Source organism: Sminthopsis crassicaudata, chromosome 2 (genome assembly GCF_048593235.1).
Source record: "Sminthopsis crassicaudata isolate SCR6 chromosome 2, ASM4859323v1, whole genome shotgun sequence".
Lineage (NCBI taxonomy): Eukaryota > Metazoa > Chordata > Mammalia > Dasyuromorphia > Dasyuridae > Sminthopsis > Sminthopsis crassicaudata.
The window spans coordinates 623,866,822-624,011,000 of NC_133618.1; the positions used below are offsets into that span (position 1 = coordinate 623,866,822).

General features: G+C 34.7%; 4 protein-coding genes across 4 annotated transcripts; 2 read left to right on the forward strand and 2 right to left on the reverse strand.

Annotated features, from left to right (window-relative positions):
* Window positions 1-6,740: 6,740 nt before the first annotated feature.
* Window positions 6,741-61,746, reverse strand: LOC141558696 (scavenger receptor cysteine-rich domain-containing protein SCART1-like). The gene is made up of 14 exons (XM_074296283.1): window positions 61,606-61,746; window positions 46,698-47,018; window positions 45,613-45,909; window positions 43,800-44,114; window positions 39,248-39,553; window positions 19,124-19,432; window positions 18,733-19,047; window positions 15,686-16,003; window positions 14,801-14,869; window positions 14,380-14,694; window positions 14,108-14,143; window positions 13,515-13,643; window positions 10,699-10,914; window positions 6,741-7,325 (listed from the first exon to the last, which is right to left on the reverse strand). Exons 1-14 carry the CDS (start codon window positions 61,670-61,672, stop codon window positions 7,195-7,197), a joined length of 3,144 nt encoding a protein of 1,047 aa, XP_074152384.1. The 5' UTR covers window positions 61,673-61,746; the 3' UTR covers window positions 6,741-7,194.
* Window positions 61,747-76,565: 14,819 nt separating this feature from the next.
* On the forward strand, window positions 76,566-77,967 carry LOC141553008 (olfactory receptor 6B1-like). The gene is made up of 2 exons (XM_074284876.1): window positions 76,566-76,655; window positions 76,990-77,967. The coding sequence occupies exons 1-2, from the start codon at window positions 76,566-76,568 to the stop codon at window positions 77,965-77,967; spliced, it is 1,068 nt and encodes a 355-aa protein (XP_074140977.1).
* A 41,903-nt stretch (window positions 77,968-119,870) lies between these two features.
* Window positions 119,871-120,851, forward strand: LOC141553009 (olfactory receptor 6B9-like). The gene has a single exon (XM_074284877.1). The coding sequence runs from the start codon at window positions 119,871-119,873 to the stop codon at window positions 120,849-120,851; it is 981 nt and encodes a 326-aa protein (XP_074140978.1).
* An 11,253-nt stretch (window positions 120,852-132,104) lies between these two features.
* Window positions 132,105-133,031, reverse strand: LOC141553799 (olfactory receptor 287-like). The gene has a single exon (XM_074285265.1). The coding sequence runs from the start codon at window positions 133,029-133,031 to the stop codon at window positions 132,105-132,107; it is 927 nt and encodes a 308-aa protein (XP_074141366.1).
* Between the last annotated feature and the right edge of the window lie 11,148 nt (window positions 133,032-144,179).

Below are 144,179 nucleotides of genomic sequence, written 5' to 3' on the forward strand. Positions count from 1 at the left end.
CTCTGTCCTTTTCTCTTTTTCTTCCATCATCCCCAATATCAGGGTCTTTCCCCAGTGAGTCCCCTTTTCTCATTATGTGGCCAAAGTAGTTATCCTTTGGCTTCACTATTTAACCTTGAAGGGAATTAATTCAAAGAAAGCCTGATAAATTTCTTTAAGAATTGACCTCCTTGCTATCCAAAGAATTCTCAAAAGTCTTCTCCAGCACCATAGTTCAAAAATATAAATTCCAAGGCAAACAGCTTTCCTTATAGCTGAGGTATCTTAAAGAAATCTATCTAGTTAATAGTCTAAGATAGAGGAATTTTGTTGGGTGATCTAGCTAAATCTGAGGAAAACCACACATTATTGCAGTAAAAGTAGAAAAAAATATATTTGATAATTTTAATAATCTATTATCAGAATATAAAATAACAGAAAAATAAGAAAGAAATTGCATAGCTGAATACAGAATTAAACAAATGAAATCTAATAACAATATGGCAACAACACAAGGGGAGAAATAAATCGTACATTTTTTCAAGCATATAATGATGTATGTAAATGAACATACATTTGGTTAACTAGAGGATAAAGGAAAATATAGGGGGAAAGTTTCTGTATATTACATTTATAAATAAATTAAATTAATCATTAGTAAAAAATAATGCTATGAATAAAAGTTGTATGTCACTGTAGAAATTAAAAAGCCAATTATATTTATTTAACCTGGGTGAAAAAGAAAATAATATGTAAAAACTTTTTAATCATATAACAATCATGTGAAATAAATGATAATAACAATTCAGATAGCAAAATGTATGGAATGCAGAGAAAAAACAGAACTCAGAAGCAAAGTTGTTGTAATAATAGGCTATATCAGTACAACAATAAAATTAAAAATCCCAAGCATAAAAACAAAATGTCATTTTAAGTACAGAAGTAGATGGATATATTTCATACAAAAGTACAGCAATTAAAACACGTGGTAACAAAGTTCAGAAATCAAGTCAGAACCTGTGTTCAGAAATATTATCAATAATAAACTCTTGGGAGGCAATTAGAAAGTATAGGGAATAGAGTGCTGAATTTGGAATCAAGAAGACATGAGGTCTTATAGTGCCTTAAGACACTTCTTATACATTGCACACAGTAACAACAAGATTAAGTGATGATCAACTCTGATGAACATGGCTCTTTTCAACAATGAGGTGATTCAGGCAAATTCCAATAAACTTTTGATAGAGCCATCTGCATGCAGAGGAAGGACTGTGAGGACTGAGTAGGGATCACAACATAGTATTTTTACCTTTTTGTTGTTTGCTTGCTTTTTTTGTCTCTCATTTTTTTCTTTTTGATCTTTTTGTTTTCTTCTTGTACAACATGATAAATTTGAGATTTGAGATATGTATAAAAAAGTATACATGTTTAACATATATTAGATTACTTGCCATCTGGGAAAGGGATGGGGAGAAGGAAAGGAGAAAAATTTGGAACATAAGGTTTTTCAAGGGTAAATGTTGAAAATTATCTTTGCAAATATTTTGAAAATAAAAAGCTATTATTTTTTAAAAGACACTTCTTATATGATTCTCACCAAATCTCTTAACCTCTGTCTCAGTTTCATCATAAGTAAAATAGGGATTGAAAATGGGACCTATTCCTCAGGGTAGTTGTAAGCATGAAATGAGATAATATTTTAAATACTTTGTAAAAGTTTAAGTGTTATATAAATATTAGCCATTAGTAGCAGCAGCAATAATACTGTGTTGTATGAAAAACTAGAGATATTTATCAAAAACTTATCACCATTCGTGTTTTTATTAATTCACTTACCAGATTATTAAATGATTATAGCATGTTATGGGCACAATAAAGAAAGCAAAGATGAATAATATGCACCCCTATTTATAAATTCCTTACATTCAGGTTAAGAAGAAGATGTATACATAAAGGGTTATAATGAAACAAAATGACTGGATTTTAAGAGATAGCAAATAAAGTGCTTTTGGAGTTCAATAAAAAAGATTGCTTTATGGGAAGGAGAATCAGAGAAGACTTTATGGATGAGTAATGTTTGAGTAAAAAGGATGTATAATTAGACAAATATCTTAGAGCTGTGTTCTAGACATATGGAAATTCATAAGCAAAAACACAAATATGAAGATAAGATATAAGTAATAATTTCCTTTAGTTTTTGTATAGATATGTGAAGGATCATGGGATCTCAACAAATCCAGTGAAAGAAGATCTGGAAAGAAATATATAATTCAATTCAACAAACATGAACTAATTGTTACTTCATATTGAAAAAAAAATGTAAGATCTGGAATAGATATAAAGATAATAACTTTACCCGCATATATTTTATGGTCTAGTGGACAAATACAAATAAATACACAAATAACTATGTTAGGAAATAATTTATTAAATAGGCATTGGAGAGATAGAAAGTAGTATAAGAATAAGATACTTACTAATAGGGACCATCCAGAGAGCAAGGAGAAAAAGCCTGGCTCCCAGAATTAAGAAAACCACTTTCATGGCCTGCTTGACCACTTCTTACTGCACCTTCAGAATCAAGTTGGCTTTTCTTGAAGTAATTAGTATAAATAACATTCTATGAGACAAATATATAGATACTGATAATAATGACAGCATCAATTTTGGGGCCAATGAAAACCTTAATTCCCTTTTCAGAAATTATCAGAAGCTTCATCTGCCGTTGGTGCAGCCAAACAACCAATGGGGTTGATAACTCCAAAGAGCACCATAAATGAGCAAGGAGGCCCTTTTATTGTGGGTTTCCTCCAGACACTGATACCCATTGCCTAAAATCTAAAGAAGTACATTCTCTCTAAGTATGTTTCTCCATAAACATACATTTCTATAAATATTATCAGCAATGTATAATAGCAAAAATTCCCCCAAAAAATAAAAGTTTACAATTCCACAGAGCAGGTACCATGGTGTAATTTCTAAGTGCTACTAGTCATGACAGAAATAAACAACTCACCAATTCCTCTTTCTTGATTCTTTTTTAAAATATTTCACAAGGTTTCTTCCTTACTTTCCCTACCCCCTGCAAATAAAGTCATAGAATCATAGATTTATTAGTGAGAAGGACCTAGTAAATTATATTCTGGCTCTGATATTTACTGCCTGTCTGTCTATTCATGATCTCATAGATCACTATGCATTTCTTCATTTTTAATGAATAGGTTTCATTCCATTATCTTCTCACATTATGCCCCGTGATCTCTTACAATACAAATGGTCACCGATTCTAATGCTTCAACAAAATAGGAATCCCATCTGCAATACCATAAATAAAATGTTATCTTGATTTGGGGATCATTTTTCCTATTGACCATCTCATGCATTTTTCTTATTCATATCTCAACAGAATATATTAAATACAACTAATAACAAGTTGTACTTTGTTTTCAAAATATATGCAGGGGAAAAAAGCAGTTTAGCACCCAAATTTTTAAACTTCAGAACACTGAATAATGGGAAGCATCTAAAAGAACAGTATAATAATTCATAAGTGAAAATCATAAACAGCTCAATAGAAGCAAAAAAGTCAATAAAAAATCAAAAGAAACAAAAAAAAATCTCCTTAAAATGGATTTGGACTAAGTCCAAATGGATTAAGTGAACACCATATCATTGTAGTCTTCAAATAGATGTTGAACACCTCTCAGAAAATTTTAAAGTGGATTCATTATTTCATTATGCACTGGCTAGATAATCTCTCAATTCTCAATTCCTTTCTATCTCTGAGATTATGTAATTAGTGTTTTCATATTTCCATCTGGATAGTGGTACCATATAAATATTGAATCAGGTACTACATGACTGTAGTGACTAGGAAGGTGGAAGGTGATGGATTTCTTAAGCTGGGGATTTTTGAGATGTAGCAGGCTAAATAAACTAATTGGATATCTGCACTATGTTTAGATTAAAATAACGAATATGGATCTACCAAAATGCCTAAGAAGGAGTGAGTCAGCACAAGTCAAAAACAGCAAATGTGCCATGCTGATCAGGAGATCAGCCCACAAGTGACCATTGTACATGATACTTCCAGAATAAGATAAAGGCATTACTACCTTTAAAAAAAGATAGATAAAAGACCAACAAGACAATAGCCCCTTGAGATTTTCATCAATTCACCCATAATTATCAGTGTCTGACTAATATATTGTTGGTGGATCTATAGATTAATCCAAATATTCTGGAAAGCAATATGGAGTTATTCTATTTTTAAAGTGACTATAACGTCCATATTTTTGACATAGAAGTACCACTGCTAAGCTCATATCCTAAGGAACATGAGACAAAAAGAAAGGCTTCATCAATGCCAAAATATTCATAGCAATGATTTTTGTGGTATAAAAGAGCTGGAAACAGTATAGATGAACATTATCTGGAAGATTAGCTAAACAAATTATAAGACAGTAGTTGAATGTAATATAATGTAGTTCAGTCATTTCAACCAGGTCTGTCTATTCATGACCTCATAGATCACTAGCCATGGGGTTTTCTTGGCAAAGATACTGAATTGGTTTGTCATTTCTTTCTTTCTCCAGTGACAAATAGTGGCTAAGTGACTTGTCCAAGATCACATAGCTAGAAAGTTTTCTGAGATTGTATTTAAACTTAGGTCCTTCTGACTCTAAGCTCAGCACTTTATCCACTGTACTACTCAGCTCTCCAAATGCAATATTATTGAATGATAGAAAATGATTAATATGAAGAATTCAGAGAACATGTGAAAAGTGTCATGGAGAAAACATGTATGAACTAGTAAAAAAGTAAATAAGTCACAGCTCTTCTCAGTGATGCAATGATCTAAGACACGTACAAAGGACTCATGAAGGAAAATACTATTCACATCCAAAGAACTGATGGACTCTGACTGCAGATTGAAGCATATTTTCCTCACTTACTTTTTGGGGTGGTTTTTCCTTTTGATCTTTTTTCTTCTAAACAACTGTGACTGATATAGAAATATATTTCATATGATAGCACATGAATAATCTATAGCAAATTGCTTACCATCTTCATAATGGGAAGAGAAAAGGGAGAAAAATTTGGAACTCAAAATCTTATAAAAATGCATGCTAAAAATTGTCTTGAAGTGTAATTGAGAAAAATAAAAAGCTATTTTTAAAAAGTAAATAAATCAAATCAGTCATATATCATGACTATAATGGAAGAAAGAAATATTTTAAATGCCATAAGTGACCAAAGACTGGCCTCAAAGAAGGGCTGAGAAAATAAAATTCCTTCTCCTTCTTTACAAAGTTGAGAGTATATGGTTACAACAAAACTGCCTAAACTGTTAGGAATAAGTCTATTGAGTAGTTTTTTTTTCTTCTCTTTAAATTTAATTTTTGCTATAATTGATGGCTTCTTGGTAAGGAAGCACAGATATATTCAGAAATAAAAGAAATAATATCAGATACTGAGGAAAATAAATCTTAAAGTATCTTTGCTCAGAATATGTGAGTACTCCAATTAACAGGAAATATCTGAGCTTTCAAAATATGTAGTATGTAACTGCATATTAAATGATCAAGAGCATGACAGAAAAAATAATATGTACCTTCCACTTTATTAAGTTCTTTCACAGTATCTCACTTGATCTTTGCAAGAGCACATAGATAAGCAGAATGAATCAAGTATATTATATTTTATTTTTAAAATATTATCTAATCTTTTGTTTTAATGTTACCTAATCTGTAAAAACCAGCTTTTACAGTAATTTCTTCTCTAATATCCTTTCAAAAAACTGTAAGTAATAAAAGAGAAAAAAGTAGTCAGCAATACTATTCCAACCAAATACAAAATTATATATAGTATCCCATCTAATTCCTCTCACCTTTGCAAAGAGGTGCATATAGCATCCTGGGAAAAGGCTACTCATTTCTATTGGAAAATCTAACTTTTTATGGTATCATGGGGGAAAGTGAGTAGGCTTTTTTGTCAGCTTCTCAGTACTTTTGAGTTTTTTGTTTCTCTTTTTAAACTCTCTGAAAGGCATATACATTAAAAGCTAACCTGCAAAATTTCTTGTTAATTAATTATTTGGCTCTCTAAGATAGCAATTTTTTGTTTATTCCATTAATATTTAAACTATTCTGCCTGATTTTGAGAGGTAATGCTTTTTCTTTCAGCTAATGGGTCATTCAATTATGATGTAATTCAGCCCAGGAAGACACCAAGATGAGAAGTAGTTAACCGTATAATTTCAGAAATACATCCCTAATATGTTTAGGAGAATTGCACATGTTTACCCTATATGGGATTTCTTGCTGTCCTGTGAAAGGGAACAAGGAGAGAGGGGAGAGGGAGCCAAATTTGAAACACAAGGTTTTGCAAATGGGAATGTTGAAAACTATCTTTGTATATATTTGGAAAAATAAAATAATATTAAGTGAGCAAAAGAAAAGAAATACCTTCCATTAACCTCCTAAAATATCTTAAAAATTGGCATGTGAATGAGATTTTGTTTCCATATGAGTTTTAGGTGTTCTCATCTGTCCCATTATATTTTTCATTGAAACCAAGCTTTCTTATTTTCATGTTTACATCCCATTAAAGATAAGAGCAATTCATCACTTCAATTGCTATTTATTAAGAAGCAGCTACATGCAGATACTGTGCAAGAGTATGGGAATGCAAAGGCAAAAATGAAATATTCTTTGTCTTAAAGAATCTTTACATTCTATTAGCTACTCAGGGATTATTTATCATATTTTTTAAAATATTATTCATCTCAGTCATCATCCAGAAACATGGGATGGTGAATGGAACACAAGACTTCCAAGTCAGGAACCACATCCCAGATAATGACTAGTGGTATAACTTTTAATATATTATTTAATTCCTCTAGGTTTCAACTTTTTTCATCAATAAAATGAAAGAATTGAACATGCTGGGTATGGGACACTATTTTACAAGTTAAAATGTCTGCAAGATTACTCAAGACAATTTCCAACCTTTCTAATCCCCATTACAGCAATAGTCACTTAGATAATTCAAGCATCATTTGATAACAAAACCAAGGACAAGTCATGAAAGAAAAGAAAAATTAGAGGTACTAAGGACATTTTAGTGAAATTAGAAGCATAAACAATGTCAATGTTCCCCAAAGTACCAGATTCAAGGGAGGATGAGAATATATTTCTAGTCTCATAAGATATTTTATTTAAAATTCTTTTGGTTCAACACCATTCCTAAGATATCCAATTCAGCATCATCATATCCAGGAGGTAAAGATGAGTCACTTTCTTCCACAAGAAGCTCACTGATGTCCATAAGATGAGGCGCCAACCCTGAAATTTTAGGAGGAAAATGATTACTCTATGATATTTTTTGAGAATAATTAAGAAGATGAAATTGCCTCTAGGCAGTCAATAATTTCCCTTAGTTCCAATTAAACACTGGTACCACAATAGTGAAAACTAAAACTATTTTAGAATTAAAACAGGATCTGCTTTGAAAAAAAACTTTTCAGAAGCTACCATACAAGAAATTCACCTGAATGTTAATATCCTTTTTTTTTTTTTTTTTTTTTTTTTTGATCATCTCCAAGTTCTGGACCAAATATCTTAAAAATATTTCTAAGCTAAAAAAAGTTTGATCACAATGGTGTGTTGCAAATATATGCATATATGTCTATGTATATGCAGTAAAGTCTTGCATGTATATTGTACATATTTCCTTTTTTCTGCCACTCAATCCCTTTGCTCCGTGTTGTTTATTATTTACCTCTTCAGTAGTGGAGCCAGGAGAAACACTGCTTGATAAGGCTGCTCCACCATTTGGGAACATACCAAGCATGCTTCTTGAATACCAGTACAACTTCATAATAATGGGGTTGTTGACCTTTCTAAACTTCTTTCTGCTGATGCTCAAATTCTTATTTCTCATCAATCTGGTCCTTATCCAATGAGTTGTTTATTTCATTACATTTGTGAAGTATTGTTGTTTGCCTTCATCATTAGTTTTGCCCTGAAATTTCTCATTCTATATTGTAGCCTTCAGATAGAAAGCACAAGAATCATGTGAATTCTGGGAAGACACAACAGCCTTGATGGTACCATGGACAACTATTCCAAGAGGATTTACACTATTGTTGAGCTCCTTGTTATGGAAGAAATTTTGTAGAAGTGTCTAGGTATTGGGGATGAGTGGAACCAGTGATGCAATGTCATGAAATCTATGATTTATCAAGTTTGGCATCTTTTAAGACTTTTCCCACTGTTCCAATGTACCATGGAAAAGGTCATTCAGGTCTTCAAAGTAGGCATGGGTGATAAAAGGAAAATTGTATCCCTTCCTAATAGGTCTAAGTATCAGTATAGGCCTGGGTACTAGAAAATAGGACATGAATTTATATTTTCAATTGCTTTTTTGTTCTCATTGATATCCTTCTTGTCTTTTTGCTTAAACTCTGAAATGAAATGATTGTCCATGAACTGTGCATACCCTTTAATCCAGCCATGTCTTTACTGGGTTTATATCCCAAACAGATCTTAAAGGAGAGAAAAGGACTCACATGTGCGAAAATGTTTGTGGCATCCCTCTTTGTAGTGACAAACCATTGGAAACTGAGTGGATGCCCATCAGTTGGAAAATGGCTGAATAAGTTATGGTATATAAACATTATGGAATATTGTTGTTCTATAAGAAACAATAAGCACGATTATTTCAGAGAGATTTACATGAACTGAAGCTAAGTAAAGTGAGCAGATCCAGGAGATCATGGTACATGGCAACAAGACTATATGATGATCAATTCTGATGGATGTGGCTCTCTTCAACAATGAGATGATTCAGACCAGTTCCAGTGGTCTTGTGAGCCATCTGCACCCACTATGGGGACTGAGTGTGATTTACAACATGATATTTTCACTCTTTTTGGTGGGGTTTGCTTGCATTTTATTTTCATTTTCATTTTTTCTGGTTTGATTTGATTTTTCTTGTGCAGCAAGATAATTGTATACATATGTATACCTATATTGGATTTAACATATACTACTATTATATTAAACAAATATTGGACTATGTAGGGGAGGGGGCAGGGGAAGGGAGGAATTGGAACATAAAGTTTTGCAAGGATTAATATTGAAGAATTATCCATGCATATATTTTGAAAAATAAAAAAATGAATATTTTTTTTTAATGATTGACCATTTAGTTGTCAGAGTCCTCCCCACCTAAGTGGGTATCTCCAACTGTGGTCTTGACTTCAAAGTTGCCATCATCAATGAAAAGAACAATTACATCTGAAGTACTATCTCCAAGGTCAAAGATCAGCACTCTCAATAGCAACATTTTTGTCCAAGTCACAAGCTACAGTAGCAGCAACTGGTTCAATGATAACTTGTAACACATTACGAGCAGCAATAGTTCCAGCATACTTGCTAGCCGAATGTCACAATACCAATGGGCTAGTATTGTGCCGATAGCATTTGTAGGAATCTTCCTAAGAGAAGATTCAGTAATTTTTTCCATCTTTGCAAAGACCATAGAAGATAATTCTTCTGGATAGAAATTTTTGGTCTCTACTTTGTCCTACACTTCGAACTTGGGCCTAACTGCATCATTCACCACCATGAGAAACCATTGTTCCATGTCTGACCACAAAACTGCATCCTCAAGTCTGCGACCATTCAGACACATGGCATCAAAGACTACATTAGTGAGGTTCATTGAAATGTGTTTCTTTGTAGCATGCACAATTAAATATTCTGTTTGGTGAAGGAGACAAAGTTTGGAATGGTCCTATTTCCTTGGTTATTATCAATAACTTCCACTATCCTAGGTGGAAAAACTTCCACACAGGATCAATGTCGCTTGCAGGTTCTTTCAACATTGTTGCTAGAATATTGTATACACTGCTGATTGGTGTGAAATGAGTAGGGTTATTGCTGCAAAATCCCATGCTACCTTGTTTTAAAGAGATATATATATGTATTATATATGTGTCATCTGGCACCAGATTGTTTCCTTTCCTACAGAAAACCTAATGACAAAACCTACAAATTTAAAAAGTAAAATGAATGAAAGACAATCTTATATGAGTCCAAAAAATCAATTATAAAATGTTGGATTGGAAATTAGAAAGGGGACTTTTATATAATAAAGAGAAGAGAATGTAAATGTGAACATGTATATTGTCAGAAAGAAACCTTCCAAATTCATCCTTTAACAAAAGGTTGGTAGTGATAGGGCATTCTTAAAATAGCAGGCAGAGGAAGTTTTACCTGTTAAAAAAAAATAAATCCATGGCTTCACCACTGCCTATGTATCTAAGCAGATGTCAAAACTTCCATATATACATATATATATATATATATATATATATACACATATACACAAATATATACAAATATATACAAATATACACATATACACATATATGTGTGTATATATGTGTATTGTGTATGTATATGTATTATATGTGTATATGTATACTGCAAATATATGTATATACACATATGTGTATATGTATATGTTGTGTATGCATGTTTATTATATATGTATGTGTATATTGTAATGTGTATATATGTGTATGTGTGTGTATATATATATATATATATATATGTGAGTATATATATATATATATATATATATATATATATATATATATATATACATACAAAAAAAAGGAAATAGAAATAATGGTTGAAATATGAAGACCTGAGGAAGTGACAACTTTTTCCTCCTCCTCCTCCTCCTCTTCTTCTCCCCCCTCTCCATCATCTTCTTTCTTGGTCAAATGTTTCTCACTTTCTTCAATATCATCATACTCTTCTGACAGACTGATATCTTTCTCTTTCACCTCTTCATATTTCTCCCCCATTGCAAGGTCTTCATAGATGCCCTCAGTAAGAAGATCCTGATTTGTCTTGGAAACTGGAAAGAGAAGATATGAAGGAAATAGGGAGAATTCACATAAGTATCTAAAATAGGTTGATCATATATATTGACTTTTAAAGATAATTGCCATAACTACTCTGTTCTAAGTTCATTGACTTTGTCCAAACAAAAAGTTATTTCTCATGTCAATATAGATTCTTTTTCTTCAGATTAACCCTGTTTCTGTTGTTCAGTACAGGAATGAATCAAAAATGTCTCATGATATACTATGGGCCCTACTCTACAAGAGGAGAGTTGATAGAATCATTTTGATATAAAACTCATAATGAAGCTTTACATTAATGTCATTTGCTATTTATGATAACAGAGGATCCTAGCTATGAAATTAAGTCACCTCGTGTAACTGAATACTTAATATTAATGGTGTTCACAACACAGAAACAGAGTGCTAGTGACTTGACTTATCTATTGCCAAGAGGAAGACAATAGACAGGAAGTAAATAAGGCCATCAGCACTTAGCCAAGTCATACTCACTTGGGTAACTCACTTTGGGTAACTGCCCAAAACAGAAAGACAATGAGTAAAGAGATTAGAGAAATAAGCATTTGTATAGAAACTTTAAAGTAATTTCTCTGTAGCCATTGTCCAGCTAGTAGACAAAGTGCCAGACCTGATGTCAGGAAGACCCCTTTTCCTGAGTTCAACTTTGGCCTCAGACATTTACTAGATGTGTGACCATGAGCAAATACTTAACCCTGTTTACCTCAGTTTCCTCAGCTGTAAAATGAACTGGAAAAGGAACTGGTCAACCATTTTGGTTAATTTTTCAAGAAAAGCTTAATTGGGAGGATGAAGAGTCAAACATAATTGAAGTAACTGAACAACAGAAAAATAAAACCATTATTAGACTCTCTTTTGATTTTCCTCAGATTCTTATTGCAATATATTAATTGTTGCATGAGAAGATATATAGCTGAATAAGATCTTGCAATCCAAGGTATTCTCCACTGGTATTTTATTAAGATTCTTCCCTGATTGACCTGCTATATAAGTTTTTGTGTCTCCCTTTGAGATCTATCAATCTAGGATTGCCTTGTCTTTGCTGCCTCAGAGAGTGGAGACTTCGGTATGCTCATTTATGTCTGCATTTGGACAGTAAGGAAAAAACAGGGGACTACCACGAGCTTTTTATATGATAAATTTAGCAGACACTGGTAAGAATTTCTCTCAAAATTGGCCATAAAAATTGTTGGCTTTGTCTAGCTCTAAAGCTCCCCCTATTAGCACTCCAGAGGAACTACCCCTAAGGAAAGAACAGTACCCCAACAGAAGGTTCTATTCATTGAGAAGATTCAGAACCCAAGAAATATGTGTTTCATGATATCTACAGATTGTGGTAGATGTGCTATCCCCTCCTCAAATTGTGTAGTGTTACATCAGTGCAGAGTATGACATATGCAGAGTAAAGGCATAAGTTCTTCAGAGATATCACTTTTGCTGTTCAAAATACATTCAATCAGTGTCTCAGTCTGTAAGCTGCTGACTTCTGGGAGTTATTTCAAGAGAAATGGACATCCAGAAGCACACCAAGCATTGTATTTTTCATCTGTACTTAACTCCAGTAATATATACATCAAAACTGAATGCAATAAATAGGTAAATGCTTTCAACAGCTGAATATTTTTACATATATGCATTCTTTTTTCAAATATATGTACATACTATTGAGATTAAGACATAAATTACTTTCTTAATCCATAATGTATTATGTATACTTAACCCATAATATATAATTATAGACTTCTCTCAAATGTATACACGTATAGGTATTAAAGGGATTAGCAAGATACAAATTAAGTTAAGCAATTGCTTAGTTCATGTCAGTCTCATCATCAAGGATTTTCGCAACCACTGAATGGCAGTACAATTATTATCATGTTGAAATATACTATATTTTCTTTTTATATTTGAAACAGTTAGCATGTATTAGGCACAAAATAAGTATTTGTAGAATTAAATTGAACATCATACCACACTAAAAATGGCTTTGAATTGCCAAAACCTATGGCACATAGAGGATAAAAAGGATCTTTTCAAGCTGAGAGGTCATGCTCAACCAGCCCAATAGACACAGTGAGAAACTAAAGTCAAAATGACTACTCATTCAAAAACAGTCATGAAAGAAGGCAGTATAAAAGTATACCATGTCCAGGACACTTATCAAGACACCCACTGATATCCACCTATACCTAAATAATAAATAATCCTTCTGGCCTTACTTTAAGCAAATATGGTCAAAGCAAAGAAGGCTTAATAGAGGAACAAAAAAATTAGTATATCACCCAAATACCTGTCATTGTGAAAGAAACAGAAGCCATACATTCACAGACTTCTAATGCAATCATAACTATTCACACAAGAAATAGTCATGGGCTAGTGAGGGATAGTGAGGTCATTTTAAATGTTTCACATCCTTGATTAAAGACTTCAAGCAGTAATCCTGATATAGCAGAAGATTATTCTCACACAATATAAAGAAAATCAGTATCTCAAACATTCCAGATGATTTTCCATTAGAAGCTTTTTTTAACTAATTGATATTCTTTAATACTATCTATGCCCTCTAACCACTTACCCTGGCAGAATACTTTCTTATTCCACATCTGCGCCCCAAGAAATATTAAAACAAAGCAGAGAAGTGTTCCAAGGACAAAACAGATGATCTTTAGTGTATTATCTCCTTCTTGGGCTGGTGACAGGGAACCTTAAAAGGACCAGATTCCAAAAAATCCATGAGGTGAATTTGTTTTTCCTTCTCACCCCAATAGGCCTATAAATCCTGAACTGTTTTCCCACTTTCTATGAGGAAGTTAATGTTAGAAGGCTTGTTTCCTGTAGATGCTCTAAGATGTTCTTGTCTTGTTGGGTCACCAATTCAAAATAGTTCTCTTAGCAATACTAGATCAAATTATATTACGTTCACATTTTAAAGTCATTTATGGTTTTTAAAATGTCCCTCTTGCCCCCCCATACACACATCACCACCACCAATAGCAACAACCCTCAGAAGATGTGCAAGTATTCCTTATCTTCATTGTAGAGATGAGGTACAGGTTTTGGAGTGTTGGAGTAAGAAGTGGAATCCAGGACTTCTGGTTCATGCTCCAACATCTGCTTTAGGGACAGAACAAACAGGGGATTTGGAGCTATAAAGGAGAGGAGGCTCACCTCTTCCAGGCAGTAGTACTGTCTTCTCTTTCTGACCTGCAGAGAGAGAGAAAAATTAAGTTAAAGAAAAAATATGTGCAATCATATGGAGAGCTATTGTAGTCTCTTAAATCGTGTAAACTTTGTCATTAATGATACAAGTCAACCAATTTTTACTTGCACATTTTTCTTTTAGAGTTCATTCCACAGAACCTGATTAGTGATGTCCATAGTCACTATGGGATAGTCTTTCTCTACCCTGCCCATACTCTGCTCAGGGTCCCACCACTCACCAGAGCAATTCACAGCTGCATCTTCCTTGTGACCACAATCACTGTGTCCCCAGGGCTCTGCGGGACAGTCCCACAGAGACAGTTCAGTGCCCTTGCACTGCACCTCATCCAACCAAACAGTCCCTTTCCCTGGTCCAAAAGCAGCTTCTCCTGGAGCAGATATAGCCGGGCCACAGCCCAGCTGCCGACACACAACTTCAGCATCTTCCAAATCCCAGGAATCATCACATACTGTTCCCCAAGAGCCGGCATGCCAGACCTCTACTCGGCCAGAGCAGCTGTTCTCTCCATCTGTGACACGCAGCCTGTTTGTCCCTGAAATTGCAGCCACTAGGATTTACTGAGAGAGATAAACAGATAGGTAGACAGACCTGTCCTTTCCTTACTTACTGACACATGATAAAAGTGATGGAATAAATACCTGTGCAGTCTTGGCTGGCTGAACAATTGAACCTCTCCCCTGCACTCTCTGAAGTCTTCTTTGTCCATCCTATAGGCATAAAGAATTGGGAAATATTAGACGAAATGATATTACAGTATTGAAAGAATGAGCTATTCCTGTTATGGTGGAGAACAAAATTTCTTAACTAAAATATCAAAAGTAGATTAGTATCATAGCAAACATGGAACAAAAAAAAAAGGGTAATGCAATCTTGGGCTGTATTCTGAGAACCACAGACACAGAAATATATCACCTTCAACAAAATAAGAGATAAATATCCTTACTGTATGTGCCATGGTCAAACCACATTTGAAGTATTGTGTTCTAGTCTCTATATTTTTAAGAAGGGCAGTAAGAAGCTGGAGCCTGTGAGAGGGGATCAGTATACTGAGAAGACTGAAAAACATTCTATGTGGAGATCAAAGAGATAAGGAAGAAATGATAGATGATGTCAAACATTAAAAGGCTATGTTATGGCAGAGAAAACAACTTTATATTGTTTAACTTCAGAAGGTAACAGTAGGAGAATGGGTAAAAGTTTCTGAGAAGCAGGATTTGCCTCAACTGCATAAGAAAACTTTTTAACAGTTAGGATTACCCAGCACTTAAATGGGCCACAGTGGCGGATTGTGAATTTTCTAGCCCTAGAGGCCTTAAGACTGGGTGACCACTTGTCAGGAATTTGGGGAAAGGGATTCCTGTTTAGGAATGGAATGTCAGTTCTCAGGTCCCCTTCAATTATGATTCTATGATCTATGTATGGCAGGTCACTTTCAGCAACTTTACAGATCTACAAAAGAAATTAGAAACTGAATGGCAACCTAAGGTGCCAGCATTAGAATATAAGGATTAAGATATCAGAACCTTCACACGTTATCCAAGCTTCATCTCCTCGGGAACATGAGTGTGGATGCCAGGATGCTGACGGGCACTGCCACAAAGAGTTAGTATACAAGCTACGGCATTCAATTTTATCCAGCCAATTCACTTCTGAGCCTCTGTAGGGCACTGGTTTATTCTCCAGCCAGCCCTCTTTTCCACACTTCAACTGCTTGCATATAATTCCCAGAGAGAGTTCCTTCAGGGAATTGCTACACACTCTTCCCCATGTTCCATTGTAGAAAACTTCTAGCCACCCAGCACAGTTACGAGTCTCACTGATCAGCCTCAGAGCTTTAAAGTCTAGAAGAAAAAGATAAATCAGTCTTGTACTGGTTTGTGTCATTATAAATTCATAGAGTCACATAATTAGAAAGAGCTTTCTTAATTAAGAAATCCATCATCTTTAAAAAAAATATGTGATAATGCTAAGACCAGAATCCAAGTCTCCTGATCCCCAAGTAAGCAGATACTTAATCCCACTGAAGCTGCTCAGTGGATAGAGCAGCAGGATTGGAATCAGGAAGATTCCCTTCATGAGTTCAAAACTTGCCTCAGACACTTCCTAGCTGTGTGATCCAAAGCAAATTATGAAACCTTATTTGCCTCAGTTTCCTTTTCTACAAAATGAGTAGAGAAGCATATGATAAACTGCTCCAGTATCTTTGCCAAGAAAACTCCAAATAGGGTGATAATCAGACAGCACTGAAATGACTGAACAATGCATACCTTATTAAGGGTCAAGCTCAATGAAGAAAGAAAGAAAGAAAGAAAGAAAGAAAGAAAGAAAGAAAGAAAGAAAGAAAGAAAGAAAGAAAGAAAGAAAGAAAGAAAGAAGAAAGAAAGAAAGAAAGAAAGAAAGAAAGAAAGAAAGAAAGAAAGAAAGAAAGAAAGAAAGAAAGAAAGAAAGAAAGAAAGAAAGAAAGAAAGAAAGAAGAAAGGAAAAGAAAGGAAGAAAGAAAGGAAAAGAAAGAAAGAAAGAAAGAAAGAAAGAAAGAAAGAAAGAAAGAAAGAAAGAAAGAAAGAAAGAAAGAAAGAAAGAAAGAAAGAAAGAAAGAAAGAAAGAAAGAAAGAAAGAAAGAAAGAAAGAAAGAAAGAAAGAAAGAAAGAAAGAAAGAAAGAAAGAAAGAAAGAAAGAAAGAAAGAAAGAAAGAAAGAAAGGAAGGAAGAAAGGAAGGAAGGAAGAAAGGAAGAAAGGAAAAGAAAGGAAGAAAGAAAGGAAAAGAAAGAAAGAAAGGAAAAGAAAGGAAAAGAAAGAAAGAAAGGAAGAAAGGAAGGAAGGAAGGAAGGAAGGAAGGAAGGAAGGAAGGAAGGAAGGAAGGAAGGAAGGAAGGAAGGAAGGAAGGAAGGAAGGAAGGAAGGAAGGAAGGAAGGAAGGAAGGAAGGAAGGAAGGAAGGAAGGAAGGAAGGAAGGAAGGAAGGAAGGAAAGATCCAGTGACATCTTGCATAGTCTCTAAAAGTTATCTCTGGCATTCCTTTCCATATTTGCAACTCAATAAAAATTAATCTAGAAAATATAGTGGATGTTTCCTGGGTGTTCTAGAGAACTCTCTAATTCTTACTTCTTTGAAATATTTCAATTTCCCCAGTTCTTCGTGATTTGAAAAATGGAAGAAATGATGGAGGAGGTTGCAGAATTTTGGATCTGGAATTATAGGAACAGAAATGAAATCCCAGCCCCTGCCACTGGCTTTGTAACCTCAGAGAGGTCATAACTTCTCTATGTTTCAGCTGTCTCATCTGCAAAATGGCAAGTTTAGACTAGACCTATACAAGTTCCATCTGATTCCAAATCTATAATGCTAAAAATTGCTAGGACAAAAATTTAAAGATAAATCCCTCCTCTCCCACCATTCCCATCATCCCCTCCTTTCCTCAAGTACCTCTGCATGAATGAAATATGGTGTCTGTGTTTCAACTTGTCCACTCAGGACTTTATGCTTCTATAGGCTTATGTAGGCATTTGTAACTCTCAAAAAAGTATATTGAGTTTTGATGCAATGAAATGTCCTACTAAGATTTTTCTCATCTATGTGGTCTTTGGAAAGTCCCTTAAACACATTGAACTTCAGTATTCATATACTGAATTCATATACATATACTGAATACATAAACTGGTACTTGGACTAGATCAGGTGATCTCAACTCTTTTTGTGTCACATGCCCATTTGGGAGTGTCTGGTCTAGAAGTCCCTAGACTTCTCAGAGTACTATTTTAAAATATATAATATTTCCTAGGATGCCAATTACACTAGAATAGTTAAGAAAGTATTTTTAAACAATTTGCCAGATCTCAAGTGAGAAAATTTTAAATTGAATAAACTCTGATCTCTTCCAGCTGATAATGTGCCACAAACCAGCTTTAATTTACTTAAGAGCTGATTGGTAAATGTTCAGTGTGAGCACTCACACTTAGAAATCAGCAACTACAAATAAGAGTTTTATTTATTGTTTATTGTCTAGATTTTTTTAAAGTGATGGGAAAATATCAATAACAAAAACTAAAGTGTATCATGCATGTATTTTCAAATTTTGGGTTTTTTGAGAGCCAGTGATTAAATATTTATTGACACACCTCTGATTCCAGATTCTAATCCTTTAATCCAATGGCTTCCATTTATGATTCAGGCTGTGGTTTGGAAATGAAAGGGTGACTAGCAGAGTTTTCAAGTGAACATCACTTTTTTGTAATTTTCTTTGAATATCTTTGAAGCTCAGTGTCCCCAGGAATAGGAAGAAATATATTTCATTTATCTAAAAACTCTTTCCAGACAGATTTCTTAGGAAGATAAGTAGTATGTCCAATATAAATGTTCTATCCTAAGTAAATCTTATTGATGATGGAATACTCAATCTGAAGTAAGGTATTTCTAGTCATGTTTAAATCCCACGCTTGAGCCCCACTCCAGGGAACTACCCTCTACTTGTGATACTGAAAGCAGGGAGACCTTTTGAGTCCCTTAAAGGAGTATCTAAGAAAGAATGGGACAGTTGAAGATTAAGTGAGCATAATCAGAGCCAAAGTCCTGACCTGAACAGAGAACACTGGCATCCTCCTTGTGTCTGCAGTCATGCTGGCCCCAGCCTCGGGACGGGCACTGCCAGAGTTCAGACTCATTACCAGAGCAGCTCAGCTCATCCAGCCAGATGGGACCAGACCCTACTCCATAGTGAGCAGATCCCATGGCACTGAGAGCCACACCACAGTCCAGCTGCCTGCAGACCACATTGGCATCAGATAGGTCCCAGGAATCATCACACACTGTGCCCCAGGTGCCATTGTGGTATATCTCCACTCTCCCAGCACAGCGGCCAGTGCCATTCACCAGCCGGATTCTTCTGCTCCCTAAGGGACAAGGTCTATCATTAAGGATGAAAATGAGAGACCAGGGAGGATGCTAGAGGTCTGGGCAGCTTCTCACCTGAGCAGATGACACCAACATCCTGAGTGATCCCCACTGGAGGCAGGACAGATGTGGAGATGTTACACTGGTTCAGCTGGGTCTCATTGCCTATACACTTCATGCTGCTTGAAACTACAGGTCTCATCCCTGGGCCTGATGTAAGAGAGGTATAGACTCTCTCTGCCTTTCCACATTGGAGATGCCCACACAACACCTGAGCACCATTAACATCCCAATCATCACTCTGGACTGGGCCCCAAGCTCCATGCAGAAAAATCTCCAATTTCCCATCACAACGGCTCTGTCCATCCCTCAAACGGAGAGAATCTAAGTCCAGGGAGAGGGGCAAAAGAAATGAAGCAAATGTTTAAAAGAGTTTCAATTTGTTGTTTGGGTTTTAGTAGGATGGAGAAACTTTTCCAGGAAATAAACAAATTAGCCTGTTTTGACTGAAGATACTTAGTTATTAGCATATTGCTTAGGATCATGAGAATTTTGGAAATGATGAGAACAAAACAAAGTGGAAAGAATAAGTAAGAGATAAAGATCACATTAAAGGATAAGCTCCTTTGGATAATTTTTCCTTTTTGGGCAACATATACTCAGATGTAATCCAGGGAGTCTTGACTTCAATGTTAATGAATTTGATTAGACAAAGACTATGATAAGCAAATGTAGCCCAATGTAATGGAAAGAGCTCTGGGCTAAGGGAATGGAGATGGAGGCAAGAAGTGACATTCAGTCAAGATGCTGCTTCAACAAGAGGCAGAACACATCACTCCCACAACCTACTCCAGTGAAATCCTGAAACTGGCATCAGGCCAAATAATAAAGAAATTCTGTGAAAAACTGTAAGGGCCCTTTAAATGGGCGGACACAGTGCATCGGGATTGAGGCCCAGAAGTAATTTCTGTGGATATTAGGACTGCCCTTGGGCGGGATCCTGGCCATATTGAGATAGCTTCGTAATGGGTGACTCTCTCGCTGATTGGCTGTGTGTGTGACCTCACAGGCCCTATATAAGCCCACTGCAGGCAGCAACCGCCCTCTTTAACCTCCTGCTGTTCACCCTGGCTCCTAGCCTGGGTGGCCAAGCCAAGATGGGTAGCCGAAAGAGGTAAGGATTTTGGTAGTGAACACGTGGGTCTTCTGACCAGGTGTTCACTTGGGAACCAACAAGTCAGGGCATCAGCTAGGGCATTATGTGAGTAGGTATAATAAAGGCTTTTAAGATTACACGTGGCTGTTCTTGAGTGCGCTACCGGTTACTAAGCTATAGATTCAAGAGATTGTGGCCAGAGACCTTAGAAGGCCTCAGAGGAGGCGAGCCGGGTAGAGCTCACACTGCAAAGGACAGTGGTCAAAGGTACTCTGGTGGGTCTAGGACAGACTAGTAATTGTAACTGCCAGGAGAGCACGTTACAAAAAACTACTGTGATTTTTCCCACTCTAGAACTGCATTAAAAAATCAATTGAGTGTCCACAGGAAATTGGAAAGAGGACTGCCAAAAAGTCTTTTGCTACACAGGATAGCCTACCAACCCAACCAGAGACTGGCCAGGTGCCTATGCCACCTCCAAGGTTCTGTGTCCAGAGGCAAAAAGAATAGAGGGCTCCCCCAGAAAAAGTCATACATTGAGGAATGTGGAAGTCTCAGGAAAAAGCATTAAGCAAAAACCAGCAGAATACTGCAGGCCTCAGAATCTGAACACCTAAGGCTAAGGGATTGGGAGATCTCTAATACTGTCTTTAGATGTCATATACAGTGTTCTGAATTTCAAAAAAAGCAGAAGGATTAAATCCTGGTAGATGGAGTTCAATAAGAACCCAGATAAAGATTATCAGAGCTAATCAGTCATCTGAAAGGACACCAAGGGACAGAGATCAGACTCTGGCACAAAGCCCCAATTCAGAGATCAGACTCTGGCACAAAGCCCCAATTCAGGAAACAAAGCTGGAGAAACAAATAAGTTAAAGAAAATACAAACTAGTAACAAATCTAGAGATTTTCAAAAACAACAAAACAACTATAAGCAGAAACTCAAAATAAATAACATTTTCCACAAAGACTATATGATAATCAGAAGAATTAAGAAATACAAATAAATAAATAAATAAATAAATAAATAAATAGATAAATAGATAAATAAATAAATAAGTGAATAAATAAATAAATGGAGAGAGAATAAATAGCATAGTAAAAAAAGGAGGTAAATCATACTCAAATATGGACTGCTAGAAAACTAAAATAGATCAAACGGAAATCAATGATGTCATGAGATAGCCAGAAATATTAGAACAAAAACAAAATACTGGAAAAGAGAAGTTATAAAATATGTGATGTCACAGCTAATATGGAAAAGGTTGCCAAGAAGAGGTTCATTTAAGAATCCCTAGACTTCCTCAAATTCATAATTTCTTTTTAAGATTGAACTATATTTCAAGAAATCTTTTATAAACACTGCCTAGTTTGTTAGAACTGGTAGACAAAATAAAGATGCAAACAATGCATTAATCTTCCTCTGAAAGAAACTCCCAAAGGAAAGATCACAGGAATGAGTTAGTCAAAATCCTGAACTTCTACCAAACACATACACACACACACATACACAAACACAGTAAGTATATAGAAAGAAGTACCAAGGAACTATAGTCAAGATTATATAAAACTAGACATGTATAAATGAAAGGAAGACTTGAAATACAATATTACAAAAGAGAGAGACTTACAATTAAGAATAACATCCTCGGGGCAGCTAGGTGGCGCAGTGGATAGAGCACCTGCCCTGAATTCAGGAGGACACGAGTTCAAATCTGATCTCAGACACTTAACACTTCCTAGCTGTGTGACCCTGGGCAAGTCACTTAACACCAGCCTCAGAAAAAAATAATAATAATAGCATCCTCTAAAGTAAGTATAATCCTCTGGGAAGGAAATGGTAGATCTTTCATGGAAAAGAGGGTGTTAAAATAGTTTTGATGCAAAGACCAGAGCTGAGTAATAACTTTGAAATATAAGCGTAAGAGCTGAAGAAAAAATATCTAGAAAAACAAATATATTTGAGTAATTTAAAACGAGCTATATAATGATACAATGCTAACATTATAATAAAGAGAAAAGAAACAAATAACCAGAATCTTAGGGAATATTTTATATTAATTCAGATAACTTGGAACTAGATAAACAAACTATGGGATACAAATGTAGCAAATACTTGTACAAAAATAGCAAAATAAAAAGTACAAAAGAAAAGATTTTACAGAACCCTAGTTAATTTGAATTAGATTCCTAGGAGTTGCAATACATTTTTCTTATCAATGTTTTGCATGAATTTATAGATGGCGTAGTTATTAAATATACATATAACACAAAACTGGGAGGAGGAGTTAACAAAATGTAAGAGACACTTAGGATACTGAAAGATCAGAACACTGGACCAAATACAATGAGATGTAATTTAATATGGTTACAGTATTTTTTTTTCTAATTTTGTTGTGAAATTAATAATCTCCATAAACTCAAGTACTTTAACATACAAACAATTAAGATAGTATGTACTGAAATAGAACTCTGTTGCATAGTTTAAAGATTTTAAGTGTACCCTAAATTTAATGATATAACAAATTTGTCCTGTTTGTGTCTTCTTCTGACCTTTTTTTTTTTTAATTACTTCTGCTAGCTGTGGCCAAGATGACAGTGTGGAGGCACACAGCTGGTTGAGCTCTGTGTTTTCTCTCAGGACTTACTTCATGACAAGCCTCAGAGTTAATGCTTGACCAGAAAAGAAACCCACAAATAATCACCAACAGAAGACATCCTTGAAATTCGCCAGAGAAGGTCTGTGTTTTCTAGGTGTAGGGTCGAACAGACTGGGTGCAGACTGAGGGCAGGCAGCCAGAGTGAGACAGACAGCTCACACAGCTCAGACCGGAGGGGGGAGGGGTTCGATCTCTGCTGTCTCTGCAAAAAGACTTTTACCCCAGTGCAGATACTCCGTCTTGGCAGCAAGCCAGGAGCAGCAGAGAGGGTGTAAACACCGGAGGTGAAGATTAAAACCCCGGGAAAGCTAGCATCTCTCAGGACCCAGCCACCCCCAATTCCCACCTGGAGTGACTCCGAGTTCTCAGAGCCTCAGAGCTCAGACTCAGCACAGCCATCAATGTTCTGTTAGTGGCTCTCTGCTGCCCTACCCCCAGTCTGTAGAGGAAGCCCATTAACACCATCCAGCCCCATCCCCCCCAAAACAGACCAATTGTTTCTCTTGTCAATTTGTTTTCTTCTATTCTGCTCTTGACAAAATGAACAAAAAATTCAAAAGGGCTCTAACAATTGACAGCTTCTGTATGGAGAGAGAACAGACTTCAAATACTGAGGAGACTAAAAACAGACTGTCCCCAGAGGAATCCCCTAAGGGGGATATGATCTGCTCCTCAATACAAAAGAATCTCATAGAGGAAATCAAAAAGGCTCTCACAAGAGAACGAGAAGAGAAATGGGAAAAGGAAAGGGAAGCTTGGAAAGAGAGCCTGGAGAAGTTATCCAGAGTGAATGAAGAGATCAAATCATTGAGAAATAAAATTAGTGAAATAGAAAAGGCAAACAACTCCAAGGAAAACAGGATTAGTGAGCTGGAACAGGTAAACAAATCCAAGGATAAAGAAATCAGCTCTCTAAAAAATAAACTGGATAAAATGGAAAAAAATCTATAGAAGATAAAAACATAATTGGACAATTACAAAAGATATAAAAAAGATGGAGTGAAGAAAATATATCGTTGAAAATTAGACTCAAACAAGTAGAAATGAATGACTCAAGGAGAAACCAAGAGATAGTCAAGCAAAACCAGAGAAATGAAACAATTGAAAAGAATGTAAAGTACCTTATTAGAAAGACAACAGACATGGAAAACAGAACCAGGAGAGACAATTTGAGAATAATCAGACTCCCTGAAAAATGTGAGGAAAAAAAGAGCTTGGACACTATTTTCGAGGAAATAATCAAAGAGAATTGCCCAGACGTTTTGGAAACAGAGGGTAAAATTTTCACTGAAAAAATTCATTGATCACCTACTGAAAGGGACCCTAAAATCAAAACGCCAAGAAATACAGTGGCCAAGTTCAAGAACCATCAGACAAAGGAAAAAATATTGGAAGCTGCTACAAAAAAAAAACAATTCAGATATGGAAGAGCCACAATAAGGATAACCCAGGATCTAGCAGCGTCCACATTAAAAGAACGAAGGGCCTGGAACATGATATTCCAAAAGGCTAAGGAACTTGGTATGCAGCCAAGAATAACTTACCCAGCAAAAATGAGCATCATTTTCCAGGGAAGAAGATGGATATTTAACGAAAAAAATGAATTCCAAATATTTTTGATGAAAAAACCAGACCTACATAAAATGTTTGATCTTCAAATGCAGAACTTAAGAGATTTCTAAAAAGGTAAAAAGAAATCTTGAGAACTATACTTCTGCCATAAAAATATGTAAAGAACACATGTATAATTTGTCTTAGAAACTAGAGGTGGAAAGGAAATTATATCATAAAAAAAGTGCAAAGTGGTGGTACTGCATCTCATGAAGAGGCAAAGGTAACCTATTATATCTGAGAGAAAGAAAGGAGGGAGATGAACATAACGTGTATCAATAGACATATTCAATTTATGGTGAAACTTCTTCCACTTCATTGAAAAGTGGGGGGGGGGGGCGGAGCCAAGATGGCGGAGAAGAAACACATGACTCTGTGAACGTCCTTACTCCCTCACAACCAATTAGATAAATCAGCCTCAGAAATAGCGCTGGACTGATAGATACCACAAGGACTGGAAGCACGACTTACCAGCTGAAGAGAATCTGGAGTTTCAACAGAAAAGGTCAGTTCCCAGGGGAGGAAGAAGAGAGGCCAGCACAGACGGCTGGGTGCTAGCATACTGCGCTGATTGCACTGGGAAGGGCTCTGGGATCAGAGAAGCCACTGAGATAAAGGAATCTGGCACAGGCTGTTAGCTCTTCTCTGCTTATAATATAGCAGTTCAGAAGGGAAATCTAAACACTTTAAAAATTCAGATAGATTAGATTTTCCCCAGATCCTGGGGGCGACTCAGCAGATCTCAGTACCAGGGGGTGTGGCCTCAGCTCCCACCTAAGACTAGTTAAGAGATTGACAAGTGGGCGGATACGGCCCAAGGCAACACACACTGCCTAGCTTAGCTGGAGGGAGTGGAACTCATCTCCAGGAAGTCCCAGAGAAGCGGAACCTTTGAACTAGGGACCGTGGTTTCTGGCAGACACTTCCAGTTTGAGCACAGGGGCTTTTCACGGCACCTGCTGCAGACATCCACACCCCACCCGGACACATAGGCTGGGCTTTGTGCTGTCTTTACTGTTCAGTCTCAAATCTCAGGGAAGCCACTAAAACACAGCGCCCTCGGGCACAGCAGTGCTAATCACCTCTGAGGCACTTCCAGGGAGGGGGTGGGGAACTCTCTCCCAGAGCTCTATCTTAGCTCAGGCCCAAGAGCCGCTGCATCCATCCAGTCTGGGAGGAAGCTGGTAAAGAAGTAAATAAATAATTTCCTACCCCAGGGACAGACCCCAAAAGATTTTTTAAATATGAACAAAAAAGCCAGAAAAACTATAGATTCCTTCTACACAGAGAAAGAGCGGGTACCCAACCCCGAGGAAGTTAACAGCAAAGAGTCAGCAGATAACAACCTAAAGGGGAAAGATTCCTGCCCCCCAGCACATAACTCTCTCCTAGAAGAGAATATTAAAAAGTTAAGAGAGTTTGAAGAAAAATGGGGAAAGGAAAGGGAAGCTATGATAGAGAATAACAACGTCCTGAAATTGGAGTTGGAAAAAATAAAGAATTCACAGGAGATGCAGAGAAACAAAATTTATGAATTAGAAAAGGTTTAAAAATCACAGGAAAGTAGGATTTCTGAATTGGAAAAGATAAAAACGTCTCAAGAAAATAGAATTTCTGAATTGGAAAAAGAAAATAATTCTCAAAAAAAATTAGGGAAATGGAAAAAAAAATCAATAGAGCAAAATAATTCATTTAAAAATGAAATTGGGCATTTACAAAAAGAACTAAAAACTGTGAAAGAAGAAAATAACTCCTTAAAAGTCAGGATGGAACAAATAGAAATGAATGACTCACAGAGAACCCAAGAATCAGTCAAACAAAACAAAAAAAAAAATGAGAAGCTGGAGAACAATGTCAAATACTTACTGGGAAAATCTATAGACCTGGAAAATAGATCTAGGAGAGATAATCTGCGGATCATTGGACTTCCAGAAAACTATGACCAAAAAAAGAGCCTAGATTCTATTTCACAGGAAATTATCAAAGAGAACTGTCCAGAGATAATAGAAACAGAAGGGAAAGTAGATGTGGAAAGAATTCATCGAACTCCTTCTGAAATAGACCCTAAAAAAAGAACACCACGGAATATTGTGGCTAAGCTGCAGAATTACCACACAAAGGAGAAAATCCTGCAAGCAGCTAGAAAAAAACAATTTAAATACCAAGGTGCCACAATAAGGGTCACTCAAGATCTGGCTGCCTCCACATTAAAAGATAGAAGGGCCTGGAACCTGATAGTCCGTAAGGCAAAAGATTAAGGACTGCAACCAAGAATGAACTACCCAGCTAAGTTTAGCATCTTTTTCCATGGAAGAAGATGGTCATTCAATGAAATAGAGGAATTCTATATGTTTCTAAGAAAAAAACCAGACTTAAACAAAAAATTTGATCTACATCCACAAGACTGAAGAGAAACAGAAAAAAGTACACAGAACCCTTGAGAACTGTAACTCTGTTGTGAGTATATAAAAAGTACTCAAGGATAATTTGATTTTACTGATATAAAAGAAAAAAAGGGGGGTGTAGTAAAGGGAAGGAGGTCGTTTCAGAAAAAGGGGAAGGAATGATAAAAAGAGGGAAACTATATCCCAGGAAGAGGCATAGAAAATACACCATATCTGAGGGAATTTAGTGAGGGGGAGAATCATTGTGTGAATCTTACTCTCATCAGGAAAGGCTCAAAGAGTAAATAATTAACATATTTGTTTTTCAGAGAATTTTCTCTCACCTCATTAAAAGGGGGAGAGAAAAAGGGAAAAGGAAAAGGAGAATAAGTGAAGGGACTTGGAGGGAGGGGGGAGGGATCCTAAAAAGAAAGGGAGGGTTGCACATCACAAGGGGGGTCTGTAAATTAAATATCGGGGAGGGAGATCAGGGGGGTCAAGGGAAAAAGCATAATCTGGGGATAATATGATGGCAGGAAATACAGAATTAGTAATTTTAACTGTAAATGTGAATGGGATGAACGATCCCATCAAACGGAGACAGATAGCAGATTGGATCAAAAATCAGAACCCTACAATATGTTGTCTGCAGGAAACACACTTAAAGCAGGGAGATACATACAGAGTAAAGGTAAAAGGTTGGAGCAGAATCTATTATGCTTCAGGTAAAGCCAAAAAAGCAGGGGTAGCTATCCTTATCTCAGATCAAGCAAAAGTAGAAGTTGATCTAATTAAAAGAGATAAGGAAGGAAACTATATCCTGCTGAAAGATAGCATAAATAATGAAGCCATATCGATACTAAACATATATGCACCAAGTGGTATAGCATCTAACTTTCTAAAGGAAAAGTTAAGAGAGTTGCAAGAAGAAATAGACAGTAAAACTATAATAGTGGGAGATCTCAACCTTGCACTCTCAGATTTAGACAAATCAAACCACAAAACAAACAAGAAAGAAATTAAAAAAGTAAATAGAACATTAGAAAAACTAGGTATGATAGACCTTTGGAGAAAACTGAATGGCAATAGAAAGGAATATACTTTCTTCTCAGCAGTTCATAGATCCTATACAAAAATTGACCATATATTAGGACATAAAGATCTCAAAATTAAATGTAGGAAGGCAGAAATAATAAATGCCTTCTTCTCAGACCACAATGCAATAAAAGCTACATTCAGTAAAAAGTTAGGGATAAATAGACCAAAAAGTAATTGAAAACTGAATAATCTCATCTTAAAGAATGACTGGGTGAAAGAGCAAATTATAGAAACAATTAATAATTTCACCCAAGATAATGACAATGATGAGACATCTGTGGGATGCAGCTAAAGAAGTAATAAGGGGAAATTTTATATCTTTAGAAGCTTATTTGAAGAAAATAGAGAAAGAGAAGATTAACGAATTGCAATTTAAAAGGCTAGAAAAAGACCAAATTAAAAACCCCCAACCAAATACTAAACTTGAAATACAAAAATTAAAAGGAGAAATCAATAATATTGAAAGTAAAAAAAACTATTGAATTAATAAATAAAACCAAGAGTTGGTTGAAAAAGCCAATAAAATAGATAAACCTTTGGTAAATCTGATCAGAAAAAAGAAAGAGGAAAATCAAATTGTTAGTCTTACAAATGAAAAAGGGGATCTTTCCACCAATGAAGAGGAAATAGAGAAATAATAAGGAGTTACTTTGCCCAACTTTATGCCAATAAATTTGATAACTTAAGTGAAATGGATAATTTCCTCCAAAAATATAGGCTCCCTAGATTAACAGAGGAGGAAATAAATTGCTTAAATAATCCCATTTCAGAAAAAGAAATAGAACAAGCTATTAATCAACTCCCCAGGAAAAAATCCCCAGGACCAGATGGATTCACATGTGAATTCTACCAAACATTTAAAGAACAATTAGCCCCAATGTTATATAAATTATTTGAAAAATTAGGGGATGAAGGAGTCCTATCAAACTCCTTTTATGACACAGACATGGTACTGATACCTAAACCAGGTAGAGCGAAAACTGAGAAAGAAAATTATAGACCAATTTCCTTAATGAATATTGATGCTAAAATCTTAAATAAGATATTAGCAAAAAGACTTCAGAAAATCATCTCCAGGATAATACACTATGATCAAGTAGGATTTATTCCAGGAATGCAGGGCTGGTTTAATATTAGGAAAACTATTAATATAATTGACCATATTAATAATCAAATTAATAAGAACCATATGATCATCTCAATAGATGCAGAAAAAGCATTTGACAAAATCCAACATCCATTCCTACTAAAAACTCTTGAGAGTATAGGAATAAATGGACTATTCCTTAGAATAATCAGGAGCATATATTTAAGACCGTCAGTAAGCATAATATGCAATAGAAATAAACTACAACCTTTCCCAGTAAGATCAGGAGTGAAACAAGGTTGCCCACTATCACCATTACTATTCAATATAGTACTAGAAATGCTAGCCTCGGCAATAAGAGCCGAGAAAGAGATTCAAGGAATTAGAGTAGGAAATGAGGAAATCAAACTATCACTTTTTGCAGATGACATGATGGTATACTTAGAGAACCCCAAAGACTCTGCTAAAAAGCTACTAGAAATAATTCAAAATTTCAGCAAAGTGGCAGGATACAAAATAAATCCACATAAATCCTCAGCATTTGTATATATCACTAACAAAATGCAACAGCAAGAGATACAAAGAGAAATTCCATTCCAAACAAATGTTGAGAGTATAAAGTATTTGGGAATCCATCTACCAAAGAAAAGTCAGGAATTATATGAGAAAAATTACAAAACACTTGCCACAAAAATAAAGTCAGATTTAAATAATTGGAAAGACATTCAGTGCTCTTGCATAGGCCGAGCGAATATAATAATGATGACAATACTACCCAAACTAATCTATTTATTTAGGGCTATACAATCAGACTCCCAAGAAACTATTTCAATGACCTAGAAGAAATAACAACAAAATTCATACGGAAGAATAAAAGGTCGAGAATTGCAAGGGAACTAATGAAAAAAAACTCAGAGGAAGGTGGTCTAAGTGTACCTGATCTAAAGCTATATTATATAGCAGCAGTCACCAAAACCATTTGATATTGGCTAAGAAATAGACCGGTAGATCAATGGAACAGATTAGATACAAAGGACAAAAAAGGGTACATCTATAGCAATCTAATCTTTGACAAACCCAAAGATACCAACATTAGGGATAAAAATTCATTATTTGGAAAAAACTGTTGGGAAAACTGGAAATTAATATGGCAGAAATTAAATATGGATCAACACTTAATACCATATACCAAGATAAGATCAAAATGGGTCCATGATTTAGGCATAAAGAATGAAATCATAAACAGATTAGAGGAACAGAGGATAGTCTACCTCTCAGACCTGTGGAGGAGGAAGGAATTTATGACCAGAGGAGAACTAGAGATCATTATTGATCACAAAATAGAAGATTTTGATTACATCAAACTAAAAAGTTTCTGTACAAATAATACTAATGCAAACAAGATTAGAAGGGAAGTAACAAATTGGGAAAATATTTTTAAAAGCAAAGGTTCTGACAAAGGTCTCATTTCCAAAATATATAGAGAACTGACCCTAATTTATAAGAAACCGAACCATTCTCCAATTGATAAATGGTCAAAGGATATGAACAGACAATTCTCAGAGGAAGAAATTGAAACTATATCCACTCACATGAAAGAGTGTTCCAAATCACTACTGATTAGAGAAATGCAAATTAAGACAACTCTGAGATACCACTACACACCTGTCAGATTGGCTAAAATGACAGGAACAAATAATGATGAATGTTGGAGAGGATGTGGGAAAACTGGGACACTAATACATTGCTGGTGGAGTTGTGAAAGAATCCAGCCATTCTGGAGAGCAATTTGGAACTATGCCCAAAAAGTTATCAAACTGTGCATACCCTTTGACCCAGCAGTGCTACTACTGGGCTTATATCCCAAAGAAATACTAAAGAGCGGAAAGAGACATATATGTGCCAAAATGTTTGTGGCAGCTCTTTTTGTTGTAGCTAGAAACTGGAAGATGAATGGATGTCCATCAGTTGGAGAATGGTTGGGTAAATTATGGTATATGAAGGTTATGGAATATTATTGTTCTGTAAGAAATGACCAGCAGGAGGAATACAGAGAGGCTTGGAGAGACTTACATCAACTGATGCTGAGTGAAATGAGCAGAACCAGAAGATCACTATACACTTCAACAACAAAACTGTATGAGGATATATTCTGATGGGAGTGGAAATCTTCAACATAAAGAAGAGCCAACTCACTTCCAGTTGATCAATGATGGACAGAGGTAGCTACACCCAGAGAAGAAACACTGGGAAATGAATGTAAATTGTTAGCACTAATATCTGTCTGCCCAGGTTACATGTACCTTCGGAATCTAATGCTTATTGTGCAACAAGAAAATGGTATTTACACACATGTATTGTATCTAGGTTATATTGTAACACAAGTAAAATGTATGGTATTGCCTGTCATCAGGGGGAGGGAATAGAGGGAGAGGGGGGATAATTTGGAAAAATGAATATAAGGGATAATATTATAAAAAAATATATAATAAAAATTATTAAAATAAATGAATATATAAAAAAATAAATTAAAAAAAAAAGAAAAGTGAGAGGGAATGAGTAAGCTAAGGGGAAGGGAATATAGTAATTGTGAGGAAAAGGGGTAAAATAAGGGGAGGAACTTTAAGGTGGGGGAGGGATACTAAAAAGGGAGGGCTGTGAAAAGCAAGTGGTGTTCACAAGTTTAGTACTGAATAGGGGAGTAAGAGGGAAGGAAAGGGGAAAAGCATAAGCAGGGGTTAATAGGATGGCAAGCAATATAGAATTAGTCATTCTAACCATAAATGTGAATGGGGTAAACTCCCTCATAAAGAGGAAGCAGTTAGCAGACTGGATTAAAAGTCAGAATCCTACTATATGTTGTTTACAGGAAACACACCTGAAACAGGGTGATTCATTCAAACTAAAAGTAAAAGGGTGGAGCAGAATCTACTATGCTTCAGGCAAAGCCAAAAAAGCAGGGGTAGCGATCCTCATCTCAGATCAAGCAAAAACAAAAATTGATCTAATTAAAAGAGATAAGGAAGGGCATTATATCCTGCTAAAGGGTAGCATCAGTAATGAAGCAATATTTAACATATATGCACCAAATGGTGCAGCATCTAAATTCTTAAAAGAGAAATTAAGAGAGATGCAAGAAGAAAAAGACAGCAAAACGATAATAGTGGGAGATCTCAACCTTGCACTCTCAGAATTAGATAAATCAAACCACAAAATAAATAAGAAAGAAGTCAAAGAGGTAAATAGAATACTAGAACAGTTGGATATGATAGATCTTTGGCGAAAGCTAAATGGAGAAAGAAAGGAGTATACTTTCTTCTCAGCAGTTCATGGAACCTATACAAAAATTGATCATATACTAGGACATAAAAACCTCAAAATCAAATGCAGTAAGGCAGAAATAGTAAATGCATCCTTTTCAGACCACAATGCAATCAAAATTACATTTAATAAAAAGCCAGGGGAAAATAGACCAAAAAATAATTGGAAACTAAATAATCTTCTACTAAAGAATGACTGGGTAAAACAGCAAATCATAGACATAATTAATAACTTCACCCAAGAAAATGACAATAATGAGACATCATACCAAAATGTGTGGGATACAGCCAAAGCAGTAATAAGGGGAAATTTTATATCTCTACAGGCCTACTTGCATAAAATAGAGAAAGAGAGGGCCAATGAATTGGGCTTACAACTAAAATTGCTAGAAAAGAAACAAATTAAAACCCCCCAGACAAACACAAAACTTGAAATTCAAAAAATAAAAAGTGAGATTAATAAAGTTGAAAGTAAAAAAACTATTGAATTAATAAATAAAACTAAGAGTTGGTTCTATGAAAAAAACAACAAAATAGACAAACGCTTAGTAAACCTGATTTAAAAAAGGAAAGAGTAAAAGCAAATTGTTAGTCTTGAAAATGAAAAGGGAGAACTCACCACTAATGAAGAGGAAATTAGAACAATAGTTAGAAGCTACTTTGCTCAACTTTATGGCAATAAATTTGATAACTTAAATGAAATGGAAGAATACCTTAAAAAATATAGCTTGCCCAGATTAACAGAGGAAGAAGTAAGTAGTCTAAATAGTCCCATTTCAGAAAAAGAAATAGACAAAGCTATTAACCAACTCCCTAAGAAAAAATCCCCAGGACCAGATGGATTTACTTGTGAATTCTACCAAACATTTAAAGAACAACTAACTCCAATGTTATATAAACTATTTGAAAAAATAGGGATTGTAGGAGTCCTACCAAATTCCTTTTATGACACAGACATGGTACTGATACCTAAACCAGGTAGATCAAAAACTGAGAAAGAAAACTATAGACCAATTTCCTTAATGAACATTGATGCCAAAATCTTAAATAAGATATTAGCAAAAAGACTTCAGAAAATCATCCCCAGGATAATATACTATGACCAAGTGGGATTTATACCAGGAATGCAGGGCTGGTTTAATATTAGGAAAATTATTAGTATAATTGACCATATTAATAATCAAATTAATAAAAACCATATGATCATCTCAATAGATGCAGAAAAAACATTTAACAAAATCCAACATCCATTCCTACTAAAAACGCTTGAGAGTATAGGAATAAATGGACTATTCCTTAAAATAATAACAAGCATATATTTAAAACCTTCAGTAAACATCATATGTAATGGCGATAAACTAGAACCTTTCCCTGTAAGATCAGGAGTGAAGCAAGGTTGCCCATCACCATTACTATTCAATATAGTATTAGAAATGCTAGCCTCGGCAATAAGAGCTGAGAAAGAGATTCAAGGAATTAGAGTAGGAAATGAGAAAATCAGATTATCACTCTTTGCAGATGACATGATGGTATACTTAGAGAACCCCAAAGACTCTGCTTAAAAGCTATTAGAAATAATTCAGAATTTTAGCAAAGTTGAAGGATACAAAATAAATCCACATAAATCCTCAGCATTTTTATACATTACCAACACAATCCAACAGCAAGAGATACAAAGAGAAATTTCATTCAAGATAACGGTCGATAGTATAAAATATTTTGGAATATATCTACCAAAAGAGAGTCAGGAAGTATATGAGCAAAATTACAAAACACTTGCCACAAAAATAAAGTCAGATTTAAATAATTGGAAAGACATTCAGTGCTCTTGGATAGGCTGAGTGAATATAATTAAGATGACAATATTCCCTAAACTAATCTATTTATTTAGTGCTATACCAACCAGACTCCCAAGAAACTATTTTAATGACCTAGAAAAAATAACAACAGAATTCACATGGAACAACAAAAGGTCAATAATTTCAAGGGAAGTAATGAAAAAAAAATTAAATGAAGGTGGTTTAGCTGTACCTGATCTAGAACTGTATTATAAAGCAACAGTCACCAAAACCATTTGGTATTGGCTAAGAAATAGACTACTTGATCAGTGGCATAGGTTAGGTTCACAGGGCAAGATAGTGAATAAAAATAGCAATCTAGTGTTTGACAAACCCAAAGATCCCAAATTTTGGGATAAGAATTCATTATTTGACAAAAACTGCTGGGAAAACTGGAAATTAGTATGGCAGAAACTAGGCATGGACCCACATTTACCACCACATACTAAGATAAGATCAAAATGGGTCCAAGATTTAGGCATAAAGAATGAAATCATAAATAAATTGGAGGAACATGGGATGGTTTACCTCTCAGACTTGTGGAGGAGGAAGGAGTTTGTGTCCAAGGGAGAACTAGAGACCATTATTGATCACAAAATTGAACATTTTGATTACACCAAATTAAAAAGTTTCTGTACAAACAATACTAATGCAAACAAGATTAGAAGGGAAGTAACAAATTGGGAAAACATTTTTACAGTTAAAGGTTCTGATAAAGGCCTCATATCCAAAATATACAGAGAATTGACTTTAATTAATAAGAAATCAAGCCATTCTCCAATTGATAAATGATCAAAGGATATGAATAGACAATTTTCAGATGATGAAATTAAAACTATTTCCACTCATATGAAAGAGTGTCCCAAATCACTATTGATAAGAGAAATGCAAATTAAGACAACTCTGAAATATCATTGCACACCTGTCAGATTGGCTAAGATGACAGGAACAAATAACGATGAATGTTGGAGGGGCTGTGGGAAAACTGGGACACTGATACATTGTTGGTGGAGTTGTGAAAGAATCGAACCATTCTGCAGAGCAATCTGGATTTATGCCCACAAAGTTATCAAAATGTGCATACCCTTTTACCCAGCATTGCTACTACTGGGCTTATATCCCAAGGAAATACTAAAGAAGGGAAAGGGACCTGTATGTGCCAAAATGTTTGTGGCAGCCCTTTTCATAGTGGCTAGAAACTGGAAAATGAATGGATGTCCATCAATTGGAGAATGGTTGGGTAAATTATGGTATATGAATGTTATGGAATATTATTATTCTGTAAGAAATGACCAACAGGAGGAATACAGAGAGGGTTGGAGAGACTTATATCAACTGATGCTGAGTGAAATGAGTAGAACTAGGGGATCATTATACACTTCAACAATGATACTGTGAGGATATATTCTGATGGAAGTGGATATCTTCAACATAGAGAAGAGCTAATCCAATTCCATTTGATCAATGATGGACAGAATCAGCTACATCCAGAAAAGGAACACTGGGAAATGAGTGTAAACTGTGAGCATTGTTTTGTTGTTGTTGTTGTTTTGTTTTGTTTTGTTTTGTTTCTCTTCCCAGATTATTTTTACCTTTTGAATACAATCTTTCCTTTGCAACAGCAACAACAAAATTCGGTTCTGCACATATATTTTGTACCTAGGATATACTATAAGATATTTAATATGTATGGGAATGCCTGCCATCTAGGAGAGGGGGTGGAGGGAAGGAGGGGAAAATTTTGGAACAGAAGAGAGTACAAGGGATAATGTTGTAAAAAAAAAATCACCTATGCATATGTACTGTCAAAGAAAATGTTATAATTACAAAAATTAATTTTAAAAATGGAACTATAAAAAAAAGTTATGGCAAGACAGCAAAATAAATAAATAAATAAACAAACAAATTAATTGATTAATTAATTAATTTATTAAATTACTTCTGCTATATGCAAAGAATTACACCTGGATTCAACAAATTGTCCCCACAAATACAAGAACAAGAAGGAATTGTTGCACAGAAGTTGACAAAAACTGCTGGGAAAACTGTAAAAATGTTTGGCAGAAGCTAGATATAGAACAATATTTCACACTGTATACTAGAAGTCCTGGTCCACAGGCTGTATTCAGCCTTCAAAATCATTTACTAAGAGAACCATAGGTGATGATGAGCTGAAAGAGAGATAGAACAATCTCCCTCTGATAGAGTCCTATAAGTTGATGGGTTGGTTTTTTTTTTTTTTTTTTTTTTTTGGCCCACAAATGATGTCATAAATATCCAAATGGCCTTTGGCAGAAAAAAAAATTTTCCCACTCAAGCTATATAGCAAAATAAGGTAAAAAATGGATACATGATTTACACATAAAGGGTGATACTGTAAACAAATTAAGAGACATGGAATAGTTTTGTTTTGTTTTTTTTTTCTGTCAGATATATGGTTAAGGGAAGAATTTAACACCAAAGAAAACATAGTGTTACAAAATGTAAAATAGATCATTTTGATTAGTAAAATTAAAAAGCTTTTGCACAAATAAAAGAATGCAAACAAAATTATAAAGAGAGCAGAAAACTGGGGGTAGGGGAAGTTTGTAGCAAGTATCTCTGATAAATGCCTCATTTTTCAAATATATAGAGAGAGTCAAATTTATAAAAATCCAAGTCATTCCACAATTGATAAATGGTCAAAGGATATGAACAAAAAATTTTCAGACAAAGAAATCAAAATTCTCTATAATAATTTGGAGGGAAAAATCTCTAAACCATTATTATTCAGAGAAATGCAATTCTAAGGTATTGAGGACCTGCCTAAGTGAAGGGGCAGGTCAATTCTCTGAGAGCCTCCACAGCTGTGGATCATAACATCTGATGGAGTTACAAAGTAGCCTTTACTGACAAAGTTGTTGCTTGTGGACTAGGAATGAAATAAATTGGAGGCAGAGGGAAGAGGAGGGAGGTCAAACAATACAACTGCCTTTCAGTAGGGAAGTCAGAGACCAGCAACTGCCTCTCAATCTCCTCATATCATCATCATCCTCTCATATGAAGAGATCCATTCTACAGGTCTGAATTAGATATCCAGCAGCCACTGGCAGGTGACTCCCATATCACAACACTAAGGTACTATCTCATACCTATCAAAGTGGCTATAAGTCAAAAAAAAAGTTGGATATTGGAGGGGATATGAGAAAACTGGCACATTTATGCACTGTTGGTGTAATTGTGAACTGACCCAACCATTCTGGAGAGCAATTTGGAACTATATTTAAAGGTCTATAAAACTGTGCATTCACTTTGATTCAGCATAACTCTACTAAGTCTGTATCCCAAAGATATCATAAAAAAGGAAAAGGACCCACCAACACAAAAATATTTATAGCAATTATTTTTGTATTAGCAAAGAATTGGAAATTGAGGGCATGTCTACTAGTTGAGGAAGACGGAAGTTGTGATATGATTGTGATGGAACATAATTGTTTTATAAGAAATGGCAAGCAGGACTGCTTGCCATCTAGGGGAGGGGGTGAAGGGAGGGAAGGGAAAAGTCAGGACAGATGTGAGTGCAAGGGATAATGTAAAAAATTACCCAACCATATATTCTGTCAATAAAAAGTTATAATAAAAAAAGAAAAAAAAAAGAATGGCAAGCAGAATGATTTCAGAAAAACCTAGAAAGACTTACATGAACTGATATAAAGAGAATGTTTTATATAGTAACAGCAATATTGTTCAGTGAAGAATTGTAAATGACTTAGCTATTCCTGGCCATACAATGATCCATCGTACAAAATTACTAATATGGAAATGTTTTACATAATTGCACAGGTATAACCAATATTTAATTGCTTGCCATTTCAAGGAGGATGGGAGAAAGAGAAAGGATAGAATTTGGAACTCAAAATTTAAATAAAAATATTAAAAATTAGAGAGGAAAAACATGAGAATTTAAGTGAAAAACTCAAAATGTCTCAACAATGTAATGGGAGAAACATTTTTTAAAGGCTATAACCTTGGGCTGCATTCAAAGAGACCTAGCCTCCAGAAATAAAGCTATTATAATCCCACTATACTTGGCCATTATCACTTTTGTCTGGAGTGTTCAGTTCTGGGTGACACCTTTCAGAAAGCACCTTGATAAGTTCATGAGCCTAATGAGAAGAACAAGCAGGATGGCAAAGATACTAGAATTCATACTATACGAGATTCAATTGAAAAAATTAAAGAAAGATTGTTAGTCTGCAGAAAAGAAGGATAAAGAGAGACATGATAGTTATTATCAATATTCTAAAAGGCTGTCTTATGGGAAAAGAATTTGGATTCTTCTTCTTTTTGGTTAACAAACATTTATTAAGGATTCCCTATGTGCCAGACACAATGCTAAGGGCTGAGAATATAAAGAAAAGAGGAAAAGAATTTCTACCAGCACAAAGGTCACATTCTAATAGGGAAAATTTCATGCAAACATGTATATATATATATATATATATATATATATATATATATATATATATATATATATATATATATATATATACATATGTCTATATTACCTCTTAGTAACATTGTATATTTTCTGTTCTTTTTACAAGTTGTTTCCCCCCCCCCTTAGATATCTGATGGCAAAGATAGGAGCAATGGTGAGGGCATTATGGGTACAAATATAAAAGAGAAAGAAAAACTTCCTAACTATTAGAATTATCCCCAAAGAGATAGGCTGCCTTGTGAGGTAGTGTGCTCTTCTCGCCATCCCCAAATGGCAAATAAAGGTTTATTGTAACTAAGCTATAATGTTTCTTTCCTAAATTTTGGATGAGATGACCTTTCCAACTCTTAATCTCTTTGATAGGGAAATATTTGCCCATGGTCACAAAATAATAAAGTAAAAAAATTCAACCTTGACTTCTAATTCAATACACTTTGGACCATACAATACTGTCTCTTCAGTTTCCTCTAGAAGCTTATTTGTTGATCTCATTCCCTATGAAGCCTTGTCAATTTCCCCTTTCAGGAATGCCATTTATCTGTTTCTGTCTTGCTTTGGTTCTTACCTGAGCAGATGGCCCCAGCCACATTCCCTGGGGTGCACTTGGATGCTCCCAATGTGCTTACAGGACAGTTCCACAAATGAGGTTCTGTCCCTGTGCAGTGAAATTTATCAGGCAGGATCAAACCAACTCCTTCTCCAAAGTAGCCTCCTCCTGGAGCTGCTATGGCATGGCCACAATTGAGCTGATGGCAGAGGACAGTTGCATCTTGCAAATCCCAGTGGGTGGCACAGAGTGGGGCCCACCCCTTCTGTATCTGGAGTTCCACTCTCCCTGAACACCTATTGCTGCCATTCACTAGCCTGTAGTCTGGGGAAACAAAAGTTATTTTTTTCATGAAGGGATACTGGTAAAATTATAGCAAAGGATTCCATTCCCAATATGATGAAATATCAATATCTATAAAGCACAGAAAACTAGATCTACACTAAACAAAAATGATATAGACATATTTCCTGTCCTCTGGGCTTATAATCCAAATATATAGGAAAAATATCCTACAAATTGATTCAATGCCATTAGATAAATTGCACCTATTAATCCAGTATTCCAGTCAGGACACTACAAGATTATAGGGATAATTATAGGAATCATAAGAGAATGATTTCTAGATTGGGGAAAATGGAACCAAATATGTTTTAAATTTAAATTTCTTAATTGTTTTATTTCCGAAATACGGATGTACCTTGATCTATGCAACAGGCATGATACTGTGAAGATAAGCATAAATTGGATTTTTGAAAACTAAAGTATATTTTAAATACATTATAGGAATAATTCTACTCAGAGGAATTTTATGATAAATAGTTCACAAAGCAAAGAATGTTCAATAAAGCAAATAAATCCTAATTTATTTGTATTGTAAACCTAAATTTCTATATATCAAGATTTAAACAGTGCATCTGTATAGGTTTGGATGTTTTATGTAAAACAGCTTGAGAAGTCAATATAGGAAATGAGATGGGAGAAAACGCTGTAGACTCAGAGATAGGAAAATCTGTGTAGAGGAATAGAATATAATTCCTAAACTAGGATCTCTAAAACATACAGTAGTTGGAGCACTGTGGATTCTACTCATTCTTCTTTTCTAGTATAGGAAGTTGGGAAAAGGAAAGAGAAGGGAAAGAAGAAAGAGGAGGAAAATGAGGAGGAAAATGAGAAGGAAGAGGAAAAGGAAGAAGAACAAAAACAAGAACAAGAAAGTAGTAGGAAGAGGAGGAGAAAAAGAAAATGCAAGAGAAATAGAGGTGGCCGCAGAAATGTGAGGATAAAGGAAATAATCCCATCTTTCCAGAGCTGTAGTAAGTGAACATATAAGATATTCAAAGCCTTGATATTAGCAATCAGGAATGAGAAATTTACTCATCCTATCCTGAAATATCAATGTCTATAAACCACAGTGAATTTCCTGATGAATGTTAGTAGTAAAGTTGTCAAAACAAAAGAATTGGACCTGTGTGGTTCCAAGAAGTCTGAAAGTGGACCAGATTAATAAAGAATTTTAAAATATGTTTAGCCCTAGGTATTTTAAATTATATAGTAACACAGGTGGCAAAGTGGATAAAACAATAGAACTAAGGTTAGGAAGCTTTGAATTCAAATCCCAGCTTCAGATACTTACAGCAAGTTATTTAATATTGTCTATTTCAGTTTACTCATTTGTAAAATAGAGGTAATGGTGGTGAGAACAAAATGAGATATAATTATTTCTCCCCCATTGAAATAGTTAGAAGTAGCACTTCCAGAATCTGGAAAATCTGCATTAAATTTTTTGACCCTCTCTTCATAGCAGAGAAGAAATCTATTTTTTTTGTTTTGTTTTATGGGGTATTTACAGTACATTATTGCAAATTTTGTTAAGTATTTAGCCATAGACTATATATATATGTCAATGTTAAAAATGCCCTTTGAAAAAGAAATTTTAAAATACAAAATGAATAATAAAATTAAAGGTACACTGGAGGAAGATGAGGAGATGAATGCACAGAAGAATTACACCCCTAGCAGTAGAAGGTAAGAGTGGTATAAGTACATGTACCTTCAGATTGGTGGTAATTCTTATGCTGAGCTAAAATATATCAAAATCTCAATGTGGAAAGGGATAACTGTATTTGTAAATAGTTTTACAAAATGAAGCTCTATGTAATGTTACCTAAAAGAAGACAGAAAAGGCAAAAGAAAAAATACCAACATATGACTTTTTAAATATATGGATATTATATATATATGGATATATATACACACATCATATTTGTTTGTAAATTTTAAAAACAAGAGATTCTGATTTGCTTCTATTCTTTAATCCATGGATCAATTGCAGAAAGAAACAGGAAACTTTCACAAACCTCTTTATAAATGTTATCATTTATTATTTATTTAAATATTATTTATATAATTATTTATTAACTAGCATTTTTTATTATTCCTAATGCTATTGCCTAGAGCTATCAGTAAGAAAGAAATTGGTATTCTTAATAATCTTGGAAATGGCTATACAAACACTGTTCAAATTGGTAGTCACAAGAAAATGATGAAATTACACTTAAATCTATGCATCTCCCTCCTTAGAATATGAAGCTTGGAAAGCTAGGGAAAGTCTTTACCTATTTTTGCATCCCAAGGACCTAGTAAAATATCAAGATGAGAAACAACTTAATAAATACTTTTTTATTGATTTGACTGATCGATTTGATTGTTTTGATTATTTAAACTTACTTGCAAAGCCATTTAATCACCCAACAATTATATCCAATCAATATTTCTGAATTTTCTAAAATGTGAAAAGTATACTTAATTAGTTTCTGTTCAGTGGACATCCATTTCACAGAAGGCATTGCAAATATGCTAGGGGAGTTTGGACCTAAGACTCCATCAGAAAGAACAGCTCAGCTTCCTTCCGAAGATACATATATCTTCACCTTATATAGAGAGAGCCATCATCTCCTGGGACTCTGAAAAATTAAGGTAGAGATTCTTAAATTTTTTCCACTCAGAAATTTTTCTCTGGAGAAATTTTTCATGAACCTGTATTCAATTGCAAGACCCCCATAAAGGGTAATAATCCAGAGTTTAAGAATCTGGGGATTAAGTGATTAATTCATGATCATTTTACATTGAAACCAACTCTTCTGACTCCAAGGCAACTTCTTTCTTGCTTCTCTTATTAGATTTTGTAATCTACTGTATGTGAGTGTGAGAAATGAATCTTTTTCTCTTGTATTTAATAACTAAGTATTGAATCATGATTAAAGTGTTTCCCCTTTTCTATTTGCTCATCCAGAAACCAACCTGTGTGGGAAGTCTCACTTAAAGATTTACCCAGAGATTTTGCAATTGTCAATGCTGAAAAATTACCTATGCATAAAAGTTTTTTTGTAAAAAAAAAAAAAACTAAAACAAAAACAAAAAAAAACAAAAATTAAAAAAGAAAAAAAAATATTTACCCAGGGCAAAATCTAATGAGATGTCAATTAAATTCTAAGTTTGGGCTAATACCTATTCACTGTTTGCTCAGAAAAGTCTGGGGAAGTATTGATTAAAGGATTGTCAAGTAGGTGACATGGAAATTAATATCTTTTTAATCAAGATTTGGGGGTCTCAAGTCAAGTACCCTAAGACCTTCATTTTAATATAGCCCACTATCCATTATCTGCTACCCTTCAGGAAATACTCTTTGAAAGGCATATAAACTGTGAGCCCATCTCCATGAGGAGCCTTTGGTCCAAGAGAGACAGCCAAATGGCCATCATTTTATTAATAAACATTAATGAAAGTCTTCAGTACTTTTTCCCCTCAATATCTGTTCATACTTTCTTTTCAAGGCAGATGAATGAATACATTTTTCATTTGTATTAATAATACAGTTATTTAGTTCTTCAAAAGATGAAGACCATGACAAAAAGAAATAGATATTTTGGATCTGATTCTAATCCACAAAAACAAATTAGCTATGTTCAGTGAATTCAAGTTGCCAAGATCAGATGAACTTTATGGTGCTTAATTAATTGTTGGGAAGTTTCATAAAATGATTAAATTACCCCAAAACCATGTCTCCCAAACTTTTTTAATCACCATAGTTCAAACAGGAGACAGCATCAATCCTCAATACTTAAAGCAAAGCCCTACACAGAAGTCATGTTGCATAATGAATAATAATATTTCTATAGTGTTTATATGATTAGTTTTTATAGCTAGCATTTATCTAGCATTGAAGGTTTGCAGGGTATTTTCTGTTATCTCATTTGATCTTCACAATAACTCCAGGAAATAAGTGTTTATGATCATTTTCACTTTACAAATAAGAGAACTGAGGTTCTGACAAGTAATTGACTTGCCTAAAACTTCATAGGTAGGAAATATGAAGCAGGATTTGAATTGGGATCTTTGAGACTCCAAGTACCATACACCCAGTGCCAATTAAACGGCATACTAAAGAAGTTGTTCAAGGTGACAAAGGGCACAGAAAAACTAGTAACAATACACATACAAAGAGCGGTGGAAGAACACACGGTGTAAATAGACATAAAGCGGCTTCTCTGGCGCAAAGTCGTCTCACCTGAGCACCTGATCCCAGCATTCTGACTGTGTACACAAAGCGCCTTTCGTGGAGACCCCCGGGGGCAATGAAACAGCAGAGACTCGTTCCCTACACACTGGAAAACTTCTCTCCACACTGGGCCCGAGCCCTCTCCAAAGTGCGCTCCTCCGGGGATTGAAGAGGCTGCTCCACACTTTAATTCCCGGCAGACCACGTGGGCTGTCTGAAGGTCGAGATCCGAGTCGCAGACCATACCCCATGTCAGGCCTCGTTTCACCTCCAGGCGCCCAGCGCAGGGATGTTCACCTCCAACGAGACGGACCTCTGTGTGCTCTGGATAGAGAAGCAGCCCATTAATAAGGAAAGCAACCTGCCTCGCAGTTATTTCCAAGTGCTTTTCCTTCCCCAGCCATGCTTTGTCTAGCGATGGTGTAATCAATAATTGAGTGTTGATTCTGGAGTCAGGAAGAGGATTACAAATCTACTTCCATACATCATTTTGATGTGTGATCGTGGGAAAGTCATTTAACCTTATTTGCCTTAGTTTCCTCAAATGTAAGATGAAGATAGGTGGCAGAGTTGTTGGGAGGAGTAAATGAGATATTTGTTTAAAAGGGTGGAAAAATTCTTAGCACAGCCTGGAACATAGGAACTACTATAGAAATCCTTGTTTCCCTCCCTCTTTCCGTTCAATTTAGCAAACATCTACTAAGTACCTGATATGTGGGAATAAAGAGATTTTTTTTCCTAAGACTGACTCGGCACTACATACTCTAAAAAGACAATAACTTAACATATAAAAGAAAATAGTTTGAGATGGAGAAAAATGAGATGTAAAATGCCCCAGGGAAACGAGAGGAAGACAGAATTTTTACTGTTCCTTCTTCCAGATGTAGCAATTAACAAACTGGAACAATTTAGACAAAGGTGACAGAAATTTCTATTGTTTGAAATTATGGACACTACTTGGGAAAAAATATTGATCTCAACCCCATGGGAGCCATGGAGAAGAGGGAAGGGGGACAGATTTATTTAGTACTTGGTCCCAGGAAGCAGAATAAGAAACAGTGAGTGGAAATGCAGAAAATGGACCTCAGCTGGATGGAAAGAGAAATATCTCAACAATTGACTGGAGCAAGATCAAGTTTAACTGATCTTGGCAACTTGAACTCACTGAACATAGCTAATTTATTTTTGTTGATTAGAATCAGATCCATAAAATTAATTTCCTTTTGTCATTGTCTCCATCTTTTCAAGAACTAAACTATCATTAAGGCAAATGAAGAAATGTGTTATTTCATCTGCCTTGAGAAGAAAGGTTGAACATATTGAGAAGAAAAAATTAAGTCTTTCATTGATGTGTGGGGATCATGCTTCCAGTGTGCCAAATTGCAATCTGAAGTCTGCCTCTATTTTCACTTTCTGTCCAAGTGGTCTGCAGTGCACATTGTGACTTCCCTATATTCTCTCCACTGATTCTCACCCAAATATTTCATCATGTTTCCCTTGATTAGGTTCATATATTTTCTAACAAAACAGTGACCTTTGTTTTGCCAGTGAACTAGATAACTCTGGAAGAGAAAATGAGACTCCCTTATTTAAATTTAATTCACACACAAGTCAAGCTATCTTCCTTATTGTTATTGTCCTCTTTGCAAATAAAAAAAAAAAACATTTCCTAAATGAATATATGGTCTTAATATAAAAGGCTATTCTATTATTCCTTTCCTTTTGATCTTTTATTCTTAAATGACATACTCTACTAGAACCATATTCCACAATGGTGGGAGAAGAAGAAAAAAAATCACTGAGAATAACAGGTTGAATTTACCTGCACAAATGACTTCATCATCCCGTTGGAGAGAGCAGCCACTCCGGAACTTATTGTTCAACCTACAATTTCGAATTGTTGGTTCTGTCCCTTTACAAGTCATGTATTTCTGACTATCTCCCAAGCCTTTTCTGGGAGCTTGGACAGCTGGGCCACATTTTAGCTCCTGGCAAAACACAGTTGCCTCTTCCATATGGAGGCCACACAATCTGTCTATGCCCTTCTCATTTCTTATCTCAGGAAGCCCAGCACAGGGACTGTTCCCCTTCAGCAGTCTGATCTCCCGAAAGGTTCCATCTGTAAAAGTACCAGTCCAGATAAAAGAGAGTAGACAACACAGAGCAACAATTTGGTTCAAAACCATGATCTTATATAAATACTTTGGGTTCTGCATTTACCTGCTTTGGTCAACCAAATAGGAACCCAATTTTCACAGAACCTCTTATGCTAACAGCTAACACCTTTAGCATCTATCAAATAATTACAATTGGAATGTTATATACAAACTCTGAAGAGAACCTAATTGAGTGGTTCAGTAATATGGCACTTTTAGGCAATGAGTGGTGCTGGTTCATCCCAAACTTCACTGTGAAAATTGACTACTGTGGTTTTTGTTTTTGTGCTTTTGTGGCAGGGGGGAAATGAAGGGCTTCATGGTAAAATTTAATTAAAAGGGTGTCAAAGGTCAACACCTGACTCATTTATTTGTTCATTACTTTCTTCATTTATTTATCCATTCAAAAAATATTTGGCACAAGTACCTCATTCCTTTCACATGACCTCTACTTGTTCAATCTTATGGTTTCTGAACCTACTGTTTTCATTCCCATTCTTACTCCTACTTTGATCTGGGGATCAAGGGAAGGGATGATTGAGTCTGATTGATGAACAAGTGGATCTTAGAGCTTTCAGTTTCATTTTCTTTAAGATAATGCTTATTGGATTTTCCCACGTGCCACAACCAAGTGGCAAAAATGTCTCAGTGATAGATAAAACAGTTAGAAAGATAGATAACTCCAAAACAATTAATTTAATTTTTCACTCAAGGAGGTTTTCATCTTACAAAAATGAATAACATGACTTACTTGAACAAAGAACTACTACAACCCATTCGTAGGAGCAATTTTTCTGACTCCATTCCCCAAGATCACATTCCCAGAAAGTTGACTCATTGCCTTTACAGGACACTCCATGGAGCCATGGCTGAAGACTCTCTCCAGGCAAGGGAACATATTTGGGAGCACCAATTGCACTTCCACAGCCCAGCTGCCGACAGATCACAGAAGCTTCTGCCAATGTCCAGACTTCATTACACACAAAACCCCAGGACCCTCGGTGTTTAACCATCACTATTCCATCACAGGGATTTGGTCTGAATGCCAGTTTCAGTTCCATCACAGCTTCTCCTTTTTGAAATAAATATACATTAATTAGGATAGACTATCCATACCATGAAAAATTTGATATAAAATCATTTTTTCTATAATTTCCCCTTTGATGTTACAAATTATAACATTTCTTTTAAAATAGAACTATGTTCTTAAGCGAGCATCACTCTTCACATGGTAAAGGGGGATAGGGGAAGGATGAAAAAACAAAGAGAATTGAACCTATTATCAAAAGACCAGGATTCTGTCACTAATCAACTGTCTAACCTGAAAGTCACAGCTTCTCCAAACCTGTTACCAAATCTATAAAAATGAATTCCTAGCTGGCACAAAGTTGGGGTTAGAGGTGGTAGGAATCAGTAACTTTCTCTTTTCTCCTTCTTTAAGCCAAATAGAAAAAAAATGAAAACCAAAAATAATTACAAAGAAGAAAAATAATCAAAATTAAGGTCACTTCTATGAAAAAATAAAAATACTATGGGGTGAGACAGCTGAAGCATAACTTACAATGCAGAAAGAATGTAAGTTATCCAAACACACTTTTACATGTATGAAAGAGTCATTTAAATAATTTAACCAATGTTTGATGATGTCCAAAGATACTGAGAAAATAAAAGTGCATTTAGATTTTTTAAGGTCAGGTGAGGAAATGAAGCTAGAATTTAAAGATACAAGAAAGACCCAGAAAACAGAGTAAGGAAAAAATGACCAATATGGAGAAATACTGGTTTTGGTCAAAAATTATTTCATGGTATACTGTGTGCAAGGCCATTGGCTTCCACCCTCATAAAATAATTGGGATACATTTTATTTCTTTTATTTTGTGCAAATTCTCTCAAATCTTTAGAGTTTCTACATTATAAAACTGATCAATTGGTTGTCATTCTGGTAAGTTTTTTGAATAATAATGTTAGTGACAGGGTGAAATTTTACAAATTACTTTCATGATTTTTGGCAGAGTTACTGAGCAAGTAATCTTTGAAAAATCATGAAGAACAAAATGCATCACAATATATGAGATGGGAAAATGTTACTTTGTATTTCAAAAAAGGGAATAAGATAAAAAATTTAGATGCTAGACCAATGAACTGGCAATTCAATGCAATTCCTGGCAAAGTTCTAGTCTATATTACTAAAAGGATATTTCACAATTATTTAGAAAGGATGTGATAGTCATCAAAAGTCTAGATGGTAATATAAAGAACAGGCAGTTTTGAAATGAAGTGATTCAAGTTACCAACATATGAAAAATGTTCTAAATGACCAATAATTGGAAAAATTTTAAATAAAGCAACTACAAGGTTCTATCTTAGACCCAAAGATAAATAAGAGAATGACAAATACTGAAGGAGTTATAGGAAAACAGGCACATTACCGATTATGAATTGATTCAGCCATTACAGAAAGCAATTTCAAATATCTTCAGAAAGTTTTAAATTTTGGAAGGAATTGGGAAGACCTCTGTGAAGTGAGGCAGAACAAAATGAGCAGTCTTAGGAAAACAATTTATATGATAACATTAGAGAAACAAAAAATGTTTAAAGACCATAGCAGCAGTGCAATGATAAATCAGTGATCCAAAAGAATGATAATGAAAATGCTACTCACTTCTAGACTCAGAGATGAGGAGTTTAAATACAGAAAGAGATAGTTAATGTGAGAATTTGTTTTGCAGAACCATAAACTTTGTACTAAAATTTTGTTTATTTAGTAATAGAATAGAGAATGTAGCAGGAGAAAAAGATTAACTTAAAAGTACCCATGTGCGTGTGAAATATGCATGTTATATAACATACAACTATGAATTTATGTGTTGAGATTTTTTTTACTCATTTAATACAAATCTGGAGAAGACTATGAGCCTCTTCTCAAGATAATGTTTATAAAGTTACAAATAATTTAAAAAACAAGTTCACAGATGCCAAGTGGAGAATACGTATAGCAAACAAAATGCCAATTAAACTGCTCTTCCCACAATATTTCTTCCATGAATGTCAAATTTATGCAATATTTTAATTAAAGCTTTTTATTTTCAAAACATATGTATGGGTAGTTTTCAACATTCATTCTTGCAAAACCTTTTGTACCAATTTTTTTTCTGACATCCCCTACATGGCAAGTAATCCAACATATGTCAAATGTGTGTAATTCTTCTATACATATTTCCACAATTACCATGTTGTACAAGAAAAATCAGATTAAAGAGGAAAAAATACCAAAAAATGCAAGCAAACAACAAAAAAGTGAAAATATTATATTGTGATCCACAGTAAGTCCTCACAGTCCTCTGTATGGGTGCAGAAAGCTTTCTTCATCACAAGAACATTGGAACAGGCCAGAATCATCTCACTGATGAAAAAAGCCGCATCTATCAGAACTAATCATAGTATAAACTTGTTGCTGTGTACAATGTTCTCTTGGATCTACTCACTTCACTCAGCATCAGTTCATGTAGGTCTCTCCAGGCCTCTCTGAAATCAACCTGCTGATCATTTCTTACAGAACAATAATATTCCATGACATTCATATACCATAACTTATTCAGCCATTCTCCAACTAATGGGCATCCACTCAGTTTCCAGTTACTTGCTACTACAAAAAAAAAGCTGCTTTTTGCACATGTGGGTCCTTTTCTTTTTTTATGATCTCCTTGGATTACAGACCCTGTAGAGGCACTGCTGGATCAAAGGGGTATGCACTATTTGATAGTCCTTTGGGCACAGTTCCATATTGCTCTCCTGAATGGTTGGATAAGTTACAACTCCACCAACAATATATTAGTGTCCCCTTTTCCCATATGCTCTCCAACTTTCTTCATTACTTATCTGTCATTTTAGCCCATTGGAGAGGTATGTTGGTGGTATCTCAGAATTGTCGTAATTTGCATTTCTCTGATCAGTAGTGATTTAGAGCATTTTTTCTTATTACTGGAAATGGTTTTAATTTTTTCATCTGAAAATTGTCTATTCATATCATTTATCAATTGAAGAGTGGCTTCTATTCTTATAAATTTGAGTCAATTCTCTATATAGTTTAGAAATGAGGCCTTTATCAGAACACTTGGATGTAAAAGTATTTTCCCAGTTTTCTGCTTCAATTATAAACTTGTCTGCATTAATTTTCTTTATACAAAAATGTTTTCACTTAATATAATCAAAATTATCTATTTTCATACAATATTTTTAAAAGATATAAAAACAGAAGTAATTTACTTTCATAATATTTTGATTAGTAATTGCAAATGAGGCATAATGCATAGCAATATATGGTCACTATAATTGCAAAACCTCACCACTATCAAAGAGTAAATCTAACTCAGAGTACTAATGAAAATGTGTACCATGTGTATGGTGAGGGCAAGGTCTGTCTGCCTTAGCTCCATCCAGACTTTAGCAAAATCCAGACCCCAGGTCCAGGCCAGACTAGGAAAAAGATTGAAGAAGACCAAGTTGGATTCCTACAGATGAGGATAGAACAAAATGATGAAAATCATCAAACCTCAGGCTTCAGGATATTGTGGTCATCCTTTTTAAAAAGAGCCAAAAACCACATGAGACATCCCCTAATATTCTGTCAAATTTAGCATACTATCTCCTAGAGCTGAAAATACCCATTGGATAGCAAGAGAAAGAGATAAGCTAGAAATGTCACCCAATCACAAAAACTTTATACTTTAACCCCATTGTCCCCTCCTCCTCCTTCTACTATGATGTCATCTTCTGCCTTCTTGACCCCTTCTGCTATTTCTGTGACTTGGTTTGTTCATCCTTTGACCTCATCTTCTCTGCCTGTAACTCAGTCTCTTCCTGTCCTCCTCTTATATTTTCTTCCTGGCCTTTCAGCTCCCAGATTCATTCATTTACTTATTTAGATGTCTTTGGACTAGATGAAAAAGGAGATTCTTTACCTCAGTTGCTACCTAGCCTTAATCACTGAATAAGTATATCCTAAGTCAAAATAAGACCTTAGCTTAAAAAGGCCAAGGTCTCCCATTGCATTCAGGGTCTCCGATTGTCCTGATCTATATCTTGCCACTGGACCCAGATAGATCTGAAGGGAAAAGTTAGTCAGGTGACATTGCACAGCCCTCACTCACTTAAATCCAATTCTCTTGCACATCAAGGCATCACCTCCTTGATGTCATGGTTCTCATTGAGAACAAAGGACAAACAACAACAAGCTTTGCTCCTTCCACCTCATGAAAACACAGAATCTCAGGGTTAGCATACTTCAGATGTCACATCTTCTAAAATATATGAAAAAGAATTCTCTTGACAACATGCCCACTAAGTCATCATCCAGTCTATGATATGTTATTCTTTTCTGGGGTAAAATAAAAAATAGAAATATTTCTAGCACTTAAACCTCTTTCCAATATGGCTCCATTTTTTCTGACTCTTTGCACATTATTCCTTCTCATGAATTAGAGCGAATTCATTCACATAACTGAATCATAAAATAGAAAGATCTTCCTACAAATGTTTGCCACTATCACAGAAGACTTACATGAAGCCTAAGTCAAAGAAGAATTCCCTATAGATAACAGGGTCTTCCCAAAACTCATGGTCAAACTAGACTATTTGCAGTTCTAGGAACATTCTACCTCCCATCACCATGTCTTTGAATATACCATTAAAGTTCTTTTTCCTTATCTCTTCTGCTTGGAATGTCTGATTCCTATAGAGAGCCAGCTCAACTGAACCCTAAATTTGAGATAGATGAGATCAGAACACATTGATAATGTTGAATGTGTAATGAGAAAACATGACGTAAGGTAATGCAGTCTCTAGATTTCCAAGATGGAAGTCAAACCTAGCCTCAAACACTTTCTAGCTGTGTGACCCTGGGTAAGTCACTTAACCCTGAGCTGGAAAAGGAAATGGCAAACTGTTCCCCTGTGTCAGGTCACAACTGAAATGACTGCACTATAAACAGTGAGGAAACATTTTCCACAAAAACAAATCAACTCCTTCCATCAAACATATAACCTTAAAGAGGTGTTGGGGCAATGAAAATTTAAGTGATTTGTCCAAGGTTAAATAGTCAATAAATATCAAAGTTAAGATTTGAACCTACAGCTATCCGAGGTCAGATCTTTATCCACCATGCCAAACTGTCTCTATGTATATGTAGATATACAAACACATACATGCACACGCGCACACACACACACACACACACACACAATTATACATATACATATATATTTGCATAAATGATCTTTTATTCAGGAGAATTTTAATTACCTAGGGGCAGGGACTCCAAGACTTCCTGGAACACATTCAGAATGGTCCAAGGTACAGGAACACTGACCAACCTTGGAGCACCTTGTTTTCTCCCTTTACACCTCTCCTGACTCCTGGTCATCAAAAAAACCTATCTGGGTTGGCCAGAAAGTAGAGACTTAATCCCTGTTGGGGAACATTCTCACTTATTAATTTCTATATGGTCATGTAAGTGGTCACAGAATTTGGATGATATTGGAGTCAAGAACTCTATTCCTTCCAATTAGATGGAGAAATATTAGGCATTACTATGTGTCTTGCCACTGCCTCATAAATCAAACCCTTCCATCTGATTTGCATTTGCACTCTGCAATGCACTATCATAATCATCTGACCTAGATACCTATGGATCTTTCCATCTGACCTATAACAACCAAGTACAGTATCTTTTATGTGTTTTCTCCTCTAATCATGTAAAATCCTTGAATGTAAGAATCATGATTAAAGTGAGCATATGTTGCCCTGCTTCCTTACTTGCTATAAATAATCAGGCTACCAAAGAAAATTGCTTCTGTTTTTATATTTTTCAATTAATAATGCATAAATTTGACATGTTCATGGAAGAAATCTTGTTGGAAGAAAGAACTTTAGTTAGTACTTAACCTGCATGTGTTCCTAATCTGGAATCTGTGAATTTGTGTGTAGGAACTATTCTCATTTTTTGTATTTAAATTCCCAGAGTTTAGTGTAGCGACCTTTCCTGGTGCACCCCCCAATCTTTCCTCTAATTACTGAATATAATTAAGCAATTGAATAACAGTATCCTGAAAGTTAAATAAATATACAAGGTACCTTAAATATATGTAGAAATGATCTTCTTTGAGGACCCCTTGATTATTAATTAAAAGTGAATCATAAAATAGAAAGATCTGTACTTGCTATGGACATTTACCACTGTCACAGAAAAGATCTAATACATAGTCTAAGTCAAAGAGGAATTCCATATAGATGACAGGATCTTCCAGAAACTCCTATTCTAGAATCAAGTTGAGCACCAAGCTCACATAAAATCCTTAATCACTCAAAAATTTAATTCCATAATTCACACAAGAAAAACAAAGCAACCAATCAAACTGCCAAGAAATTATTTTATAGATCTAGAAAAAATATTAACAAAGTTCATCTTTAAGAATAAAAGGTCAATAATTTCAAGGTAATTAATGTAAAATGCAAGTGAAGGTGACCTACATGTGTCAGACCTAAAACTATATTATAAAGCAGTGGTCATCAAAATCATTTAGTACTGGCCAAGAAATAGAGTAGTTGGTCAGTGGATAAAATAGTCACAGGATAAAATAGTCAATGACTATAGTAATCTAGTATTTGACAAACCTAAAGACCCCAGCTTTTGGGATAAGAACTCACTATTTCACAAAAACTGCTGGGAAAATTGGAAACTAGTATGGTATAAACTAGGCACTGACAATATCTAATACCATATACCAAGGTAAGGTCAAAATGAGTTCATGATGTACACATAAAGAGTGATATTATAAGCAAATTAGAAGAACATAGAATAGTTTACCTCTCAGATATGAGGAGGAGGAAGGAATTTGTGACCAAAGAAGAATTTGGGATCATTATTGATCACAAAATAGATAACTTTGATTATATCAAGTTAAAAAGTATTTGTACAAACAAAACTAATGCAGACAAGATTAGAAGGGAAGCAATAAACTGGGAAAACATTTTTACACTCAAGGGTTCTGAGAAAGGCCTCATTTCTAAATAGTATAGAGAATTGCTCAAATTTATAAAAACTCAAGCCATTCTCCAATTGACAAATGGTCAAAGGATACAAAAAGACAATTTTCAGATGATGAAATTGAAACTATATCCACTCATATGAAAAGATGCTCCAAATCACTATTGATCATAGAAATGCAAATTAAGACAACTCTGAGATACCACTACACACCTCTCAGATTGGCTAAGATGACAGGAAAAAACAATGACGAATGTTGGAGGGGATGTGGGAAAAACTGGGACACTAATATATTATTAGTGGAATTGGGAACAAATCCATCCATTCTGGGGAGCAATTTGGAACTATGCCAAAAAGTTATCAAACTCTGCATACCCTTTGATCCAGCAGTGTTTCTACTGGGATTATATTTCAAAGAGATCTTAAAGGAGGAAAAGGGACCCACATGTGTAAAAACGTTAATGGCAACCCTTTTTTGTAGTGGCCAGAAACTGGAAACTAAGTGGATGCCCATCAATTGGAGAATGACTGAGTAAGTTACAGTATATGAATGTTATGGAATATTATTGTTCTGTAAGAAACAATCAGCTATCTTCAACAAAGAGAAGATCTAATTCAGTTCCAATTGATGGACAGACTCAGCTACACCCAGAGAAGGAACATTGGGAAATAAGTGTAAACTGTTTGCACTTTTGTTTTTCTTCCCAGGTTATTTTTGACTTCTGAATCCAATTCTTCCTGTGCAACAAAAAATTCGGTTCTACACACATATATTGTATCTAGGATATACTATAACACATTTTACATGTATAAGACTGCCTGCCATTTAGGGGAGGGGTTGGCGGGAAGGAGGGGAAAATTCGGAATAGAAGTGAGTGCAAGGGATAATGTTGTAAAAAAAATTACCTAGGCAGATGTACTGTCAAAAAAAAGTTATAATTATAAAATTAATTTTAAAAATAAAATAAAAATAAAAGAAGGCATTCCAGTAAAAAGAAAAAAAGAAAAAAAACAATCATCAAGATAAATTCAGAAAAGCTTAGAGAGACTTATATTAACTGATGCTAAGTGAAATGAGCAGAATTAGGAGATCATTATACATGTCAACAAGAAGATTATACAATGATCAATTCTGATGGACATAGCTCTCTTCAACAATGAGATGACTCAGACCAGTTCCAATGATCTTGTGATGAAGAGAGCCATCCACACCCAGAGAGAGGACTGTGGAAAATGATTGTGGTTCACAACATAGTATTTTCATTCTTTTTGTTGTTGTTTGCTTAAATTTTATGTTCTTTTTCTTTTTCCTATTTGATCTAACTTTTCTTGTGCAGCAAGATAATTGTAGAAATATGCATGCAAATATTGGATTTAATATATATTTCTACCATGTTTAACATATATTGAATTACTTGCCATCTAAGGGAAGGGGTGGGAAAAGAGGGAAGGGAAATTGGAACAGAAGATTTTGCAAGAATCAATGTTGAAAAATTATCCATGCATATATTTTGAAAATAAAAAAGTTTTAATTAAAAAAAGAAAAAAACAGATGAAGAAATGTCGAGACTATAATCTGTAGTTGGACAAACAACTTCTAGTGTTCACTATGTATTGGTATGTATATCTGAGATACACACTCAGGGTAAATAATCACCTGTGTTCTTCATTCCAGAAAAGGAAATCAAGTAATAAAGTCTTTGGAAAATTACACATTTATTTAATAAGCCCAAGTTTCTAACTAAACAATGTACCTTGGAAGATATAATAAGAGAAATAATCTTGTTTTAGGACCTCCTGATTATTAATAACATATTAGCTATATCATTGATTTGGCCCATCATTTTGACACCAACTTTTTGGATAATGTTAGATGGCACATGATGAAATAATATTGCCTCCAGATAATTAGTGTTGCTTTTTATTCCAAAAGTAATGAATAGTATAGAATTATCATAGGATCATATATTTTGAACTAGAATGTCTCTTAAATGATTATCTTAATCAGCCTCCTTATTTTATAATTTGAGATTAACAAATTCTAATATGCACATGTTTGTAAAGATTGTAAGTGGAAAAGCAAAGATGTTATACAAGATTACTGCAAAATATTGCAAAAAATATGCAAAAAGTAGTATTAAAGATATCATTAAAAAACATGCCATAAAAAGAAAAATGAGACAAAGTGAGGGAAAAGAGAATAGCTTATGTATTCTTTTATCATCCTTGTGATATCAAGAGATTTCAAGATAGACATTTAGGACATTGGATTGGAAATACCATCTCTGGCATAGTTGAGACTGGCATAGATTGACAAGATGTTGTGATCTGCATCATAACTGCAAAAGTAAAGTCCATAATGCCCACAGATGGGGGGAAATACCCATAGTAATGATATTATAGATCCATTGGTTTATTAAAATATGTGGCATAAATTTATAGTGATATTAACCACTGAAAATCTCAAATACCTACAAAACTAAATGTATCAAAAACAATATTAATAGGAAATTAACACTGCTGCAGGAATAAGATAAATTCAGCAAAAGATCTATAAGGGTAATTACAAAGCTTAAAAGAGTATTTTATTATCTAATAGGTGTGTTATTAATAATTAAACATAAAATTATTAATAATTAAATGTTAAAAAGTAAATATGCATTCTTCAAAAATACATGAAATGCACATAGAAATGATCATATCATTGGTCATGAAGAAAAGAGGTAAATATCAAAAAATGTTTTTTTGTTCTACTTTTATAAATTATAATCAATAAAATTAGTAATAAATAATGATATCATAAGTAAAAGAATCACATTGAAAACTAAAAGAACAATTAATTAAATAATTCCTGGGTGAAAAAATTATAAATATAGTATATTTAATGAAATGAAAATAGATGTGCTGCATTTCCAAATCTGTGGTATGAAACCACAACAATATTTAACGGTAACTTGAGAGCAGAAAATCCTATATGATTTTTAAAAATAGTAACTTGATTTTTTCATTTTAAAAATTAAGAAAGGAATAAAGAAATAAGATATAAAGAGAAAAATATGTGGAAATAATAATCATAATAGCAAACATTTATATAAAGATTTAATATTTAATTTAAGTTTAAGATTTAATATTATTTCACCACAACTCTGTGTACTAAGGCTATTGAATGAGGCAGATAGAATCCTAAATGACTTGTTTAGAGTCATGCAGCTAATAAGTTTCTAATGCCTAATTATTCATTCTATCCATTGTGCCACCTGTTTCTATCTCAAATAATATCTGAGACTACTATGACTTAAGAAAATAATTGAAGTAATGAATAAAAGTAATATCTAGTAATCAATTCTAGTCAAAATTAAATAAATCCCATATTACCAAGTTTGGGGATGAAAAGTTATGATCACAAGAGCAAAAGTCATTTTTAAGTATAAAAAGTTTCTATTTTAAAATTAATAAATTTTAGAGTCTGAAAGAAATGATTGATCTTTTGCAGTTTATACTTAAAAGTTACAAAACTAAAAAGTAGAAAAATAGACTAGTCACAGAAGAAGAAATACCAGACCATTTAAGATCAATCCTATGAAAATGTACCAGAATCAGAAATATCAATGAAGGGATTCTATTCATTTTAATCAAAAAGCACTTATTAAGTCCTTATTTGGGGCAGCTAAGTGGTTCAATGGATAGAGTGCTCTGCCTGGAGTCAAGAGGACCTGAGTTCAAATTTTGCCTCAAAGATTTAGAAGCTATATGACCCTGAGCAAGTCATTTAACTGTTTGCCTCTTTTCCCTCATCTATAAAATGATCCGAAGAAGGAAATGTCAAACAACTCCAGTATCTTTGCCAGTTAAATTCCAAAATGGGTCATAAAGAGTTGAACATGATTGAAAATGACTGAATAACAAGCCCTTATTCTCTGCCAATTTACTAAGGAATGGAATAAAAAATGACCTGCCAAAGGTCATATAACTGAGAAGTGATATACCTTGTTTTTGAACTCAAGTACTCTTAGGCAAACTGTAGCATACTTTCTGTGTTACGCTGGAAGAGCCTATAATATTTATCCAAAAGAGACAAGGAATGATGTTTGACAACCCAGTTCTTTTAGATGTAAATATGATTTTAATTTTTACACCATACAAAAATATCAAATAAAATGCTTATAAATAATATAAAATTGTACTCAAATTCTCTCAAAATGGCAATTATGACAAAGAATAATGTAAGAGGCAGTCAAACAAAAAATATTAAGTACATATAACACCCTAAGTACTGTATAAGCACTAGAGTAGAGTTTATTTAAAATCAGAAAGAGGAACAATATAACAAAACAACAAGCAAAAGAAATACAGTCCACATGAAAACATATTAGATGCAACAAAATTCTTGATAAAATATAGTATGCATTTATGTTGTTAAAAATAGGAAACGAAAAAATTCTCCTTAATTTGGTAAGAATTATACATTAAAATCATGAACTAATATAACTTGAAAGTGAGAAATATTAGAAAAAATTATTAAAATTAAGTTTAAAGTAAGGCTATCTAGTTTTTCCACTCATATTGGAAATGGTCAAAGTAATACCAGCATAACAATGAGAAGAAATTAAAGCATTTTAAAAAAATGAACAATGAAGATAAAATATACACACTAAAATAACATGGTCCTATATATAAGCAATTTGATATGATTGAAAAATCCTCTGATTTCCACCAAAAAAAATTATGAAAAACATCTGGAGTATTACTGTTTGCAAAAACAACAACATTTATCAAATATTTTGGCATTAGCTAATCAAAATATATGCAAAATTTCTACCAAAATAATCCCCAAATAATCATGGCAAAAACAAAAAAGAACTTAACAAATGGAAGTAATAAGTCAAGCAACTATAGAGGTGAAATGTTAACACTCACCAAGTTAATTGATAAATTTAATAGAATAACAATTAAAATACCAATGAACTATTTCATGCAATTGGGCCAAATCATCACTAAATTCAAAAGAAAAATTGGGGAGGAAAAGAATATCAAGAAGAATTTTGAAGAATTACTCTCTTGATCAGATTTTCAAATATGATCATAAAACAGCACATTTTTATTGGTTTTTTTTATTTTTTTAGGTTTTATTCATCTAAGGGGGAAAAAAACAACCCATAGACTTCAGGGTTGAGTCATCTCAATTTTTATTCAACAAATAATTTGTATGTGTTCTGTCTATTATTTAAACTTCTTATAATGTTTAACATGCCATCTGCCAATTAGAGCCTTTACTAAATTTAAATATACATACATTAGGTTGCATTTTTAATTATTTGAATAATTTATTCACTTTCTCCTGATGTGGAAATTGAGAAAACATTTTTAATTAAAGCTTTTTATTTTCAATATATATATATATATATATGGAAATTTTCACCCTTACAAAACCTTATGTTCTAATTTTTCCCTCCCTTTCTCCATCCCTCCCCTAGATGGCAAGTGATCCAATATATGTTAAACATGTGCAATTTTTCTATACATATTTCCACAAATATCATACTGCACAAGAAAAATCAGATAAAAAAGGGAAAAAATGGGAAAGAAAACAAAATGCAATCAAACAACAACAAAAAGAGTGAAAATACTATGTTGTGGCCCACATTCAGTTCCCACTGTTCTCTCTCTGGGTGCAAATGGTTTTCTTCATCACAAGACCATTGGAACTAAACAGCACATTAAAAAAATTTATACAGGGCAAAAATGGAGAACTATACAATGAAATAGAAAACATACCAATAGGCCTTAAGGTTTAAGAGACTAGAATTTAATAAATTTATGACTACAAAACAATGGGAAATGGAATTAGAGGAAAATTGAGTAGCTCTATGATAACATGTGGGTTTATATCTGTATTTCACACTGTAAGTTGCAATAATTCAAACTGAACCAGTGATCTAAAAATAAAACAATAACACATAAGGAAGAAAAAAGAATGATATATTTGGTTTAAATATGGAGAAAATGTTTATCATTGAACAAAGGAAGAATTTATCGATTACAAAATAGTTAAATTTGCTTTTAGAAAGACCTGGAATTTTCCATGACAAAAAACAACTATTTAAAATCAGGAGAAAACACAGATTGGGGAAAATATTTTATGATCTGGATCAGGCATCTGAAAAAATATTTAAAGGTCTAACATCATTCTCTAATTCCCTTTCTCAATAGAGAAAAAATGGTCAATGGGGTATAAATATATGTGTGTGTGTGTATATATATATATATATACATATATATATATATATGTATATATATATACATATATATGTGTATATATATATGTGTGTGTGTGTGTATATATATATTTAAATGAAGTACAAATTGTTAATATATATATTTTAAAGATGTTTAATTTCTCTGATAATCAGGAAAAATTAAGGCAATTGAACAATGCCATCATATATAACTTCTCAATGAGTTAAGGATCTTGTTGGAGTAGGTCTTCCTTTTATTGAAAAAGGACATAGCTTTTCAATATTGAGGCAATCTTCATAAGTTACTGTTATAGAAAAAAAATTAAAAATATGTCTGTAAGCAAATTGGTAATGACCCTCTCAGAATTTAGCCATCCTGAGCATCAGATAATCCTCAAATGCCAATATTTCCTGTTGTCCTACTTCCTATAGTTTGATAAGATTTGCCAAAGGCAAATCCACTAGCATCACCATCAAGAATTTAGGGTCACCTCCAAGCCACCAGTGAGATAATAGAATAAGACGTTACATGTCACAAATTTAACCAAAAGAGAATTGTTTATTTAAAAAGATAAAATTCAATGTAGGTGGGATCATGGAAGTATAAATAGTTTATAATTTTGTTGGTGGGACTATAGGCTAATAATAATCCTTTAGAGCACAATCTGGTAATGTACAATTAGAATCAGAAAGCTTGCAGTCAAAACACCTGAGTTCAAATCCTACTTCTAGCACTACTGTAAGACCTTGGACAAATCATTTAATTCCTCTGAGCCTTGGTTTCTTTATCTGTAAAATGCAGCTATATTAGATGATGTCTAAGGTTACATTTCAGCTCAGAGATTATTTTTAATGATGAAAAAGAAGAAATAGCTTCTATGTCCAAGAGTAGGCAAGAAGTTAAATAAGTTGTGGTATATTAAGAGAAAAAAAATGTTTTGTTCTCACTATAAAAGTGACGAGAAGAATACAAGGAAATATGGAAAAATACATACGAAACAATGCAAAACAAGATGAGCAGAACCTTTTATGTGAAGAGATTTCAAGATCAAAGATCCGGAAGCATGAAAATGAAGGGTGTGTTTAGAGATTGCTTTAAATAAACCCTAAATATCTGCAACACATCCTTTAGATCTCAATAAGAAAATTGGAAAAATAACTGGAACCAATGAGTTTCATTCAATTCAATAAACATGAATTATGTATTTGCCGCCAGATAACATTAGGTGAGGATGTGGGAAATCTGACAATAATATACAATAAATAATACACATTCCCTACTCTCATTGAGTCTCCTATAAATAGCTATAAAACATAAAAATCCACAATAATGGGATTTGAGAGATATAAACAATATGATCCATGAAGAAGACACTTACCAACAGGAATCATCCAAAGAGCAAGGAGGAGAGACCTAAGTCCCAACATATAAAGAACCAATTTCATGGCCTACCTTGCCTCTGCCTACTTTTACAAACTCCAACAGACTTCACCTAGGGTAATGAGTGAATATTATATTCTGAGAAATAAATACATAGATACAAAAATAACAGCTTCAGTTTGGAGGCCATTGGAAACCCCAGTTCTCTTTTCAGAAATTATCAGATGTTTCATCTGTCATTAGTTCAGTCAAACAACCAATGGGGTTATCAGCCCCAAATAGTACCATATATGAGTGAAGAGGCCCTGTTATTGTGGGTTTCCTCTAGATACTGATAACCCTCTGACTGGGGGCTAAAAAGCTACACATAGATTCTATTTTTATAAATTCACTCCACAGATCCTTCTGAACAAGTATATCTATCAAAGAAACATTATCTGTGACATGTTTTATAAAATGATGGCAAAAATCACATGGGAAAATAAAGGCAATCACTTGAAGCAGATCTCTATCCAGGATAGTATTTTTTTCCATTTCATTAATCCATCCATTAATCATGACATAATAAAATTAATTATCTAATCCCTCACTCCTGATTCTACTAAGATCCTATCCTTTGTTCCTTCCCTTATTTACAGATTCAAAAAAATTGTTCAGTTAAAACTACTAATTATATATTGACTCTAATATTTACTACCTAAGCCCTACTGAAAGAGTCAGTCTTATCAGGAAAGGTTTTAAATGTGTGGTCATTCATCTTTACTTTCTTTCAGAAACTGTTACATGTATATATCTATGCAAATATATATATATATATGAAATCAATATCATTTCTTTTTCATATCTAACCAGAAAATTGCAATCTACTCAATATCAGACAATGTTGCTACAAGTTATAGCTACTTATAAACATATTCAAAAGGAAGCATTAATTGCCCAAAAATCTTAGTTAGAAAGCATATTATTAGTAGAAAAAAATACCAAATTTGGAACTAAAGAAACTATTTAAACTCCGGCTCTAACAATGAATACCCAAGTAACATTCATTAATATCTTACCTTACCCATTTTGTCCATTTATTTATAACTTTTATTTATACTTTATTATTTATAACATTTATTTACAAATTTGCAAGAAAATGTGCATTTTAGAGAAATCCAATCTTGACACATTCACTCAATATCTGTTGTGTGTAGTATCATCCTAGGTGCTATGAAAGGTTTTAGAAAAAGTTACTGCTTTTATTATTTTCATTATAAGTGATATTACTGTGTATGATGTTATATATTATACATAACACAATTATAAAAAATAAATACTTAAAAATTAAAGTAAAACAACATATTGGATGAGAAGAGAAAAAAGTAGGCCCAGAAGTACTAGCAGTATAAAGAACAACTAGTTTATATATATATATATATAATTATTTTATATTATATACATAGTTATATATGTAATTATTATTATATTATATACATATATAATAATTACTGAGCAAGCTACCCAAAAGCAGCTATAATATTTATCTTGCCTTTGATTATCACAAGCTTTTGATTTAATTCCTCTATTGTGATTTATTCGTATAATACAAACACATAAATATATCCAAGTAGAAGGAGAATAATATTGCACTAAAACAAAAATTTCAAAAATAATTCATATAAAGTATGTTTTTTTTCAGGGAGATGGTTTAAGCCTATTATGATTCTGCCTAACCTTAAATCCATTATGATCTCAGCTAAATAAAAGTAAGCATGACTTCTAAAGTAAAAAGAAAATTAAATTAATATGTCTTATTAATCACTTAATATGTCCTCAAAGCTTTATGAATTCAATCTAGGGGAAAACAACATTAAAAGTTTTTCCTCATGTTGAATTTGTTTCCAATGAGTCTTAAATGTCATTTGAACTTGGCTATAAAACCTCTAACCATACCAAGGAAAAGATGAAGGGTTAATGTTTTGAACTTGAATGCAAAGTCACATTGAACCCATGGATGAAGACAATATTTATAAATAATTTTATTTCTTGCAAGTAAGACATATCAAATCTAAAGACAATAAGGAAAAAGGCTGAATATGAGACTTCAGCATCCTGAAATCAAAGGTGAATAGGAAAATATATTTAAAATAATTAATACTCAAAAAATAATCAACTTCATATTTTCTATCCAAATATGCTATAATGGATTTAGAAATTATCCTAAAGAAAATCTACAATGTATTAAGAAAAACATAAAGCCCACTATTCTAAGGCAGCTAGTTTGTTGATGGAAACTGATAAATTTAAAATAGTCTAATAATTTCATTCAGCTACATATTTTTATTTATCTGTGCAAAAATGTCTGTAGTATATTCTACAACTACAATAAAAAGGAATGGCAAAAGGATAGCAATTTGTCCTGAGGCCAGTTCTTTCTGAGTCCCATTAAAGAAGATAATAATTAAACAATGACAATGACAACAACAATAACCTCTTCTGAATCCAACCCATTATAGGACTTGGGGAACAAGAATATCAGTGTACATGAATGTCAGACAGACATTCATGACATACATTGCCCTATGAAAGTAGGTCTTCTGAGCCCCAAATATCTGTAGTATTCATGAAGTCACATAAGAAACCTTGAAAAACAGTTGAGCTCTGTATACACTTCTTAGTTTATTGCCTTTATTCATTTAACTGTTAAATTCATCTAATTAACGAATCTAAATCGATAAAATGGCATAAGGTCATAAGATGCCTCTACTAGAAATCATCATGATAATAAGCATAATGTGGAAGACAACAAAGTGATACTCTTTCTTGTTCTCTTGCCCCAAAAGATAAGATACATCCAAACAAATGAGAGATAGCAATACTTGACTTTGCAGAGGTGTTTTAATGAATATGACATTGACCATTATGTTAAACTAGCTACAAGTGAACATGAAACTTACTGAATTTATGAATACTTTCAGTATGTAGCGTTATTTTATATTACTATATTATAACAATATAATTTATATTGTATTATTAAATTATATTATATATTATAAAAGCATCATATTATAACAAAAGAAATAGCTCTTCCCAATTATATAAAAGTTTCATATAGATTTTTATCAACTATATCTTCAGCTCCAAGTTTCGCATTTCCTACGGATATAGACAATTATAGAAGTAACTTCATTTCTAAACCTGCATTAGATAGAATAAGAGCAGGAACTAAGAAGTTTCTTAAATCTGAAGAAGTAAAAGCTGAAGAATCTGTAGGCATAGAAATATCTACTTGACACTAATTCTAGAAGTGATATCTAATGATCAAACAGAAGGCAAAAAACAATATCTAAGTTTCAAATGGTTTCAGTAGGGAAATTAGTATATTTGAAATGCAATGTTAAAGAGCTCTTTTCTAGTTTAATGACAAAAATACAACTAATATTTGAACCATACCTTAAAAAAGGAATGTTTAAAACATTACTATCTACATTACTATCATGAAATAAATGAATTTTTATGCATATTTGGCAGAGAATATAAAATCACTTTAGAACCTGCATGTGACAGAATATGATGCAGCTATTGCCAAGATACTATTCATATTCATGATTACTTTTAAGGATGAGTCAAACACTATCATCAAGGAAGCAACTTGAAAAGCTATTGAAGATATGCAAAAAGGCAATAGGAAATGGCATTCATATTTAATTGATACAGTAGAAAACTTGAATATCATATTACCTGATTAAAGGCAAGAAAAAAGAAAAGGAAATATAGGATTTGATCCAGAAAATAAGATATGTTATAAATCATTGATATACTTCATCAATTATTTAAAAGTAAAGATGAAAGTTTAAAATAATAAGAGGAATCAAAACAGAACAAACTAAAAATAGACAAGAAAAAAAAAAAACTGTGAATGAGAATATAGAAAATTTCTGGCCATCCAGATGATTAAAATAAATCCAATGCAACAAAAGCATATATTTACATGTTGTCAACATAATGAACTTCAGAAGTTAGATCAAGGAAAGTGACAAATTCTAACTTCTCTGGGGAAAAAAATTGAAAATAGGAGAGGTAGGTAATATTTTTTTAATAATTGGCTCAGATGCCTCATATCAGTACATGAATTGATTAAAAAAGCACTTTACCAGCTTCTCATGTCACTAAAATTTGATCCCATCTTCCTTAATTGAAGATGAGAATAGCAATGATCTTTGAAAAATAGATCTACTGATTGTGTACATTACAATATAATCTGTATTACTCAATTATACGGTATTACTCAAAAATTTATAGACATAAATAATATATTGGGTAATGTTTAAAATGAATGTGCCAAAAAGATGCAAAGAACAATTAATTCAATGTTGATTTTATGATTATTGAATAATAATCCTGAAAGCATTGTAGCATTTGTATTTTCTTTATTGAGTAGCATAAAGAATTTGACTCAGTTCTATACTTATGGTTTGAGTATCTGCTGTAAATATATAGAGTCACTCTATATTTTCTGGACTAAGTGGTTTTTATTTTCCTGTACTTTAAGTATACACAATAAACCAAAGAGCAAAATCTATTTTAAATGGCATCCAGAGAATTGTCTGAATATAGCCTTTTTATTCTTCAAGTATTCTTATACAAAATTACTAATATGGAAGTATTTTACATGACTACATATATATAATCTATATCAGATTGTTTGCCTAAAATTATAGGGTGAGGTGAAGGAAAGAAGAGAATTTGGAACTCAAAACTTTAAAAAAAAAATTAAAACCAAAACTTTAAAAGAAAAACGTTTAAAATTATTTTAACTTGTAATTGAGAAAAAATCAAATATAATTTTGAAATGACTATTTGTTATGTGTAATGGTTCTCTGGGAAGGGGGAAGGGAAGTAATTTGGGGAAAATTATGGTGATATGAAAACTACATGAATCAATAAAAACTTTAAAAAAAAGAGAGAGATTCTGCAGAATAGGTGTCTTCTTGCAACTCCATCATTAACTGGATGACCTTAACTGTTAGGTCATCTCTCAAGACTTCAAGTCTTTCTTCTGGAAACTGAAGAAATTAGGCTAAATGTTTTCTAAATTTTCTTTCGAGTCTCTAGGAGAAGAAAATAATCTCTATGGGTCTCAGTTTTTTTCATTTAAAAACTTATAGGACTGGAGAGGAAAAGTTTGATCTAGGTCCATGATTGCTTAACCTCAGATCTGTGCAATTTATTTTCTTTTTTACTGTGTTGATAAAAACATTTCAATATAATTGCCTTCCTTTAGAGTCCTATGTATTTTATTTTATGCATTGAAAAACCCTATTATGAGGAGGATTCCATTGCCTTCACCAAACTTCACCAAAGCACTTTTTAATGGAAAAAACATTTTAGATTAAGAACCCCTGGCTAGCAGTTGTTGAGTCATTTTGGGTTATATCCAACTCTTTCTGACCCCATTTGGCATTTTCTTGGCAAAGATATTGTAGTTTACCAGTAAAATTATTTGCCATTTCCTTTTCCAACTCATTTTACATATGAGGAAACTGAGGCAAACAAGATCACAGAGCTAGTGAGTATCTAACGCTACATTTGAATTCATTAAATACTAAATTTTTACTAAATACAAGTCCAATGGACTATCTACTGTGCCACATGGCTGCTCATTCTGACTACCAAGAAGAAGACTAAATTTGAATTTAAAAGATCCATATTTTACTCTGTCTTCCTGTTATTTTTGCCTTTAAACAAAACTAGGAAACAGAAAGTGCCACTGTATTCTGCACTGACCAAATCACATCAAGAACAGTTCTGAGATCCATATTTTAGGAAAAGCACATATAATAAGTGTCTGTGGATGTTTAATGCTTGGAGATCATGACACAAAAGCATCCATTGAAGGAAATAGAGATATTTAGGTAGCAAAAGTTACTATTTGGGATAGAAATAAAAAATAATATTTGGGGCAGGTGAGATGGGACAGGAAAATATCTTCTCGAAAGGATTTGAAGGGCTATCTATCTAGGATAGATAGGAAGAGAGATAAGATTTTTATTCTTAGCCCCACATAGCAGAACTGGAAATAATGGGAGAAATTAGAAGAGAGGCAGGTTTAAATTTAAAGTAAGGAAAAGTTACTAAAACTTAGAGCCATGCAAAAGTGGAATAGGTTAAGGTATATCCCTTAGGAGGTTGTAAATTTTCCCATAACTATAGTTATTCAAAGAAAGCTCAATGGCCACTTGTCAGCAGTATAATGTAGAGAATTCTTGTTCAGATAGAGGTTGCACTAAATGTCTTTTGAGGTTCATTTCATTCCTGAATATCATAGAAATCCAGATTTATAATGATGATCTCTATAGAAAATGTCTTAGATTCCTTCCAGTTCTAACATTCAATGAGTCTATTCATGACAGTTGAGGAATGGGGAGAAGGAAGGAACTTTTAGCATAGTTCCACACAGAGGAAACTTAGTAAAGCTAAAAGTAGGCCATAGTATTTATATGGGTGTATATATACCATATGCCCACTTCCCTTTAAAAAAAAAGCAGATAACTTGAAGGTCTCCTAAAGAAAGGGCAAAGTACTATTGAGAGGAAAGAGGTAGGGCAGGGAAACAGTCTTCTGCTTTCTTAGCAAGAATGATGGGGATTGGAGGCCCCACACAGAGGAACCACACAGGTTGTGGTTTCCCCATCTGTTTCAGAGTTTTGAAAATGTAATTGCTGTCATCACAGCTTCAGGGAGATAGTTGGGACTTTCAAGACCAAGAGATAAACATAAGGATTCTGACTAATTCATTAAATTTAGTAGCATTACCCCTTCCTCAACTTTGTTCTATGAAAACTGAAGAATATTATAGAGAAGTAATCATATCTGAGCAAATTTAATTTATTCATCTCAATTTAATGATTCATCTCCATTTGCTACTTTTCATCATTCTATCCAGCCACCCTGGATGATTCAATTCTTCCTAAACACATTTTGTATTCTCTCACTTCCATAACTGCCTATGCTGTTCCTTATACCAGGCATGTTCATCAGCCACTTCCAGATGTTGAATTCTTGCCCACACATCATGTCATAGAATGACACCATTGAAGGGAGATTTAGAAGTTATCTAATTCAACTCCCTTGTGTCTCAAATGAGTTAATGATGAGGTTAAGTGACTTGTCTGTGGCCACATAGCTACTTACTGGCAAAGCTGGGACTTTAATCTCATTCTCCTGACTCCAAAACCAATGTTTTTTTGCTTTTTGTTTGTTTGTTTGTTTGTTTTTGACTAGGCAACCTCAAAGTCCAATTCAAATGTCCACATCCCATTGGAAGCCTTGTTGAATATTCCCAGTCCTGAGTTAGTAATCTACCACCTTGGACAGATTCATATAGCACGTGGTATCTTATGTATTAAGCATGCATTACTTAGTCTTTAAGCTATATCATAAGTATATCATTATGAAATATAGGTATGTATGTATATATATATAAAGAGAGAGAAGAAAAAGAAACAGAAGCAGAAGCAGAAGTAGCAGAAGAAGTAGAAGAAGCAGAAGAAGGAGAGAAGAGAGGAGGAGGAGGAGGAGGAGGAGGAGGAGGAGGAGGAGGAGGAGGAGGAGGAGGAGGAGGAGGAGGAGAAGGAGGAGGAGGAGGAGGAGGAGGAGGAGGAGGAGGAGACGACGACGACGACGACGAAGAGGGAGGGATGAAAGGAGAGTTATATCATCTTGATAGATCATAAGCTTCATAAGGGATAGGACCATGACTTACACAGAAGCCTGAATAGATACTGAATAGAAGAGGAAAGTGCTCAGAAGGCAGGGGTCTGATTTCATGCTCCTTTTGGGGGATTTAGTTGTTTTCTATGCTTGATCAGAAGAGTTCCTCCCCCAGCCATAGTGCCACCAAACTTTGACCTCCATGAGCTACCTTGAACTTTAATGACATCAGGTAAAGCATCATTCTGGGGCATGGTTAACTGCAAGGCTCTATCTGATCCAGTAATTGTGAGAACCTGAGAATGAGTCAGAAAGAGTTTGATTCTTTCATAAGTGAATAGCTCAAGGTAAAAAGATTAGGGAAACAACATTCTAGAGACTGTGATGGTCCAAGGAAACTAGAAAGTCTAGGATATAATAATAGGAAGAATGAAAAAGGTACAAAAGGGTCAGAAACCAGAAAGGACAGCTCTGTTGGAAGTTGGAATCTCAAAGACTAGAACTCAACTAAGCAAGCCTGGTCCTTGGAGAGATGTTGTTAGCCATCTTCCCTCTTTCATATTTCAGTTAAATGCAAGCATTTATTAAGCACCTACTATGTACAAGGCACTATGCCAGGCACTGGGGATACAAAGATAAAAAAAAATTTCTACTCTAAGGGAGCTTTCATTTTACTGGGGACACTCTTTTCTAATTCTTCTCTTCCCAAACCCAACAGAGGTTATTGTTAATCTTATTTTTAATTACTTTGTAGTGTGTGTGTGTGTGTGTGTGTGTGTGTGTGTGTGTGTGTATGTGTGTGTGTGTATGAAATGTAAGCTCCTTAGGAGCAGGAACTATAATATTATTTTCCTACTATCCATCTAACATATAATAGGTACTTGGTAAATGCTTGTTGCTTGGTTAATTGATTTCTGCAAGCAAGGAAATTCAAGATGATTTGAAGAGAGAGAAAAAAAAAAAAACCCTAACAAGTTTGTTGTTCTTTAGTTGTTTTCAGTCTTAGTCTTTGTGACCCCTTTTGGGATTTTCTTGGTAATGATACTGGAATGGCTTATCATTTATTCCTCACCTCCTTTTACAGACGAGGAAACAGAGGCAAATAATATTAAATGACTTGCCCATGATCATACATCTAGTGTACAAGGCCAGATTTGAAGGGCTTCCTGACTTTCCAAGATCAGTCTTCCTGACCCCAAGCCCAGCATTTTATCCACTGCACCACTTACCCCTCTAGCAAAAGAGGAATCAAGATTTTCCCTAAGAGGTACTGCTTTTCTTTTTCAATAGAAACTTAACATAACATTGGATCCAAAGAGTTATATGGGAAGTATTTATTGATGGGTAAAGAAGTTAAAATAGCAGTCACAAGTGGGTTTCCAAAAAAGAGGCTGTTCCCATCTCAAGAATATCTGTTCACCTATGTCCTACCTATATTACATTCCTCACTTCTCTTCCAGAAACCTACATTTCTTGTGGGACATGATACAAATTCTATTATCCATTATATTCAAAACACCCAAACCAATGGAGGTTATTTTCAAAGGTCACTTTTTTCATGTGGATTGCTTTTGTACTTTAAGATTCTGTTTGTCACCTTCTATTTTGACCATTAGACATACAGGAATTGTAAGTTCCTAAACAGAGGTATGAAGGTCTCTAGAGTCTTCCTCATTCCCTCCTACACCCTCACCTGAATTCTTCCCATTCAGCACCTTTGGGAAGGCAAGAAATAGAAGTAATGAAGACTGCCCTCCATAAATTAGCCTTCAAGGATAAGGCAAAGTGAAGAATCTCTATTTTTCTCCCCAGATTAATGTGAAGGGATTTTCTAACTAGGGACCTCCCTCCTTCAACTATGTTTTCTTTTTCAAATATATTTTCTCAGCAAACTTGTTCTTTTTCTTCATCTTTTTGTTAATTTGAGGAGTGAATAAATAAGAGTTTCAATAATTTGTTTCAGTAATTTGAGGATTCAATCTATCTGACTCTATCTCTATCTAATTCTTTCGACTTCTTTATCTCTATCTCTATCTCTCAGGGATGCTTAGAAAGAAACAGCAAAACTATCTACTGATCACAAGACTTCTCTTTCTGCATTGCTCATGTAAGTAATTGGAATGCTCAAATTGTCTTTTACTGCTGAAAATAGCCATGTTTTAGGAAAAGATCTACTGATAGTTTCTTGGTTTGAAGTGACTTAGAAAGATATTCTGAACCTCTTAGAACACCCACTTAACAAAAAAGAGACATCTCTTTTTGATTCTATTAGATGGTGTCAAAATCCTGCCTCCTCACTCTTAAAAAACCATCTAATATTCAAGAGAGCTTCATTGTTCTATGAACTAAGTATCCCATTTCTCTGTGGAATAATCCTTATAACTTATAACCTAATCTTTCCTCAGCCCATCTCTTATTTGGGGAGGTTAATAACTCCATTCTTGTTTCCCTACAATTTTTGATTTATGTTCCAATATTTTGGGGAGGAAAAGCAGATGTAAGTAGAAACTTATTTGGACAGATATGGTAATATACTCATCAATGGATATTATCAACAGCAATATCCTCAACTGTTATGAACAGTTCATATGTTATTAATATTGATGTTTAAATGAGTCATTAAAAGTAATTAATTTATCTCAAATACTGCAGATGGAGAAGGCCATAAAAGCTATGAGTGATATTAGTGATATGAAAGAGCATCTCTATAGTAATGTTATTGATATAACAATAATAATAATTGATAACATTTAAGTAGCACTCAAAATAAGCACACTTAAGCACTCTATCTAATTTGTTTTTTCACAATAATCCCATGAGCTATACTAGAACTATTATTATCTCCATTTCATAGATGGGAAACTGAAACTCAGAGTCTAAATAACTGATTCAGGGGTAGGTATTCCATGCACTTTGGGCATAGCTTTGAGAAACTCTATTTCCATAATAATTTGAGGAATGAAAGTGCATTAAAAAAAGAAAAAAACTTCTATCACTTCCTTAATCATTATAGAATTTAGGATAAACTGAAATTCTACTTCTATGAGCCTGTTTCCTTAAGCATAAAATAGAGGGAATAACACCTACAATAGTGTAATTAAAGCAAAGAAGATACTGCTTCTGAAGTGCTTTTTAAATATGAAGCACTATGTAAATGCATTCCTTTTTGCTATTATTTTATTTTTATTAGTGATTATTAGATAATATCTAAAATAATAATATTATTATTAATAATTATAATGACACTTATGGTGATTGAGTCTTTCTCATAATGGTTCTCAAAGCTCTTCAATGAGATTATTGTCTTTTCCTCATCTTGGAGGCACTGAGGAGTCAAGTATCTAAGAAGGGAATCTCTCTGAGTATCTAAGAAGGAGCCTCCTCTCACCCTCTTCCCTCATTATTTTTCGTGATAAGCCTGAAAAAGGCACATAACCACCCAGGCTTTACTGCAGCCACCTCCCTATCATGAACTGTAAGAAATGGAATTGGCATTTTAAAGGGTATAAGATGGAAAGAGGAAGTGAAGAGGCCAAAGGAGCAAGAGAATGCCAAAAGAGAGCGTTTCCAGGAGCTACTCCAATCTCTCCCTTCCCAACTCTTCCCCAGAATTTCTAGAATTAGAATTAGAAAGTATGCATATTATTATTCAATCACCAGAACCATGATACAAGGTGGAAAACATGTGAGCAACTTATTTCAATGTAACTTTGTAGATAGTCCCCATTGGAAATGACAAATGTGAAAAGAAGCATCAGAGCTATGGTTAGTATCTCCTTACCATGACAAATTTCTCATGATTCAAACATTGCAGATCCATTTTATAACTAGGGAAACTGAGAACTTGAAAGAAGACAAGACCAAAAAACCTTTGATAGTCCCATTCAGTCTTTTCAATAATGAATTCCTTTCTCTCAGGAAGAGACATATTTTATATTATCCTCTGTATAGAAACAGAACCAGTTTTTTTAATTCAAAGCATCTGAGTGCCACAGTGGGTAGAGTGCTTTACCTGGGACATTTTTTAGTCATGTGGCCAGGGGCAAGTCACTTAAACTCTCTTGGTCTCACTTTCCTTATTTGTAAAAAGGAAATAAGAAAAGAAATATACCTTACAGGGCTGTTGTGAATAGCAAATAAGATAACATGTACTTTCCTAACAGTAACAATTGGACAACCTGACTTTTGCATGAGACACTTTGCCTCTCTAATGCTAACATGCGTAAAGGAAGGTTCCCAGAACATTTGGTGGAGTGCTCCTTCATGTCTAACTTCTATTACAACTGAATCCATTAGTTCTTGACATTAAAGTTGTTGCAGGAAGTTCTCCGCATTTCAATATTTTTTTCTCAAATGTTTCTATAACTTCTTTAAAGCACTGAAATGTTACAGGTGAATAGAAGCTGAAATATTTCATTTCCTACAACTCAAATTCAAAATAATAACCACAAAGGAACCACTCTTATCCTTCTTATCTCTCCTTAACAAATGAATCTGTCAATATGCTCTATGATCTTTGGCTTCAGACTGTTAGATGATAGCAAAGTACCCTGAGGTGACTGTTTAACAGAGCAAAACATGGAACCCAGGTGTTCTGCAGAGGGGATAGTCGGGTTCTATGTGTTTGCATTTCAAGATAATATTATCCTGACATGCCTTTCAGTTCTTTGCTTCAATAAAATCATTCAAAAAAATAATAAAAATTTGGAGGGGATTCAGAAATAGGACCAAGATATTCAGCTCATATCTAAATTTTTAGGCAGGATGACTTTTAAATTCTTCCATATCCATGAGTATCTAGCTCATTATTAATGAGCTAATAATTAATGAATGAATGACAAATATTTATTAAGCATTTACAATGTTTCAAGCCTGGGAAGGCTTGAAAGGTGACAAATCAAACCATAGGGCAATAAATTGACACATCCTCTCTAACAATGATAGTGTGATTTAATTATTCTTCTCGAAGATCTGAGGAAAGGGAAAAAGGGAAATGGTTAATGCAGAGTAGTAGCATATACATAGTGGATTAATCCAGAGTTGGAGTTCTTCAATTGAAAGCTAAGATACCACTTGTCAGAGTTGTCAGAGGAATATGATTGTTTATGTTGTATTAGATGATCTAACAGATCTCTTCCAAGTTTACAATTGGAAGGCTCTAGAATGTCTGGGTATTTTGTGACATATTCTTGTCATATATGCTATCAAAGTCTGAAAAGCTATCACAAACAAAATAATACACTGGTTATAATTTTGAGAATGGTAGAAAATAGAAGTGAAGTTTTAAGATCTGCACAAGTATAAGTCCAGAAAAGTTCATTAACAGATTACCATATGGAATGAAGATGACATAAGAGACCAATGGTAGATCTGAATCTACTAAATATGAAAGTCTTCAAAATTCCACCATCTTCTTTAAGAATCCCTTCGTGAAATTACCTTTAGGCATCAGGAATCTTGCTGTTCCTGAAGGTTAATTTTCTGAGGAACTTTTACTTATGTGCTATATAGCTTCACATTTATCTGCATAACAATTTCTGGAAAAACAGAAGTTCTTCCAAAACACATCTGTATGCAGATGTAAGAAGCAGACATTCGATTAGCTTAAAACTCAGCTCTGAATCTCTAAGTGGGCTATTCTTGATCTTTTCTTCATTACTAAACACCATTCTTTTATCCATTCAATATTTATTGATATGAAAAAGGAGAGGAAAGTAAGAACAGAAATAAGACTTGATCAAAATTATTGAACAAAGAGAACAGAGATTATAAGATTTGTTATTTGATTTGAAAGCATTTATTAAACACCGACATTGTGCTCAGCCCAGTTCAATGTACAGGGGAAAACAATAGCAAAATTAGATAAGATACCTGATCTCATAGATCTTACATAGTATAGAAATGAAATATATAGACAACTCTAATATATTGCTTTGGATGAAAAAAGAAAGAAAAAGAACAAGCATTGATTAAGTGCCTACTATCTTCCAGGCACTGAGCTAAGTGCTTTAAAAATATGATCTCATTTGTTCTTTACAATAACTGGCAAGTTAGGTATGTGTATTCTTCCTTATTGTCCCCTTTTTATAGGTAGGGAAACTGAGGCAGATAGAGATTACATAATTTGCCCAGGATCACACTGCTAATAAGTGTAATTGACTTTCTGACTCCAGCATTAATATTCTATGCACGATGTTACCTCCCTATCTCAAATAAATCATTAAGCATTTATTAAGTACCTACTATGTGCCAGGTATTTTATTAAGTACTGAGGATACAAAAAGAGGCAATTAAATGATAAATGCATAAAAGAAGTGAATCTATGAGGATTAAGGGGATGATCATCACTGATGGATAGTGGATAAATCAATGAAATCTTCCTGAAGAAAGTTGAATTTGAGTTGGGTTTTGAAGAACAGATGGGAATTCAACAATAAAAGAAAATAAGAGTTGATATTTAAGTCATAAGGCACAGCATGGAAATAGCATTGAAATAAAATCCAAGTCATATTTGGGGCTCTAAACTCCAACTTCTCTAAAGCATTATGTACAGGAGAGGATAGGAAGAGTAATATACCTGGCGTGGAAGAGAGGTGCCAAATAGTAAAGAGCCTTGAATGCCAGGCAAGAATTCCTCAGGAAGATGGACCTGTATTCTCTAAAGGTCCAGAAAACCGGAGGATGTCACAAGTTCTCCTCCCAAGGCATCTTTTCCCAGTCAAGCTAACCTCCTTTCTGGTTCCCACCCATCCTCTGGGCTTCTCCCCTTTTGGAAACTGAAGAGCTGGTATAGAGCCCTAGTTCTGTCATTTATAACTTTTGCCATGCTGGGTAAATCCTTTCATGTCTCTGAACCTCAGTTTCCCCATCTGTCCGATGAGGAACGATGATACTCATGATACCTAATTCAAGGAATGTGAATAAAGTGATTTATAAATTTAAAGCCACATATCAATGTGAGCTGTGATAGAATGAGAGATTATAACTTTAGAGTGACAAGGAGTTTAGGGTCCTGCTAAACCAAACCTCTGTTTCTAGATGAGGAAACTGAGACCCCCCAAGAAGGAAAAATGACTTGCCTAATGTCTCACTTTGTAGTGTCAACAGAGGGATTTTAATCCCTGGCCTTTGATTCTAGAGTTAGTGTTGTCGTTATTATTGTTCTTATGATTGATATTATTATTACTAACTCTCTCTTTCTCTTGACCTATTGAAATGCTAACCATATTTAAATTCAGCTCAGATTCTGAGTAAAGCACAAGCATGACAGTAGACTTCACATATCCTTTCAGGACCACTCTGGCCAAGTCCAGAGAGGTTCATCAACACATGACCAGCTACCAGCAACTCACAGTGATTATCTAATAATTCATGAAGAGAGTATAATAATATATAAGCTTATATATTGATTTATTGCAAGCAGGGCACCATGATTAGATGCTAAAAAGAATAAATCAAAAATAAAACATCCCTTGCTCTCAAGAGTTTGCATTTTACTAGCAAAGAGGATGTGAACTATTGTGCTATGGGTTTTGAAACCAGTTTTTTGATTCCAACGAGTATCAGAACCGGATTATACATAGTGTCTATCTCATGGCTTCAGGTGGGTCAGTGGATATGACTTTACTGTTCTTTTTTGCCAGGTACTCCACTTGTTTAACATTCGCTGTCTTTGTTCCTCTTTTAGACTGAAAACTTCGTCACTGTCATGTTTACATGGGATAATTACACACAAGTAACTGAGTTTATCCTCCTGGGCTTCCCAGGTTCTATGGGACTCCACCTGTCCCTCTTTCTCTTGTTCCTGCTGGTCTACTCTTTGACTATCATTGAAAATGTCATTATCATCACTCTGATCAAGGTCAACTCTTGTCTCCACAAGCCTATGTACCTCTTCCTCAGTAACCTGTCCTTCCTGGAGATGTGGTACATCTCTGTCACTGTGCCCAAAATGCTGCTTACCTTCCTGGAGCCTGAATTTGGGCGCATCTCCTTCATGGGCTGTATGGCCCAACTCTATTTCTTTCTAGCCCTGGCCTGCACTGAGTGTGCCCTTCTGGGGGTCATGGCATATGACCGCTATGTAGCGATCTGCAATCCACTGCGCTACCCAGCCATAATGGCTCCTGGTCTCTGTCTCCGGCTGGCCACCAGCTCCTGGCTTAGCGGTTTCACCATATCCCTTGGGAAGGTCTTTTTCATCTCACGCCTTGGCTACTGTGGACCCAATGTAATGAACCATTTTTTCTGCGATGTCTCCCCATTACTGAACCTGGCCTGCACTGATATGTCCATGGCTGAGCTCATTGACTTTCTCCTGGCCCTGCTCATCCTGATTGTTCCCCTCCTAGTGACCATCTTCTCCTACATCTCCATCATCTCCACCGTCTTGAAGATCCCCTCCACTTCAGGACAGCAGAAGGCCTTCTCCACTTGTGCCTCCCACCTGGCTGTAGTAATCATTTTCTATTCAGCTTCACTCTTCATCTATGCCCGGCCCCGGGCCATCTACTCTTTTGATTATAATAAGTTAGTGTCAGTGGTCTATACTGTGCTCACCCCACTCCTTAACCCTATTATCTACTGCCTGAGGAACACAGAGGTGAAAGTTGCTCTGAAGAGGACAGTACAGAGGATATCACAGAAGATGGATGCTGTCTCCTAGGATGCAAGAGGGCTCGAGAGTTGTCATCCCACTTCTAGAAGACCTGAGTTTGAATCCCACCTCTGACACTTAGCAGCTGTGTGACTTTTCTATTAATTTTAATTATTTAATTTAATTATTAATGTAATTTATTATTTTTTTAAATTAATAGTATTTTCCAGTTACATGTAAAAATAGTTTTCAATATTCATTTTTGCAAGAGTTTTAAGTTTCAAATTTTTCTCTCTCCCTCCCTTTCTCCTGCCCTCCCTAGGACAAGTAATATGATAAAGTTTATCATGTACAATCCTGTTAAACATTTCTACATTAGTAATGTTGTAAAAGAAGAATCAGGACAAAAGGTGAAAAAACACAAGGAACAAAAATCAAAGAACAAAAAAAGTGAAAAGAATATGCTTTGACCTGTATTCATATTACATAGTTCTTTCTCTGGATATGGACGGTATTTTTCATTGGGGTTGTTTTGGAATTGTCTTGGATCATTGTACTGTTGAGAAGAGCTCAGGCTATCATAGTTGATTGTCACATAGTGCTGTTATTGCTGTACATAATGATCTTGCGCTTCTGCTCGCCTCACTCAACATCAGTTCATGTAAGTCTTTTTGGAATTTTCTGAAACGTATGTTCATCATTTCTTATAGAACAAGAGTTTTGCATAACATTCATATACATAATGTGTTCCTCCATTCTCCAATTGATGGGCATCCTCTCAATTTCCAATTCTTTGGAATTTGGCTGCTATGGCCAAATTAATTCTTTGGAATTAAGGCTGCTAAGTCACATGACTCTTTAACTTCAATCTCACTTTCCCCATCTCTAAGTTGGAGATCATAATATCTGTACTTCCTACCTCACAAGGTTGTTATGGTATTTTGAGGTATGTTGTGGTATTTAGAGTCCTTCATCAGTTAAACAGCACTGGACTTAGCATAAAATTAACAAAAATAAATAGTTTCTGATTAGGAACAGTTAGTTATTGATTCTGGAGATCAATCTGAACTATGCAACATTCATTTTTGTAAGATTTTGAGCTCCTAAGCACAAAAAATATTTGTAGCAGCTCCTTTTGTGACATTAAGAAACCGGAAATTAAGTGGGTACCCATAATTTGGGGAATGGTTGGGTTATAAATTGTGGCATTTGAATGAAATGAAACACTGTTGTCTGTAAGAAAAGATGGGCAGGCTGATTTCAGAAACACTTGGAAAGACTTAGATAAACAGATGCCAAGTGAACTGAGCAGAACCAGGAAAACATTATACATTGTACATAATAACAGTAAGATTATGTGTTCAGTTACAATAGGCTTAGCTCTTCTCAAAGACAATTGGATCTAAGACAATTTCAATAGCCTTGAGATGGAAAATGCCATCTAGAGAGAAAATTACAGGAACTGAATGAAGATTTTTCATTTTTTAAAATTTCTCATAGTTTTTCCCTTTTGCTATGATTTTTCTTTCATGAGATAACTAATACATAAATGTTTAAAACAATTGTACATGTATAATCTATATCAAATTGTTTTCTATCTTGGGGAGGGGAGAGGTGGAAAAAGGGAGAAAAAATTAGGAGCTCAAAAATCTTACAAAAATGAATGTTGCAAACTATCTTTATATGTAGTTGGAAAAATAAAATACTATTGAAAAGAAAAAAAAAGAAAGAAATTACAATCAGGACATACCAGATGATTAGAATGAGTTACTTACTCTCCTGCTCCACCTTGCTTATTCCTATCATGTGATGGCCTCTCTAGATCCAATCTCACACATGTGTCTGTTTCCCCTTTCTCCCACTCTACTTTCCTTAGCTGAGAAAGTACTTCATGGTATTTTTCTGGGCCCAAATTTGTGATTCTTACCCTAGGTGAATAATATATAGAAGAGGAAAGAAGATAGGTAAGAAGAAAAGAGAGGGAAAAAGGGAAAAGAGAGAGGAAAATGGGAATAAAAGGAGGAAGAGGTGATAAAGGGAAAGAAAAAAGAAAATGAAGAAGAGAGGGATGAAAAAGTAGAGGAGAGGAAGAAAAAGAAAAAGGAGAAGAGAAGTATAGTACAGTGGAGAAAATGCTAGATTTGGAATTAGAAAGTCTTTGTTCAAATTATAGCTTTGGCATGATGGCCAACTAAACCACTCTGGGTCTCAATTTTCTCATCTATAAAATAAGCAATTTGAACTAGCTGGAACTTTAAATGCTTTCCAGCTCTCAGGCTATATGATCCTAGTCCTGGTGATATTTATAGATGCTTTGGAGTTTTCAAAGGATCTTTCCTATTCATTCCCTTTTTTACCAATTATATAAGTCTTTTTAAAGCTTGCCTATTGCCAGAATCAATGAGAGACATTGAAGGTAGAATAAAGATAAATTGGGCAAGCTTTCTGTCTATAAAGAACATACACTATGTAATTTGATTTTTGCTAACAATAATATGAAGTACATTTTGTTATTATTATTTTTTTTGCAGAAGAGAGAACTAAGATTAGAGAAAATGAATGACTTGCTGATGGTCACACAGATGGTAAGAGGATGCAAAATCAATACTTAGATCTTACCCACACATGTGTGCACATACACACTTTTTTATGTGTGAATGTATGATATAAATATACATATATATTATACACATATACATTTCCAAATCTAATGGCCATGACTATGTCTGTGCAGATCGGATTTGGAATTAGAGAACCTGGATCAAAATCTCAGCTCTTCTGCTTTCACCTTGTGTGACATAAGGCAAGTTACATCACTTTTCTCTATGTCTCAGTTTCCACTACTGTTAATTAAGAGTTGTACTAGATGACCCCGATGTTCTCTCTCATTACTATACCATCCTATTTGTACCACTATAGGTAAAAGAAAAAAATTATTTTTCAAAAACACTTTTGCAGTCCTTATTTCATTTGAGTCCCCCAATAATCCTGAGAAGCAAGATTTGGGAGCTGAGATTTTGTTGCTGCCGATGGTATTGTTTCAATCCTGAGCCTTCATGACTCCATTTCAGGTGTTTTTTGGCAAAGATACTGGAATGACTTGCCATTTTCTTCTCCAGCTCATTTTACAGATGAGAAAACTGAGGTAAACAGGCTTAAGTAACTTGTCTGAAGTCAAATTTGAACTCAGGTCTTTCTAACTCCATCTACTAGTTAGTTGCCCATTGTTAAGGTTTAGAGGAATTGAAACAGCTTCCTCAAGGTCACAGGTTCAGTCCATCACACTACCCTGACTTAATAATCTATATGGTATTTAATAACTTACCAGGATGTTAAAGAACATTCATGAGAAAAATTCTTTATACCTTGAACTGGTGTTGCTTGTGTTGTATTAATAAGTGAATCTGGAAGTGTTCCCTAGCTGGAAACTTGGAGGGAATGTCAAGTAAGTGAATCAGATCATGAAAGGAAACAGTATTCTTAGATGGAAAAAAATAAAACCAACAAAATCCTCTTTTGTGTTCTTAAGACTATTGAAAGGGTGACACTAGGTTGACCCATTTAAAGAAAATCTACCAAAAATTCTTTTAAAAAACATGGAGAAATGGATAGAATTTGGAATTCAAACTTTAAAAATGTTTTTAAATTGCATTAACATGTAATTGGGGAAAAAATATAGATGGATGATAAAAGGATGGATGAGTGGGTAGAAGGATGGATACTACTCTCAATGAGAGTCTTTAATACAGTATCCCAGGAATCTATCCTTGGGCTTCTGCTGTTCAATACCTTTTTTAACCAATGACATAAATGATGTGTTTATCAATAAGTTGCCCTGGCCTGCATCCAATCATCTATCTAACATTTTTCATAATAGATATATGCCCATCTCCTCCTTTATATTTCTTCTATGAGCATTTATAGGTCTGACTATCAAAATGGTTCCTTCTTCTCCATTGGCTCACTTTGAAAATCACCTTTCATTTAGCAAAATGCGTGGGTGCTAATAATGATCAATCTGATCATATCATTCCACTGTTAAAAATATTCAATGACTCCCCAGTACCTCAAAATAAAATATCACTTTCTTATCCAGGTATTCAAAACCCTCTGCATTTGGAATCCCAACTTACTTTTCAGACCTGTTTACTTCTCTTTCATGCATTCCATAGTGCAAACACATTATATTATTTTCATCTAAATTACACAGTGCATTCTGTGCTGGATATGGATCAAAAAAACCAGAGTCCAGATCTAATCTCAGCCACTTATTATTAGTTTTGTGACCCTGTGTTTTAACCTTAACTGCTATCTGCCTCAGTTTCCCCTAATTATAAAATAGAGATTGTAATAGCAATCAAATCAAACAATAATTTAAAAGTGCTTGGCACATGTTAGGCACTTAATGAATATTTGCTCACTTCCCTTCCCTCTCTCCTGGGGTGCTATGTCCAGCATTCTTTCCCCTTCAATGCACTCCCTCTCAAGTGATTAAATGGAAAGAGCCTTGACCTTGCAGTTGTATAAAGCCTTTCCATCCAGGCTTTGTTAGAACTCCCTGTGAGAGTTTGGAAAAATATACTTCACCTGGATGAAGGACTTCATCCTCATCCATAAGTAAAGGAGCTCTTTCTAAATGCTCTTCATAAAAAACCTTTCCATGTCTCAGATTTGGTCATATCCCACTTCCAAAAGTTCCTGGCAATGAGTAAGTTATGTAAATGTGAATTTCTTAAAAAGGCGGGGGGAGGAGGAGGGAGGGGACAGTTGGGGGGGGGAGGGCGAGGAATGGGATTCATTTTATTGTTATGGAGGACAGATGGAGTTTCCAAGAAAATTTTATCAGAGGCTCTTCTGATCAATCTTTTTATATATTTTATATGAAAATGTAAATTTTCCAGAAATGTATTTTTTGCAGAATCTTTGAGGGAAAAAATATGGAAATATACAAAATGTATATTTTAAAGCATTCTTACATATCTAAAATCACTTTGTCACTTTAAGGAAATAAAAATGCAATACAAATAACTTTGTTCATAAAAGTATTGTGTGTCATATTTTAATTAATCATGTGATCTAAGTTTAGTAATCCATATCTGTAATCCAAACTACTATGGGAGACTAAAGCTAATGGATTATTTGTGTGAGAGAGTTTTGAACTAAAGTAGAACTAAAATTGATGTTGAATTCACACTAAATGTAGCACCAGTATGGTGAGCTCCTGGGAATCACATTTACCAGGCTGCTTAAGGAAGAATTAAATGGTCTATACCAAGGTAGAAACAAAATAGGTCAAACTTCTGTGATGATCAGCAGGGGAGGTGAGCAGCTACACATCCGGCCTAAGTAAGATAGGGAGAATCATTGTAAAGTGTGAAAGAGGAGAGATTCAGAAAAAATAGATACAGAAATACAAGGGTCTAATTATTTGACAAAAACTGCTAGGAAAATTGGACATTAGTATGGCAGAAACTAGACATTGGCCTACACCTAACACAATATACCAAGATAAGGTCGAAATGAGTTCATGATTTAGACATAAAAAGTCATATTATAAGCAAGTTAAAAGAACAAAAGATAGTTACCTCTCAGATCTGTGGAGAAGGAAGGAATTTGTAGACAAAGACCTGGAATACATTACTGAATATAAAATGGATAATTTTGATTACATTAACTTAAAAAGTTTTTTGTACAAACCAAACTAATTCAGACAAGATTAGAAAATAAGCAATAAATTGGGAGTTTCTTTATATTTAAGAAATTCTGATAAGGGTCTCATTTCTAAAATATATAGAGAACTAATTCAAATTTATAAGAATTCAAGCCATTCTTCAATTGATAAATGGTCAAAGGATATTAACAGATAATTTTAAGATGAAGAAATTAAAGCCATTTTAGTTACATGAAAAGATATTCAAAATCACTGTGTTGTTTCTTTGGTTTTTTGCTGAGGCAATTGGGGTTAAATGACTTGCCCAGGGTCACACAGCCAGGAAGTGTTAAGTGTCTGAGATCAAATTTGAACTCTGGTCCTGTTGACTTCAGAGCTGGTACTATATCCACTGTGCCACGTAGCTGCCCCTCAAAATCACTATTGATCAGAGAAATGCAAATTAAGACAACTCAGACACCACTACACACCTGTCAGATTGGCTGAGATGAGAGGAAAAGATAATGACGAATGTTGGAGGGGATGTGGGAAAACTGGGGCACTGATACATTGTTGGTGGAATTGTGAACAGATCCAATCATTCTGGAGAGCAGTTTGGAACTATGCTCAACAAATTATCAAACTGTGCATACCGTTTGACCCAGTACTACTGGGCTTACATCCCAAAGAGATCTGAAAGGAGAGAAAGGGACCTGTATGTGCAAAAATGTTTGTGGCAGCCCCCTTTGTAGTGGCCAGAAACTGGAAACTGAGTGAATGCCCATCAATTGGAGAATGGCTGAATAAATTGTGGTATATGAATGTTAAGGAATATTATTGTTCTAAAAGAAACTACCAGCAGGATGATTTCAGAAAGGCCTGGAGAGACTTACATGAACTGATGCTAAGGGAAATGAGCAGAATCAGGAGATCATTATACATGGCAAGAACAAGATTATACAATGATCAATTCCAATAGATCTGGCTCTCTTCAGCAATGATAAGATTCAAACCAGTTCCAATGATCTTGTGATGAAACCCAAAAAGAGAACTGTGGAAGCTGAATGTGGACTACAACATAGAATTCTCATTCTTTCTCTTGTTTGCTTGCATTTTGTTTTCTTTCTCAGTTTTTTTTCCTTATTGATCCAATTTTTTCTTATTCAGCAAGATGACTGTATAAATATGTATACATATATTCGATTTAACATATGTTTTAACATATTTAACATGTATTGGATTACCTGTCATCTAGAGGAGGGGATGAAGGGAAGGAGAGGATAATTTTGAACAGAAGGCTTTGCAAGGGTCAATGTTGAAAAATTACCCATGCATATGTTTTGTAAATAAAAAGCTTTAATAAAAAGAGAAAAAAATCTAAAGGCATCAAGAAAAATAGAAAAATAAACAATACAAAAAATTTTAAACATACAGTAATTTAGGTCATATTTTGGAAGAAAACTCTTCTTTCCCCTCAACAAGGGAAAAGAAAGATTAATTTGCAAAAACAATTTATAGTTTTAATGGGACATCCATTTAGAATCTCACAAGCTAAAGTATTGATTTTTAAAATAATTTTTTTTCAATTGGCATGTATGTTAAAATTGGAAATTACTATACATTGCATGAGATTCCTATCAATTTTTGTGATAAGCTGTATTATGTCTATTTGGCTGTCACTTATGAAAATTGTGAAATATCATTAATTAAAGTTATTTGAGGTTACTGTCATAATATTGAAACCTAAAATTGTTAGGGATTATAGATGTGATAGGTTGTTGCAGAAAGGAGTGGGATATTTTGGCTAGCGCCAAAAGATGTAGTTCTAGGACCCAAAAATAATAGGGATAGAATAAACACCAGGAATGATAAATATGAAATAGGGTGGGAGAAAATCGAAAGGAGTTTTAATAATTAATAATGGAAAGGGAAAATTCCTTAGTGGAACTTGTCTTTGCCAGGAGAAAGGAAACACCCGGGGAGGCTGGTGCATGTCCAGAGCAGGCTAAATCCTGAAAGAGACTTAGCACCCTAAAAGAGTTAGCTATAAGAAGTAGGGTCAGAAAGCATAGTGGGAGTTAGGAGAGATACCACGTGGCTTGGGGGAAGGGGAAGGAGAAAGGGAAAGATCTGTTGACTTGGAAAGGTGAAGATTTAGCCCACTCCTCCCTCACTGAGTGTGGGCCATTTCTTAGAAGTGAGAGAGAAAAAAACTCACTCACTTCTGCCACCCCCCTTGCTAGTTAAATTAAATTACTTTAACTTTAATTGTTTTTATTGTTTAAAGGAATACCTTACATTTGCATGATGTTAATAACTGAAATTTTTTTTCTTAATTTTAAGTCTGTAGTTGTTTTAAGGCAAAATCATTTGTAACATTATGCCAAAGGTTCAACCACTTAGTAAGACAAGCAACTTTTTTTAAACTTTAACTTGTTATTTTCAAAATATATACATGGATAATTTTTGACACTAAGACCTATAAAACCCTGTATTCTATTTTTACTCTCCTTTCCCCCTTGAAGTGGGCAAGCGACCCAATACATGTTAAACATGTTAATACAAGGAACTTCCAACAGAAGTTTGTTAGATTTCTGATTAACTTCAAATTCTCTGAAAGTGGTTATTTCAAAGCCCATTCAGCAAATCATCTAATATTTATTTAGGGCATCATGGTCTCATTGTTTAATGAATATGATCTATAGCTTTCTTGCTCTTCAGTCACATAGTAGAGATAATTTAGGATTTAAAATCTGATTGGTGAAACTTCCTATTGAGATGAAATCTCTTGGGATTATAACATTGTTTTGAGTTTTGAATTTGGAAATGATTATCTAATAAATTATTAAATTAGTAAACTACCATGTGAGAGCTTAATTGGCTAACATGGGATTGTTACTATATGATTTGTTGTCAAACTGTGCCCTCAGCCTGAGGCCCTGAAAATCAGTTTTATAGTATTATATTCGCCCCTGCTTTTTCCTCTAATAGAAAATTTCTATAATCAAAGTAAGTGATCAATAGAAGCCATAAGCATAGATCAAGTATGAAATATTTTGCTGTTTTCAATTTGAAAATGTGTAATAATTATATCTTATAATTAATTAAATGAGTATTTGGCCTTGTCATATGTTACTAGATGTTTGATTCTGTATGAAATAATGTCATTTAAAAACCTTGTATAAATGTAAAAATTGATACAACTGTCTGTGAGACCTGTTATTTTATTGATTATTGACAGTAAAGCTGAAATATATTTTGTTTTAAAAAAGGGTATCAAACTTTGATTCAGCAGTATTTCTACTGGGCTTATAATCCAAAGAGATCATAAAGGGGAAGGGACCCACATGTGCAAAAAATGTTTGTGACAGCCATCATTATAGTGGCAAGGAACTGAAAACTGAGTGGATGTCACTCATTTGAGGAATGGCTGAATAAATTGTAGTATATGAATGTTATGAAATATTATTGTTCTGTAAGAAATGACCAACAGGATGAATACAGAGAGGGCTGGAGAAAGTTACAGGAACTGATGCTGAGGGAAATGAGCATAACCAGGAGATCATTGCACACTGCAAAAAGAATATGCAATGATCATTTCTGATGGATGTGGATCTCTTCAACAATGAGATGGTTCAGGCCTGTTCCACTGGTTCTATGATGGAGAGAGCCATCTGCTCTAAGACAGAGGACTGTGGGGACTAAGTGTGGATCACAACATAGTATTTTCATTCTTTTTGTTGTTGTCTACTTGCTCTTTGTTTTCTTTTTCATATTTTTTTCCTTTTTGATCTGATTTTTCTTGTGCAACATGATAGTTGTGGAAATATGTATAAAAGAATTGAACATGTATAACATAAAAAACAAGGGTAAGGGGCAGAAAGAAAGGGAGAAGAAGAGATGGGAGGAGGAGAGAGAGACAGAAACAGAGAAAATAAGACAGAAACAAAAAGAGAGAGAAGAAAGAGAGAGAAAGGGAATGAGAAAATTAAAGAGATCTAAGGGAGAAAGAGATTATGTGTGTGTGTGTGTGTTAGAAACACACTAATTAATAGAGTTTACTCTTAAGTTCTAACAATACCTTTTCAATTGGAATAAGAAAGATATGGTTTGAATGCCACCTCTAATACTTACTGGTTTTGGGGCTATGAATAATTAACTTAATCTCTTTGACTCACTGCTTCCTCAACTGCAAAATGAAAGAAATAACAATATCTATATTTGTGAGGATCAATGAGATAATATGTAGAGGGCCACAGACAGTGGGGGAACCCTGGGTGAGGTATAAGACCCTTCAGCCCAGAGGGAACCTGCTGACAATGTCTGGTTCCGCTCCCCATCTTCCCTAAGGCCTCTCATCCTTCCTGAGAAGTCAAGGAGGACGTGACCACCAGTGTTCTACTTGAAGCAAGGGATACTTACAGTAGAATCATTTACATATCAATAGCAGGGTACTTATAGTTAGCACTTGCCCAGTGTGATGTGATGATGTAATGGTTCTCTAGTTGGCACATGCTCAGTGGGCTGTGGTGATATAATCATACTAAGGTATTTAAGGGCTGAGAGGACTTGAAATAAAGGACTCCATCTTTGATCATCCTTGTGGCCCTCCTGCCTTCTTCGCTCCTCCACTAAGACCAAGGACTGGCTGGTCTCAAGATCCTCCAAAGAGCTAGTCCATACTGTATATTTCTGGCACCCCCGCATGGGGGGGGCTCTGTAAAGCACACTTCAATAATACATGCACACCGCCTTGCCATCTTTGAAGTGCCACATCAATGCCAGCTTTTAGGATAAAACTCCCAGAAATAGACATCAACTAAACACAAAGTTCTTTCCATATCTTAGTAATATTTTTCACTTTATTTTTCTCTTGGACTTATAAAAGTTACACTTAGAAGTTCAGAAACAGCTGCTTTTATCTGAATCATTTGGCAAAGAATATCTGACAATCAATGTATCAGCATGAATTTATTTAGCATTATGTCAAGCATTTTTTTGGATGGTGGAGCTGCAAAAATAAAAATGAAACTGCTCTCAAAGAGCATATTGTTGTTCAGTGGTTTCAGTCATGTCTGACCCTTTGTGATCCCATTTAGGGAATTCTTGGCAGAGATACTGGGATGTTTGTCATTTCCTTTTTCAGCTCATTTAACAGATAAGGAAACTGAAGCTATGTTAAGTGACTTACCTAGGGTCTCACATTCAACCAAGGACAAAAACATGACTACATCTAAGTTTGTACAAAAGAAGAACATACAAAATAAATCCAAGGTAATTAAGATGAGAGCACTAGGAGGTAGAGAATTGGGGAGTATTTCATGTAGGCAGTTTTATTCATTTAAACTCTGAAGAAAACCAAAAGTTCTAAGAGGCAGAGGTAAGGGAAGGAAAGCATTCTGAGTATAAGGGGACAGCTTTTGTAAAGAGACTGAGAGAGTAAGGAACAGCAAAAGGCCAGGTTCAGATACAAGTGACTGCAAAAGAAATTGCCTTGAAAACCTTTAAGCAATTCTGTAGTTGAAACTAGAAGATATTCTTCCCTATATCAGTTTTTCATATTTCCATGAACTCTGATTGTCATCACTTATGATATCATGCAAATTCTCTTTTTTAAACCAAAACTACAATTTTGGATTCTTTTTGTTGACTTCTTTTGCTTTTATATAACTCATAGGGAGATAACTGAACAAGTTGTGGCATATGATTGTGATGGAGTACTGTTGGGCTATAGGACACAACACAGAAAAAAACAATACATCAGTATAACAATAAGTATGGCAAATGCGGGTGATTTCAGAAAACAAACCATGACAAGACTTATCTATATAAATTGATGCAAAGTGAAGGGAGAGGAAACAGAGGTTGTCATGTATTATAAACAGCGATAGGCTGTAAAAGATTTGATTATTCCGATCATATTCATCTCCATAATGCAGCAGTTCTGAAAGGTTCTGAAAGGATGGACCAACAACCCCTAAAAGCCCCTGACACATTTTCAGGAAATCCATGATGTCAAAATTATTTTCATAATGATACTTATATTTTAATTTGATAATATCAATAAATATATCAAAAGCTCTTTGGAATCTTCAATAATTATTTTGAAGAGTGAATGACTTACTATCTCATTTCTACTTTTTAAAATATTTTATTTTTTTTATTTTTAATATCTTTTTAAATTTTAAGTTCCTAATTCTCTCCCTTCCTCCATCCCTTCCCAAACTCACTGAGAAGATAAGCAATATATCAATTATTCATACAAATTAGTGCAAAACATGCTTTTATGTTAGCTATAGTTCAAAAAAGCAAGAAAAATAAAGTAAGAAAATTATATTTCACTTTGCACTCAGAATTCATCAATCTCTTTGAAAGTAGATAATTTTATTATCAAGCCCCTTTGTATTGCATTGGATCGTAATGTCGATCGGAATAATCAAATCTTTTACAGCCTATCGCTGTTTATAATACATGACAACCTCTGTTTCCTCTCCCTTCACTTTGCATCAATTTATATAGATAAGTCTTGTCATGGTTTGTTTTCTGAAATCACCCGCATTTGCCATACTTATTGTTATACTGATGTATTGTTTTTTTCTGTGTTGTGTCCTATAGCCCAACAGTACTCCATCACAATCATATGCCACAACTTGTTCAGTTATCTCCCAATTGATGAGCAACCTCTCATTTTCAAGTTCTTTGCTACAACAAAAAGAATTGTCATAAATATTTTTGTGTGTATAGATCATCTTCCTTTTTCTTTGATCTCTTTGGAATATAGACTTAGTAGTGGTACTGCTGGGTCAAGGGTATGCATAGTTTTTATACACTTCTGGACATAATTCCAAATTGTTGTCCAGAATGGTTGGATCAGTTGGCCTGCTCCACCAGTAATTTATTAGTATACCTATTGTCCTTCATCTTCTCCAGCATTTAGTACCTCAGGTAATATATCAGAGTTACCTTAAGTTGCATTTCTCTAATCAATATTGTTAGAATATTTTTTCATATGACTATAATTACTATGATTTATTTTTCTGAAACTTGCTTGTTTATATCCTTTGACCACTTATCAATTGGGGAATGACTCTTATTTTCATTATTTTGAATCAGTTGCAATCTCAGTATATATTTGGAAAATGAGGTCTTTTCAGAGAAACTTGCTGTTAAAATTTCTTATATTACTTCATTGTCTGTAGTCCATTTTGAGAAAAATATAATTTCCCTGATCATGTTTTTATTAGTTAACTTTTAATGCTTTTGCATTGCTACCCTTGATTTATTTTTTGCTTCAGCTGAAACATGATAATTTCTGTGCTCCAATCTTTATTTTAACTTTGTGTCTTTCTGTTTTGAATGTGTTTCTAGAAAGCCACATATGGTGGATCCTGTTTTTTAATACATTCTGCTATCCAGTTCTGTTTCATGTTCACAGTTATGATTCCTAACTTTGTACTTCCATCCATCCCATTTTCTTCTCTTTCTTTTTCTGTCTGTGTATCTCTCTCTGTCACTGTCTCTTTCTCTTTTTATCCTGTCCCAAAAGTCTATTTTACTTTCCTCAATAATTTTTAAGAATGTGAAGAGGTCCAAATAATTTAAGAACAGCTGAATAGAGTCAGAGCAGCTGAATTCCTGTCCCAACCACTACAAGAAGTGTGGTTTTGGACAAATAATCCAGTTTATTTGGAAAGAAGTTTACGAAAGTTTAGAAAGAAGTGTACAAATAAACAATGAGATAAATTTCTGGGAACTTGCAATTGTTCACTGTGGTGATCTTACACTCCTTTGTACTCCTCTTTGTTTTTGGATTATGTAGCCCTGAATATGATCCTCCCCTGGAAGAGGCATTCAGTTCATATGCCATGTATATGAAACTAAGAATATTTATAAAATGGGTTACATCCTCAAAACTACCACCAAAGATAATCTATTAAGCTTTCCCTTCAAAATTATTGTAGTAAGCTCAGTAATTAAGGTTCAGATGTGTTTTTATGCTAAATTTGACACATATCATTATCCCTTTCTGATTATTCATGTCCTATTCTAAGACTAGCACAGGACCCAACAAAAAATCTAAAAGCTGATAACTTGTGCTACATGAACTCCTAGCATCCTGTGCTAGAGAGACAATTAGGGCCACATAAGACAAAAATGAAGGAACATCAGACCCTGAAAATAAGTCCTTGAAAGCCCCCAGAGACTCACCTGAATCTTCACTCATGCTCTCTAATATATAATAGCACCAGACACCAGTTGTTTTGATGTATGTATGCTAGCACTATTAACAGTACTAAGCCCATTTAAATTATTTCTTTGTTAACCAAGTAGCAGTGACCAGAATTCATCTCTAATGTTTAATATCAACCACAGGTATGTTTCATTCCCATTACTAATTTTAAAAGGGTCAGATTTCAAGTCCTTAGGTCTTTCCCAATTATTTTGTTGTATACATTTACTGTTTCCTATGTCAGCAGTAGCAAATTATTGTGCCCATAATGGTAGTAACTCTCAAATCACCAAGAAAAACATCATTACCTTTGTAGATAATGACCAAACCCTAGGACAAAACAGGAATTTATCAGAATATATATTAAATCCAAGGGAGTATCATAAATTGATTTCAATTTCTCTAGAATAAAAAGCAATAGTAATCAAGCATTCAGTTTCCCTTCAGCTAAGTTTCCCTTGAGAACTCATCATTCTTCCAAAGCCTTCTAAATTGACGATATGGAAATATCTCAGGACGTTGCTAAGCCTGTAGGGTAGTCACCAAAATCTTATAAACAATTTTTGTCAAATCATAAATTTATTTTTCTAGTAATCTTTGGCTTCTCTAATTCTCAAGTTGTTCTGATGGTTGAATAAGGTAACATTTGTGGAAGCACTTTGAACAATATAAAATACTTTTAAATTGTCAGACATTGTCGCATTTTTACTAATAATTTGTCTCAGAACTGTAGCATCTGAAATTGCTCTTTTTTAAAAGGATGTTAAATATAGAAGAATGCAGATAGCAGTGTTGTGACCAGAGGTAATATAGTGGAGAAAAGCAATGAATTTGAAGTGAGAAGATTTGAACCCTAATCCTGGCTCTTCTGTTTATTATAAGGTAGAGATAAGTGACTTTGGGCAAATCATGTCATGTTCGTGAGCTTCAGTTTCCTAGTTCATAAAAACTGAAGAAAAGTTAGACTCAATGATCTTTAAGGTCATGTCCAGTTCTTAATTTACTACAAACATGTACTATTGACTTTCAAACTCTTCCTATATTAAAAAATTCCTAAAACTTGTCTTGTGTTATTAAATTTTATGGAAATCTACCACTTAGTCACCCTAAATAGTAAAATATAGACTTTGTCCTAAAAGAAGAATTATCTTTGAAGACTGAGGACTCATATTCCCCTTAATACCTATGAATATTTTTGGCACAGTGAAAAGTGACAGATAACAACCAAATATAATGTCTTCCCAAGAGACTCTTTAAGGATATAAAGGCTGAAAAGTCTCCTAGGACAGAATAATTTTCAACTATGCTGAGGACTGGCTGGCTGTAGCAAAAGAGTATGATCCTTGAGACTTCAAGCCCTACAGCTTTACTGCAGACCCATGGCAGAGTCCATGAAAGAACCAAGAATTGGCCTATTAGACTATTGGGAGGACTCTATCTGGTAGGATAGGGAGAAGAGGTGAAGAAGAAGTAGAAGCAACAGCAATAACAGTCCTGGTCTTCTGACTGGTGAGAGTTCTCCATATTTAGCCCACCCAGAGCTTCCACGATGCTCTCTGACCGTCTTTCATTCTACCACTGCTGAATCTTTCCATCTCCTTCTACCATCCCAACCCAATCTCCACTTTTATCTCTACTTTTGGGAACAGTTATCAAATAAATATTAACAACCACTATGAGTTCACAGACAAAACACCCCTCCCTACTCATAATTTCCCTATATATGCTATCTTCCTTTATTTGAATGTAAGTTACTTGAGATAAAGAATTATCTTACTGCTAAATCACTATGTTGATTCATGTTGTTTGTTACATCACTACTAGCCTGTGTTGTATTACTATGTGCTTGTGTAATACCTCCGGCCCTCTAAGTCTTACTTTGTAGTATTTTTATCCAGGGCACAAAGAACAATACCTGCCATGTAATAAATGTTTTTCATTTATTTATGCAAAAGTGGTTGCTAGCATTTAAGTAGCATTTCGTAGTTTACCAAACATCATATATAAGTTATATTCTCAACACTCTGAAAAACACCTTCTCTTCTTCATCTCTTCTAATACAAGGATTTCCCTCTCATCTCCTACTTTGACATACTGTTGTCTGATTCTGAAATAATTCTTGATACTATTTTACCACTGCACTTACTGCTGGAAAAGCACATTTTCAGTATATCACCTCTTAGATTATGAATTTCTTGAAGGCAGAGAAAAAGAATTTGCCTTTCTCTATATGCCCAGAGATTAGCATAGTACCTCGCACAGAGTAAGCACTTAATAAATATTTATTGACAGGCTGAACAACATATATGATCACATGCTCTTTCTCTTTTATGTTACTATTACTCCTCAATCTTAGGTAACTTCCCCCCAACTATTTCTATTCTCATATAAATAAAAAACCATGTCAAGTAGTCCCATGACTAATTCAAGTTATCTAATCCCAATTGTCCTTCATCAAAATTATCCCATGATATATTCCCCATCATAATTCCAATAGTGATTATTCCATACCTTTCCTCAAGCTCCCTATAACACTCTCTCTCCTTTTTCTCAATAGATTGCTTCACATCCTGCTTTCCCAAGAACATTGTGGCTACCTTTCATGAGCTCTCTTATTTTCCCTAAGTACTCTACATCTTCAACCAGCTTCTTGCTCCTTTGCTTAAGTATCTGATGTGGCCTTCAATCCCACTACTTTATGTCTTCTGAGTATATTTGACTCTCATTCTTTTACCTTATACACAACATGTGTGTATACACATATATGCTTTTAAATGTATGTATATATATATATATATATATATATATATATATATACATATATACACATTACATATATTTTATGTGTTTATATTTCTTTTGTACTTTTATTGTGTGTAGTTTTTATCTTTGATATCTCCCTATTTTTGATTTTTATAAAGCCTACAGAACTCATATTTCATATGCCTTTCTTTTTCCATGGAAGAAGATGGTCATTCAATGAAACAGAGGAATTCTATATGTTTCTAAGAAAAAAACCAGACTTAAACAAAAAATTTGATCTACATCCACAAGACTGAAGAGAAACAGAAAAAGGTACACAGAACCCTTGAGAACTGTAACTCTGTTGTGGGTATATAAAAAGTACTCAAGGATAATTTGATTTTACTGATATAAAAGAAAAAAAGGGGGGTGTAGTAAAGGGAAGGAGGTAGGTTCAGAAAAAGGGGAAGGAATGATAAAAAGAGGGAAACTACATCCCAGGAAGAGGCATAGAAAATACACCATATCTGAGGGAACTTAGTGAGGGGGAGAATCATTGTGTGAATCTTACTCTCATCAGGAGAGGCTCAAAGAGTAAATAATTAACATATTTGTTTTTCAGAGAATTTTCTCTCACCTCATTAAAAGGGGGGAGAGGAAAAGGGAAAAGGAAGAGGATTACTGAGCACTAGAATTGAATTAACACATATCTACATCCTGATTTTAAGGACTTTATAATAGATGGGAGTCAGATCTATATAGATTAAAAGAGAAAATACAAATGATCGAATAATTAGTGTTGAGAAATAAGTTAATTTACATGGCATTGAGCCATTGCTCTACCCAAGCAAGTAAAAAGTGTCTGAAACATAATCAGTTTCATGCTTAAAGACTGTAGATGAAGGCCTTTGAATCTTTAGTCAGATACTAGCTGAGTGAACCTGGACCAATCACTTATTCTATCTCTGCCTTAGTTTCTTCCTCTGTAAAATGGGGTAATAACAGCACCTATCTAGAAAGGTTATGAGGATAAAATTAGATAATATATGTAAAACATTCTGCACATCTTAAAGTTTTAAATATTACCTATTACTTTGGCCCTGAGAGCTACTGCCTCCACAAAGGGTATCATCAATCTACAGTCAGATTTTAATCTGAAGACCAATAAATGTGAATTAGATTTCTCTTGTCTTTAAAAAAAAAAATATTTCATATGCCTTGCTAAAGCATTCAAAATAATTAGCCATCCTTTCTTTCTGTTTGTTCTTTATTCCTCTTGGCTTCTGAGACACTTCAACACCCTGAATATACATTCATTTTCAATCTTCTTCACTGCATCATAATTACTACTCTCTGTATATGTGTTGGTATACCCAAACATTCTATTGTATACTTCCTTCTATTCTCTCTATATATTATCTAATTTGTCCACAGGTATTTAGTTGTCGTTCCTATGAGTTGATTCTAAAATCTATATACTCATCCTTTATCTTGTTCCTCCATTCCAGTCCTGCATTAACAAGTTCTTATTGGGTATCTATACCCAGAAGTACTGTAGATGTCTCTAACTAAACACAGTTAAACATATTTTCTCCCAACCCTGTGAAGGTTCGGTCGTCTCTAAGTTATCCTTCCAGACTACCATCTCAACTCAATCTCCCAGTCAGACTACTCCTTGCCCAACTGCCCTCCTCTTTTATCCTAGAAAGAGATTGGGCTAGTGAGAACTCAACTGGGCTTGTGAGAACTCCTACAGCCATTTGAACTTGCTCCTCTTAAAGGTGCAAACTCCTTTAAACATGTAAACTCCCCCAGAAGTCTAAAGGTGCAAACTCCTTTCAAAGGCCTGAACCAAAGGTGTGAATTCTGAGCTAGAGAATTGTTTAGACAATCTGAGTTATGACCTTGTAATCCTAACATCTCCCCCTTTCTTTTGATTTAGAACATAGAGTGGTCATGGCCTTGAAACATAAATCCATCAATATGGGAGGCATTACACATAATTACATAGATTACATAAACACATAGTAACATAACAGATGCTAGAAGTGATGTAACAAATAACATGATCAAATAATCATAAATTGAGAATGTATAAATGTCCATAAGTCCATTGTCCATTAGTCTCATCTTGTGTTAGAAAATCCAATGATTCCTGCTGGTTTTAAAGTTCTTTAACAGTCTTCTTATTAGCCATGCTCTTTCAGTGTCAGATGTTTCTTAGATTTTCTCCTTTGTTTTGAGGTCTTTCTCTTTTTCTGTCTCTCTCTCTGATGGACAAGGCGAATATGACTCGTTGGCACCCATCTGATTCCTTCTTCGTCTGAAGAAATACAAGCAAACCCTTTCCCCCAAGCAGTTAACCTATCTGGTCCCTTCCATTCACCACTTTCTGGGTCTCTCCACATCACCTGGCAATTATCTAAAGACAGTGAAGCTGTTCGCACTGGACACTGCCTTTCTGGTGGGTTATAAAACCTGTCTGCCAGAGCCAGTGCACTTTTGTCAAAAATTAGAAAATTAATGGTATAGAGAACTAAATTTAGAAGTTCTCTAGGGTTACCTGTGGCTCCCCCTTTCTTTAGTTTTTGGAGGAGTGTCTTAATGTTTTTGTTTCTTCTCTCTTCTATTGCCTGACCTTGCAGATTAAAAGGTATGCCAGTGGTGTGTAAAATCTTATACTGCGCACAAAAGTGTGCAAAATGTTTAGAAGTATATGCAGGTCCATTATCTGTTTTTATTTCTTGTGGCACACCCATAATTGCAAATGCTTGGACAAGGAATTTAGTGACCACTCGGGCTGTCTCTTGCTGTTGGCACTGCAAAAGTGAATCTTGAAAAGGTATCTATCATCACGTGGATAAAAGACAGATGACCAAAAGATTTGCCCTTAAACCCCTGATCTACTCTTCTTCCTAAATTCCTGGTTTATTTTAAGGATGCTGCTATTTTCCAGTCACTCAGCTTCACTATCTTGAAGACATATTCAACTTTCCCCTTATCTTTAACCTAAATATCCAATCAGCTGGAAATTCCTTTTAATTCTATTCCCAGAATATTACTTACATTTGTTATTTTGTCTTCACTCACACAGCCATCATTCCAGTTCATCAACCATCCTAACACCATCATCACCTCTCACCTGGATCATTGCAATAATCTTCTAATTTTCTATACCTATAATCTCTTCCTCTCTTTTCTATCCTTTTTCCAGGTGCCCCTTTAGAATTCCTAAAGATGTGATCAACTGCAGACTACCACTTGAGAAAGCCCATCTGTTCCTTTCCAGTAGATCACAAAGAATACATTACCTATTTGTATAGATTATTTCCACAAAATTTTATAAAGATAAATTATATGTTTGGATAATTATTGACAAGCTCTTAATTTTTCTATTCCTTTGATAATTTTGTGACTCTTGGATAAATGAAAAATCAACTCTTTAATACTGAGGATTTTATTGCTTCCAACATGAGTCTTTTCTGTATACATTTCTTCTACTTCACCTGCATTTTCCATCTTTTTGTCCTCTCCCAGGAAATTTCTGTTTCCACACTATGAATACCTTAAGTTGTGGAGTTGTGATCCAAAAATGATAGCTTCATTTTCTTTTATGTTAAAAATAATGGGTCATAAATATCTCTGCATGTCTTATCTTTCATGCCCATTGTCTGAGATTCTTACTTAAATGTCCCCAGGAAAATTTGGTTTAGCTAGGACTATTGCAAAGCCTTCTTTAATGTTGTTTCCTTGCTTCTAATTGTCTCTATTTAGTGTGGTGATTATGCTCATAATTTTCCATTATCCTCTCCATGACATTTTATGGAGTTTCATTAACAAAGTTTAATAAACGAGTTAACTTGTATTATCCTTAGCTGCTTTATCGTTCCTCTTGGCAAGTAATTCAAGTATTTGATCATTATAATGGTTTTTAGTCTTTCTTAGTATTATTTTCATCATGATTCATTAAATTTGAGCTATAATTATTGTCACTGATGTAAACCCATGTTCTCTTTATTTAATAATATTTAATATAGGACAAGGTGGAACCATTTTAATTACAGAGATCTTCCTTTCTAATTTCAATTCTTATATTTCTAATCCTTCATCAATTTTTAACTTTATCCCAAAAATGTAATGTAGCAACAATAACAAACACTAAGAAAACAGACTTTTACAACATAGACAGCTTATTCATGAATGACTCCCATATCAAAAATGTCATTTATTAATTGTTAAAATAAAATCAATTTTATTTTTGTGACATTATTTGTCAACATGCTGAACAACCTCTAGTTTTTTAATTGAGGAAAATATCACAAAATAGAGAATTAAGGCTTTTGTTCAGAACTTCATTCTTTGACTTCTCTATGCCTTGCTCCTGCTCCACATTTTACAATGTATTTTTGTTATTCTCACCTTTTTCTATTTTTTCAGTGAAGTCACCAGGTATCAAATAATATGTCAATTTAATTTAGGGAATTTTCAAATTCTTTATCAAATTTATCTATATCAATCTGTCAGAAAGCATCTATTAATCATGCCCTCTATGCTGGGCATTAATCATGCTTAAAAAAAAAAAAAAACCTAAAGATATATCTTTATTCTTTGAAATAGATGCTAGTGAATAAACAGAATTATTTTCATGGTGATCTTTTCACAGATATTTATCATAAGCGCTACAAGACAACCAAATATCCCATGGAATGATATTTATTATACACTCTTTTTTAAGAGTAAATTGTAAGCCATCTTTCCATTTATCTCCAATTTCCTTCTATCTTCTGGTTTTGTTTACAGTGAGAATGTCAAGGTTAACACAGTTCAGTTGGTCTAATAGAATGTAGATTTTTTGGTCATTAGATAATGATAAAGACTGTGCTTCTTAACACTTACTCTTGTCCCCCTTCTGCAATACTGACAATATAACTGCGGAAATGAAGTCACACAGAACTGAGTGCCATTTTGGATTTTGGGTTGTTTTGTGGGTTCCTATGGCTGAGCTTTACCATTCTTAGGCTAGTTCTCAAAAAACAGTTTGTTACCAAAATCATTTTCAAACCATTTCCAATTCTTATGAGAATTTTCACAGGTCTAATCTAAGTTTTGAGGATCCAGAGTCACCTCCACCAGGTTGATATATCAGAGTAAGATTTTGCTTAAAAAACAGAACAAAATTTTTAATCTATTTTTATTGCAAATCTCAATTCAACCTGAGATTCACTTTCCTAATTACACTGCTCTTCATAGTATATCCTTTCCATCATCCTCAGATATTTTCCTTTCCCCAATTTCTTGTAATGATTCTTTGAGTTCATTATAATCTCCCATTAATAAATAGTGAAATATTCCCCACGTAAAATACTTCTTCAGTGAAATGCACCCTCTAATGAACTCTTTTAGAGTCTCAGGACACATAATCCAATTTTTGTAATTTTTGCAATTTTTTCTAATGTGTGAGCCACATGTCAGATTATGCCTATAATCCATATTTTATTTATCATAAATTATAAGATGGCATTGACATTGCCTCTCAAGTTTCTTAACATATGAATAACCTTTGACTTTGGAGTCTGAGGACCTGAGTTAAAATCCTTCCTCTGGTGCTTAGTACCTACAATAACTTTGGAAAAATCAGTTAAATTCTCTGGTCTCAAATTTCCTGAGCTATAAAATGAGGAGAGAGATCTGTAAAGACTTCCATTATAGATCTGTGAGTTTCACTCATCAGTTCTTTCTTATAGGTCAAATTGAAATTCAAGTTACTGATTAATATCCCATCATCTTATTAGGTGCTCTATTTTCAGCAAGGACCTAAATAATACCTAGGTCATATTTCTTTCTCCATACTAAACCATCTCATTCAATTTTCTCACTCTAATCCATTCAGAGATATCTGGATCCATGAGAATTAATCAACATTAGCTTTCTTTCTCTTCACTGTCTTTTGTGTATTAAAGAATTTGGACAAGTCATTTACTCACCCTGGATTTCATTTTATTCATCTGTAAAAATAAATGGGTTGTCTTGTGAAGTTCCTTTCAACTCTAAATTAGTTTTCCCATGATTTTCGCTTTAATTTTTCTGACTTCATCATATATTCTGCCCTTTACAATAGTTTAGCTGGTGCATTTTGGCTTCTTTCTCCTCCTCCTCCATTTTTATTTTGAAGTTCTCTGAATCAGATCAGTCAGTCTACAGAGAAATAGATGCAATAGATTGTCATCTACTTAGCAATTCTGATATTACAGTAATTGTAGATAGACACATCCTTATCTTCCAGCACTCTAGATTTAGAGACAAAGATGTATACCTTCCCTATTTGGCTTCTACAAGAATTAGTAAATTTTAGGAAAGGGGGAGGGCATAGCAGTGACCCATTTGACCAGATTAAAAAGGCAGATTTCCATTAACATGGATAGAGCTCCTTGCCTGAAAACTGCCTGTAACTCTCAGGCCTAGTCTATAGTTTGAAAAAAAGTATAAGGTGTAATTTTGATTCCAAAACTCAATGGGAGCTGAATAGGTACAGTCTAGCACTAAGGAAGTTTTTTACATGGGAATATCCAGATAAAAAAGTAATGGGAAAGATATAAGGATGTTCTTCCCATGGGGTACATGAATGGAATGGTACATTAGTTCTTCTATCTTTCCTTTGACTTCTCCCTCTTTCCTCTCTGATAGACTAGAAAACAGACTTACTCTTTCTCTGATTCCTGGAAGACTAATTAACTTCAAGTCAAATTATACCCAATGGACCCTACCTGAGAAATTAATTTGTAATGCAATACCATCTTTGAAGGAATATCTACATATGTGAAGATATGTTGTTGATAATTATACTGTCAAATTGTGTCATTTGCTATAGATTTTCCCATTGAATTACCTTTTATCCATATAAAGGCATGAGCTAGCCCATCAGTACATTTGAGTAGGATTCAGAATTGAATAGGAAGAAAGAATGGCCTGTATTGCACTTGGGATATTTTCAACAATTCTAAGATTTGCCCTCACACAGCTTCCTATGAATTCAGCAAAGCTGCTAATGCTACCTTCACATTATTCTCCATAGCAATTGCTGTAGGTAAATGGTACTTATTTATAGAGACAGGATATCAGGAAATAAAAAAATCTATCAGAGGAAAGGGAAGGGCAAACTTCATCTACTTCACAATTTGGCACAAATATATGCCTCTGTGTCATTGTTTTGTGGGTTACCATGGCTGAGCTTTGGTAACAGGAAAGACTGTTGATTTCCAACACTGTAGGCTGAACAGATGTGAGCACTGACTATATTTAATCAGCAATGTGATACTGAGAAAATATGGATAAAGCACAGTGCAGAAAGAGAGAAAATTGGGAACTGTATAATTGTGGGATGGTAGACCTGGTGACTCACTGACCTAACAAAGAAAAACTAATATACTGATTATAGAACATAATTTTTTTCTGTCTATTTGATATAGCCTTTGCATCCCATCTTAAAATCCTCAATAAATGTCTTCCCTGAGAAAACCCTTTTTGGGTAATATATGAACTCTAAAATTTAATTCATTTCAACAAGATTGAGCATCTCTTCTGTGCAAGTCCTTATGTTAGCTGGTGAAAATAATAAAAGAACAAATAAAGTGAGTCCTCTCCACAAAGAGTTGATAATCTAGCTGGCATTGGGAAAAGAGTATATACAAATAAACAAATGACTTTAGTACAAGGTAGAGTAGATAAATATCACTGGGCTGGTAGAACAAAATGCAATGAGAATGTAGAGGAAGGAGAGATTATTCACAGCTAAGATTGTTAGAGGATTCATGAATGAGGTAACATTTGAACTGAGTGGAAGGATGGATAAGCTTAAGAGTAATGAAGGTGGTGAGTTTAAAAGTTTATCAAGGTGAATAGAACAACATAAATGCCAAGAGAGAGAGAAAAAAATTCAGGTTATATCTGAGGAATGGAGAGTAAACAAACCAGTTTCTCTAGACACCATAGATTAAATGGGCACCAGATTATGGAGGACTTTGAATTTCAGGCTAAGGAATTTTGACTTTACATAATGTCAGGATGATATGTTAGGTCAGTCTGGCAACAGTCTAGGCAAGATTGCAGGAAAAAAGAAAATATAAAAATGGAAACCTATTAAGAGATCATTATAATAGCCCTTTTAAGAAGCAATAAAGGCTAAAACTGATGAACTCTGAGTGCAAACTAAAATATTTTCTCCCATTTCTTTCTTTTTTTTTCTTTTTTTGGGGAAGTGAGGCATGGAGGGAACATGACCAATATGTACTGGCTGTGTGAGTGTGTGTATATTTTTTATCATTTTTTTTGCCTTTCCAATGGGTAAAAGAGGAAACAAAAAAGGGAGAAAATTTAGAACTGTAAATAAATTTTAATTTTTAGAAATTATCCTAAAATAATAAAATAAGAGAGAGAAAGAGGAAATAAGCATTAATTAATATATCTACTATTGGCAGGTACTGTGTTAAGTACTTTACAAATATTATCTCTTTTGATCTTGACAATAAGACTGGGAAGTAAATGTTATTATTTTCCCCGTTTTATAAATAAAGAAACTGAGGCAAACAAGGATTATACAGAGTCATGCAGCTAAAAAATGTCTGAAACTGCATTTGAATTTAGTGTTTCTTGGATTCAAGCCCAGGACTCCACTGGCTATCACCTAGATTGTAGAAGACAATGTATACAGAGAAGTGGTGGCCAGGGAAGGGAAGATATTTTGCTATGGAAAATTATAAAGAACCCCTGGGAAGCTAATTGCTACACCCTTTCTAAAAGCAATCAGTAGTACTGATAGGATTAAAGTTCATAAAAGATGGCTGATTCCATTTGAATTGTCTTAGGACAATAATGACATAATTAAAGGTAACCAAGCAAGGTAAAGTATTAGACATTGAAGTTCTCTCTTGGGATGAACTGCCAAGCATTCAAACTCTGCTGTAGAAAGCCCAACTCCAATGGGCTGATGGCAGAGCCAGAATGCTAAACATATGTTTACCTAAAATATTATTTTACAGAGAACTCAGGAAACAAGCACTCACATGAAGTACAAGGAGGTCTTTCTGAAGAACTTTATCGTCTTTCTGGCATATGGGAGATTCTGGTACAGGATTGTCCAGCACAACATACCTGCATCAAAGTGCTGTACAAAGGAGAATTTCAATAGCATAAGGGAACTACAAGATGCCCGATATCCAGATGAACTATTTGTACCTGACCAGTGGTACAGCCTTCCATTCTCATATTAGATTGATCAGCCACATCAAACACATTGTATCGACCCTAACGTCACGATATCTTCAGTCCTTTTTGAGTATGAAGGACATACAAGAGCAATGACAATATGTTGGGGAGAGGACGTGGAACATGGAACCTTTTGAACATGACCTTGGATAAATGTGTATGATTTTCCTTTCCAAGTCATATAGAGACTGGTTTAATGATATCATCACATGGGTTACAAAAATGATCCGAAACTCTAATGGACATGGGGTATAAAACGTTATACTGGGTTTGACACACAGTACCTTTTCCAAACTTTACTTGGTTGTATAAATGGATCAACTTGTCCTAGTTTTGATGGACAATGTTCTCAATTTATTCTGATTTGCCAGAATCCCACAACTCTCTCCACTCACACCCACTTCTCACACTTCTGCCTATAGACACAGCTGTAAATAATGCTTGCTTTCTCATCTTATCACTGAATATATAATTTTCTTAAAGAAACTGATCTCAGCTGGAATTATCAGGAATAAACATCCAATCAAACATTGATTATCTTTCTGCTATGGATATTCTTGCTCTTGATTTTTGGTTGAAAAGTGATTAACTTTCAAAGATCTCAAATTAAAAAGATGTACACTGATGCTTTTGTCTGTTTTCTTTCATAGCGTGACTTAGAACTAGGTTTTGCATAACTACCCATGAATAACCTACATCAAATTGCTTACTTTCTTGATGTGGGGGGGGGAGGTGAAGGGAGGAGAAAAGAGGGAAAGAATTTTGAGTTGAAATTTTTTTTGAAAGATGAGAGAAATGTTTTTACATGTAATTGAAGGGGAAGAAATTAAAAATAAATTATTTTTTAAAAGAAAGGAAAGATCTTCACTGGACATCATTGGTCTTGGAATCCAACCTTCTCATTTTACAGATAAAGAAACTAAGGCCTACGATGGAGAAATGATTTGCCTAAAGTCACACCATTAATAAGCAGCAGAACCAGGATTCAAATGTGAATCTCGGAACTGCAAAATTAGAGTTCTTTCTACTGCATTAAATAACTTCCAGAAATCCTTATTTTCTTGACCTAATTTTCTAATCAAAAATCTGAATTTAATTCATTTTAATTAATTTAATTTAAATTAGAATTTAAATTTCCATAATGAAGATTAGGAAAGGGGATAGGTTACTCTACTTTGCATATCCTTAGGATTCCCAAGCTACTGAACTAAGCAACACTCAGATCCTTTCAGAAAATGCAGGTCCAAAGCAGATGCTAAGTAGAAAAAATGGCAGAGAATGAAAAAGAAGATGGTGATAGTCCCTTATACTTTGCCTTGATCCAACCATATCTGGAGAACTGTGGTCCATTTCAGAACATAAATTCATTTTTTAAAAATTTCAATAGTAGTTTCCCAAAAATAGGTAACAATAGTTTTCAGTGTTAGACTTTTTTGTTAGACTTTTGTGTTCCCTCCTTTGTCCCCCCCTTCCCAAGGCAGCAAACAATCTTATATAGGTCAAATATGTACAATTCTTTTAAATATATTTCAATATTTGTTATGTTGTGCAAGAAAAATCAGACCAAAAAGTAAAAAAACAAAACAAACAAACAAAAAAAACCACAAAAACACAACTCCATTTTTAAAATAATATTTTGACTACTGCATACCCAGAGAAAGATAGTCATGATGGTTAGGAGCCTAGTGAATCTGATATAAGAGGAACCACTAAAGGAGATACATATGTTTGGTCTGTAAAAGACTTAGAATGAACAAAATGCATGAAATAAAGTATATGAATGGTTTGCATTGAAAAGGATCAGATTGATCCTGCCTGGTCCTGGAGAATAGCACTAGAAGCAATAAGCAAAAATTGCAGAAGGTCAGGTTTAGGTGCCACATTAGGAAAAAATCGCTAATAAAAAGAGATGGCCAGAGATGAAAGGGAACACTTGAAGAGGCCCTAACACTGGAATTCCTTCAGTGAAGACTGGACTTAGTGAATATGGTATGAAGATTGTGGGCCAGCTACAGCTTGATCAAATGATTACTGAAGTCCCTTCCAACTCTGAAAACTATTGCATTACACCAAGTGTCTCTTGCCTCCCAGGCTCTCTTAAGTTCACCTCAATTCAATTCAAAAATTACCTGTAAAATTCATGAACATTAATAAAGAAGATTCAGTATTAAAAACAGCCACAACTGCTTAGATGTTTTCAGCAACAGGGGTGACCCATCCCCAGTAGGGTACCTCAAAGGGAGATTTAATTGCTTTTTTGAAATAAATTAGTTCCTCAGAGGCTCCATAGAAACTTTAGTTAGACTATTAATTGGCAGATTCATAAAAGTTCCAGAACAAAGTTTTATCAAATCCAATCCAACTCACTTCCCAGTTAATGAAGTGCTCTGGGTTAGTCCATTTGCCCTTTTCCCGAAGGGAAGACTGGACTGATTTGTCACTGAGACTAATGAGCAACAAGGGGCTTAAAGAATTTGACTTGTTAGCAAAGCAAGAACTCAGGGGCCTCCAGTATCACTGCCCAAATCAATCTCTCTAGATACTAGTGTTCAGCCTCCCAAGACCCCCTGTTGCCATCTTTTTAATCACACCTCAGGGAGAAGCAAAAAAGATTACTGCCATTAAAGGATTCAATTTCCAACTGAAGTTGAAAGTAATCACTGAAAATATGAATTCCAGAGGGTATTGAAAGGTTACTGAGTTATCTTCAGGTAGCCAGGAAGATTAAAGCATTTCTCAATGGCAAAGTTCAGAATACAGAGTCTCATAAGCTCAGTATGAAGAGGCAGATTAAAAGAAGAAGGCCTATCTGAGAGGAAGAGGTTAACCATCATGACTTATTGAGATAAACTGAGCAGAGAAGTAGAGAAATCTACCAATAAACATTTATTAAATGACTACATGTGCCAGGCAATGTGCTAAGCAGTGACCTTCTTATCATGTTTTTAGAGGAAAAGATTCTTTAAGAGTCCAAAGCCACCATTGAACATTTTTAGTTGTCCACAGCTCTACAGATCCTCCCCTTCATAGAATTACTGATAATGTAGCCTCATGTCCTGTAATCAAGTCTAGCCAAGGTATAGCTATATCATGATGATAATGATGATAGTGGTGGTGGTGGTGATGGTGATGATGGCAGCAACTGTAATGTCATGTTGAGATGTAATATGATATAATAGAAAGAATTCTTTACCAACACTAAAAGAACTAACTGAGTTTGAATGCCATCTTTAATGCCTTTGTGTGACCCTAGGTAAACCAATCAACATCTCTGAGACTCAATTTCCTCAACTAGAAGATGGAGATAACATTGATAATGTCAACTTCACAGAGCATGGTATTGACATAACCTAATGAATTAGTATATGTAAAACACTTTGTAAAAAAGTTTAAAATAGAAAATATGACCATTTAATCATATATTATTGTCTCTCTGTTGTCTAGAGATACATACCTACACACACATACACACACACACACACACACACATATATATATATATATATATATATATATATATATATAATCTCCATACACAAATATATGCATATATATAGAATATTTTCACCAGACAGGACAGAATGAAATGTATAATTTTATCCCTCATATCACAGTTAAGAAAAGAATTATGGCAAAATATAGATAGCAGGAATGAGAGATAGATAGATGAATAGATAGATAGACAGATAGATGAATAGATAGATGGAACATTTTGTTTGATTTTAATATAAGCTCCCTAAAGGCAGGCATCGTGTTTTTGCCTTACTTTGTATCCCCATCACTTTAGCACAAAGTCAAGTATATAGTAAGTGTTTAATAATGCTTGTCTAACTGACAAAAAAAAAATTCAAATTTTTCATGGTAACTATATTGACAAAAAAGTTATAATTTTTGTTTTACACATACACACACACAAACACTGAAAAAAACTTCAATGAAACCACATCTTAGGCATTAGACATTCAGAAAAGTCCATATACAACCCAATTCTTAATCTCATACAGTCCTGAAATATGGTCCTTTCTTTGAAATAAGCTGACCAAATTTACACACATATATTGTATCTAGGTTATATTGTAACACATGTAAAATGTATGGGATTACCTGCCATGGGGGGGGGGGGAGGGAGTGGAGGGAGGGAGGGGATAATTTGGAAAAATGAATAAAAAAATAAAAAAAAAGAAATAAGCTGACCAAGAAGGACAATGTAATGTCCTGAATTCAAATCTCTGATACATAATGATCTAGCAATCTTGTATAAATTGTTCAGTGTTTCAATGTCTCAGGATACCTTCAAAAACAATAAATTACATAAGAGCTCCTCGTCTGCATCAGAGTAGTTTCTATACAGGAAGGACCATACATTGATGTGGATACAGATCTAGACCAGCATCATTGTCTCATCCTTTTCGAGAAAATGTCTGTGTTTTGAAATTATTAAAAGTTAATTTCCTGGAACAGCTCAATGGCATGGTAAATAGAGCACTATCCTTGAAATCAGGAGTATCTGACTTAAAATCTGACCTGATATTTGTTATTTACTAGTTGTGTGACCCTGGACAAGTCACTTAATCCCAATTGCCTTGCCAAAAAAAAAAAAAAAGCAAAATCCAGAGTTTTAGACTTATTGCTAATGAGGCAATGTAATAAAGTAGATAAAGTTCCACAGCGAGGGTTCAGGAAACCCAAGATTTAAGACCTGTCTCAGATAATGACCAGCTGCATAACCCTGAATAAATCATTTAACCTCTCTCTGAGCTTCAGTCTAATCAGAAGCAAAATAGTGGTAATAACAGTACAAGACTTGTGTGAGCAAATTTAAGTCATGTAAAGAGTTTGTCATCATTATTCTATGTTGCATTTCATTTGATTTTTTAACAAAAATTCAGTGAGGCAGATAGTATTAAAAAATGTTATTCCCATTTAACAATTTAAAAAAACTGAGCTTCATAGAAATAAAGTGATTGATCAAAAGTTGTTAAGAAGAGGAAGAGCTGCTCTTGTTGTTCAACTGTTTGAGTGGCCCTGAATCTTCATGACCCCATTTAGGTTTTCTTAGCAAGGATATTGTAGTGGTTCACCATTTCCTTTTCCAACTCATTTTACAAATGAGGAAACTGAGGCAAATAGAATGAAGTGAATTGCCCATGGCCACACAGCTAATAAGTATCCGAGGCAAGATTCCAACTCATTAAGACTGACTATAGACCTAACTATAGACCTAACACTCTATCCTCTGAGGCATTTAGTGGAAGAGGAAAGACTTGAAATTAAGGATTCTGACTCCCATGCTCCAATCTCTCTACCCTAGCCCCTGTCACCTGATCTATTCTTAATGCCAGATAAAAAATGAATATTTTCACCATGTGTTTCCTTTCAAGTACATGGGTAATATTTCTACTTATCCCTCATGCAGTTATGGCAATACTTTCTTGTAATATCTCTGTTGTACTTTTAGTCAAAAGCCTACACCCAGCAGCTGGTCCAAAGGCTTGGCAAAAGCTTGGAAAACATATGTGGAAACACATTTTCCTTCCCACTCTCTAGCATCCCAGCACAGATAGAAAACAGGTCTTCCACAAAGAAGCTACATTCCCCCAGAAGCCTTGAAGTGAACTCTGTTGGGCTCACCTGCATAGGGACCCAGAAGGGACACAGGTGTAATTCCCAAATCAGTACCATTCAATAAAACTTTTTAAAGCTCTTACCAAATGCCTAGCATTTTGCTACACACTAAAGACTCAAAGACAAAAATGAAACAGCCCTTGCCCTTAAGAAGCTTATATTCTACTGAGGAAAAACATTATATAGAGGATTAGATACAAAATATAAACAAAGCAAAATCAAAGTAAATTAGGAAGCAAAGGGAGGATTACTAATCCAAGGGCCAGCTCCCCAGAGTAACAATTTCTTTACAGGCTTAGCTTTTGCAAATACTTCCTGCAAATGAAAATCAAACTCTACCATCAGGCCGGTCCAGGTGTGACCAAGAAACTGTTGGCTTCAAGACAGACTTTCTTCAACCACATGAAGAAATAGATTAGAATTATTGATATCTACACAAGTTTTTAAAATATAAAGTCATAAACCATGTGCTTTGTAGTTAGACTGCACAGTATCAAGCCTTGCCATATGCAGGATGGTGACTCATTCACAGAAAGAAAAGTCATATTCCTGCTTGAAAGGAAACAGTAATGTGAATAAATGCATATAGTGCACGATTTGAAATCAGAAAAACCTGAGTTTGTATCCATTCAATTACTAGCTATGACATTTTAGGCAAGTCACTTAAACTCTCTGTAGCTCAGTTTCCTTATTTGTAAAACATTATTATGAGAATAAAATAAAATAGAATATATAAAATACCTAGTAAAAATGTCATTGTTACTAATTTTTTAACTGCAAAAGTCACACTGATGTTCAGAAAGGAATATATGGAGAATCTATACATTAAAAAGGGATAAATTGTTTGACATGGTTGCATTACTTGAAAATTGTACTAAATCAGTCTTTGTTGTTTGATGATGGTGGTGATGATGGAAATTTAAAGCCTTTTAAGGTTTGCACAGTTGTTTTATATGTTATCTTCATAACACTTTGTGAGGTGGGTGCCATTATTCCCTATTTTTAAAATGAGAAAATTGGGACTGAAAAAAATTGCCCAGGGTCACATGGCTCAATTTGAATTCAAATCTTTCTGATACCACATTCTTTCAACTAATGACTATACTATCTAGCTGTCCCCATGATTACAGCAAATTGAATCAAAAGCAGATGAAGATGGTAAGAATGGTCAGAAGCACAAAATTGAATATGCTACCCCATATTCCAATTCTTATCCATCTTACTGACTGGATAAATTAGTAGAACTAAGGAAAACTGTATTTTCCCTTTGGGGGGAAGACTATAAAAAGAGGATTAGAAAATTAAACTGAGGAAATTTAGTTTCTCAGTACTGAACACCTGATACTGCTTGGCTGTATTTTTTAAGCTCTAAACTTGGAGCTCTTTAACCCCCAAAAAAGTACTTCATATATAACAGGACACAAAAAGAAAATTGTAAAACTATTTCCCTTCTTTCTCAATTCTCTGGTCCATCAAGATTAGACAAACTTCCACAGCTTAGAACAGGAACCTCCAAGGCACTAAAAAAAAAAAAGCAAGAGGGGGGACCAGACTACAGAACTGGATTTTGTTGCAAGGTCCTTAGGTTAGCTGGTGCAATCTCAGTGTTTGTAGAAGTAGTATAGGATATGAAAGAAACACTACTGAGTGGACTCTGGGTAGGACTTTTTTTTTAATTTGGAGTTTCTTTCTAGTAAATTTTAATATTTACTCACAATATTTCAGAGAAGTTTTAATTTATTATTTTTAAATATAAAATATAGAATTTTTAAAGCATGGTTTTAGGGAGTATAAATTATTCAAAAATTATTTCTCTCAGCTTTAACTGTTTATCTTTATTGTTATTATTCCTTTCCAGTTAAAAGACTAGTCTTCTTAGCAAAGAAAACAAAAGTAAAAGAAAAACTGAGTTCTTCATTCTCTTAGTCCCTGGTTATCATTTTCCATCTACCTAAACATTAATCCTACTTCTTTGATATGTTTCTTTCTTCCAAAAAAACTAAAAATTTCAAATTTTTTGCTGTATTCTTTCTTCTAAAGTGTTTTAAATATATTAATTTACATAATCTTTCCAGGCTTTTGTATACATCCTCTGTTACTTGAATTCCCAGCTATATAATCCATATATTTTAAAAATCTAATTTGATTGGTAAATTCTTTGTGCATTTATATCACTCTCTTCAGAAAAATCCACTTTTCTCTGTCATTATAATTAGCTTTCTTTTTCCCTTTTCCAATTTTACTCTTTGTTTGGTTGTTGTTGCTGTTGGTGCTTTTGTTTTGGGGGATTTATTTGATTTTATAAGACTGTGTCTTTCTATTTCATCCAGGCAGGAAGTGCATCAATCCTACTATTCATCAGCACGGAAGCTTATATTTGCTCCATTTCTGATCCAGTTCCCCTTTCCTTTGACAGCCTGGTTGTCTCTCATTCCCAGCAGCTCATATCTGTGTTATGCTTGGGGCATATACACAAAGAACATTAGCCCTACTGGGGCTCAAAAATTCAGAGCAAAAGTTATCCACCAGCCTCAATTTCTTCAGCATCAGAAATTACATGCTTCCACACGTATGATTTCATTCTTCAGAGCTTTTCACCACTCCTAAGTTTAAATTACCTCTAAAATTTTAAACTATAGGATCTTTTTTTATCTTTTCTCTGGAAACTTTGAAATCCGCTTTTCTAAAATTTGGGATACGTGTCAAATTATTCCATTTTCATGGTTCTCATCATTTTGAGCAACATTTAAGCAACATACTTGTTTGCCAAAATCATGGCAGCAGATCAAGATCAGTTTTCCCCACCTCTTCTATCTTTTGAAGGACAAAATTACTATTGAAGATGACCACTCAATCTATAGATTCAAGATTACTCTCTCCTAAACTACTGCACTGCATCTCCAGCTTCCTTCCAGCTCCACTTATTCATCTGAGAGTGCTATTGACATTTTGAACTAATCATGTCCAAAAGGAAATTTATTAGCATTATTAGCTTCTTCCTTCTGATACATACTGTCTCTGTGACCCTGGGCAAATCAATTAATTCATCAAGATTTTAGATAATTCAATAAGACTATAAATTAAAGAACAAGTACCTATATGCTTTGACAGAAATGTATTTCTTTTACTAGCAGCTATTTACATTGATAAAATTATAGCTCTAAAGCAAAAAAAAAAAAATCCAAAATCTACCACCCTAAATTTCCCCTGTTCTCAAAACTCTATTTCTCTTAACATCATAGACTCTTATTTGTCTCTCTCCTAGATTCAGTATAGAATCTCCAACTTCATACTTGACTTCTCTACCTAGATATCTGTCAGTCAATCAGCAATTACTTACTAGTTTACTATGGTCAGGCACTGTAACCTATATGCAACTAATGCACTAGATTTGAAGTCAGGAAGACCTGGATTCAAATCACACTTTAGCTATTAGATGTGTGACTTTGAAGAAGTCACTTAATCTTTTAAGGTTTCACTTTTCTCATATATAAAATCCAAGGGCTGGTCTTAATGTCTCCTAAGGTCCTTACAACTCTAGATGTATGATTTTTCATCCTTACTGAACTATCTATATACTATACTAAAGCTGATATCCTCTAAAATTTCCTTTTTCTCTGGAGGGCTTCACTCTCCCCCCAGTCACCAAGGATCATGATAACCTCAGAATCATTCTTGATTCTTCTCCATGGCATGTAAAATCTAATCAGTTAGCAAGTCTTATGAGTTCTACATCTAAATCTCTTATATCTATTCCTTTCTCTTCACTTAAATGGCCATCAGCTAATTAATGCTTAACTGGTCTCCTTATCTCTAGTCTCTCCCCCTTCAATTTGTCTTCCACACAACAATAAAACACTCTTCCTAAATTCAAAGCTAACTATGTCCATTTCATTGTTCAAAAATCCTCAATGATTTTATATTGCTGCTTCAAAGTTCTCAATCTAGCATTTCAGGTTCTCCATAACTTGCATATAGACTATTTTTTAGCCTTTTTTCATATTACTCCCTTTCTTATTTACATTCCAAAATTAAAAAAAAAAAAACTAGACTGTCCATTGGATTCACTGTGCATTGTACATTGATCCAATCTGACTCTCATGACTGAAATGTATTTCCTCCCTATCTGTGCCTCCTTCTTTAGTTTTACTTTAATTTTTGCCTCCTCTGTGAAGTCTTCCTTGATGCTCCCTGTTTTTAGTATTTCTTTCCTCCTTAAAACACCTGATATTTCATTATTAAAGTACATCTTGTATCTTCCAAAGAGAGAGTAAAATCACTGAATGTAGGAACTGTTTTCTTTTTGGTTTTAGTTGTTCAGTTCTTCTGGCTCTACAAATACTAATATAGCATATTTGTGTAAATCAATTTATTATAATTTGCTTATTGTTTTGATTATTTCCATTTGAATTTGTTAATATCTATTTATAAAGCTAATCATTTGTTTATGAAAAATCTAATTAATCAAGAAAAAAGACATTATTGATGTTTAAGAACTGTTAGTCAATGAACAAGAGAAAATGCCTTTATTGGTAAAAGAAAAAAGCCTCCTGGTGCCATCTACTGGTAAAATTGGGTAAATTTCGCTGATTGGCTACCCAAGTGCAGACTGATGATCATGAACACATCACACCTACCCTTGATGAGGTTACAGATACATTGGAGATAAAAGGACACTAGCATCATCAGAACATGTCCATGTCTCTCCAGAACACAGCATAGCTATTGACATTCAAGTTGTTTGAGGCAGAATGCACCCTCCAAATAGAATAAGATTCTCTATCAATAGTGACGGTTTCCAAATTCTCCTATTCTGAAGTGACATTCAGGTAATTGTATTAAATCCCCAAAAGATGCCAAACTTCCTTAACATAAACCTAAACATCGGAAAGAGACTGGCCTAATTGCAAGGCAAAATAGAGGTCACAATGGCTTTAAAAATCACAGGGCTGCTTTAAAAATCAAATATATTTTAACCCAATTATCATAGTATCTAGAATATAGTTGGTGTTCAATAAATTCTTGTTCTCCTACCCTTATCTCATTTCCAAAAAAACATTAAAGAAGATAGTTATTGGCCAGATGATACCATGTAATTGGAGTACATATGAGTTGGGCTATCTGACCTATCGGGTCCTTTGAGGTACTAAGAACATCACAGGTGCTTAATTGGTACTATGACTCTAAAGCCTACAAGAGCATATCATTCCCAAGTTCAGCATAATTTCTATTATTAATAAAACTAAATCACAATTTGGCTATTGATTAAGTTTTCTCTTTCATCCCAACACATTTAGCAACACTTAATGGGGGAAATGAGGAATGAAGTAAAGCAAGTCTGCCTTATTTTTGCCCATTCCCCTTTCTTGAGAACACAAGAGATACTATATTTTCTAGGGATGCCTCCCCAAGATCCCTCTAATCAGCATCCTGATTGCTTAAGACTTTTAGAATAACTTCGCTCCCAAGTCTAGTCAAAAGTTAATTTGTGCCCTTTTTAACAGTGTTTGTAATTCAAAAAAGTGAGAGAAAGGCAATAGTGGATTGAATTTGGGGAATTAGCCTATTCAGGTCTCTTCCCCTGTGGCCCTCAAAAAAAACAACATAATTTGCTCTGAGAGCTTAACCTTAGAGAAGCTTTGGGATCTTAGTCCCACAGGTTCCAAAGGAGGTTGGTAGAGGAGGAGAAGAACATTAATGACCTCAGTAAGAATTATTTGTGGGGGCAGGAATGATGAGGTTGCATGTTTTTGCCAATAATCCTTGGACAGAGATATGTCAACGTTGACCAGCAGCCCAGTGTTTTCCTTGGAAGAAGAAATCCAGTTTGAATTAAGATATCATCGTACCATATGAAAAATCATGAAGACAAATCAACAATGGAGAAGGATTCTTGAATGCAAATCATGACCAGATAAATTGCAGACATCATGTAGTCTACTCAGGAAGAGCAAGGTAGAAACACCAAAAACACTCAGGAATGTCCTCAATCTTGAGGTGAGTGAAGATAGATAGACCTAGGGAAAAAACTTCTAAGTAATTGACACAAATAGTCAGTCTAGGATGCTTACAACCAGGAGGTTGTTGAGGAAGGGCATGGATATTTAATTTCAAAGGTTAGAGCCTTTGAAGTATCTCTAAATCTCTTTATATTGTTATTACCCAAATCTGTTTTGAATCCATAAAATTTCAGTTTATACCATCATTTAAGTAGTAAGTTTTAATTTACTAGCGAATGTTTAAATACCTTCTTTTATCTACCTCAAATTTATCAAGATCCATTCTGAGTTATCCCATTCTGCCACTTATCTGTATAAACTTGGATAAGTATTTTTATTTTTCTAGGACTCATCTTCCACAGCTTTAAAATGAGGAACTCAAGTTGGATGACTTCCTGGATTCCTTCCACTTGTAAGATTATCATTCTATGACCTCTTTCCACCTTTCAGAAATACCCCCTACTTTTCATAGAATGAAATTTTATTTTTAAAAAAGTCAACATTCATTCTCCCTGTACTCTTTCTGATGCTTTAGGCTTGATTACATAATTCTCTATTTGTGTTCTTTTAAAATTGGATACTAATTTTTTAACATATCATAAAACAGCTTCCTTAACCATCCATAATGCTTCTCAAAACCCCTTCTGGTTCATTTTCCTTCAAAAAACTTCAAAGTTATTGAAAGGTCCAGTAGTTGCTTGGTACAAACTCTGAACTCATGCAGGAATTAATTCTACAATATTCACTTCATGGTGACATCCTTATATCCCAATGAGACATGCTTTGAATACTTCAAATCGTTTTCCAAACTAAATTGGATGTAAATGATTTTGTGGATCTCAGAGCATGGTGAAGATGAATATGCTAAATAATTAATATCTTTAAATTAATATCCCACAAAATCTATCCCTCTTCTTTATGACCCTTTTCTTTTTTATTATAACTTTTTTTATTTGCAAGATATATGCATGGGTAATTTTACAGCACTGACAATTTCCAAGCCTTTTGTTCCAATTTGTTCCCTCCTTCCCGCCTCCTCTTCCCCAGATGGCAGGTTGACCAATACATGTTACATATGTTAAAGTATAAATTAAAATACAATATATGTATACATGTCCAAACAGTTATTTTGCTGTACAAAAAGAATCAGACTTTGAGATAGTATACAATTAGCCTGTGAAGGAAATCCAAAATGCAGGCGGACAAAATTAGAGGGATTGGGAATTCTATGTAATGGTTCATAGTCATCTCCCAGAGTCCTTTCGCTGGGTGTAGCTGGTTCAGTTCACTACTGCTCTGTTGGAACTGATTTGATTCATCTCATTGTTGAAGAGGGCCACGTCCATCAGAATTGATCATCTTATAGTATTGTTGTTGAAGTATATAATGATCTCCTGGTCCTCCTTATTTCACTCAGCATCAGTTTTTATGACCCTTTTCTTATAGGAATAATACCAAACTATTCAATATACTTCATCCTAGGTTATCACCTCATTGACCTTGAGGTCAAAGGTATATTTTATGAAAAGTTCCAACCACTGAGCTAGCCATCTCAATTATCTGTGTCTTCACTCTTCCACTTGAAAAACAGAATTTAATATATTATAGGCATATTACAATGTTCTTTCATGTGGATAGAACTGAATAGAAGCTGAATCCAAAGGTGATTTAGTCCCCAGAATACTATAAAGATATTTTTATATGCAGCATGACAGTGCCACAAGATCCATTCACATAGACCCAGAAATCTCAAAAAATAATATAATTTGACCCATTCCTTTTACAGAGAACACTGACATGCCAAGAGGAAAAATAATTAGCTTAAGTGCATTTGCACTCTGGCCAATAGTGGTCTCCAAGACTTCTTTCTCTTTCTATATAATGTTCTTTCTTCACTATACCATTATGCTTGTTACTTGATATCAGACCATATTTATTTTTGAAATACTGAGTATTTTCATTTCTCCCCAGCTGGATGTTGAAATGTTACTCACAGGCCAAGTCTACTTCTCATCAACACAAGAGACTTGGATCTACTCTGTTTCCAGTACTTGTCAGTGCCCACCTCAAGTTATCTCTGGCTCCTCTCAAGGGGCTCACCATATTGGTTCCATACTTAGTATGGACACTCAATTGACATAATCCTTCTGCATCTCAGAACTCTGGAACTCAAGATATCCACTAGCCTTAGCCTCTCAGGTTTCAGGAATTACAGGTATGTGCCATCATATCCCATCTTGACAAATCACCAATATTTAAATTGCATATTTCCAAAGAGTTTCTGATTTTTTATATTTAGTTGATTTTTATCAGATCACAGTTCAGTGTATAGCTAATCAATTATTCATGCCACTTGCAATATTGTTTAGACATATTATTTGATTTCTAATCATATTTTAATTAAAAGGTAGATTAATAAAAGGAGAAGATCAAAAAACAAGTCTAGGTTAAAACATGGATACAAGGGATTTGGAGCTTAACTGTACATATTTTTTTTCATAATAGTTCTTCTTCTTTTAGCAGAGATAATTAATAATGTACTCTACTTTTCAAAAAAATCTTTAGCTTTATTACTCAGCTTTTTTAATTCAGACACTGAGAGATAAATGGACTGTTTAAGCAGTAAAGAGATTTTCTCTGGAAGGACTAAATCTTACAACCCCTAAATAAAAGTCCTGTGAATATCAAAAAACCTTAAGAGTTATATCCTTCCCTGAGGCTGTCATTTCATCATCACATCTTTCCTCCATCATCCATCTTTGACTGTGCCCAAAGTGGCTTCAAAAAATCCCCAATATCTCCTCAGACTATTCACACCTTTGAGGATCCTTCTCTGACCTGGATCAAAGACACATTTTTAGATGAGTGAAGCTCTTCCTCTCTGTAGGTCTTCTTCTCTCTCATTTTTAAACTACTGTTTTCAGATTTAATGGCTTTCTCTCCTCCTATCTCCCTCTTCTCACTGGATGAAAAAAGGAAAAACAAAGTCCTTGTAACAAATAGGGATATCAGGAGCAGCTAGATAGTGCAGAGGATAGAGTACCAATTCTGGAGTCAGAAGGACTTGAGTTCAAATTTGTCCTCAGATTCTTACCACTTTTTAGTTGTGTGACCCTGGACAAGTCATTTAACCCCAATTGCCTTGCCAAAAAAAAAAATGGGCATAGCCAAGGAAAACAAAATTTTATATTGGTAATATATTTGTCTCATTTTGTGCTTTGATCATTTACAATTCTGTTAGGAGCATGCTTCAAATGTCCCTTGGATTTATAGCTGGTCATTGCATTGATCTGAGTTCTTAAGTGCTTCAAAGTTTTGTCACAAATTATGAGGTTTAGAAGAGAAACTGAAGACTATAGAGATCTTGATTATGTGTCCCCACTGTTTCACATTGAAAGAAAAGGATGCAAAAAGAAACCCTTTTTTTAAAAAAGTAGAAAGCTAATTTAGACAATGTCTGTGAATAGCTCAAATCCTATTTTCTCCTCTCTTTCTCAATAGAATAAAAAGTAGAATTTCTTAGCCTTACTTATGTATAAAGAATCTTAATATTTTGAGAACTGTATTTCTATATTATATGTTTCAAAACTCTTAATGCAGCTTAAAGCCTATATTTTAAGCAATTTTTAAACTTTAAGCTTTAAGAGATTAAAATTGACATGTGACATTTGTTTTATAATTAGTTTCCTTTTTAATCTCATGTATTTTATTCTGTCCATTTAAAATATGATTATGAAAAGTCAATAAATTTTGTCAAACTATAAAAAGTAATCTTGATACTTAAAAATGGTTAAGAACCCTTGAGAGAGAGAGATTTTAAAAACTGCAATAGTCATGCTTCACATTTTAGAAAACATTTCATACTTGCCACCTTGAATGAAATAATTAGGACAATTGCACAAATTAGGAAAGTGAGGTTCTGACAGAGCAAAGTGATTTGGTCAAGATCATTCAGTTCAGCATCAATAGAGTTCAACTCAATTCAACATTTATTAAGCATCTATCATACTGAAGACATCTTCTGTGATGGGAGTACAAAGACAAAGCAATGGCTGGTCTAAAGTTGCTTACAATCTACTGTGTGTACAGACAAAAAAAAACTGGACCTTTTAATTACAAAGATAGCTCTCTTTTCCCTATTGGTGTGTATCCAAAGGCCTTAGAAAACACCCTGTCTTATTCCTGATTCAAGGTAGTATTGCTATAGGAAGAAGAGCAAAAAAAGAATATTTCCTCACTATGTCTAGCTCAGTACACCATCTAGACACTCTTCTGGTCAAGAAGTTCATCCTGATGTCTAGACTAAATGCCTCTTCCTAAAACTTCAGCCCATGTCCACTCCCTGTGACCATCTCTCTAGAGATAGGAAATGCCTTACCAGCAGGTTCCCTAGACTAACCACCTCTCCATCCTTTTTTTAATCTATCTATTCAGCAATAATCTATTTACAGAAAACAAAAAGAATATGAAAGATACTAATGGAACCTTCTCTGTGAAAGAATTTGTCTTACTAGGCTTCCCAAGCCTCAATCACCTTCAAGCCCTGCTATTTCTGGTGTTCTGCCTCATCTATGTGATTACCCTTATAGAAAATCTGGTCATAATTATAATTGTCCAGGCCAATCGGCACCTCCACACCCCTATGTACTTCTTCCTGGCCAATCTATCAGTCCTAGAGGCTCTCTATACCTCAGTTACCATCCCCAAGATGTTGGACAACTTCTTGAATGACAAGAAGACCATCTCCTTTTCTGGATGCTTCACACAACTCTTTTTCTTCCTCTCTCTTGCCTCTTCTGAGTGCTTCCTCCTAGCAGCCATGGCCTATGACCGGTACTTGGCCATCTGCCTCCCTCTTCGCTACCCAGCACTCATGAATCCAACTCTCTGTGTGGGTCTGGCCCTTAGCGCCTGGCTCAGTGGATTCCTAGCCTCCTTTGTGTCAATCGTGCTCATTTCCCAGCTGAGCTTCTGTGGCCCCAACGTCCTCAACCACTTCTTCTGTGACATCTCTCCAGTGCTGAAGCTCTCGTGCTCAAACACAGAGGCTATTGAGACCCTGGATTTCGTGGCAGCTTTAGCTGTCCTCATGACATCCCTCTCTGTGACAGCCTTCTCCTACATCTGCATTCTGGCCACTGTTATCAGAATCCCATCTGGGACAGGCCGTCGCAAGGCTTTCTCTACTTGTGCTTCTCACCTGGTGGTGGTCATTGTTTTCTACACCACCACCATATTTATGTACGCCCGCCCCCGGGCCATCAGCACCTTTGACTTTAACAAGCTGGTGTCTATAATCTACTCAGTAGTGACGCCACTCATCAACCCTATCATATACTGCCTGAGAAACAGGGAAGTATGGGAGGCCTTGGCCAAACTCACCAGGATCTCCAGACTCTCTGTGGCCACTCACTTCAGCTCCTCCAAAAGAGGAAAATTCATCTGAGTTTAGGTAGATGTGTTTCATGTCTTCTCATTACTACTTCTGTTCCTCAGGAAAGAGAGGAGATAGTTAAGTGGACAAAAGGGCCAAATGAAAAATTGCAAATACATATTTATCTCCTGATTTGCATTATGCCTTCCTTCTCAATCTCATCCAATATTTATCTAGAACCTGTGTTAAATCTAATAAAATATAATTAAAATGTGAAGTCTTGGTCTTATATTCAAAAATAATTTTACAAGTTCAAAATAAGGAATATACCAGTTTTAGGACTTCCAGGTCATCCTGGTAACTCAGCTTGAGCTTGTAGTTCACTTAAACTTGAAAATATAAAGATGCAGAACAAAACACATCCTTCAGTGAGCTCATATTGCTCTTCTAAGCTAACATCTTCCCCACATCATGGTAATATTGAATAGCTACAAGAAATGTGCCAGGTGCTGGCCACCACAGTAAGGTCTTGTAGAATTGCCTAGAAGTGAGCTTCCTAACTCCTTCCTTGACCAAAACCTAAAAGGGTTTTGCCATTTCCCCTTAAGTGAATCCTACATATTAAGCTATGAGACTGGCCTATTTCACTTCAGTGGTTGAGTTCCAAGAATAGGAAATAGGAAATATAACATTTTCACAATAAATTTCTGTTTTATAAAGGTATTTTGTCTTTATTTTTCAGTTTTGTAAATGTTAAAACACAACAGAAATGTTGTTGTTATTATGGTTTTTCAGAAATCTCTGAGCTGAATTCCAATTCACCATAATGAGTCTCCTACCAGTCAAGCAGGCACTTGCTGCCATCTTCCCTGAACAAAGCAAAAAGAAACCAACATTGTCACCCATACTGCAATGGCCCTAACACTGTGCAGTGCCCTAGCTCTGTTACTAACTAATCATGTAAGATTGGACAAGACACTTAATTTTTCTATATCCGTGGACTTTTGGAGCATCAATAAACCCCAATTAAAAACTTATGATATAAGATGACAAACCTTCTAGATCTATTACCCAACTAAGTTGTTTCTTTAGGTGAACCAGGGGGTCATAGTCACAAATATAATATAAGCTTATATTCAATTCATGGGGTAAAATATAGGCAACTTTCAAAAATTTGGGTGATGTAAGTATGGATGGTTTCCCTAAAATGACTTTATATAGTCACTTAGTGCCTTTCCTCTGTAATAATCTCCAGTTTTTCTTATGTATACATAATTTTTGTATGTTATCTTCCCCTCCTTGATACAATCAATTAAGATTGATAGATTGATATCTCACTAATATAAAGAAAATCCCCATATGCCCCGTAATATTTATAGTAGCACTTTTTGTGGTAACACTGAGTCGGAAACAAAGTAGATGCCCGATGAGTAAGGAATGGCTAAACATATTGTGGTATCTGAATGTCATGGAATATTATGCTGCAAGAAATGGGGAATATAATGAACACAGAAAAGCATGGAAAGAGCTCCATGAACTGATTTAACAAAGTAGATAGAACAAAGGAAGCTACATATATGACTACAACAATGTAAAGAACAACTACAAAAAAATCATAAAATGAAGGTGGCAAAATTACAAAAAATAAGTATACTCCCTCAAAGTAAAAAATAAGAAAAAACATTTCCAGCCTATTCTTTGCCAGAGTTAGAAACTCACTAGTGAGATGCATTACAATTGTTTTCAGAATTTTGGGATGCATTGATCAGTTTTTTTCAATTTTTTCTCTTCCTTTTTTTCTTATTTTCTCTTATAAAAGTCTTTGCTATATGGAAGAGCTCTGTGGGAGGATGTGTGGGAGGGATGTTGAGAAAAATTCTATTGATATACAAAAAAATTCAATAAAAATTGATTTTAAAAGTTAATTATACTTAAAACATATGGGGACTACTTCTTATCCAGTTTCAGACTTTGAGTCATTCCTCTCTCTGATTAGGTAGAAGAGACATGGCACTAGGAGAAATCAGATTGTGTCTACTTTGGAAAAAAACAGATTCCAGAAAGGTAACATGAGAAATTAATTTCCCAGGGATAAAAACACATGGCTGATTATTGGTTATAATAAAGCATAATTGAGTTTTCATTTGAAGAAATGAACTAAAAGGAGCCAAGCAACAGCAGCTTGTCTTCAATAAATTGTCTAGTATTTTGGTCTAAAGTCAACTGTGGCAAAAAAAAAAAAAAAGAAAAGAAATAGCAATTCTCCATAGAAGGTATTGTACATAGAACTGGTTTTGGATCAACAATAATATAACTTCGATAAAGGTCTTTAAAAAAACAGCCAGGAATAGGCTATGTCTCACCTCCAAAATAAATCAATTTGTAAGAGATACTACTGTGTAAAGAATAGTACCTCATGAATACTCTTCATTTTTCACTTTACTCCCTTTGGTTCTCTTTAGAAATTCATAGAATATTAAAGCAGAACTTGAATTTAGCCCTTTCCACGTACAGACTGAGGTCCAAGCAGGGGAAGTGACTTTCCCACCTGCATAAGTGAAAATGAATGAATGTAAAAAGCATTTATTAAGTACTGTAATATATTTAAAATGGCTAACTGCTATTAATCCAAAGGTGGAGGCAGGAGAGTGGGGGAAAGACTCTCCTTATTCTCAAGAAGTTCACAACATCTAAAAGTAAATTTGACTTATTATCAGATGGCAAAGCCCAGAGAGCTTTAAGTTACATCAGTAAGCCATATGGCAGTGAAGTATTTCAAATGGTAAAGCCTAGAGGCAGTGAAAGAGCAGCTGGGACTTGAACTTGGGTCTTCTAACCATCAGGCTTATGCTTTGGGAAATACTAAGATGAATGAGCATCACCCTTAGAAATATGAAAAACATATTAGAAATCAGGAGCAATTCTTAACATCCTACAACAAATAAATATATTGGAAAGTTAAGAACTCTTATATGAACTATGTTGTTTTCACATCTTTAGGAAATATTAATAATCACTATCATTATTAGAGTATTTATATAGTGCTTTAAGGTTTGCAAAGCACTTTATAAATATTATATTATTGGTATATGAAGGTAAATGAATATTATTGTTCTATAAAAAATAATGAACAAACTGACTTTAGAAAGGTCTGGAAATTTTTACATGAACTGATGCTGAGTGAAACAGAAGCAGGAATACATTGTACACAATAACAGTAAGAATATGAGATCAATCAACTATGAAAGACTCAGTTCTCAGTGGTTCAGTGATCTAAAGCAACCTCAATAGACTTTGGACAGAAAATGCCATCTGCATCCAAAAAAAAGAACCAAAAAGACTGACTATAAATCAACACATGCTATATTCCCTTCTTTTTTCTGTTTTTTTTTCTCTCTCACTTTTTTCCATTTTGCTCTGATTTTTCTCTCCCAACATGTGTGTTAAAGCAATGTGTGTTAAAAATAAATGAATGAATGAATAGACAGATAAATAATAAATGAATAAATAAGCAAATAAATAAATACTATCTCATTTGATCCTCACAACAATACTGGAAAGTATTATGCCCATTTCTCAGATGAGAAACTGAAACAATTAGAGGCTAAGTGATTTGTCTGGGTTCACACCGCTAGCTAGTAAGTGTCTAAAACTAAATTTAAACTTAAATCTTTCTGACTTTGGGGCCACTGACCTGTCCATTGTACCACTTAGCTATCTCCATTTACTCAATCATCCAGTACTTATGGGCCCAGGAACTTGAGCTCATCTTCTAGCTGCCTCTATTTCCCAGATTCTCCATGTTTGTAAAAGGAATACAAATGACGTGTCTCCATTATCACCACAGGAAGATAAAGAGCTGAACTAGAAGTATTTTCCCTGTTATAATACTAGAAAACTTCCATCTCCAGTTCCTTGAATACTTAAGACTATATTGCTTTCTTTCAGGCAAAAGCCTTTTCCCCTTTTACCATTCCTAATTCTCATAACCTTATGTCACTCAGCCCTTTTCTTCCTAAGGCTCTCTCCATTTCTGCCTTCCCCTTTTCACTAGTGTTATAACACCAGAAAATCTCCCTTATCCTCAAACTCTTCCTATTATCCTGTCAGATGAGCTGCCCCTTTACTTCAGTATCTTAATATTACTTACACATGCACTTTTCAACTCAAGAATGCATGTATATGCCCCATTGGCGATCCCTACCAATGTCAACTTTTCTAAATGAACATTTGTGTATTTGTGTGGGAGTAAGTTCAAGGTTAACAGGACATTGTTATCTATTTACTATGCTACTTCATTAAATGTGTTTGCTTTGAACTGAGTTATCCTTTACATGATTAATAAAAGTAAATATACACATGGAGAAAAATGAACTATGATTTGAATGATTTAAAAATACTCAAAAAATTATCCATGTGAAAAAGGATTAAAAATTCATTTAGAGCTTCAAAGAGCTACAAAAAATTGGATGGATCAAGAAGCATGGAAAGTTCTCAAGGATGAAATTCTGACAACACAATTCTAATGAAAAAAAATAGTGGAGATGTCTATTAAAATTAAAGTAAAGAGTTCTATCAAATTCCTTTTATGACAGATATAGTGCTGATATCTAAACCAGGAAGGGCCAAAACATAGAAATAAAATTATAGAACAATATCCTTAATGAATATCAATGCAAAAATCTTAAATAAAATATTAGCAAAGATATTACAGCAACTTATCACCAAGATAATTCACTATAACCAAATAGAATTTATATCAGAAACGCACAGCTAGTTCAATATCAGGAAAACTATCAGCATAATTGGCCATATTAATAAACAAACTAACAGAAATCATATGTTTATATCAACAGATGCAGAAAAAGCATTTGGCAAAATCCAATACCCATTCCTAGTAAAAACACTAGAGAGAACTAGGAATAAATGGAATTTTCCTTAAAATGATAAGTAAAATCTATCTAAAACCATCAGCAAGCATTATATGTAATGGGGACAATACAAAAACTAAAGTGAATATAAAAGAACCCACTGACCACCATTGTACAGTTGAGGAAACTGAGGTACACAAAGATGTAATTGATTTATCTAGGATAACAAAGTCAGTAACGGTCTGAGGTTGTATTTGAACTCAGATTTTCTGACTCTAGGCCAATCATTATATCCATTGCAAAGCTAGCTACCTCTAAAATAACATCAAATACACATCTAGGGCAGTCCCTGCCTTTGAGAAGCTCACATTCCAATAAGAGAGCTTATATGCAAACAACTATGTATATACTATATATATTCCCTGTAGATGAGAGATAATCTCAGTGAATAAGTACAGAGGGAAGGGGCTGTGAGGAGTCCCTTACAAAAAATTAAATACAATCTATTTCTTAAAGAAAACTAAGGAAGTTATGAGTTTGAGATGATGAAACAGGTCCTTCAAGGCATTGGAAATAGCCAGTGAAAGTGCTTGGAGTATCAGCTCTCTTATGAACTCTCAGATTAGCTCTCTCAACTCAGCTCTAGGGTCTCTTCAACTGAAATAAGTTGAATTCTATCTCATATTAATAAACAAAAATCATATTCCTGCTATCTTTACTATGGTATGATATTGCCTATCACTTGAAGTATTTAATCGGTAGGAGCACCTGTCCAGGGAACTGAAGAAAGGATTTCTGCGTTGGATAGGAAATTGGAATAGATGACTTCTGATTTACCTTCTATCTCTTAAGGATCTAATTATATGAAGCCTAAATTAATCATACTTAAATACAGGCCAGAGCATCCCAGACCTGGAAATACTTATATGTATTATATGTATATGATTATATAAATATAATATATATATATATGATTAACCATACTAAAAATCCTAGAGATATTAAGGGAAATTAGACTATAAATCAATTATGAGCTCTGTCCAAGGTACTTAAAATCACATCTAGAGCCTGGCTAATCTGGATACCACAGTGGGAAAATAAATCAGTGACCTCCAATTGAGATACACATAGATCTGCTTTTTGATTCCCCCAGTTACTCTTTTTGAGTATATCTTTGGGAGACATTTCAGTGGTGCTATTTCTTTTTAGCCTCCTTCAGAATTGCAAAGCCATCACCTATCACTGGTAGATAACTAATGAGTCCCTAGGGATTAGCCCCAGAAGGTGTACAATGATAAATTGGCAAAAGTTTTTTTTTCCTCCTCCCCCAAGGGGATCTAGGGGTTTCAGATAATTAAAATATGTCCATGAAAGTTTGATTTTTCCAAAGTTTTAGTAACATGGTTGCTTTTTAGCTAGAGGGAGTTAGTTGTTGGATGGACAGCAATAATATACCTGCTTTTCTCATGCAAGAACGTCATTAAGTGGAATTAAATCAAATCAAATTTAAAACCAGATTTTTGTATTATTCATTTAAATGTCTGTTTTCAATTTGACTTTTTAATATTAAAATTTATATTTTTGCCCTTTTGGAGAACTTAGTAATTTGTTGATTATTCTTAGAGTTTTTTTAGTTGAATACTCAATTTCTCATTCCTAAGGACCATTTAAGCTACATCACACCAATTTTATTTCATTTTAATGTTCTTTAGCATAAATTATTTTTTATTTCTATTATTTATTCTTTGTTTTTTTCTTAGCCGCATTCTTCTTGATCTCTTTGCTAGCTTTGATATTGTTGATCACGCACATTACTTTGATATTTGCTTCACTCTGGGTTTTGGGGATACCACTTTCTTCCCATTTTTCTCTTTCTGTCATTTTTCTGACTGTCTCCCATGACTGGAATATCTATTATCTCTGATAAGTCTTATTGATTGACTGACTACTGAACTGAGTAAAATCTTGGGGTTTTTGTGTTGATTAAGTAAGATAATAAATGCAAAAAGTATGACCTGTCATGAATTGAGGATTAAAATAGGGAAATATTTGAGTATTTTCCAAGCAGCAACAATTATAAAAACAGTGAATACTATTGTTCAATTAGTCATATTCAAAGAAGTTGAAGAAAAACATAAGGACATACATAAATATGATTTGATGGAATAGAGGGGTGTACAATTCCAAGAGATAAGTTATGAATAAAATATGTATATATATGCACATATATACATATATATATACACATTTATAAGTGTCTGCCCCAGCTCTTATCACTTGGAAATTATTTTAATGCTTAGTATTGTGCCTGACATGTAGTAAGTAGGTGCTTAATACATGTTTGATAGTTGGTTAACTGATTGATAATTTGAATGGGTAAAAGGGCATCATCTTCTTGTCACTCTCAATTTAGTGAAAGATTACCAATGAAAACATCCTAGAAATCTAACACAGTTCACTCAAAAATCACCTTGAGTAAGTTGAGGCATTTGTTCTTTCCAGGACCCTTCTTCAACAGAATCACTCACATAATATTTAGAACAATGGGGCTCTAGAATTCTAACTCACTAAATGCTCCTATAAGATCATTATACACTTCAACAATGATAATGCATGAGGATGTATTCTGATGGAAGTGGATATCTTCAACATAGAGAAGAGCTAATGCAATTCCAGTTGATCAATGATGGACAGAATCAGCTACACTCAGAAAAGGAACACTGGGAAATGAGTGTAATGAGTGTTTGAATTTTTTGTTTTTCTCCCCAGATTATTTTTACCTTCCGAATACAATTCTTCCTTTGCAACAACAACAACAACAAAATTTGGTTCTGCTCATATATATTGTACCTAGGATATACTATAAAATATCTAATATGTATGGGAATGCCTGCCATCTAGGGGAGGGGGTGGAGGAAAGGAGGGGAAAAATTCAGAACAGAAGGGAGTACAAGGGATAATGTTGTAAAAAATTACCTATGCATATGTACTGTCAAAAAAAAAGTTATAATTATAAAATTAATTTAAAATGGCATATCAGGCCAAAAAAAAAAAAAAAAAAAAGCTAAATGCTCCTATAAGATTTCACTGCCTCACATATGAAATCTTAGGTTTTTTAGGTACTGAAGAATTGGGTAGCTCTACCTCACATTCTCGAGATTAGAGTGTTCCCTGAATCAAAGAAGAAGCTCCATGACTGCATCTCATTCAAAAGATCAACGATAGATCTGACAATCAAGATGGACTCTATGTGCTCTTCTCTTCTCATAAGAATACTAGGGGAAGGATGCAACAACAGTTTTCCCCATCTTCTTCACTGGGTGAGGTCTCAGGTTCAACTTAACAATCCCCAATACTACAGGAACCTAAATAACTCAAGACAGAAACAACTATCAGGTGAGTGTTTCCCCTATGACTGGATAAGTTTCCTTTCATTCTCACACCACATTTTCGAGTACAGATTTAAACTCCACTTCAGTCTCTGATTGTCTGGTGAGTAATCCCTGATTGTTTTGGGGATCAGGGAAGCAAGAAGAGAGATGCAAAGATCTTTCTGTTCAACCAGCTTGAACAGTCTCCTGAAAAGTACTTGGAATGAGAGAACAAAAGAACTGGAAGATCTCATATGTCATACTATCTAGATAGATAAGCAGGCTAGCGGTTGTGAAAGGTGGATTAGGCAGCTAAAAAGTAGGAGGATGAATCCAACTCCTTCTGTAAAATGTAACTGGCCTCTAACTTTTCTCTCCTCCCAGCCCACTCAAACATTGCTTTTAAAAAATAGTAATAATAATAATGTCAGGTTCCTATTATATATCACTCCCAACTCTACACTTATTTATGAGTGCTCAAGAGTTATAATCTAGCTACCCAGTTATAGTCCAAATGGCACATTTAAGAAAATAATCTGAATTTCACTTGCTTTTGTACGATCCAGTTTTTTAAAAGTTAGGTACAATATTCCCATTTAAGTGATCTGGGTAGGCAGCTAAGGACTTAGATACATGAAAATATGATCACTATTTTATGAATGCTATTTCTCTATGATTGTATACCAAGCAATGCACTTGAAGTCAGAAGACATGTTTTTTGTCAATCACTAGTGATGTTACCCTGAACAATGAATTTCACTTCTCTGAACTATAAAATATCTGAAAAATAGAGGTAAGGATATTTCCTCTATAGACATCCTGCATTTGTTGTAAGGACTAATTTAGTATCATTTTCACATATAGTAAGTACTTTAAAATGTTAATTGAATTGATTTCAGGTAGATATAAGTTAGATAATATGTCAGATAATAATAAAAATAATTAAATCTGATAGGAGTCAAATGAAAGAATTTTCTTTATTCTGCTCTCCTAGCAGCCATGTAATTGGAAGAGAAGGATGACACTGAGCTATGTCCTCACTTATAAAGTAGCCTAAAATTGCAGTATAGTTCTTGCTTATTAACTGGTAACTCCTTATCTCTTTCTTCACAGTCCATCACCAAGAGAGAAGTGACACTGTTTTTTTTAGGGTTTTTTTTTCACTTCACATTTCAGAAATCTCTCCTCCCTTCTTTCTTCATAAGAGTAACCTGAAGATATTGAAGTCACTGATTTAAGTTAGCTCAGGGGTCCCTGTGCTTATGCTATAAAATGTAAGGTTATTTCTTGTTTTTAATAAATATAATAAGAAAGAGAAACAATATTACATAGTGGATAGAGAACTGGTCTTAGGAAGGAAATGCTTAGTTCAAGTCTTGCCTCTAGTGTCTAATGGCTCTGTGACATAAAACATGTCACTCCCCTTCTCTGGGTCTCAGTTTCCCCAACTATAAAGGGAGGATGTTGGACTAAGTAATCTCTATGGAGTCTTCCATCTTGTGAATAACATATTGCTTCTCCATTAAAGTCCTTCAATGTCTCATCATAGTATAGAAGTCATCCTGTGTTCTTCAAAACTATGCTATCAGTGATCAAGGTTGAATGGGGCCTACAGAACTAGAAAGGTCTCTACTGAGGACTCTGACAGTCTGAATATCTGTAATCCAAGAGCAAGCTCAACTAAGTATGAGTGAGTCACTGACTGCCAAAAGGTAGTGGCTTTTTCAATAATAGCAACTTTTTCAGATCATCTAAAGCTCATCAGTTGAAAAAGAGCTGGAACTGTGCTGATGAAGATCCCCTCCCCACTGATGAGTAGAATATTATTATTAATAATAAGAATTGCATTCAGAAACCAGTATGAAAGGGCTGAATGTGAGGATATCGTTTCAGAATGTTAGATTGGGAGAACATTTTCAACCAAATTAAAAATATAGGTTAAAAACATCATCAGCATCATAGTTAACATTTATATAGCATTTTAAGGTTTTCACAGAACTTTATATTGTTTTGTGCTTACAACAACTCTATGAGGTAGATGCTAAAAATATCCCCATTTTGCAAATAAAGGAATAGAGGTAGAAAAAAGTTAAAATACTTATACGCAGCTAGTATTTGAGGTCCAATATAAACTCAGGTCTCCCTGACTCTGGGTATAGTCCTTTAGTGCTTTATCTACTGTACTATCTAATTGCCTAGCTACTACAGGAATGATTGTTCTAAATACTGAAAACCTGTGTTTGAGTTCCCCTCTTTCCCTTCTATGATATTAATCTAAAAACATGTTATGTATTCCCTGTTATTCCCTAAAACACTGGGTCTTTTAAACATGGGGAAACCATTTCCACAAAAGCAGTTGAGCAATATTCCTTCATTCCAGAAGATCTTATGAGAATACCCCTATGTATTCAGATGCTTCTGTTCTCTCTTCTTCTTTCCTAAAGAAAATAAAAGTACTAGAAGTCTACTACTCACCAACTGCCAGAGAGATAATTAACTCTAGATGAAAAATGCAGAATGAAACAAATATTTTCAGTTATGGACATTGTTGTGATTTTTTTCTTGCAGCACTATGCATATTTGTTACAAAGATTTGATTTTTCTTTTCTTTTTTCTTTGTTTCTCAGTGGGGTGGGATGGGAAAAGGGAAACATGCTTGTTAATTTGGGGGGAAAAGAAATCAAGGGAAGAAAAATATAAATTACTCCACAGATTTATAGACCCAGTAGTAAGAGGATTCTGACCCAGAAAAGGTCAAAAACTATTTCCCTTTTTTTTTTCTTTGCATGCCCAGCAATTTGCATAGTGTTTAGCACTTAATAAGTGCTTTGTGGATTGAATTCAATATCGTTAATGATCTTTTATCAGTAATAAGGTTTACATTATCTCTATTACATGACTCAATCCCATCCCTATCCCAGAGATAATTAGTCAACATGTCCCTATATTTTAGGTTTGATCAATTTTAACCAAGAGAAACACAGTATAGGAAGCCTATATGCAAAGGTGGATCTAGGGAAATTCTTAAACCTCCATTATCCAACCAGAGTCCTAAAAAGACTTTCTCCAAGTCTGTGGGAATTTCACTTCCCACTGACTGTTTTCCAAAAGGCATCTTTCACATCTTTGTTCCTAAGTGTGTATATAAAGGGGTTGAGTACAGGGGTTACAATGGTGTTCAAGACCGTAATGGCCTTGGTCAAGTCCAGGGAACTCTCAACAGAGGTTCTTACATGTAAGAAAATTGTGGAACCGTACCAGATGAGTACCACAGTGAGGTGGGAGGAGCAGGTGGAAAATGCCTTGTATCGCCCCTGGGCCGAGGGAATCCTCACAATGGTGGAGATGATATAGATGTATGAGATCAAGGTGGTAACACAGGAGCCCAAGATGACACAAAAGGCAATCCCAAAAGACACCAGTTCTACCAGCCGTGTGTCAGTGCATGATAACACAATCCATGGAGCGATGTCACAGAAGAAGTGATTGATGACATTGGAGGCACAAAAGGAGAGGCGAGTGATGAGAACGGTGGGCACAATTATGACGGAGAAGCCACACATCCAGGAGCCCAGGGCAAGCCAGGCTGAGACAGTGGAGGTCATGATGGAGCTGTACCTCAGAGGGTAGCAGATGGCCAGATAGCGGTCGTACGCCATCGCAGATAGGAGAAAATACTCAGTGCAGCCCAGGGAGAAGACAAAGTACATTTGGATGGCACAGCCGATGAAGGAGATGGCCTTGCTCTGAGATGCAAAATTAGCTAGGGTCTTAGGGACACAGGCTGTGGTGAACCAGATCTCCAAGAAGGAGAGATTACAGAGGAAAAAGTACATGGGGGTCTGAAGGCGCTGATTGGTACACACTAGCGTGATGATGGCCATGTTGCCCATTATAGTGAGCACATACATGATAAAGAACAACAAGAAGAGGGTTATCTGCAAACCCTGTGTCCCTGGGAATCCCAGGAGAATAAATTCCTCCAAGTTGGATAGGTTCTTCTTTTCCATCCATGAAACAGGAACTGCTAGAATACACAAGATCACGTCATTAAGGAAATCCTTAACACAATATTATTTTATTCATTCAACAAGCACTTGTTAAGTGCCTACTGTGTTTAAGTCACTACAACCTGCCCTCAGGAAACTTTCACTATACCATGGATTGAGGTACAAGATTTACAAAACTAGGTAAATATTTTGAAGAGGAAGAGAGATATCCCTATGTGGAAGGCACATAATAGGGGCTTAATAAATGCTTGTTTATTAATCATGGAATCAAGAAAGATATAGTGTAAGATATTGTACATGAACTGGTCTCAAAGGAAGATAAAGACTCTAAGAGCTAAAAATGAAAAGGGGGTCATCAGCATGGAGAACAGACTGGCTTTACAAAGACAGACATGAAAGATGATGTATTGTTTCAAAGGACACCGAGTAGACCAGTTTGAATGGGAACTCTACCCCAATGAGACTAGATGGAGAGAGGCTATGGTGATAGATAGCATCACTAGACTCTTCCAAAAGACTGTGGTTCTATTTCCTAATATTAAACTCATAGGATTTAGAATTAGTCATAGAGGTCATCTAGACAAACTATCCATTTTATAGATGAGGAAATCAAGGTCCAGGTATGGGAAATGATTTATCCAAAGTTATAAAACTAGCAAAATAATCCTAGAATTCAAACCAAGATCTTTGGACTCCAAATATGGTGCTTTTCCCCCTATACCACAACTGTTTCTGAAGATACTGTTAACCAAAGAAGCAAAAAACATTCAGAAACAGAAATCAGAAAAACTAAGCTCTTCACACTGTTCAAAAAGTTCAGATAATCATGGACATGCTCTATGCCCCAATCTTTCATCTGGAAAGGAGAAGAAAAAGTAATATTTTATAAATTTGTGAAGTTAGGTAGAACATTAAGACTTCAATCCTCATTCTGACTTTCAAACTTGAGAAAAAATACCAACAAATTTTCTATAAGTGCAAAGAAAACCTCCACTATGCCTCTGTCAGACTCTTCTGTTGAGGAGAGCCATAGTATAAGGGAAAGGGGTTGGTCTTGGAATCAAAAGAACTGGATTTGAATGCCATCTCTTATATTTAGGATTATTTATTCAGGAGCTCTAGATGTATAGTCAACCTTTCTGAGCATCAGTTTCCTTCTCTGAAAAAAGAAATCTGCAGGAGAACCTGCAAGATTATCGTGAAGATCAAGTGAAAATCATTGCTTTAATGTCAGCTACTATTATCTCAAACCAGAATAAAACATCATAAAAGGAAGTTAGAAAGCTTTCTTTGCTAGTGAGCTTCCCATAAGTACCCAAGTAAAAATCGGTTGACCATATGTGAAGAAAGAATTTCTGGCATTGAATTAGACTAGGTGACTATCATAGGTGACTTCCACACTAACATAGAAATTTCTGCATTTTCATTAATATAATGATTTTAAAATCCTAAATTAATAATCATGATAATAATAGTAATAGCAGTAATATAGCTACTATGTGTCAGGAGCTGTGCTAAGCACTTTACAAATATCTCATTTGGGTCTGTCTTCATTTATTCTAATATAATGTAAGCTCTTTGAGGGCAAGAACAGTTATTCATTTTGATTTTGTTTCTACCACAGTACCATCATATAATAGTTCATGAAGACTTTTTAAATTGAATTGATGTTCTACTTTAACATGTTTAACGTGTATGGGACCACCTGCCATCTAGGGAAGAGGGTAGAGGGAAGGAGGGGAAAAGTTGGAACAGAAAGCAAAAGCAGACACTGAGGCCATATTTGAACTCATGCAGACTAGTCTTCCTGATCGCATGTTTAGCACTCTATCCACTGTGTCACTGAGCAGCCTATTGTTGTATGTATATTGGGTGCATATTTGTATCCATATATGCACATACATACACACATATATATTTATATAATGTTGTCTTTCCATTAGATTGTAAGCTTCTTAAGGACAGGGTCTGCTTTTGCTTTCTTTTACATCCCCTGTGCTTAGTGCAGTGCCTGACACATAGTAAATGCTTGATAAATTCTTGTTGATCAATTGTTTGGTCAGTCAAGGCATCAAAAGATCTAAACTTTAGTCCTGGTCCTCCCAACAACCAACTGTGAAACCTGGAGTGAAGCATTTTGTCTCTGAGTCATATAGATTTAAAACTGGAGATTTCGTAGGCCAGTTAGTCCCCTTCCTTCATTATATAGATGAAGAAACTGAGGTTCAAGTCACACAGGTAACGAGCATCAGAATTAGGACTCGAACCCAGGTCCTCTAACTGCAGAGTTAAGACACTCTCCACTACAACTGCTCTATGTATTTCATGGAGCTGATATGATCACAACTTAGCATCATAGAGATTTGGAGGTCATCTAAGTGAAATAATAGATGTGAAAGTTTCTTAAAAAGGCATAAAGGGATCATTACTTCCTCTTCATCACTGTAGATTTGTCAAAGTATGCATTCTACTGGAACAGCCTGTAATAATCCATGCCAAAATAAGACACCAAAAGAGCTAAGCAGGTTTGCAGACATCATATTAGTGTTAATGTGACCTAAAACACCAAATTGTATGGAGTCCTAATTTACATTACATAGACACAGCCTTTATTTCCCCTTCACTCTCTCCTCTCCCATCAATGCCTAGAACAGTACAACCCTACTCACCAAGATAGCTTCACAACCCCCAACTAAGCAAATTATCCACATGACTCCTTTATGCTTTGTAGCAACTGGTACAATAGAATGTTCTTTTATGGAAATTAAGAATCTTGATGAACTGAAGATCATAGTTAAAAGGTGACATGGGGCTTGAGAGCCAAAGTCTAAGTAGCACTGACTTTGACTGAGAAAGGCAATAAATAAGCAAATCGTCCTCCTTTACAAGGGAGCTTTATTATATGTAACTTTTCATAAGAGACAATGTTCCTTATACAAATTGTCTTGAAACAGGAAACAGCTTGAGTGGGAAATGCGAAATGATACAATTTTCTTGCCAAGAGAAAAATAATAACAGCATGGTTTCTCAAGGCTAACAAAAGCAGAAAGACAGAGCGACAGACAGAGACAAAGAGAGAGGCAGAAACAGGAGACAAAACAAAGTCAGAGAGACTATACGAACATATAGATGTATACATACACATATATGTATATGTAATTTCACTTCAGCTCACAATAACTTTGCAAAATAAATACTACTAGGTATTATCTACATTTTATAGAAAAGTAAACTGAGGCTGAGAAGGCTGAAAGGAGCTTCCTGGGACCACAAATCTATTAATTCTCTGAGTCAATATTAAAAATCACCTCTTCCCTATCCTAAATCTGGCACCCTGATGCTGAAATTCAACTTACCCAGATTATATTCCCCAATTGTCTTTTCTCTCGAAAAGGCCTAAAAAGACTGGTTAGAATCATCAGTCTCAGAATTGGAAGGGAATATGGTCAAAAGATATCCTTGAGGGGGCAGCTAGTTGGTGCAGTGGATAGAGCACCAACCTTGAAGTCAGGAGGACCTGAGTTCAAATCTGACCTCATATTTTAACACTTCCTAGCTGTGTGGCCCTGGGCAAGTCACTTAACCCCAATTGCCTTAGCAAAAAACAAAGAACAAAGAATCCTCTCAACACATATCCCCTGTAAGTGTTCCATGGATGAAACTATTTGCTATCTCTGAAGGCAGTCTATTCCACACCTGGATACCTTTCATTGTTAGGATCTACTTCCTTATAACTTATACCTATTTTACCTTGTTCTTCTTTGCAGGGCTGATTAAAATATTCATTTCCTCTTGTACTTATTAGTCTTTCACATATTAGAAGTCAGTTCTCATATCACCCCTAGTTCTGTTTTCCAAATTAACTAACCCCAATTCTTTTATCTGTTCTTTATATCCCATTATGAGACTCTTTACTCTCCTATTGCCCTTCTCTAGACCAAAGTTTTTAACTTTTTTCACTAGGGACCCCTTTTCAACCAAGATATAGGTATATAAAGTATGTATACAAATAAAACATTTACTGATAGTAAATCATAATTTCACAACCCTGCATTCAATTGCAAGACCCCATTTGGGATCATGAACCACAATTTAAGAAGCTAGACTCTTCTTATACTCCTGTTTGTCAATGTTTTTCCTAAAATGTTTCTCTCTAGAACTGAACACAATACTCCACAAACAATCTAACCAGGGCACAGGCAATGGGACTGTCACCTCTCCCTCTGCTATGCTAACATTTCATATCATCATTTGTCACCATCATCATGATTATAGTTATTATTTTAGACCCAAATAGAGGGTCCAAAATCAGGAGGATTCAATTCAAATTTGGTCTCAAACACTTACTAGCTGGGTGACCCTGGGATAGCCACTTAACCCTGCTTGCCTTAGTTTCCTCAACTGTAAAATAAACTGGAGAAGGAAATGACAAACCACTATAGTGTCTCTGCTTTAAAAAATGAGGTTACAAAGAGTTGGGTATAACTGAAAAAAAACAACAACAAAGTGATCAAGATATGCCTTCTGCTTTTAATAAATTCTAAGATTAAATTCAAATCAAATTTGAAAAAATTGAAAAATTCTGAAAACAAAAGTCTAATGGCTCCAAATGAGTTAAAATAGCTCTCGTTAAATATGAAATCCATGTTTTAATTTGCTCTAATAATATAATCTTTAAATAGTCTTTAAAATTCAGAGATATATGGAAAGACATATGAATTAATATTAAAAGCATTCTAAGTGTTTTCTATGTACTAAGCAGTGAAGATACAGTCAGAAAGTTCCAGTTCCTACTCTCAGAAACTCACATTATGATAAGGAGTGATATCACATGCTATTGTTCAATTGTTTTCAGTCATATTTGACTTTTTGTGACTTCATTTGGAGTTTCCTTGGCAGAGATACTGGAGTGGTTTGCCATTTCTTCTCTAATTCATTTTACAAATGAGGAAACTGAGGTAGACCACAGTTAAGTGACTTGCTTAAGAGGTCATCCAGCATCTGAAAGTAAATGGATGATGATATCTTCCTTGACTTCAAGCTCAACACTCTACACATTATGATGCAATCTAGATACCCTACATCATATAGACAGAGGTTCATCTGCAAAATAATACCTGAACACTACAAGATGCTCCAGTCTTCCCAGAAGCCACAGCTCTTACAGACCCAGAAAACATGTTCTTGCCACTCTCACAAGGTTTGAAACCAATTACCAGTTATCAATGGGAGTGACATTAAAGAAGATGCATGACTCTAATGAACTTATCCAAAATTAAATAAGTAGAAGTAAGGAAAAAGTATAAACAATTATTACGACATTGCAAAAAAAGAGGAAAGCAAGAAAACAAAACTAAGTGTTGTGTAGGTATAATGACCAAATTTAGTTCCAGAGAACAGTTAAGGAAATGAATCTTTTCCCCTTTTTTTAAAAGACAGGGAAGAATGAGTATGGAATACTGCATAAATTGTCAGAAAGACCGATGTTGTTTTTTTTTTTTAATTTTTGCTAAATCACTTTTTCCCTTTCTCTTTTTTTATTCTGTTACAGGGAATGACTCAGAAGTTAGGAGAGAGAGGAAGAATGTATCTGGAAATGAAAAATGAAAGTGATATTAAAAACAAAAGATATTAATAAAAGTAATATTGCTGAAGAAAATAAACTTTTTAGAAATCACTCCAATCAATTGAATATAATGGAAAGGTGTACTTACTTGAGCCAACTGAACTGAGATTCCATCAGCTCTGTGAGCCTTGAATGTCAACACTTTGGCTGAGCAAGAAAGATAAGTTGAATCAGCATGTGGCCAGAGCGACTTATTTCTTTAGTCAATTCAGTCTATTCAGTAAAGAATAAATAAGGTAAAATCAATTAAATTGACTACTATGGTAACTGCTAAATTTAGTCCAGAAACTCAATAAAAATAAACCAATACCATGTAACAAAAATGACTCACATTTAACATTTTAAGATAGACATATAGCTCGTGCTTTACTATAATTTAGAAAAGTAGGGAATGCCAGTATTATCATTCTTGTATCTTAGATGAGGGAATTGAGAAAAAGCAAAGTTAACATGACCACTTTTCAGGGATGGCTGAGACATGAACCTAGAAATCAGACATCAAGTCCAGTGTACTTTGTCCTGGGGATATTGGCACTCTAGAATTGGTAATAATTGCAGAAAAGTGATTTTGCATAGGGTAATGACATAGTCTTTGCTGCTCACTTCATGGACTCTTAGGATCTTGGGATTTGATCTGGAAAAAACCTTAGAGCTCATTGAGCCAAACACCTTAATATTTTACAAAACAGGAAAATAAAGCCTAGAAAGAAGTGATTGCTTAAGGTCATACAAGTGGTAAGTTGTAGAGCAGGAATTTGAACTTAGGTCTTCTCCTAGGTGGCTACATAAACATTTCATGATACACACAAAGACAGGAACTGCCCTAAATGTGAACCACTAATTCATAATTGTTCATTGTGCTGCCCCTAAAACACTGTATGCTTTTCCCAGGAAACCAAGTTTAGGATTAGCTTTGCAGAAGCCTCAAGGCTATGAGCAACTTTTTTTAAAAATCCATATTGAAACCTCCCCTTCTGACCATTTTTCCATGAACCTAGGAGAGTTTCCACATAGGCTTACTAGAGTTATAGAAACCATTCTCTCACATACACATACTCCCTGTCTGTTCTCTCCCCTTCCTCCCTGCCCCTGTCCCTGCCTGTGCTAATACTCTGGGACTTGGAGTTAAAAAGGGACATGGGAGATACTCTATTGTTCCTGCCTCTCCAGAGCCCCAGTTCTGGGCAAATGCCAAATGGACCAATTATGCTAAAAACAGGGTGATAATGAAGCTCACTGTGTAGCCCCAGATGGTGGTGGCCCAAGGTCTCCCCGCCATGGGCTCTGTGCTTCTAGAATTCCCAAAAAAATGCTTTGGTTATCATCTGCTGGAATCCCATTGTGAATTTTATGCCTGGGAGACCTCTGTATATCCCCTGGAAATGCATCAACTTTTCTTGGACAAATGCTTTGCTATTATTTGCCATTTCCTCCTCCCTCAGAAACACAGGTTTAATAGTTTTTATTATGTGGTGATGTCAGTATAGAAGGTTAGATTTGCAGAAAAGATGTCTTGGGCTTGAAATCCAGCTCTGTTTCTATAATATATATTTGTATAATATACTTGAACAATCACATCACTTTTCTGGGCCTCAATTTCCTCATCTGTAAAATGGGAAGACTAAATGAACTAGATTATATGTAAGATCATTTTCAGCTCTAAGTTTATGAGACTATAAAATATAATTTAGAGGTGTAACAGTGGATAGGGCATAATACTTGAAGTGAGAGAGATCTGAATTCAAATGCCTCTTAAAATATTATCATACATTGTGACCCTGAACCAGTCATTTTTTTAATTAGTAGGATTTTATTTTTTCTCCAATTACATGTAAAGATAGTTTTCATCATTCATTTGTATAAGATTTTGAGTTCCAATTTTTTTCTTCCTTCCTCCCTTGCCTCCTCTCTCTCCAAAATAGCAAGCAATCTGGTATAATTCATATATGTACAATCATATTAAGCACATTTCCACATTAGATATGTTGTGAAAGAAGAATTAGAAGAACAAGAAAGAAAAAAAACAATAGTAAAAATAGTATACTTTGATCTTCATTTAGACTCCATAGTCTCCAGATGTGGATAGTATTTTCATCATGGGTCCTAATCTCTCTGTGCTTCAATTTCCTTATTGTTATAATGAGGATAATAATAACATCTATCTCACAAGTTTGTTGTGAATCTAGAATGAGATAAGATGTGTAAAGCACTTTGGCAACCTTAAAGTGCTATATTTATACACATGCCCACCCTAATATTCCTACCTGCAGTTTCATAGGATCTTGGATTTTCTACTAAATAACCATCTGACACTACGCAATTCATTTCCCTCCGTATGCCTCAGTTTTGCCCCTCTATAAAACAAGGAGATGAATATCTGCTCTCCTTCCTCCTTCCTAAAGATAAAGGTTTTAGGTTTGGCTTGTGGAAGAGGGAATAGAGAGATTTAGGCAGAACTTGGACTAAGAGGTTATGGAGAGAAGCTTATCCACTCAACATAAGGGAAAACTTAGGAACAATCAGAGCCCCAGATGGTGGTGGCCCAAGGTCTCCCCGCCATGGGCTCTGTGCTTCTAGAGTTCCAAAAAAAATGCTTTGGTTATCTTCTGCTGGAACCCCATTGTGAATTTTATGCCTGGGAGACCTCTGTATATCCCCTGGAAATGTATCAACAATCAGAGCTGCCCCTCACCCTGGAAAAATGCGGCCCTATGGCATAAAAAAGCAGGAGTAATGAGATATCTCAAGGCCTTTGATCAGAGCTTACATGACTACTTGTCAGGTCTTTATTCAGATAAAGACTACACCTGTTGAATTTGAAGTTCCCTTCCAATCTGGAAGTTCTATGAATCCATGATTCTCAGGAAGGATACAAGGAAAATTAAGGCAGCACAGTTAATAAAGTCCTTTGAACTACTTACAAAAGATGAAGATACATAAATGACACATAATTCAGACAATCCTTGTGTCCCCATCTTGCTCTCTTAAGTAGGGGCCTAAGCATAAAATTGTATAGAGTCCCTTCCTCACTTTAGTTCTTACCAGGCTTGTGGAAAAGTGGGAACAGAATTCTATTGCTCCAGGGAGAACCAGACTATCCTATTCCTGTACTGAGTTTAATAGTAAGACTTAAGACACAGTTACAGTTAGGAATAAAGACCACAAACTACACAGAGCAAGTAATGTGAAGGCCATCTAGTGTAAGAATGTGTGGGAAAGGGGAATGGATGCTAGCTGTGGGAAAGAATCACCACCATAGGAGTTCTATATTTTCTTCCCCCTTTCTTCCAGCTACTTGACTACCCACAGAGCTTGGATGAGATAGCAGTTATCAACTTTATTCCTTCAAATGAGATGGAGGAACACCTTGGCTTTATGTTCTGTAGTTCCCTAGGCTATTATATTTACATACTATGCAATGTAAGATTCTCTAGATCTTGCATGTGACCCATAGTTGAACCCTTGGAATAATGGTACCGTCTCCCCCATTGTGAGCTCCTTGAGAGTACTAGTCTCACTTTTTCTATTTGTATCTCCAACCTACATAGCACAGTGATTGACACACGTGAGTGCTTAATAAATTATTTTTTCATTTATTGATTCATTCAGTGGGGAACTAGAAAGTGTTTCTTCTAGTTATCCACCTGGAAGTTTATTAAACTAATTATTATATTTGCTAACTTGTTTTGAATTCTGATCTTTTTTTAGCAGCAAATGAATTGTAAATAGTATATTTGGCATCCTGGGCAAAACCCAAATTGACCTAATTCTAGATATGGTTCAAATTAGAATTCTCTAATAATCATAGTAAAAGTTCTCATTTCTTCAGATGTGATTCTTCTCTATTTCTCTTTCATGAGGAGTCAAATAATCAATAATATTAGGGATGCTACATATAGGACCACATGCAATATGCCTATATACATCTGGGTTAAGGGAGATTGCACTAGGGTCCAGTCTCTCCCATTGCTTAAATCCAAAGATAATATCAAGCTAAATACATAAAACTACTTTCAATGTCTCAGGCCAGAGAATCAGACTGGGAACAGAATTCTAATTTTTCTTAAGATATTATAAGTGTAAGCACGAATTAAAAATGTTATAACTGATAGTCTACCATTGAGATCAATGGCCATGGCTATTATTAAAGTACTTTTAGAATCATCATAGACAAGTAGAAGTCCAGAAGTCTTGGTTTCATCAGTTTTTCAGGTTTAGAAAAGAACTTGTTTCAATTAACTCAAAAAGTGATTAAGTCTGTGGATAAGAGACACACTACAAACAAAATTATAGCAATCTGATTTATAAACCAAAATGGAAATGGATTAATTTATAATGGGAGAGTGTATTGTTGGAAACAATTATCTACATAAGATATCCTTTACATTAAAGAGTAGTCTCTCTGATGAAATTGATTGTGAGCAATTGGTATCAAATGTTGGGGTTTTGCACCAAATGTTGGGGTTCAGTCATGTGACAAATTCACAGTGGCTTTTCTCTTTCTCAAAAGGACATTCATTTTGTAAAAGAGGTACAGACAAAATGAAGAGATACAATTGATACCATATAACAAATAACAATGGAAAAGACAAGTTCCCCAGTGGAACTCTCAATTAACCAGGAAAAAGGAAAGACTCCATGAATTGGAATATGCCACTGACTAGCAGGCTAAATCCATACAAGAGTTTAGCATCCATAAAGAGTTAGCTAGCTATAAGGAGGAGGAAAAATCATGAAGCATTGCAAAGAAAAGGGGAAAAAAGACATGACGGGACAGAACACCATGTCAGGCTAACCCAAAAGGATTCAGCAAAGATGCCATGGGTCATGGGCAGATTTATAGGGAAAATGTAACTTTAGGGGTATGACAGAACTTGGCTTTCTGAATGGATGTAGTAAGGCAGCATTACTCAAGATCTCCATAGAGACTGTAAGGTTGTAAGGTTGCATTGTAAGGTTGAGCTGATCCCCATCAGTACCCTTCCTTGCTTGCCTCAAGGAGTAATCTTATCAGTACTTTCTCTACCAATCCCACTTAGTGATCCAGGACCTCATCATCTCCACCCAGGGAGCAGATCAGGCTGTTTGGTACAAATAAAATTACAACAAGATAGATATTTTTGTCAAGACATGGCAGCCTTATTTATTCTTTCTTGGCATTCTATAATGGAATGAAAAATGGGCTTTGAGTCAAAAGAAATCCAGGCTTGAATCCTGCCTCTAAAACATTCTAGCTGTGATGCCATGAGCAAATCATTTAACTTTTGAGTTTCAAGGATTTTTATGAGAAATGGGGATAATAATCCTATAGCATTTACTTTACTCTGTTGTTTTGAGGCTCAAATGAAAAAATGTCCATGAATTTATAAATCTTTTGAAAAGTTAAAAAATAAAGAGGTCTAGGTTTAAGGATTTTTACTTAATCACTTTAATTTTCAGTACTCCAGGCATCTAAGATTCTAAGATACAGATGTTGCCTTTCTACATGAGTGAAATTTCCATACCGGAGGCTTCCCTATAAT

Coding starts and splice junctions, on each gene's coding strand:
- LOC141558696 (XM_074296283.1), bottom strand. CDS start 61,672: ATGAAATTGGTTCTTTATATGTTGGGACTTAGGTCTCTCCTCCTTGCT. Junction 16,004..18,732: donor TGCCAGTGTTCTCTGTTCAG/GTCAGGACTTTG, acceptor TTTTTCTTCTAG/ACTTTAAAGCTCTGAGGCTG. Junction 14,695..14,800: donor AGCCAGCCAAGACTGCACAG/GTATTTATTCCA, acceptor CTGCAATTTCAG/GGACAAACAGGCTGCGTGTC.
- LOC141553008 (XM_074284876.1), top strand. CDS start 76,566: ATGACAGTAGACTTCACATATCCTTTCAGGACCACTCTGGCCAAGTCC. Junction 76,656..76,989: donor CCAGCTACCAGCAACTCACA/GTGATTATCTAA, acceptor TTCCTCTTTTAG/ACTGAAAACTTCGTCACTGT.
- LOC141553009 (XM_074284877.1), top strand. CDS start 119,871: ATGAAAGATACTAATGGAACCTTCTCTGTGAAAGAATTTGTCTTACTA.
- LOC141553799 (XM_074285265.1), bottom strand. CDS start 133,031: ATGGAAAAGAAGAACCTATCCAACTTGGAGGAATTTATTCTCCTGGGA.